We start from the raw sequence: 139125 nt of genomic DNA on the forward strand, positions 1-139125 counted from the left end.
CATTAGTTTACCATTTAAAAAGTAATTAATTTAGATATTATTTAAATTACATTGAGAAGTCAGTTTTAAAGTGTTTATTATAATTTACTGTGTTTATTGTTGTTTTATATGATTTAAAATGGCATGGCTATTATTCAATAAAATAAGACTAAATTAATAAAAACTAAATTCGATGTAAACGAATTCTTATCGACTGTATCTGTGTGACAATGTATTTTTATTTTTTTGTAATTATTGTTTGAGCAAACACACTAAAATGTAGAAGAGGCGCAACGTGACGTGTCTTCTATAAATGTGCAAGTACGATCACAAATACTGATGATGTGTTCATGCAGCTCTCTTTCTCTATCTACCCGTATCTCTGTATCGCCGGCCTGAAGACCAGTGCCTATCCACCAGTCAATCCCTATGAAACGCTTTCAGAATCGACAAATACAACTATCTACTAATATCATAAATATAAATAATGGAAACTACAAAGGTTATATTAATCTTTATTAAAATTATTTTACTAAATTTTATGAATGTAAGTATAAACCTATATTACTTCCTTATGGAAGTACCTGATTTCATACAGAATCTCAAAATTCTCATATTTTTTGATTGCGTTCTCTCCGAGAGAAGCTTGGTGTATTTTTGTTCTTTAAGGGACCATAGACCTGATTATCTCGAGATGAATGATTTTGACAGACGGATTTCGCTTTTACCTTTTGACTAACTCATATACGAATGTTATATATAAAGTTTTTTTATTTAAAATACATCCCCCAACCATCTCCATGCTGCGGGAAGCCGATAGAGTTTTGCAAAAGAATACATTTTGAGGGAAGACACATGGGGGAATGACGTAACCATTTTCGACAAGAGAACATTTAACATTCTTGAGTCAGATGGGCGAAGGGTGATGTGGACGAAGAAAAATACCGGACCAGCGTGAGCCCGCTCGCCCATCTAAGGTTCCGTACAAAAATAGGAGATCTCGAGCTTTTCTGAAATTCAAGCTTATCTTAGCCAGAGCCCTTTCTTCTTGCCTCACTTGACCTAGCGGCTTTAACACCAAATTTTGCCCCCCATGTGAGGCTGATATTTTTTTGGATCTAACCACAAATGTATAGTTTTCAAATGTTTCCTAAACAACCTGTGGATGCTAGCTGCCAAATTTCATAATTCTAGGTTAATCGGAAGTACCCTATTCATTTTGATTCCTTTTATAGGTTCGAAAGACGCGGTTTTTGCTAATTAAGGTTACTATTTTTTAGCATTTACTCACAATTGTAAATTTTCCAGATCTTTTCTTGAACTAGTACTACCTGTAGATGCTAGCTGCCAAATTTCATAATTCTAGGTCACCCGGAAGTACCCAATAAATTTTACCCAAAATTTTTACCCAAAATAATCTGATTTTAAAATGTTGGTTAATACCAATATCGAAACTGCTTTAAGGTACAGTGTAGTAGGAAGGTCCTTAAATATTACTAGCATTAAGCTATTGTGACACGTCGCGTAGTCTGGCTTTAAACGCAATGTTTGTGCATTCGATTATTTTGATATCTAAATTATTTTAATTTCCACTATTAGTCGAATTTATTTAACATTGGTCTTAGCACGGTTCCCTCCGCCTACCCTTGCTGTGTTCGGGAACAAAATACTCATATTACATATGACATAACCATAGCCGCAGCGATGTTTAGCGGTAATCACTTGGGTGTTGTATAATTTTGGTCAAAATAGCGGCGCGGCGCTGCGACGAGCGGGGCGGGGCGGGGTTATTCTCGTCGCAAGCACTCACCATATAAAAATAACCTAATTGTAATCCATACCAAGTGAACGGGGGAGTTAAAATATTATATTTAAATAATATTTAGATAAGAATGAAAGATTCAGTGAAAGTCCTTATTAGACTAATCTGGGCCAACGATACGCCTTCCGAGACCAGACCACTGGAGACCAGACCCAAGAGCATAAAGCACTCGTATCTCCTTCATCTACATTTCGCTCAACTGCTACTTGTAGTGTGACATGATCTATTTCCATTGCTGGCAATTTATCAAAATAAAATCTCAATACAATAGTTGAATGGAAAATAACTAGAGTTTAGCTACCGTGTCATTTGTTACAGATTTATATAATTGTCAATACAATAAAGACATAGGAAGTGACAAAATAAAAATATATATATACTAGAACTAGTACTACCTGTAGATGCTAGCTGCCAAATTTCATAATTGTAGGTCACCCGGAATTTCCCTATGAATTTTGATTGCCTTTACAGTGTGTTATACGCGTTTTTTCCGATAACGGCCATATGTTTTTTCTAAGTTAATATAGAAATATGTTTTTAATCAGGAAATCGATGCGATGTATGTATATGGTTTGAATTGTAACTCTATATCTCCAAGCTTCCTTAGATAAAGGGTCTGAACAAATTCAAATTCAAAATATTCTTTATTCAAATAAACTATAAAAGCACTTTTGAATCGTCGAATGTACATGTCAACAAAAAGCTACCACCGGTTCGGAAGGCAGTTCTGCTGAGAAGAGCCGGCAAGAAACTCAACAGTTGCTCTTTTCAAAGTCAATGGTATATTTTACTATTACATTAGCTGGCAGCTGTCCTGCCTGACATTCAATAGACATTAATTCCATACATGTTTATCCTCTAAATATTCTTGAACAGTGTAATAAGCTTTACTTGTTAGAATATTTTTTACAGATATTTTAAATTTTGGTAGTGGCAAACTAAGAATACACTGCGGAATTTTATTATATACACGTATACTCAGCCCCATAAAAGATTTATTAACTTTTTGGAGGCGAAAACTAGGAGTAACAATCTTATCTTTATTTCTCGTTTCTATCGTATGACTGTCGCTATTTTTTCTATGACAATGTATATTTTGTCGGACAAAGAGAATATTATAGTATATAAATTAGGAAGCAACTGTAATAATACCTGCATCTTTGAAAACATCTCGCAGAGAATCTCGAGCTCTTAGATTATAAATATATCTCACGGCTCTTTTTTGGAGAATAAATATTGAACTGATATCTGAAGCACTGCCCCATAACAGCATTCCATAAGATAAAATACTATGGAAATAGCTAAAGTAGACTAGTCGGGCAGTTTCAACGTCCGTCATTTGTCTTACTTTCTTAATTGCGAACGCGGCAGAGCTGAGTTTATCTGCAAGTGCTTCCAGATGAGCGTTCCACTGGAGTTTGGAATCTATAGTAACACCTAAGAAAATAGCTGATTCCGACACATTAAGAGGTTCTCTTTTAATTATTAGATTAAAATTATGTTTTTTAACATTTGGTAAAGCAAACTCGATGCATTTCGTTTTTTTTGCATTTAACAATAGATTATTAACATCAAACCAACGAAGAATATGCGATAATGCACTATTCACTTCGTCATAGTTTATTTTATTTCTGTCAACTTTAAATATTAAAGAGGTATCATCCGCGAAAAGTACAATATTACATATGTTCTTCACATAAAAAGGCAGATCGTTAATATAAAGAAGAAATAAAAGGGGACCAAGTATAGATCCTTGTGGAACGCCCATCTTTAGGGGAGATCCAGATGATTTTACATTATTTATACTAACCTTCTGGATTCTTCGGTTTAGATATGAGGCAATAAGATCAAGAGCAGTATCCTGTATACCGTAATGATATAGTTTTAATAACAGAGTTTCATGGTCTACACAATCAAAGGCTTTGGATAAATCACAAAACACTCCAATAGCATTCTGTGACTTCTCCCATGCGTCATAAATGTGCTTTAGGAGTGCAGCACCCGCATCCGTAGTGGACCTACCTTTGGTGAAACCATATTGCTCACTATGGAAACAATTGTTAATATTTAAGAAAATTATGAGCTGGTTAAATATTATTTTTTCAAATATTTTACTTAGAGACGGCAAAACAGAGATTGGTCTGTAATTTCCAGGGTCAGTTCTATCTCCACTTTTGTAAAGGGGCACTATTTTACTATATTTCATTAAATCAGGAAAAGTACCGGATTCTACACAATTGTTAAAAATTAAAGCTAGATAAGGAGCAATATTAGGTATAATTGTTTTAAGAACTTTAACAGACATGCCCCATAGGTCACCAGTTTTCTTTAAATTAAGGCTTTTAAAAGTTTTAACTATTTCATCTGGTGACACATTCTTAAACACAAAATTTTGTCTACAACTACTTATTTACATGGGTTTTCAGTATTAATTCTGCTTCCGAAGGAGATGATGGCAGTGAACGTGTTACTTCGATAGGTATATCGGAAAAAAAATTTTGAAAAGTATTTGCCACTTCTAAATCTGAATTTAAGATTATATTATTAACTTTTAATTTAATAGGTTCACTGACAGCTCTAGATCTCCCAGTTACAGTAGTAATAGCATCCCATGTAGCTTTAATTTTATTATTAGAGTTTAAAATTTTTGCTCTTATATACATAGACTTAGCCTGGACACATACCTTTTTAAATATTTTTGAAAAGTTTCTAACTTTTAACAAGAACGCCGGATCTTGATTCCATTGCCTCATATCATATAATTCATATAGTTTGTTTCTGCTTCGGTATATACCAACAGTTGCCCAGTCGCTAAAAGTTAACTTCGAGTTTTTATATATTTGTTTAACTTTAAAAATGTTATCAAACTCTGTAGTGAGTAAATTAAAAACTTTACAATATACCTGATCCGGATTTAATCCGGTTATTTCTAATGTTGCTATTTTTTCACTCACTTTATTATTAAAATAAAAAAGTAAAAAAAAAATTTTAAGTTAAACGGTTTTATATTGCAGATAAATGTACTAAAAAATAATTTCATGGAAATTATGATTACTAAAATAAAATCGTGGGGACACTTTCTACTTACCACTAGGTGGGTGAAGTCTCATGCCATGTCTTTCGATTGTAGATATTGGACGTGCCCCACGATTTTATTTTAGTAATCATAATTTCCATTAAATTATTTTTTATTTTTTAGTACATTTATCTGCAATATAAAACCGTTTAACTTAAATTTTTTTTTTACTTTTTTATTTTTAAGTTTTTAGTTTTTATTTCTCCTACTATTCAATTCGTTGAGTGCCTCATTATTGCAAGGTTAATGGAGAATGTTACAATCGACCCCCCAGAGGTCCAATAGAGGAGCAAGGCTATGTACAACAAGATGTGCCTGAATCTTGAGGGGAAAACGCTAACGACATATCATTTTTATCCACCTAGTGCCATACAGTTCTCGGCGCGCTTTTACCTTTTACCTTGGGTGGTGTACCCCTAGCGACGTCTCATTTTTAGGCACCCTATAGCCACACAGTCCTCGACAGGATACCAGATCTTGACTTAGGTGGGAGATTCATATTGTAATTGTGTATAGTATACTGTATTATACTTACCAAGCCCTTTATTTTGATACCCATATTGATGGGATTGAAAACTACATTATCCGCCATTTTGTAGCAGTGGCCATCTTTGATTTTGATTTTGTATAGTGCCCTGAATTCTACTTGACAAGCCCTTTCATTTGATACCCATATTGATGGGATCGAAAAAAACTAATTTGTCCGCCATCTTGTAGCGGCGGCCATCTTGGATTTTGATTTTGTGTAGTCCACTGAATTCTACTTGACAAGCCCTTTCATTTGATACCCGTATTGATAGGATTGAAAAAAACTAACTTGTCCGCCATCTTGTAGTGTTGGCCATCTTGGATTTTGATTTTGTATAGTCCACTGAATTCTAATTGACAAGCCCTTTCATTTGATACCCATATTGATGGGATTGAAAAAAACTAAGTTGTCCGCCATCTTGTAGCGGCCATCTTGGATTCACAATAATCTATATATATAAAAGGACTTGTCCTCACTGACTGAGGTAAGACGCACGCACAGCCGTAACCGCTCATGGTAGAAACGTGAAATTTGGACAGATGTTTACTTTCGTAATCTGGACATCCACTAAGAAGGGATTTTGGAAAATTTTAACCCTAAAGGGGCGAAATAGGGGTTAAAAGTTAGTATGGAAAAAAATTTAAATCGGCACCGATTCTTATAAAATTTGAAATTCAGACTCTTAAAAGTATTTAATTGAACACGTGTTTCATGGTTTTCTAGAATTCTTTCCATAAGGGTGGTAAATAAGGGGTTGAAAGTTTGTATGGAAAAATTCTTAAATCGCCACCGATTTTTATAAAATTTGAAATTTAGACTCTTAAAAATATTTCATTGAACACATGTTTCGTGGTTTATTAGAATTCACCCCTAAATACGTAAGCGAAGCTGCGCGCGTCCGCTAGTATTGAATATGGATAATTGTATTGTCACCAGAATCAAAGGCGTATACCAAATTTCAGATCAATCGGTTAACGGGAAGAGGGTTAAATTTCAATTACTAAATTTGACCCAAACAAACAAATAAACAAACGGGGTGAGCTAAATAAAACCGTTTAAAGATTAATTTTATTTTCGGTAATTGGTCTAATTGATATTTGTTTACGTTCTGCGACTGTTTTATCTATTACCGAAAACATTTGACCACAATGATCCGAGCTAAGATTAGTAATCATTTGTTTTTCTACAGTCTCACAATGACAAAAAACATTATCTATACAAGTAGCGGACGTATTCGTTATACGAGTTGGTTCAGAGAAAATATTAAACAAATTAAAAGATTTAAATAAGTTTAGAAGACGAAGGCTTAATGATGACACCTGTATTATATCTATATTAAAGTCTCCGCATACGATTAAAGATTTACTATTCGAACTCAAGTTATTCAGAACATCCTCCATTTTTTCTTCAAATACTTCAAAACTACCTGAGGGGGGTCGATACACGCATACTATAATATGTCTATTGAATTCAACGCAGGACAATTCAATGGAGCGTTCGTCGGAGAGAGCTACTATATCTGGTCGCGATTTACAACGTATGTCATTTCTCACTAATATAAGCGAACCGCCGCGGATGGCCTTCTCTCTAACGAACGAACTTGACAATGTATAGTTTTCTATATTTACTGTATTGTTACATCTCGAGATCCAGTGCTCAGTTATACACATTATATGTATATTAATTTTTCTTAGAAATAATTCTAGTTCCAGTTCTTTGCCTCCTAGGCCTTGCATATTCTGATGTACAATGTTAAATTTAACTTTAAATGACCTAGGCGTTGTCTTATTGTCTAGTTTAAATTGGAACTTACATCATTATACTTTATAGAAGTATTATTAGTACATTTAATTTCTTTCGTTATACCATGTACAACGGGGTTTTGTATATTATATGCTACTAAAGTAGCAATTTGTTTCTTAAAATATAAAGGTAGATACATTGTATCTTCTGTCAACTTACAGCTATTAAAAATAAATTTATTTAAATCTAAATAAAATAATGCGTCGCTATGACGTTGTGTCGTATTATATAATGTCAAGTTCAGGTTATATATATATTTATTTTGTTTTTCTGTGAGGGAAGAAGAATATGGAAAAGAGCATATAATAAATTTACATTTAGTTTTACTATGTAAGTCAAGCAAGTTTTCTATACTCTTTATAATATCTTGTTTCCTCACTGACAAACTATGACCATGTAATAGTACAACAGTACTATGCTCATTTAAATTCATGGACATAATTTTCTTAATATTAAACTGGTAACTGGCTCCAGGCGAACATGCATTAAATACATTTGAAAAGTGGTGACTAAGTAGGGACCCAAAGCCTTGACCTAATTTATCAGATATAACAATAATATTATTTGATGAGGAGCGGGAGGAATTGACAATATGTAAATTATTTTTCTTATTTTTATTGAGTATATCATGCATGGCCGAGTCACTCACAGCCTCAGAATTGTTTATATTTTGCGAGGCAATTGATTCAGTGGAACCTACAACTGAACAACCACAACTATGTTTATTTGTTAGTGATTCAAATCTTTCCATGTTGTAATTGCAAAGATCAACCAAATCGCCTGCAGCTAAAATATGTTCTTTAATTTGATTTTCTGAGGATTCATATTTCTCACTTAGTGCTCTGAGGGAGCTATTTAGGTTGTTTATTTCATCTTGCAGCTGGAATGTGTCTCGGTCATACATAAACCTGCTTTGAATCAATCTATTATTATAAGATTTAAGTTTATTTATTAATTTTATTTTACTATTATTTAATATGTTTATTTGCTTAGCCGGAAATTTTAATTTAAGAAGTTTACTAGTTTTTTTAATAAATTTATTTAATTTAATATATTTCTTGAATTTATTTTTTGATGAAAACTTAATATTTTGCTCAACATGTGAATCGTCCTTTGTCAAATCAATCAAAACTGGTTTTAGGCAGGAACTCAATTGTGGGTTACATCCCACCAGCTCATCATATAAACATGAGGTATTTTCAAAATCTTTTTTTGCCTCATGACTATTAAATTTCAGAATTGAGTCATTGGCCTCCCCTAATTGAATTTCCAATTCTGTAATTCTGTCCAGAGCCCTCTCATGTTCACTGCTGCACTGGTCAAATGTACCCAAGATATTATGTAGTTGATCCCGCTGTGCCACTACTTCTAAATTTTTTGCATGCAATTCAGCGAGTTCATTTTTCAATTCTTTATTTTTTTTAATGATAATGGCAATTTCCTCCTCACTGTCCTCACGTTCCTGAAGAAGCTGCTTACAAAGGTCTTGGGAAGATTTAAGTTCTTGTAAGGCTCGCTTCAGTTTGCTTTCTAGGTCCTTCGCAGAGGCTTTGCGGGTCAGGATTTGCTTATCCATTATTAATATGCTGAAAAATGGAAAGCAATAGGCTATAAGGAAATAAAGAAGAGGAAATTTATTTTTATATATATAAAAAGTACAAAGAAAATAAATAAATTGAAATAGATAAAACTTTTAAAAAAAAAAATTGTTAGAAAAAATGAAAATTAAGTAGTAAAATTAGTAAATATTAACAATGGGAGCAATTATTAGCCCACTTTAGAAATTATTAATAAATTATATTACTGGTAGGTAGGCAAATAATAAATTAATACAGTAAAATTTTGATGCCAATTTACATGTTAATTATAATTTAATATTATTTAAAATTGATATGAACTTATAGTAGTGTCTATATATAATTGAGCACTGTATAGATTTTGTATTGGTGTATTTGTCTGAGGCAAATATGTATGTCTGCAGCTAAGCTTCCAACTTGTCAAGCAAAGTGAGACAATAACGGTGCCAAAATGTGAGAAGGGACGTAGCTCACTATAAAAATGAGTTTTGTGTAGTAAGATATTTGTGGGAATATAAAAAATTAAGAAACAAATACTCCCCGGGTTTTAGAAATTTTAAAAGTCATTCCGTTAGCACACTGACAGACGATAGCTCACGTCGGTTACACAGTTTAACGTTCGTATTCTTCTTCGTATGTTTGTTTTTCTTCTTATTTTATATACAAATGACACTTAATTGGTTTATTTCACAGAATATACACTAAATTATATATTTTAATACTAATTAATATAAATTTTATAATTTAAAACAAGGAGCTATTCATTTGACATGTTGCCTAGGCCAGGTTTGCCAGATCAATGAACAGACAGACAAACAACAGAGTGATCTTAAAAGGGTTAACAATACGGAACCCTAAAAGTACTTATTAAGTAAACGTTAAAAATTTTGAATTTTTATTGACCCTTATTAAGAAAATACATAAAAATAGAATAGAAAACACAGTTTATACAGTGGGTAAAAAAAGTATTTGCACACCCTAATTTTTTGATGTTACATCTACAAAAAAACAGAATGCTTTTAGTTAATTATTGTATTTAATAGCTTAATCTATATATATTTCGAATTGGTTAATAAAATTTCTCAGAAAATAGAAATTACAGAATGAGACGGTATAAACACATATTTTAAAGTCAAATAAGTATTTGCACACCAACCGGCTTGTACGTATTTTGTAAAAAAAAACAATAATAAATGAAAGAAAAGACACTTAATATTTTGTGTGCATTCCATTAGCATCAATGATGGCTTGCAATCTCCTTGGCATCGATTCCAATAATTTGGACGTTGTTTTAATCGAGATTTGACCCCATTTCTCCACCAAAGCACCCTTCAAATCATTTTTATTTAAAAATTTCATTTTCCTCAAATTTTAATCCAGCAGATGCCATGAATTTTCAATTGGGTGGATGTCTGGCGTTTATGGTGGAGTTTTCAGCATTCTACGGACATTGTACATCACCCATTCCTTAGGTTTTCATAGCTGTATGCTTAGGATCATTGTCCTACTAAAAGTAGTATGTCTCACTTACGCCTAATTTCGATGCGCTGCAAGACAAAATATCGCGCAACACTTTACCATAATCTACTGCTTTCATAATTCCTTCGATAAAAGCCAAGTTTCCCACACTATTTGCCGTCATGCAGCCTCAAACCATCACAAGACCACCGCCGTGTTTGACTGTACTATGCATATGTTTCACCTGAAGTTCAATATTTGGCTTGCGCCACACAAATGTTTGTCTGTCCGTTCCAAAAAGATAAAATTTGCTTTCGTCAGAAAAAAATAAAATTGTACCAAAATTCTAAAGGGGTATTTAAGTATTCTTTCGCGAAAGTTAGTCTTTTTGCTATATTGGCCTCACTTACTAAAGAATTTTTCCTCGCTGTTCTGCTACGAAGACCACCATTACCCAGTACGTTTCTTACAGTTTGGGCACAGACAACCTTACCTGAACTTGACGCGATATCATTTGCTAAGCTTTGAGCGCTTGTAAATGGTTTATTTTGTACCGATTTTAAAATTTGTCTCCTTTCTCTCGTACTGAGCTTCTTCGGAAGAACGGACCTTTCCTTATTTTCAACACTACCCATTTCTTATCGGTTTTTTATAATTTACTACACAATCGAGTAATTTAACTTTAAATTTCACCCGCTTTGGCGATAACTTCAACCTTCATTACGGAGTAAAATAATTTCTTCACGCGTCGATAACGACAGTTCAAATTCTTTCGGCATGTTGGCTTCAAGATTTTTTCTGAACACTAAACAAATGTCTCGTTATTAGAAGACGTTTCCCGATGTTCACATGTATACATACAATGTTCACATTTTACCTAAAGTGACAAAATGTCACAAGAATGACATTGTATCTAGGGAATGGTTGGTGTGCAAATACTTATTTGACTTTAAAAAAGGTGTTTTTACCATCTAATTTTTTTATTTCTGTTTTCTAAGAATTTTTAATAATCAATTCTAAATATATATAGATTAAGCTATTAAATACAATAATTAACTGAAATCATTCTGTGTTTCTCTAGGTGTAACTTTAAAAAAATTAGGTATGCAAATACTTTTTTTACCCACTGTATTTAAGTGTTCAATTAACATTAAGTTACTAAACTAGAGGCGGATTCGGCAGAAAGTGGGGAACGGAGTGTCTGTGTTTGTAGTCATAAAACAATCAAGTCTAAGTAAGTAACGAAATATGATAAATTCTTTCTTATTTAAATTTGTTATTATTTATTTATTTAGTCTTTTTTATTCTTTATTTTTATTCTAATTTTTAACTTCACAAATATCCCTCAATTTTTGTGATTGTATTAACAAATAATTATAAAATGTTTCACAATTCATATTCATGTTGTAGATTGCAGTAATGGCGCGCGACTTTTAAAAATAAAGTTGTTAATAGGCCTTTTTAAAAAGTCAGGATATGTAAAAACTATCCAGGATAGCCTAGGACACCCAAAAAACCAGGACGTGTCCTGGGAAAACAGGACGGTTGGCAACAACATAGCTGACACAATATAGCCTCGCTCAACTCCACCCGCCGCTGTGCACAGCATTTGGCGGATCCTAGTAGCTACATGTAACTCACTACTGGAAACATAATTGTAAAACGTTGTCCTCCACACTCTGCCCAATTATAACACATTTCCACATTGTATCTCGCATATAGCAGGGTAGGCGGAGGGAACCTAGTGTTAAGACCCCCGTTCTGTACTTTTCTAGAAAACATGTTTTAATATTAGTTGAAATTAATAATTACTTTGACTGCCGCAGCATTTTCAGATTTACACGTTCATACATCTTTCACTTTTTTCAGAAACATATTCCTCATCTCGCTTCAATTTTTTAAATTTTAATCACACATGTCTTAACTTTATGTTTTGCCCGAATCAATCAAGTGTCGTATTTTTGAGGTAAAACTTATATTTTAATATATTTTTTCGCAACTAGGTTCTGTACTTATTCAACGACTCACGTCCACCTTGAATAAGAAATCTTATAACATTATGTTATCCAACAACACTTAGGCTAGGCTTAGCACACGCTTAGGCTTCAATTATGTAAATCCTGGACACACATTGTGGACCTGGAACGACAATCATTTGTCCTACTATAAAGCAAAAAAAGATGTTATGTTAAACCCCTAGCTACTCACAGGAACTACTGGTCAGAACTGAAAAACATTTCTTTCAAACTTAATGATTTTTGAGTTGGATAGTTTATATACTGAGAAAGACCACAGGCTATTGTGGACCTAATATAGGTCCAAAAAGGTCACATAAACATTAGAGCTTCCGAGGGTAAATTCCACTGTTAGTTTTTTCCATTCGGCCAATTGCAGCGGGCGAAGTTGCAGGTAAAGCTAGTACGCAATATTTACAAAACACCTCCTCAGTAGATCAGAAGACGTCACTCAATATACCGAGAGATCCGATATTATTGGTGCGTGTTTCGTACAGTTCCCGCTGTTGTCGTAACTGGTGACACAGCGACTACCTGTCTCACTCGAGTTACTCACAGCCTTCGCCTTTCACTTCCAGTTCCAGTAGTACGGCCGTAAAGCGGACAGTACGCGTGTACATCTATAGTAACAACAATGTGAAATATTAACAATGTGTATAATTTATCGTATACCTAAGTTGTTTTGTCTAGTTGTTTTAGTGTTATTAATAACGGGTATGTTGGAAAGTTATAGTTTTTATATACTCGCAGTTGAAGGTTGTTATTGAAGCGCTAACTTTAGAGTTTCACCATGATTTTGGTGGTATTTTGAGTTTTAAGTTCCGTTTGTCATATTGCATTATATTGTTCAAGAAGTAGGTATTAAGTATTATAAATAGTTCTTTTACATTGTATTTAATATTTAATACATAAAGTTTACCGTTTATGATTATTACTTCTTATTATTACATTACTTCTTATATTGGCACTTATTTGAGCAATGATTTGTAGGTAATTAGTTTCTATTGACGACCTTGCAGTACAATATAACAATTAACAAAAATAAAGGAAATTTAAGTTAATATTCAATAATTTGTATGCACTTACAAAACAATGAAGTAAAAAATTACTTAAGTATAGTATTGAAAGTAAAAGTACCAAACAAGACAAACATCCGGTTACTTTGATTCCAAATAAACAAGGTCCTAAGTATAATTTGTTTTAATTGTATTTTTTAAATTAACTAATATAAATGACCAGCAACTATACACATGTCGTCACTCGCAACTTCGGTTGCTTGCGAGGACTTAAAATTAGTTCTTTCCGTTCCCATAAGAATTTCGAGAAATCCTCTCCTCCCTCCCTCCCCAACTGTACCGCGCTACGGTGCCCCGCATATTGTCCTTGACAATAACATATATTTTTATTTTAGATGTAAATACTCTTGTGCTCCGAGCGTACATATCTCAGCATGGGCTACATGGAGAAATTGAATTCTCACAAAAAAACGAATCCTTCATTAGTTTACGAACCAACTTGAAACCAACGCTACAGTATCCAGATGGAGTATGGCGATGGACTGTACACGAGTACGCAGTGGACTATAGAGATTTGTCCAACGAACGATGCTCTGAAAGAAGTCTTGGGAAGGAGCTTATTGATCTCACAGAAGAATTAGGTTATTTAATAGTACCTGGTAAGGATCGTGCTGAATTTGAGAGCAAAAATAGTTTAACTGGCCTTATGGGACTGTGGGGCAAGAGTATAGTCCTGGAGACTGCTGAACGTGACAGAGTCATATGTGCGTCCATTTTTACCATCGACAAATCCCATGAAAATTTCGCCATGGCCAGATTTACAGCACCTATCGCAGGTTCGTTAAACTTTAGGTGGTTGTACAATGGTGATTTTGAAGATTCTTTTATCGAAGCTGACCTTTATCATGCGAAGGTATTCAAAAACCACGTCGGTTACACAGAGCACAAGTGGAAATTGTTCGTGACAGACATATTCGATTCAGACAAAGCAAGTCACGAAGACAACTGCAATGTACTCCAGCTTGTATTCGACCCTGACAACAGTGGAGATGGTATGAGTGTGGGAGATTTGGACAGTAAATTTGGTTTATTAAAAATTGCAACAGACGCGAATCAAATGAAGACAAGAAGATTATACAAGGACGAAGTGATTAATATTCTTAGAAGTGACATGGAAACAACGAAGCGTAATCTTTACGTGGTAATATTTGACGCAAGACAACCTGACACCTTCTTGGCGTGTGCCAAGTTGAGACCCATACTGACGAAAAGCACTAAGTAAGTATCTTTTGTTGATATTCCGTAATACATGGGCAGTCCCTCTTCGTAGACCAGTTGGACGTTCATGCAAAGCATATTTCCTAAGTAGTTTCTAAGATATAATATCTATTCATTATTCTGAGATCTAATAATATTACAAAAAATATCTAGGGCAATTATAAACATGGATGGCATCAAAGGAACAGTGGAGTTCACTCAGAAGACCCCTTATGATCCAACTTGGGCTAACTTCACACTAAGTGCATCTAACCTCGACTACGAGTCCAACCTCCGCTTTGTGGGCTCCATGCTCCAGTACAGCATCAGGGAGCTGCCTCCGAAGTTATTAGATGCGAGCCTGTATAAGAGCATATGTAACACGACAGGCAATCTTTATAACCCTACTGAAGTAGATTTAAAGAATGTTCCGCCAGCAGGTAAAACATATTGTTTATATTTTTATCTTTTTTCCAAGTAACTACTATATCATGCCAATCATATCAAAGATGAAATAAGAGCTATGTTGATTCATTCACCTTTCAAATTCTATTTATCAAAGTAATCTATAAAAAGGATGAGCTTTTTTGGTCATGTTTTCATAATCTATGTATATTTAGTGTTTTTCAAACTATATCTATAAGAGATTTTGGGATAATGTTATTTTTCAGCATTGTATTTTTGTAATCTCAAATTTCGTCTAATATACCTACCTACTCGTAAAAAAATAAATAAAGCTTATATCGAAATTTATAATATATATTTAATGGTTGTAATTCGAGTTATTAAGTATTGATGTACCTGAATCTGGAGTACATCCAAGTCGCATTGTTTATAGCAGCGCACGCGCACGCGCACGCGCACACGTACTCGGCGCGCGAGTCTGGAATCCGGATGTTAGTTAGCAACTGTCGCCGTGTCGTCGTTATGTAATGCTCCGAGTTGCCTCATTATTATTGAACATGACTATTGTTAAAAGCTGACGTTATAGTGATTTAGCAAATTGTCATTAATTAAATAATCACTTTGTGTTTAGTAAAATACTCGGAAATATAATTATAACGAACATATCATTATTTTAAAAAGACCATTGTGGCGCAGGGTGCAACTGTAAACGTTTGGGAATCAAACCCACAATCGTCGCGTTGAGTTCCGCCACTCAACATGCAATCCCTCGAGCGTTCGGCGAAAAGTGGAAAACGGAAGTGTCTTAATAGATCTTTACAGCGAGGTTCCCAGGTTCCTTCTGTCCTACCCTGTTAAGTAGCTAAAGAAATTAAATATAAATAATGCATAAGCCATGTTACGCTTAAATAACTATAATTAGTAATAGTCTATTGTATATCAAGAAAATCTTTTAATATTTCTTACTTCTTTTGGACAAATTGAAAGAAGAAGAAATGAAATGTCGGTCCATTCCATTGCAAAATAAACAAAATATAATTAAATTAAATATTTGAATACATAATATTTAAATTCAGGTATGGGAACTCAAGACCAGTACCCAGTGGGAGACCTCCTCGGAAAGTACAAGGGACGTACCGAGTACCTAAACCACAAATATTTACTGCCAGGACTCGCTAACGAGCTGAGTGGGGTGTACTGGGACGTGTTCCTACCGTTGGGGGGCCAACAGAGTGTGGTGCATAGAAGCGTTGTGTTGACTCGGTTAGTATGCAGTAGAGGTAACTCGCATATACCAGGGGTTTGTAGAGGAAACCTACAGTTAAGCTTTGCCTTAGCCGTTAACGCCTAATTTTCTGAATAATATTTAATATCGTCTAATAATTATTTTTTTTCAGCTAGTGCACTATTAGTATGTTTTGCAATTATTTTCTATCAGGCGTTTCTTTTTTTTAATTTTTGTTACAAATATGGTTTTTTTATGAGTGATGTGTAAAATGTTAAAATTTTCCCACTCGAGGTGATTTACCGCTCTGGTAACGAGGCAAAGCGTGGCGTTGAATTCCGCCACTCAACACGCAATGCAGAATTCTGTGGATATTGGGGAACCCTGCCTACTCTGCTAGGTGCGGGATTCAGCGCGAAGCTAAAAAAAATGCTTAATATACATTTTTTATTGATTTCTTAAATTTTTCTAACTAAATTATTCGCACTGACAACCCCAAAATTTAATAAACAAAATGACAAAAAATAAATTTGAAATGCGCTATTTGTAGTCACTATTACTAATTACTAGAAATTATTACTATGTTAGAAATCGGAAGCGGTTAGCGTAGCGTCACCACACTCAACACTGGATGTCACTTGTCAATGTCGCTAAGCTTGAAGCTGCTTATTAGTTATTGTTTTACTTCAAATTCTAACAAAACATTTCCCTACATTCGACAGAAGAGAACCAAAACACGAGCTATGCGCCACCATCTTGCAATACGAGTTTGGTACCGAATATCAGACCCAGATGAGCTCAGCGGAGGTGGTGTTCCGGTACCCCCTAGTGGGCAGGGTGGTGTTCAGACAGGCGCAGGAGAGGCCTTGGGAAGACACTACTATTATTATTGAGAGTATGGTTAGTGCTTCTTTATATTTTTGCAGAAGTATTACGAAGCTAGAAAATATCGTATGGGAAAATTAAATAAGCTAGTATGTTTCTATTGGTTGCATGTCCATATGTTCAGGTTCACGCGGACGGCGCTAGCATCAACAACACGCGGGAGCACCGCTGGGCGCTGCACGCGCACGCGCCCGGTGCTGACTACTACAACTGGACGGCGCGCTGCCTCAGCGCCGGCGCCGTACTGACCCAGCACCCCGGGGCTGTGCTGACTCCTGGCGATCATTGTCAGCCCGGCCTGGAGGGCTTATGCGTGTTGGGGGATCTCACTGCCAGGTATAGGCTGAGTGTGTTGGGAAATATCAGATTTAAGACTATAAATACGATGAATGTGAGTTCGAGTCCCATTCGGGGAATGATGTCATTTTCAATCACTCAACACTCACGATGTCTCTGAAGTTTGATTTGTGGCAATGTCTGGAGCATTATTGGATTCTAAATGCCATCTAATCATTCAAATGTTACATGTTTGCGACGTAATTTGTATGTTAAAACATTGTTTACCAGACACGGGTCGCTGGCGGTGGCGGGTCGCAAGACGGACAGCGCGAGCCTCACGCGGCGCCTCTTCACGGACTCGTGGGTGGCGCTGAGCGGCGGCCGCTCCATACTGCGGAGGTCGCTAGTGGTGTATGACGACCACGGGCCGGTGGCGAGGGGGGAGAGGATGGCTTGCTCTATGTAAATAATTTTAAATTACTATTATTGTTTACTTAAAAAATATTTTTTCGCTTCCTATTGATATTTATGTGTTCCTACCCTGCTACGTGTGTAATGTTTCCAGCGTAAACGGCCTGCACCGGCGCAAGGCGGTCGTGCAAGATTGGTTTGGTAACGGGCACTCTGTAGGACTGAGAGGCAAGCTGGAACTAACGCAGCAGTCGGAATACGATATAACCAATGTTCAAGTTACGTTGGAAGGATTTGACAGTGACATACATAATTATAAAGTTCATATGGTAGGTTGTTGCTTTTTAATGTAGGCCGAAAACACAGTGTCAAGACAGTAAATCAGCTTCACGCTGTATCCCGCAGACGGCAGGGTAGGCAGAAGGAACCTAGTGTTAAGACACTCCGTTCCCCACTTTCTGCCGAATTCTGGAGGCACAATAGTCGCGCTTACTGTCTCACGCTTGTGCCATTGCGCCACGATGACCTCAATTTATCATTTACACGAATTTTTTATTAAATAAAAACACTTGTAATTCACAGACTCCTATAGAAAAAGAACTGGAGTTTCCCTGCGAGAAGACCACCATATACGACACCTTCAATCCGTTCCAAGTTGATAAGTCTTTTAGTCCACCCACTGCTACTGGTATGGCTTTATTGAAATACATTTTTTAGACAAAACGACTCTGAATTAAAAAAAAAAATTAAATCCTTCAAACACAATCATGTCTTTCGTTCAATTTTGGCGTTGGTCTACCTCCACTACTACACATGTACATTGTATAATAAACAGGTAAATAAAATATTAATTAGCAATTTTAGCCTAATTGGACTAAAATTTTGTATGGCGCAACCTAGCGCCGCTCTCTCTAGTCTAAGTACATAGCTAGTTATCTATATCTAATCTTCCAGGAACAGCAGATCAATACGAACTAGGCGCTCTAGGAGACAAGTACGGCCTACTGGACGACAAGAAGAGCCTCGAGACCTCCTTCAACGAGACGCAACTGTCTTTGTTTGGACCGTACAGTATTTTGGGGAGATCTGTCGCTATACATAGGAAGGTAATTCAGTATTTTTTCTAAAGGAAATTTATCTTTATGTAATGCCTTTTGTGACGTTCTATTAAAATGAATTATTAATAGAATTACTTAATATGATAAAAAACTGATGTTTTCTAGATTCCTTAGTAGTCCTCCCTTTTTTTTTCCGATGCGTCCTCCGTATAATTTTTAGGTATACCTACTATATATTTTTTATTCAATTTTAAAAATATTGTGTTTTTTAATTTAATTCACTAAAACATCAACATTTTTAAGACAAGTCAATTCAAATCTTAGTGTATTTTTATTGTTAGCTAAATAAAATTCGTTCAAGGCCCGCGACCGTCGCTGGGCGTGCTCCACCGTACAGCGAGGGTACAGCCCCTCAGAGGCGCGAGAGCTCCGCGCCATCGCCTCCTTCCACCACCCGGGCGGGTTCGCTCACGGATACGTCCGGATGACGCAGCTCATACATAACGACGGGAGTTACAGTGACACCATCATTGAAGTTAATTTGCGACATCCTGGAGAAAGAGATCGGAATTTGGTGAGATGTTTTACACAAATATATATAAATAAAGACGCACATGTATATTTATTTACATATACGTAAGCAGAAATAAATATCTATCAAGGACGACACGTGGTGCGACTCGCCGCCATTCATGTAACTTGCAACATTGTGACGAACTTTTTTATTTAGTTTTAACTAAAAAATAACCCACTGATAAAATATTAGATATGATTTTTTCTATTTTATAAATAAAACTTTTTAACCGGATTGGTGTCTATTCCTGACGTCGGCACTTCCTCACAGACACGCGAGCATCGCTGGGAAGTGTTCGTGAACCCGGTGGGCGTGGACGCGGCGGTGCGCGCGGCCGGCGTGCGCTGCGTGGCGGCCGGCTACCGCTGGAACCCGCACTTCACGCAGCTCGCGGACCCGCTCAACGTACGCACACGCTTATACTACTGATGGTCATCGATTGATGATGGTCGTCTTTGTGAAAATATATATTATTTTTAAATATCACTCCGTTCCGTTGCGGCGTTTAATTTGACTAAGCGGTCAAATTACGTAGTGCCTTCACAATTCCGTGGAAAGTGGGGAACGGAAGTGAGATCGTTTCCGATTTTTTTCTTGTAAATAAATAAAATCAGCTTCACGCTGTATCCCGACACAGCAGAGTAGGCAGATGGAACCTAGTGTTAAAACGCACCCTTCCTTTCTTCTGGAGGCATTGCATGCAACACAACGCCGTGCTTTGCCTCGACACCAGAGCGAAGAAATGAAAATATAAATTTAAATAAATATTTAATTTTCTCAAGTGGGGATCGAACCCACAACCATTGGGCGCTTTTCTTGTAATATTTGGTATTTCCGTTTTGAATTTCCAGCATGAGCTGTACAGCCAAGAGTGCGGCGCGGACAACCCGTTGCGCTGCGACGTGGGCGACCTCACCTCCAGACTCGGAACCATAAGTAACTTACGTTTAAATACACGTGTATACTGCAGAGAACATCAAATAATAAAATAAGTGATTTTGTGGTAGATTTACGATGATTTAACACCTTAAAATTCAAATACCAGAACCTTTGTCTTGCTAAAACATATAAATGACTAGCGGACGCGCGCAGCTTCGCTTGCGTATTTAAGGGTGAATTCTAATAACCCATGAAACATCTGTTCGATTAAATATTTTTAAGAGTCTAAATATCAAATTTTATAAAAATCGGTGGCGATTTAACAATTTTTCTATACAAACTTCCAATCCCTTATTTGCACCCTTAGGGGGAGAATTCTAGAAAACGATGAAACACGTGTTCAATTAAATACTTTTAAAAATCTATATTTCAAATTTTATAAAAATCGGTGCCGATTTAGATTTTTTTCCATACAAACTTTGAACCCCTATTTCACCCCTTTAGGGTTAAAATTTTTCAAAATTTCCTTAGTGGATGTCCAGATTACGAAAGTAAACTTTTGTCCAAATTTCACGTTTCTACGCACAGCGGTTACGGCTGTGCGTGCGTCTTACCTCAGTCAGTGAGGACAAGTCCTTTTATATATATAGATAACTTTATTCACAGCTCTCGGCGGCAAACGCCAAGTTTTCGTAGACAGTAACCTACCACTAGAGGGTGCGGGTTCGATATCCGCGTTGGGACGCGCGCTGGTCGTGTTCACGGCGGACGGCGGCAGTGATCGACTGGCCTGCGCTAATATACTGCCTGATAAGGATATCGTCAAGTTTGTTAATATCATGAAGCCACCGAGATTTGTGTTGTGAGTATGCTACTTATTATTATTTTAATGTATTGAAAATGGGAAAAGGAAGTGTCTTAACACTAAGTATAATTATATTATTTAGTTAGCTGTTAGAATTGGCGATTTTATTTTAAGTACTTCATTCTGTATATTCTGTAAGGCAACTCTGTAATTTCTCTTGTCTCTGCCAGCTAAGATTCTTACGCGTCATCGTGATACCGGCAATAAGAAAATAAATATAATCCTATTAGAAGAAGTTTTTATTAATAAAGTAGAGCCGCGCACATTTACATAGCAGTACCCGCCGGGACACGACCACGACCACGACCACGACCAACCCACGACCATCGCGCTAGTATACTATATTATATTGTTGCTTTAATTACCTCATTTTTACCATTTGTAATGTATTTCAACATTTAGAAATGAAAAATAGTTATTTAGAAAACATATGTATATAAATAAGGCGGTTCAAACCTCGCTACGTAAGTTTTTACACATTATTTAAATAACAATATTGTCGGTTAACATTGAAACAGGGGCCAGTTCCTGACGGATGTACGAAGGGTGATGGGCGTGCCCGCGTGGATGGTGGGCGTGGACTCGCGGCGCACGCGCGTGCTGCACCACGGCGCCTGCCTGCAGGTGCTGCTGCACTTCACCGGGCCCGACGCCAACACGCTCGAGCTGGACTTCACTAGGTAGGGTGTAGTGTTAAGATATTCCGCTCCTAACTTTAAACGTGATCGTTATTGACTCGATAACCACTCAAAAAATAATTATGTATATTATGAATGATATATTATTATTTTATCTTTGCCCCGGCGGTTAAACTGGTGCCATATCAACTTTTTGTCTCTGAGGTTTAAAAATAATTATTTATTACAACTGAGGAATATTTTCCTACATTTATTTATTTATTTATTTATTTATAACAAAGTACATTAAAATTAATTACTAAAATATATATATATATTATAATTTTTTTAATTTTTTTTTATTTCATTTCTTAAATATTTATTTTATATTGTTTTACTTTAATAAGAAAAAATCTTTTATTTTGTAATTTATATTATGTATAGTAATTTTATCTTTGAGGGTTTTCGGTATTTCATTGATCAGTCTTGGTATTATATAGTTTGTTGTCCTTTTACCATAAAAATTGTTTGCTCCAGTTGTTTCTATTGTATTATTTGAAATTGATCTCGTTAATATTTTGTGTTCTTTGAAGTTTCTTTTGTGATAAAAGAAATTTTCTTTAAGTAAAATATGTTTAACTTTATCTTGTACTGGTAGTACTTTACACTGCAAATACTGGAAAAGTTTATGTTCATTGTGGTAGAATTTTTGTCTTACTGACGATGGTGCAATCATTTTAAGTGTTTTTAATTGAATATTATAGATTTTGTTGAGATGAGTTCTGAATGTTCGACCGTAGCTACTAAGCCCATATGAAATTATACTATCCATTAAAGCTGAATATAATTGTAATTTATTTTTGAAGTGAAGTTTGTTTTTCGCTAAATATAGTTTTGCTGTGATAAGCCGTAGTTTATGGCATATATATTCAATGTGTTCCCAATCCCAATTAAATCTATTACCTATAATAAGCCCTAGATATAAATGCTCTTCAACTTGATCAAGGGCCTTACAGTTACAGGTCATACTATTACGATGCATACAATCGTGGTCGTGAGATATAATTTCGTACTCGCCCAAAAATCTGTTGTGACTTGAGCATATATGCAACAGTTTTGTTTTTTGTGGGTTTATTAATAGACCTATGTCGTGTGACCATTTACAGAGCAAATTAAAGTCGCATTGAAGGTTTTCCACAGCTGTCGTAATGTCTGTGTCTGCTGCCACGAGGCAAGTGTCATCCGCATATTGGAACAGTTGACTGTTACCTATTACATGCTGCAAGTCATTTACATATGCCAGGTAGTGAAGGCGGCCTAATACCGAACCTTGAGCTGTGCCTTCAGTAACATCCACTTTTTCGCTGTATTCGGTACCTATTTTAACCACGTATGCTCGATTTGTTAAGTAGTTTTCACACCATCTCAGCAAGGGTCCTCTAATGCCTGTATTTTCTAATTTTTCTATCAAAATATTATGTTGCAGGATGTCGAAGGCTTTACTATAGTCTATGAATACCATTAGAATATGTTTTTTCTTATCTAAGCTTGCATTAACGTAGTCGGTTAGGTCAGATAGTAGTCGAGTCGTACTCTTACTGGATTGGAAGCCAAATTGTTGAAAAGCTGACATAATGAGTTTAAAGTGGTTTTGAAGCTATAGTGAAGTGAATTTGTGCTTTAAAAACTAAAACAATAAATTAATAAATGAATATACAGTTGTGTTGTTGTGAGTCGCAAACGTACGTTGCATGTCAATGAATAATTAAACAGAAGCGTCTCACGTCCTAACTAAAGTACCACCCAAGGAGGCTTCTCCTAATTCTAGAGACAAGCTTAATATACCTAAGTATGGTACGAATCAAAGCTTCATTACGGACACTGACAATGAACACCGCAAGCGCCAACATGACGATGAGGTACAAATAGTAGCCCTTACGCTACAAATGGGAAAATCTTTTGAAATCTTGAAGAATCAACAGAATACTGTACAACAAAGTATTAAAGATATTCAGAGCAGTGGCGGACTAACCCCGTCGGAGGCCCGAGGCGGTGTCGTTGAATGAGGCCCCCCAAGCAACGCCCCCCCCCCCCCCCGGTCTAAAAAAATTTTATATATCACAATTTATTTTCATGTACAAATTAGTGTGTATACTTATTTACTTTACATCTTGAAAATAAATAAATAAAATACTAAATAACAAAAGTACATGTAATAGAATTTAGCAAAAAAATCCTCGTGTCCTCGAGATAAAAAGACGAATTGGGATAACAAAAGAAGCTATGATCCGTCTAAATAACGTATGGAAGAATAGAGGTATTTGTATCAAAACCAAAATAATAATGGTACGAGCACTGATATTCTCTACTAGGGGACTCGCGCAGCTTCGCTTGCGTATTTAGGGGTGAATTCTAATAACTCACGGAACATGTCAATGAAATATTTCTAAGAGTCTAAATTTCAAATTTTATAAAAATCGGTGGCGATTTAAAGATTTTTCCATACAAACTTTCAACACCTTATTTGCACCCTTAGGAGGTGAATTCTAGAAAACCATGAAACACATGTTCAATTAAATATTTTTAAGAGTCTAAACATCAAATTTTATAAAAATCGGTGGCGATTTAAGAATTTTTCCATATAAACTTTCAAACCCTTATTTACACCCTTAGGGGGAGAATTCTAGAAAACGATGATACACGTGTCCAATTAAATACTTTTAAAAATCTAAATTTCAAATTTTATAAAAATCGGTGCCGATTAAATTTTTTTCCCATACAAACTTTCAACCGCTATTTCACCCCTTTAGGGTTAAAATTTTTCAAAATCCCTTCTTAGTGGATGCCCAGATTACGAAAGTAAACATCTGTCCAAATTTCACGTTTCTACGCACAGCGGTTACGGCTGTGCGTGCATCTTACCTCAGTCAGTGAGGACAAGTCCTTTTATATATATAGATTACTACCATTTGATAGATAGGTACAGGTGGAGGCAGAGCAGCTCTAGATGTAAAACCTGATCATATTCAATTCATAAGCTTAGTTCCAATATAGATAATAATTTATAATCATGAGCTAGTTCACACGCTATAATAATATTAGTTCCGCGTAGGAAATAAAATAGATTGAGATCCCAGGGCCCCCAGACCTACGTCATTTTAGTAGAGCTGAAATTTTGAAGATTAATAGTCTAATAAGTAGGTAAGAGTGTATGCGTACTTACTAACTTGAAAGTGAGGCCCTTTCAAAGATAGCGCCAATTTAAGGTACACGCTCACCTACATTACAGTAAAAACGCTCGTATTTAAATATGTTTTTGAGAAAAATGTAAAAATATTATTATAACCAAATCCTTTACGTAGGCTTTACTCTTGCCATACGTCCTAAAGATTGTTTAAAATTGGGACAAACTGCCTTCTACTGCCTTCCTACTCAACCTACTTAATTTTGCACAGTCTTAAGTGCCTCGATGGTGAGTCCATCGGCTCTCATGTCCTGCATCACAACATCCAACCAGCGCTTCTTTCGGCGTTCGATAGGTCTAACTCCAGGGGCTGATATAGCATGGCAGTTGCATCCGCGTAACGTGGCCAAACTACCACAGGTAATGCTCTTGGAGTTTATCCGCTACGTCACGGACTCCAAGACTACCTCGAATGAATGTGTTACGATTGCGGTCATACCGTGTTACGTCGTACATCCACCTTAGCATCTTCATTTCCGTGACGTGAAGCTCCTGAATGTGCCGAGATAGTGCTGGCCAGCATTCACTGCCGTATAAAATAAAAGGTATCCTTTATTATATCAGCCGTCACCTCTGCTAGGAAGTCAGTCTACATCGGTCCATTCGGCTACTTTTTTCTCTTCGGGGTGACGTTAAAGTCCAGAAGAAGACGATGTTGGGCCGTCAGGCTATCACCTGGAATTATTTTACAGTTAGTTACTTTGCCCATATGACACCGTCTGGTCAATAAGTAGTCAATTTGAGTTGAGTGGGACCCAATTTGCTATTTTCCAACTGCCATTTGACTTCCAAAACCACTTTGAAAAAGTACGCTATAATTTTATATATATTATTTTTGGACTATTTTAAGACCCCTTTTAAGCACCCAAACCGATCTGATGGCTCAAGCTCCCAGACAGAGATGTATTTTTATTTTGCGCTACTTCTGGAAGGGCCCCACTTTCAGGTTAGTGAGTACGCAAACTTTTATAAAATGACGTCGGTCTGAAGGCCCTAGGAACTTGAAGTAAAAAACTACGAACTGTGGTTCCACCACATGCAAACTAAATGGACATTAGAAAGATAAAAGTAATTTTAATTAATATAATGTAAACTACCGGTACAGGCTGCACTAATCCTTGTACTTATTTGTTTATTGGAGGCCCCCTTCAACCTTAAGCTTCCTCTTAAGTAGATACTATGCGTTTTTTCAAAAGTTTATTTAGGATTTCATCAAGGGAATTTGCACCATTTGGAGGCCACCCAGGACACGAGGCGCGGACCGCCCCCGCCCCCCCCCCCCCCCCCCCCCTTAGTGCGCCACTGATTCAGAGCCCAAATAGCGATATCATAAAATCTATGGATGTTATTTCTAAGCAATATGAAGATATGAAAGACAGATTAATAAAACTGGAATCTGAAAAATTATCACATTTATCTTACATACAATCCTTAGATATAAAAGTCGAAAACTTCGAAAGTAATTATAGTTATAGTAATTATATAATCTAATTGTTTTTTTCTTTTTCTTTTTCAGTAATTTATTTAAACCTTTTGTTATATCGCTTTATTTTTGCTTATTATTTATTATCTAGATATATGTAAAATAGAAAGGTCACTCACTTACTCATCACGAAATATTGCATAATTTTTTTTACGATCTACGTGCTACCCTAGACGGCATTGTTCCATGTATTTTAAAACGAGATTTTTTCAAAATTTGTCTCCAGGGAGCGTGTTTTTGGGGATATAAGTTATAACATCCATTAAGTGTATAATGTATTTCATATTCTATACAAGTAATATACAGGGCTCTTATCATTTTTACGTGAATTTTCGTAATAGGGCTCTATTAGGAATGAATCCCTATCAAAGCCAGTTATTCTGTCATTCAGTTATCTTTCAGCCTGTTTACGCAATTGTAAAGGCTTGAATAATTCAAATTGGTACTTAGGTATATTCTTTTTTAACATATGGTGAAAGTAAAAAACTATAATTTGTTACCATATTGCAAAGCGCTCTAAAAAAAAACGTTCATATGTGTATTTACAAAAAAATACTGAACCGATCTTAAATAGTAATGTTGGTCGCATTTTAAAATTACGCTTATATGGTAAGTACCTAATTGAATAAATAATCGAGTAGTTCAAGCGGGCGAAGCCGCTGGCGGTTGCTAGTGTCAACATAATAATATGTAATTGATGAGTATTTTCACGTTTGTCAGACACTATGTCTTAAGGGGCAAAGATGCTGGCAGCTGTGACACAGTTTACACTAATCACTCACCTCTACTAATTTGTTGTCTTGATTTTCCATATTTCAACTAAATTAGAGTGTATACCTTTGTTCCTGCTTCGTGCTAGTAGTTGAAGGCCAGTCATAGTAATTCCTGAGATTATCGCGTTCAACCAAACTAACTCTTATGCAGCTGTATATTATTAGTATAGATTACCCGTAAGTATGTATTATCATATCTCTCCAGGTTGCTGGCGTCAGGGCGCCTGGACTCGCCCTCCATCTACATCCCGGGATACATCAACACGAAGCGGAAGCGCACGCTGTCGTACAGACAGTGCAGCGTTACAGATCCTAATGAAACTAAGAGTTAGTGCTTATTTGTCTTTTTTATTCATATTAATGTTATCGTAAGTAAAATAAATAATTAGAAAAAATGTTTATAAGTATAAAAAAGTATGCATCGAGGCATTGCTCAAAATTATTCGCAAAATTATTATAATATTCAAATTATTTTCATTTCCTTATTTTTATAAAACTAAACTAAATTAAAATTTGTCTTAAAATAAAATATAGTTATAAATATAAAAATATCGAAATATGCTAATAGTTATTAATTCTATTTTAATTTTGTGTTTACAGAGAAGTCGTTCTTCTTCTCTCCGAGTGCCGCTCCCGCCCTGAGGCACAGCGTCAGCTTGTTGACATTCATCTACATTGTACATTTCATTATTTTATAATTGTATATACAAATATAAGTATAAATAATTTATTTGGTATAATATGTGTTGTTAAATGTTGTTTTATTTTAGACCCTTTAGTTTTTACCATTGACTTTGAAAAGAGCATCTGTTGAGTTTCTTGCCTTCCGAACCGGTGGTAGCTTTTTGTTTATATGTTCATTCGATTATTCAAAAGTGCTTATAATAGTCTATTTGAATAAAGAATATTTTGAATTTGAATTTATATGTGAGACCACACGGTCAGTCACCCATCACATATTTTAGTATGTTAGGCACTTCTTAGCTGAGAATTTAAATTTAAGGAAATTTAATAAATGTTATTTTTTTATAATAATTCCAACCACGTATAGTACCTACATATGTACATATTATATATTACAAAATAATTATTTTTTTTATAAATAAAAAATGGTACAAAAAAACGATTTCAAGATTAATGACAATGAAACAAAGAATTGTAAGCTAACGCCAAGCTGACGCCAAGCTGACGCCAAGCTAACGGTAAGCTAACGCTGCTCGATGTGCACTCGGGAGAGTGAGAGTTTATTTAATTCTATTGCTCTGTTAAGACTTTGCGCGGCGTTGAGTCCTGACTCTTGCCACTCAACAGACTTGCCTTAATGTCGGCTAAAAGTGAAACGTTATCTTTGACATTGGGTTATCTTTGCAATCTTGTCATCAAAAAGTCTTATATGAAATTGAATTCTAAAAACAAGGTGTCAATTTAAAATATGATGATTCAAAACTGCTTTCATATTTTTAGATATCCCAACCAAAATCAACCTTAAAATAATTGTTAATAGCTTAAAAAGCGCATGCGCGGCAACAAATCAATACTCCCTATACGAAATCTCATTCCGCGGCTCGCCCCCGACTAACATGAACTTACATATAAACATGAACTTACTGACACTCCTCTGTCTATCAATATGTCAGTATTGTCAGGCTAATTTAGAAGGTCCGTTTCTTTTTTTCGGACCAAAATATCTCGAGAAGTACCGGCGACCGGCGTTAATGTCGTTAGACCAGGATGACTTGACGAAGATATATGAGACGGCGGCTGCTATAGTCGTCTTTAACAACCAGAATTCGGTGCCTCTCTCGAGTGCTAGTTTTCCTCGTTTAAGGAAACAGCTTGAGGGTCAGACGACGCTGGTCCTTCCTCAGGACTTCCTTGACGTACATCCTGATTATGTCAGCAATGAAACGCAGGTCAGATAATTGTTGCTATATTTTTTTATAAGGCGATTGTTCTTTCTTTATATTATCTCGATATAGTTAGAATATAGTTTTTTTTATAATTTTTTTAAAATTGATGAAATTAGGCAATCGGTAATTCAGAATACTGTTAGATTTGCTGTAAAACTAAACTGTAAAACGTATTTCAATATTTATTACGAAAGAAATAATTTATTTTTATAAATATTTAAGCGTACTTGATGAAATAAGGTGTTTGATAACGTGAGTGGCAGTGATATCTATAGAATGTGATTAAACATAATTAGATTCAATGATTCAAAAGGCGAAGGAGCCAATGCGAAAAACATAAAAAAATTAACAAACTATGTCATATCGAGAGCCCAGTAGGTACGGTGACGGCCTCCATAACTCTTCATAAATAACTTAAATAATAAAATTTCAGGTACTGACTCTCCAAGGGCCGTGGTCGGAGCGCGACGCTCAAATGACCGAGACGTTTGCACGACTACAGGACATATATGGAAATGGACGTGTTTTGGGCATTTTAGGTAATTACTATTCTATAACATAAATATATATTCCCAGCTTTTACATCAGTATTTGTTAAATGTCCAGCCATGAGTTACAACCGAGGATGTATGAGGATGTATGATTATGAGGATGAGGCTAATCGTGGCGTAGGGGCACAAGAGTTCGATCACCCCTCGAGGAAATGAAATATTTAATATTTTCATTTCTTTGCTCTGGTGTCGGCCTTGAGTTCGGCCACTCAATACGCAATACCCCGAAAAATTGGGGAATTGGGAAAGTGGGGTACAAACAAAAATGTGTGTAAACACTGTCCCCTTTACCTATCTTGCTATGCTATGCCGGATACAGCGTTTACGCTGTACAACTTTACACAGCTTATAGCTTTAGTACAGCTTTAGCTGTACTAAGAATACAAAAGTTTGAAGTACTCCGCTCCTCGTTATTTTTGTATGAAATTATTGCTAGTTTGTACAATATTACTGACGACAGGCACCTCAGTATCACAGAACCGCGTGCAAGAGTTCGAAGACGAGTGGGTCCGAGTCCGGCGACAGGCAGACGACGGGACCACCACGCCCGCCACGCCCGCCACGCCCGCCACGCCCGCCACGGAGGAGTCACTGCGGACGACTAACAGATATCCTGTTTACAATGCTACTGGTAACAGTCTACATTACTTCTGTCAGATCATTTTATTTGGAAATCGAGGTTTAATTGTGAGCAGTTGAAATATGTCGATATATCCCGGATATGAGTAGATAGAGAAAATTTAATATACAGATTTGAGAAAAATAATTTAATAAAAATTCGAGACATTGCGCAATGGGAGGAGAATCTTAACCCCAAACTTTATCTTGCTTTATCTTGAAAAGGAAAATAATTCAGTCCCCCGAATGGGGATATAACCCACAAACGATGAGTTTACAGCATTATTACATATTTATAAACCCTCATTTATGATGTCCATTTCAGTTTCCTCCGGCAAAGGAGTCCTCATGTACTCTTCAGGATGGCCAGTGCTCAGATGGGCAAACGGCACGTCAGTGACCCTGGACACGCCGGTCGGCCTCGCCACTGTGAAGGCGACACGACTCTACACCATACTGGTAATACAGTTTGCTGATGGTGACAATACTAGGGATAAGGTGATGGTTCTTTATTACACCATTTTTTTTTACTTTTTATAATTTTTTTTTTAAGTAAAAAGCTAATAATTTCAATCATTTACCACCGTTTGCTTATCTATATATATAAAATCGAAAGGTCACTCACTCATCACGAAATCTCAGAAACTACAAGTGCTAGGAATCTCAAATTTTACATAGGAGTTACTTATAGGACGTAGGTGCTCGCTAAGACGAGAATTTGCAATATCCGACTTCTAAGGGATTGTTTTTGGGGTCGAAAGTTTGTATGAAACTTCGTTACCACAAATGCTAGGAGTCTCAAATTTTGCATAGACGTCACTAGGACGTAGTCATGGAGACGGAAATTAATAATAACATAGTTCACGCGGGTGAAACCACGAGCGGGCCGCTAGTATATTATATAGAAATGTTTCTAAATTAATTATTTTTAGTTACAATGGCAAAATATTTTTTAAATATGTGTATCTATAGCTTCACGCTGTATCCCGCACATAGCAGGTTAGGCATAAAGAATCTGAGGACCTAGTGTTAAGATACTCCGGTCTCATTAAGAAAGGTCCGTTCCACTTTCAGCTGAAGTCTCGAGGAGAATTCTGCCACATCTGCAGGGTAGACAGACGGAACACTTCCGTTCCACATTTCTCGCTAAATTCTGGAGGCATTGTGAGTTGAGTGGCGGAACTCAACGTTGGGCTTTTCCTCGTTACCAGAGAAATATTTAATATTTTCATTTCCTCTTTCTGGTAACGAATTGAAGCGCGGCATTGAGTTTCGCCACTCAACACGCAATGCTTGCAGAATTCGGCGGAAAGTGGCGAACAGAAGTGTTTCCTCTATCTACTTTGCTATGTGGGATACATACATAAAAATATTGACTTAACTTACTTTTTTTCCTTATCATAAATCTGTCTAACCACTAGATAAGTTTAGAATTCTCATTCAAACAATCTGGAGGTTGGTGGACGGCCCTCGGCGTTGAAATTAAACTGGGCTACGACAGCGAAGGCCTGAACCTGCAGGCACCTCCGTCACCAGACGCGCCCTCCGCTGTGCTGGGGAAAGCCTACCACTGTTCCTTACCCCTTGTTTACTCGAGTGATGAAGCAACGCTTACTTGGCCTAATATACGGGTAACATTAAATTATTCTCTTAACAATTCATGAAAATCTAATATCTCACTTCTTGCTAGTTGTAATATATATCCGTACATTTGTCGCTCAATTTTCGAGACATTGCCTGTTTAGTTGCGGAACTCGTCACTGAGCTTCGTTGACAGACATGTTTACTACGGTAACCTCATTACAGATGCAAGCCTTCATGGAAAGCACTGAACAATTTGCAGATGCTTTTGACTGCATCTCCTTCACTTCGATACCGATTTGGTAAGATAAACATCTCTATGATATTTATTATAAGAAAACAGCTTTTTCCGTCGAGATACTTGGTTTCCCATTTTACGCCTCAGATATTCCGTATTGACCTATGTTACTAGAGTAGAGTAGACTAGAGTAGAGTAGACTAGAGTAGAGTAGAGTAGAGTATTTACTAGACCCGCAACCATTGAGTTACAGTTGCATGACGTTGCACTGCGCCACGACCGTTGAGAACAAAATATAAAAACCATATTTTTATTTCATTCAAGTCAATAAATAACTGACGTAATTTGGTAACATTGTCAATCGTTTTAAGAAACCCGTATATTTCATTTATGTTTAATATTCACGCATCAGTCTGCTTGTTATCTGTATACCATAAAAGGGAATATCTATATCTAACGATACTTTCACTTTAGCTAAATTTATGGGTTTGAACTTTTGGAAGGGCCAATACAAAAATTTCTTTGGAAAAATTCTTGTCGAAACGAGAATTGCTTGACATATGCAGGAATGAAATCTGATACATCAAAGCTTATTAGTTCATTATGCAATATATTATATACTCCTCTTGAAGTCTTGCTTGCTTCGCTCGCTGTCATGACAACAAATGCCTCTTTAAGGTATGTTCAACTCTTTACAAAACTACTTACTATTACTATTATTTTTATTTGCTCTTCATATTTGTTTCTTCTATCAACCAGTCTGGTAGACTAAATGTAACACTGAATTGCACCATACACATATATATTAACGTTATATGTTTACGAATTAATTCCCAAAGTTATACGAATTTTACCTGCGCGATATAAGAGTTTAGACTTGTAAAGTTGCTGCGAGTAATACCAATATGTTTCCATTCCAGGTCCGGAATAATGGTAACGTCAGTGATGCTGCTGGTGCTCGCCATTTCCGTAGTGGCCATCATGGACATCAAGACCATGGACCGCTTCGAGACCAACAGGTCGCGGCAGCTCACTATAGCGGTTATGGATTAAAGTCAGCGCGCTTACTTATTTATTTATTTTTATTTCAATAATATAATAATAAGGGAAGTTATCAAAGAGAGGTATGAACTTTACGACTAGCTTAGAAAATCAATAAGCAGTATGCGTTCGAAAAAGATTTGAGACTCTAGTAAGAAGACAAAGCGAGGCCTTTAGTTCCTCCAATTAACACGCAATGTTTCGACAATTGGGGGGGTGTTGGGGGTGTTTGCTGTACAGAGTGAAGCTAAAGGAAAAATAAATAGGCACATACTTAGGTTACATTTTAACTAAACTTGGCCTGAAAGCCAAAATCTTCTTGTTTATTCTTGTATTCAAATTGTTATTAGTTTTTATATTATATACTTCTAAGTATGATAGAAGTGCGAGAGTGAAGAGTTGGTGAGTGGAGAATGTAAAGTATGTACTCATATCCTTTTAAAATACTTGTATTTGTATTAGATTTTCTTGAACTGTAGAAATGTTCTCATGTTGAATAAAGGCATATCAAGTAAAGTATCGCTAAATTTTATTTATATAATTTTGGATTGTACCAACACTTATTAGCAAATTCATAATGAAGAAGCAAGAGAAAGAATTCATTATATAATGCAGACTTGATTGAAATGCAACTATTGTGTACTCTCCGCCAACGAGCTGTCGGACAAACTGTGATAAGTAGCAGATGTGGTGAATATGTGATGAACACACGAGGTCCCTCGAACCGACTCCATTACGGAAAACTTTCACTTATCTATAGATTATTTAAATTTTATTGAAATACCTCGTCACTGAGTTATTTGTTTAGTTCATTACTTTTTGAATATTGGATATCTAAGATAGGTGATAAACAAACACATTATATATGTATGTTCCCCTTACAACCTAGGAAGACAGAGGGAATCCAATGTTCAGACACTACATTCTTCACGCACCATCTAATTTTCGAGATATTATGTGTTGGGTGGAAAAACGTAACGCCGCAGTTTGTCTACCAGAGGCGGGGGGTGCCGTCGCCTACCAGATATCAATAAACAAAACATTCTCATACGTAATTAAATACTTATTAGAATTAGGCTATTAGCTGTACCTACTAAAACATCGGCAAATAAGTCAATATTGTATCAAATGAGCGATATTATACAAAACTGTTGTATGTGTTACTGAGCTACTGACAGACGACGTACAAACGAAGCTGCTAGAACTTAACAAGTAGGATAGGAAGAGAAGGGGGGCACTGAGAGAGGGCTTTGCGGGCGACGGTAAGTTTTTCACGTGAGTTATCGCCGAGGGCTTTTCGAGTAGCCACCGGCGACTCTACTTGAGGAGCTTGTTAATTAATAGTTATAATGCTAGCGCGCCGCGAGCGCGAGGTTAGCTTGTGGGTTTGAGCTCCGCCACTCCCCCAGATGGAAGGTGGAGTGTCTGGTCGACACTAAACCGTGAGTGGAGTGTTACAGTTCAAATTCAAGTAGGGAATACTTGAACTCAAGACGTTTACAAAATTTTTATGTTATTACAAATGGCCAAAAATGCAATATATGTACTCGTATCAATATCTTATATTACGCCAAAATGGAGCGCACATAATTACGCAAGAAACAATCTGATATATACAAATATGTACATAAATCAACCCGCTTCCTTCCCACACGTGTGATTGCTTTCACCGCGTCTCGTCCAGTGGTCGCTCGACCAGTTACAGTTTCTAAAAAAACCAACCAAATTGATTGGCATTCAGAACTTTTAATATTTAATTAGTTATTTTCTTTACAACTTGTAGGACTATTTAGCTATATCCGGTAATATTGCCTTACATATGTATACGTAACTAAGAAACTATCACTTTTGAGAGTAATTTAAGTTTTTATCGCGGTGTCGCTATGTTGGTATAAGTGGTAAATATGGCTTACACTTATTTCATAGGTTTCGCCTCGGTACCAGAGCGACGACATCAAAATATTAAAAAAAAACAACTTTGCAATGTCTCTAAAGCTTGGTGGAAAGTGTGAAACGGAGTGTCCTAACTCTATGTTTTCTGCCTACCACAATAAATATGCGGGATATGTCTGCTCCCTGCAGCGTTACATCACTCATTTATGATTGGAAAGTTTGTCAAACGTTTGTCAAATCAAAGTTATTCAACAACATATTGTTAGAAATCGGAAGCGGTTAGCGTTTTTAAAATAACACGATAATAAAATAGTAAAAAAAAAATTAAGTTAAACGGTTTTATATTGCAGATAAATGTACTAAAAGCTAAAAAATAATTTCATGGATACAGTCATGGGTATCAATATGTATTTACTCACTTTCTGGAAATATCTATGGTTACATAAATTCCTAAAAATGCCATATACATTTATATAAACACCTATGACAAAAGATGTCATTTTTGAAATATACAAATTTTAAACATATGCATTGATTAAACTAAAATAAAATCGTGGGGCACGTCCAATATCTACAATCGAAAGACATGGCATGAGACTTCACCCACCACTCCCACCTAGTGGTAAGTAGCAAGTGTCGTGTCGTGGTGGACAGGGACAGCGTACAGCTAACAACAACTGTTGGTAACACTTAGAGCGGCGTTTAGTTCCGTCACTCAACACGCAATGTTTTGAATTCGAAATGAATGCAGAGGTCGGAGTGTTTTAACTGTTGATTTCTGTATTGGTAATATTTATATTTTTCCATAGTTACAAAGTTTATTGACTATCTGCAAACTACATGTTCACAAGTAATAGGTAGATATTATATTAAGTTGAATCTTTCAAGTACCTATATATTTATTTACATATTTGTAGAAAATACCCGACTTAGTATTACATTTAACGGTAGAAGAACGGAGTTGCGATACTTGGTTATGTTTTAATCGCATAAAGGCTCTCAACAAACTCCAAAACATTCAGAAATGCTTACAGACTACGTGCAATATCATCTTCTGCCCAACAATATTAATGTATAAGCAATATCACTTAATTATATTAGTTACTTTAATTGCTTTAAATTAAAAAGTTTTAATCTTAATTTGTAAATTTTTTTTCTACTAATACTAAAGCTAATTTTAGAAAGACTTTGTGATTTAATCACCTCAGTTTTCATAAAATTCCTATTAAGATCAGTATCTAATCTATACAGATTCCGCCGAATCAATGTCAATATTAACAATTTTTATAATTATAATATATAGTAGGCCATCGTGGCGCTGCGGTACAGCTTCCTATTGTACACGCGGTTGTGGGGTCGTCGCCGCTCTGCTTACCTCGTCACAATGCGGGATACAGCGAGGGTATGCAATTGTAAAACCAAAAGGATCCCATAATTACAAATTCAAAATGTCGTAACGTCATCGTTTAATGAAGAGTTACACCAATAGAAAGCGCGTCCGGGACACACCAGTTCTTGTAAATGTTCTCAACGCTCGTTGCGCAATGTTAGAGTGCTTATAACATAGAAGAGTGGTCATCCTTTTCTGATGCGAAATTCAAATGGGAAAGTTACTTGCTCGAGCTGTAGAGTGTAGAGTGGACTCTCAGCTCGGCACCCACTCTTTTGTCGATAAAATGGAGAACGACACATCACTTTACATTGAACTTGGCTCTTCGTTACAGTTATGTTTTGTTGGGATTTATGTTATGAAAAAGAATGATCTTGCAGATGTGCCAAAAAATAGGGCTTTGCAAGGTTGGCAACGTTTATTATTTGAGGAGATACAAGGAACAGCAACGCATTATACACAGTACATGGAGCTGTGTCTTTTTAAATTTTAAACATTATTTACAGTGTTTGTTTGCTTACATCTCAGAAACTACTAGTTCAGATTGTAAAGTTTCTTTTTGTTGGGTAGCCAATTTCGACGTAACCCCATGTAGGTACCAGCGACCAGAGATCCTTGTATTTGACCAAGCTGGCAACGCCGCAGTCAGAAGATAGTTAAGTATATATGCCTCTTTCATTAGAAACTGTACAACATATCCATTAATAATTTCATTTCGAACGAATATAAAAACGTCAATACGATATCATCTCAATGAGATACACGATCTCTAGATGTTGAGATAACAGAGGTCAACAGCCGGTGGCGCTGGAGCACTGGTAGCACGGGTAGCACGGGTGTGCGACTGTAGGCGCTACAAGTTGTGGCTTCGATTCCCGCTCGAGAAAATTAAATATTTAATATTTTCATTTCTTCGTTCTGGAAACGTGGCAAGAGCACGGTGTTGAGTTTTGCTACTCAACACATAGGTAATGCCTCTAGAACTCGGTGGAAAGTGGGCAACGGAAGTGTGTTAATGGGAACGGATAATACTAGTATACTTCATGTTAAAGCATAACTATTCAGCTAGAACAATTTCAGTTGATATATCGAACACGTTCATACATTTATAATAAATGATGTTTTCGCTTCACGCTCGGCTCATCTCGTTAAAGATGTGTTGAATCATTGATTGGTTGGGAATGCACATTGCTGTGGATCCGGAAATGAAATCGTAGAGACGAGTATGTCGATATTTTGTAATGACGAGTCATTACGTAAACGCGCGTCTGTTTAAGTGACTTCACTTTATAGTTTTGTTTTGGATGTCATTATTTTTTCGGTTTTAATATTTACGCGGCACAGAGCACCTAATGTTAAGATAGTCTTTTCCGTTCCCCTCTCTCTAGACACATTGCGTGTTGAAAGGCGAGAATCAACGCCGCGCATCGAACTCACAGTCTGTTGCGTTTATAGTCCCACGCTTGTCCCCTTCTGCTACGAATAGCCTGGAAATGGGAATCGGAGTTCGCTGTAAACGTGACGGTTTTAGATTCTGTTCTCATGCGGTAAGAGAAGTTATTTGGTGAAGGGGAAATCAAGTTGAGCTATTTTCATTTCTTGTGACATGACAATGCCCGGCGTTGAAACTTGGGGTTTCTTCTCAATAATTGGGTGGCGTGGGGTGAATGGAGTGATTTAACACTAAGTTTTTTTGCCTACCTGCTAAATATGGGGGATATAACGTGAAGTAAAAAGAATATATATAGTTATAATTGAGATTATTAAAAAAGCCATTATAATATATTAAAAAAAAAGATATTTAAACAATTTTTTACTATTTAATAATTACTCTAAAATCCTTTGTTTATCCAACAGTCCAGTCTGCTTCCACAGCGGATGTAGGAAACGATGTAATTTGTAAAATAATTTATATTAATTAAAGTAATCTCTACGATCGTATCGCACCACTGACTCAATGACCTCTAAGTAAGGTCGCTCCTCAGTCGTGGCGCAGTGCCACACGTGTGCTAAACGCCAGCTGTAACGCAGGCTGTGGATTCTATTCCCGCTTGGAGGAATGAATTAATATATGTTTTTCTCGGTCTGGTAACAAGGAAAAGTGTGGTGTTGAGTTCCGCTCCTTCAGACGCAATGTCTCCAGAATTCGACGGATACGAGGTTCCCAGGTTCCCTTAGCTAATGTTTTGTGATATTAAATTGGAGTGAGATGGTAAAGAAAACCGAATCGCTGTGATTATAGATGTGGGTATGGAGACATAAACAATTTTAAAATCCTCAAGTCCTTTAAGAAAGACGCGGCGTCAGGTCATAAAGCTCGATCCACCCACTATTGGCTAGAAACGAACTGTCTGTGTTATTAATTGGTACGGAACACTCACTGGGCGACTCACACTTGACCAGCTCATTAGAATTAGTAAGTCCATTAAAATTATTAAAATGACATTTGAATACTCTAGTTTTGTGGCGTTTCCTAGTAATGTGATGAAGTTTCACCGATTACACTACTTTTATAAATATGTTTCTTAAAAAAATAAATTGATAGGCTTTCTTTATCTAAATGAGCAGTCGGGCGATAATCAATAGAAGTTTTAATTGCGCATTTATTTAAATAAGAAATAGTGTGCTGTCGTGCAGTAGTGGCACTATATATGACTGTAAAGGCGAAGGAGGGTTCGATTTCCTAAAGACTAAGCGTTGTATAGAGTTCTAGTTCCTCTATGACTCAATATGCGAGGTCTCCAATTACCGTCCACAGCACCTGGATAATGTGCGGCAACGCACCACCAGGTAACACGTACGCTCTTTGCCTTGGCAACAGGGTAGACAAAGGGAATCTGGTATTAAGAGAGACCTGTTTGATTCCCTGTTTTCCACCCAGTTATCAAGATATTGCCTGTGAGTGGCGAAACCCCTTAATAAAAAATAAAGAAATAAATCATCTGTGTAATTAATTAATAAGAAATAAATAATTGGAGAATTCCATGTCAAAAACATAAAAAAATAATTTGTAAAAAATATACTAAAATTCTACATACCTCTATTAATACGGTGAAAAATACCTCAAAATTACTAAGAAATTGGATTTCGCCGGCAGCAGTCTTGTGAATATTATTGATATAACATCAATAATTTCATTATAAATGTATATCAAACGAGATAGCAAATTACTTAAACTGGGAATCAAACCGCAACTAGACAGTGTGGCGAGTGGGATGTGGGACACCTGCTTCGAATGCTTTTATGTAATAAGTATAACTATTGAAACAAGACTTATAGACTCTATCTAGTGATGTCTCGTTGAGTTGTCCGTTATCAGGCAGGAAACTTGTATGAAAAAACATTTTAATAAAAAAAATAGGAATGGAGATGTATGTGGGCCGTTTATCAAAATACTAGCGGACCCGGACGCGGCTACGCCTGCTTCAACTATAAGAATATTTATTAAATATATTCATGAAATTATTTTCAATTCTCAATAGAATTAGTAAGAAAATATAAGCTTAATTATATATTACTAGCGGACGCGCGCAGCTTCGCTTGCGTATTTAAGGGTGAATTCTAATAACCCATGAAACATGTGTTCAATGAAATATTTTTAAGAGTCTAAATTTAAAATTTTATAAAAATCGGTGGTGATTTAAAGATTTTTCCATACAAACTTTCAACCCCTTATTTGCACCCTTAGGGAGAGAATTCTAGAAAACGATGAAATACGTGTTCAATTAAATACTTTTAAAAATCTAAATTTCAAATTTCATAAAAATCGGTGCCGATTTAAATTTTTTTCCATACAAACTTTGAACCTCTATTTCACCCCTTTAGGGTTAAAATTATTCAAAATCCGTTCTTAGTGGATGTCCAGATTACGAAAGTAAACTTTTGTCCAAATTTCAGGTTTCTACGCACAGCGGTTACGGCTGTGCGTGCGTCTTACCTCAGTCAGTGAGGACAAGTCCTTTTATATATATAGATTACATTAGAAAAAAAAATCTGAGTTATTGAAATGAACCATCAAAAGGATTAAAAGTAACTAAAGGATAGGTATTCTTAATATTAGAAAAAGTATCTAAAGTTTTCCGTGCGTGCGTACATAGATATCGACTCTATGAAATAACTAAACATTTCTCTCTATTAAATAGGATAATTTTAGCGGGCAATATCAAATAAAATAAGAAGAGAACCAAGATGTAGTCTAAATTAATTATAAACAGCAAATAATTACATAAAAATTAACGTTTATTATTAATTAATTAATTATTAAAAGTTCGAAAATGTACGAAAATTTATAAAACCGTCAACGTCATCTGCCCGTTCGCGACGGTCATACTCATACTATGCCGCCCGAAGGCTAAGTCATTTGGAATCAGTGACATCTCCTTAATTATTTATTAGTATGTTATACGGTAAACTGTAATTTCAATCTAGATAAAAAGCTAAAAGTGACTATTATATTTATTTTCATGAGGATGAATATCAAAATGACACGGTAACGAACGCGGTTGCGTAGCGACGCGACGGTTGTTATTAACATGGCAGAATAAACTGCATGTCAAATTAGAAAGTACTTTGAAATATATTAGTACATATGTGTAATGTAATGTTATATAGCCTATAGCACTTCTGAAGAATGCAGCTTTCATACAAAACAAAAACAAAGTAAATCGATCCAGTAGATCCAGAGATCTTAGCGTTCAAACAAACAAACAAACAAACAAACAAACTCTTCCGCTTTATTATATTAGTATAGAAGTATAGATATAATATAAGAAGCTTATTTTATTTTCACGCAGTATCCAACCAATGCAGGATACACAGTGTTGCCTACACTAGAGAAGCTAGTGTTAAGTGATTTCTTTTCGCCCAATTTTGCGTGATAAGCGGTGGAACTCAATGCCGCGCTTTAACTTGTTACCAGCACTGAACCCATCACCATGAGGCGCTAGGCTTCTGTGCCACGGTGACCTTTATGTAAGTACGAGCACAGATGTTGATAATAAATTTTATCCATAACAATATTTACAAAATAGTCTAAAATAATATGTTAAAGTTACAGTTAATTAAAAGTTACTTTATATAGATATTGTAGCCCTTTCGCATAAAGCCCACCGGAAGCTTTCACGGTGTTTCACGCATAAGCTTGCTCATTCGTTAGCTACGCGACGCGCGTTGTACACGTGCTGGCTTCTATCTCGTTCACGTTAACACGTTATATATAAATAGAACAAATAAATAAATAAAATATAGGAATATATTTATTCCTGAAATAAATAAATTATATAAGACTTATTGTACTTTTGTGTTTTGTGTTAATACCGTTGTGACTGTCTGTGCATAGTGTGTGCTTTTTGTGGATTTACTCGTGGAAGAAAAAAGTAAGTTATATATTAAGTAATAATCCACTTTAAAAATTAGTTATAATTGTTTATTTTTGTTTTGAATCCTGTTTCCACCCAGAGCTTATGCTCATCGTCGCCTGCAACCTTGCGTGGACTCCAACTACTACTCCAGTGGGGAGCTACGAGTTCTGTGTTCTGTGCGTTGTCTCAGTCACATTGTAGAGGTTGTATTAGCAAGAAATATGATTTAGTACCTACGCAATGTAATAAGTGAAAACATGTAATTATTTAGGTTTTTGTTTCACGCTGTATCTCGCACATGGCAGGGCATGCCGCGAGAGCCAGGGAAACTAGTAAAGTTCACTTCTTCAAGTGGGAAGCAACCCACGACCTGTCGCCGAGATGGTCTACGTTTATGAAATAATTTTGGTTAGACACAGCTTTTGATTAGACTGAATAAAAAAAAATACGAAAAGTATTTAATTGGATAGTTTTTTGTTACATATTTTTGATGAAGAAAAATAACTCAAATTCTTTCCATTTGACCAGTTGTAGCACTAAATTTAGTATGTTGGGTGATCAAATTCAATGCCGTTTGGTTGTGTGTTCGTATTGATGTGCCCACTCTGGTAACTCGTCCATACCACGGGACACCAACGGAGTGCATCATATTTTGATCTCAAATATTGTAAAACGTTTCTGTTACTCAACGGTCTAAACTATAAACGATAATAAAACTGGCTATTCTCTTTATAAATATTTTGCAATCTTTTAAAGATGCAATTCTCACACTAAAGATAAATAACTGAAGTAATCGTACACACTGTATACTGCATACAACAGGGTAGTCAGAGGGAACCTAGTGTTAAAATATGAGACATGGTGAGTTGAGGATCTCAACGCCGCGCTTTGTCTGCCGTTGCGTTTACACTTAGGTACAGTCCCACTGCGCTTCGGCGGCCTATCCAAAAAAACAACTACAAAGCGAAACTGAAAATTTAATAAAATGGAATGAAACGTAAGTGGAAACATGTGTTTTTAATAAAAAACGTGACCCCAGCCGACGTAGAAAGTCCCACCGACCGGTTGATGGATACCATAACGCCATAAAGGCACCATGCCTGTTAACATGTTGGTAACTTTTATTTTATGAACAGAGAAAGTGTATTTAACTAGTACTTTTAAGCCTTCAATGTACTTTTAAAGACAAGTGGATTTTAGAAGTAAATTTTTTTTAGGTTCATGTTGTTTCTAGCATATAGCAGAGGGAACCTGGAAACCTATTCTTAAGACCAGAATGTCTCAAGAATAGGTTTGTAGGTTCTCCATTATAACACTTCATTCCTCACTTTCCACTGACTTATTGAGGCACTGCGTGGTGAATTCGTATCATGCCCTTTTTAATGAGGCCCGTTAAACCTACATTTAGTTTCAGTCCCAGACGGTCAACCGACCACTGAGGCCAGACGTGGCGCGGGGCACAAGTGTGTGTCTGTCACAGCGACAGGTGGTGGGTTCGATCCCCCCAAATACCAGCAATGTGTGACTATTAAGAGTATGCTAGTAAATAAATTTTCTAATAATTAAAAAAAAGTACTTTAAAACTTATGTGTGCACGACGGTTGAGTTCCTTCACTCAAGGTCTATAAAAATCGACAGAGAATGAACGAAGTGTCTTATCACTAGGTTCTCTGTGTCTACATATAGAAAATATGCAGTATATATAAATATTAAATAGTATAAGCCGCGTGCATGCATGTACCACGTGCATGCTTCACAGCATTCGAGGACAGCGGCGACCAGTTCAATGACGTTATATACGTATATTATATCGCCACTCCGTCTAATGTTTCCAGCCCGCGCCCGCTCAACACGCCCAATACTATATGTGTCGCGTTTTGTACGCGTATGTACACTTCGTACTCTGAGTTGGGGGACAAATCAGAATCGAACTCGCAACCGTCGCGACTACAGTCTAGTTCACGCGACCGCAGCGACCGCAGCTCGCGGCTCGCGGCTAGAGAGCGGTGAAATTACGAGTGACTCGTAAAACAGGTGCGGCTTTCTTTCATACTTAATGTATGCGGCAGAGATGTTCTTGAGACATACTTGGTGTCCTTATTCGGAAATAGTCTAGAATATCCCCTTGTTACCTCACAACACGCGACCTGAAAAATAAACATTGCTTAGTATTGTGCGTTTTTCAAAATAATTTAAATATATAAAGATAAATATAAATATAAAAATTATGAAATTTAATATGAGCTCTGATGAGACTGAGACCGACACCGACATTGCTCTATAACTTCTTAGAAACTGACATATTATACAGTACAATACGCGTACGTTATATGTAATTGAAGTCGCAAAATTATCGTAATATTTGTCGCAATATTTGGGAGTCGCAATAAGAGGAGTCAATGGAATATACGTTGACTCGGAAGATGCGACAAGTCAAGTGAAGTGAAAATAGTATAATATAACTAGAGGCCAAAACTACAAAACCTAAAGTCTGATTTTATCCTGAAATCATTCCTTAGAAAGAGTAGAGAAGCTCTTGATAAAGGAACGGGAAAAATAGGATATTTCATTTTGCACTGCAGCTCACGTCTACGCAAAAGTAGTGTGCGACGCTTCGTGTCATATAAAAAAGAAAAAATATTCACTTTAACTTGAGGAACCACAAAAAGTAAATTTTTTTAACTGTTTCTTCTATTCTACTAGTATTTAATATTGTAAGAAATCTCTACTGGAAATTGTACGGTTTTTGCTTAAGATAGCTATAATTCTTGGCGTATATAATAATATATCTTCGTAAGTATCTATACTAATAAATTATTTAGAAGTATATGAAAATATTAACTTATGGTGTGTGTTATGTGTGTGTTTTTTGGGCAGGTAGACAAAGCGCGGCGTTGAGTTCCACCACTCAACACGCAATGTTTTAAAAACTGACAGAAAAATTCTCCGCCTATTCAGCTATGTGCGGGAATCAGTGTTTTAGCGGCATTTAGTTAGGTATACAAAAATCATAAAATGATTGTAATTATAATATTAGTAATATACTAAGTAAATAAGTGAGCCATTACCACAACGTTTAGTGTTTTAAAGTGGTTTGTTGAGTTAACGGTGCACGCACTTCTGAAGGTCATTGCTCTTTTATTTGTGCAATATTAAATATTTACAAAACTCGGTATGATTCGTATATTATACATCGCACTGCGGTAGCTAATCTTTAATTATAGAGACATTGGAACTTAAATTGTTAATTAACTTTTATGCTTGGTAGACAAAGAATGGCGTTGAGTGAGCACTCAACACGCAATTTATTGAAAATGCGAAAGGTGGAGAAGGAGTGGTATGGAGATAGACAAAGAGAACGTTGTGTTGAGACACTACGTTTTCCACACCGAACCAAAATTTCGAGATATTGCGTGCTTAGTGGGCGAAACTCGAAAATTGAACGGAAAATATGGAACGGAGTGTCATTAAGTTCCCTCCACCTACTTCGTACCGCCCACTGGATACAGCCTCAAGTTACAAAAAACACATTATTATGAAGATAATGAGGACTACATTTATATACGAAGAGACTATTACTTTTACTATAAAAGAGAATCAAATTCCGGAACACCGTATTTGTCAACACTTTCAAACGCTTTACTAATTTTAGTCGACACCCTATAATTTTACTGTTAAATTTCTTTTTTACTTTTCAAAGCGTTAATAGATCATTACAGATATCTCTGGTGGATCATTATTTGTACAATAACGGTCCGGTGACGTCCGGTGACGTCCGGTGACGTCGGGTGACGTCCGTTACTCGTCAGCCAAACATTTGAGGTCAAATGCTAGTGCTTACATACAACGGCGTTATGATCAAATTGAACATTTAATATTATACGAGTACAGTGTTTAATATAAAACACGCTATTACAAAGTTTTTTTTTTTTTTTTTTTTTTTTTTTTATGGAAGAAGGACAAGGCAAACGAGCGTTCGGGTCACCTGATGATGATCACCGCCGCCCACGACCCCGTGCAGCACCGGAGGAGCTACAGGTGCGTTGCCGGCCTTTAAGGTGGAGATAGACGCGCTTTTTGAAGGTACCCATATCGTACCGACCTGGAAACACTGCCGCGGGTAGGCCATTCCACAGTTCGGTGGCGCGTGGAAGGAAATTTCTACGAAACCGCACAGTAGTGGAGTGCCACGTATCCAGGTGGTGTGGATGGTATTTAAGTTTGTGACGTACTGTGCGGTTGGAAAATTCGGCGGCAGGTAACAGGTCGAACAGTTCTTCAGAACACTCACCATGAAAAATGCGATAGAGAACGCACAGCGAGGAGACGTTTCTACGCAGAGCCAAAGTGTCAAGCCTTTCACAGCTTACTGGGTCCTTAATGATTCGAACAGCTCTACGTTGTATGCGATCAAATGGGTCAAGCTGATACTGGGGTGCACCAGCCCAGAGATGAGAACAGTACTCCATGTGTGGCCGAACCTGGGCCCTATATAGGGCCAATCGGTGTTTTGGCGTGAAGTACCGTCTCGCTCTATTGATGACCCCCAGTTTCTTCGAGGCCAACTTGGCCTTGCTTTCCAGATGATCGCGATACTGGCAGTCACTCGAAACATTAAGGCCCAATATGCTGATACTGGGCGTGGCTAAAAGGGGAGTATTCTGAAAGACTGGCGATACGATAAATGGGGTTTTTTTAGTGGTTAACGCGCAAACCTGTGTCTTCAGGGGGTTAAATTGGACCAGGTTCTTTTCACCCCATGAAGAGACAATCTCGAGGGACGCCTCAACAGAAGACACAAGTTTATTTCGGTACTGTTCAGCGTTTTCCCGAGAAAGACTTGCGCGGCCGGAGTAAACAGCGTCCACCGTGCTGTCATCTGCATAGCAATGAATGCTAGAATCTTCTAGCATGTCATTGATATGCAGAAGAAACAGCGTGGGGGACAGCACGCAGCCTTGGGGAACGCCAGCGTTCACGGGCATATGATTGGAGCAAAAACCGTCGACAACGACCTTGATGCTGCGCCCAGTGAGAAAGCTGGCGATCCACCTGCATAAGTTCTCGGGAAGCCCATAGGATGGAAGTTTGGCAAGGAGCGCTCCATGCCACACTCGATCAAAGGCCTTCGCCATGTCCAAACTAACTGCCAGGCCCTCTCCCTTGCTTTCAATAGCCGCAGCCCAACGGTGGGTAAGGTAAACCAGAAGATCACCGGTTGAGCGACCATGGCGGAAGCCATATTGACGGTCATTAATCAATCGGTGATCCTCTAGATAAACCAAGAGCTGGCTATTGATGATGCTCTCCATGACTTTTGAGAGTAGGGAGGTGATGGCAATAGGCCTGTAGTTAGATGGATCGGATCCATCGCCCTTCTTCGGGATCGGGTGGATAAGAGCGCTCTTCCATGAATCTGGGACTACGCCGACTGAGTACGAGTGCCGAAACAAACGCGTTAGCACCGGTGTCAGCTCAGGAGCACAAGAACGAAGCACTAAGGGGGAGATGCCATCTGGTCCGCTCGACTTATGGATGTCCAAAGAGGACAGAGCTCGCCTTACAGCTTTTTGGTTGAACTTAACCTCAGGCATTGAGCTCTGGCACCGCGGGATGGTCGGTGGCGTTGATCCTTGGTCATCCAAAGTCGAGTTCGAGGCAAAGAGAGCGCCCAGGACATCGGTTTTCTCCTTCGCCGTATGGACCAAGATGTCATTCCCCTTGCGTAAAGGCGGAAGCGAAGGCTGGCTGAAGTTGCCGAGTGCCGCCTTTGAGAGCGCCCAAAACTGGTGAGTTCCGGACGGGTAGCTCTCAAGCTTCTCGCCGATTTTGGCGATATGCTGGGACCTTGCTTTGGCAATTTGCCGCTTAAAGGACCTAGAGGCCCGGTTATACTCTCTTTTTGAGGCTTTCACCTTCGGATCCTTAGTAATACAAAGTAGACTTAAACAAACAATATTTGTGAGAGAATCAATCTGAATAGGTACACAATGGCCCTGTGCCCTGTGCCCTGTGCCCTGTGCCCTGTGCCCTGGGCTCTGGGCCCTGGGCCCTGTGCGCCCGACATCTAGTTATTCCCATAAGTAATAAATTATTTACACAATGATACAACTTTTCCTCTCCGTCCCGCAGGGGACTAGTGTTGACAAGACTACTAATAATAATCGACATTTTCTAAGTCAAGTACGTTTATATAATTACTAGCTCTCCCTCGTGGCTTTGTCCGTGTATTGAAATAGAAAATATTAACTCGTAAACATATAATTTATGGAAGAAAACGGCCTCTCAAGATCGATCTTACACTTGATAGTGATGGCTCGATAATATTAAAATGCCGTTTGCCTTGTGATCTTTATTTTCAATCCACATAATATGATAAGCAAAGAAAAACAGTTGTGAGGCTGTCGTGGTGCAGTGAACGCGATTAGTGGGTTCGATTCCCGCTCGGGCAATGATTATATTTAAATAATTTTACCATCCCACGCTGGTAGACTAAGCGCGGCGCTTAGTTACACCACTCAACACGCAATGCTTCCCTCATGTGTAGCAGGTACGTGCATCTCACCTGTATGACTGTACTTGGATTTGGTGGAAAGTGGGGAATAAAAGTGTCTTAATTGGAACCGAGTCTTAGCATTAGATACCGAGGTTGTCTCTGCTACGCGAGATACAAACGTTAGCAATCAACAACAAACAATCTTAAATTTACAGTTTTGAGAAAACACCCATACATGTTCATTAAAGCAACAACTTAGAATACAAAAGGCTCGAAACGCGGCTTTTCAAGCATTATTTGTATAGAGCGATGAAATGGAAGATAAAAAGATGGTAAAAAATGAATAGTGAACAATCACGACGTCCCGTTAAGTCACCTCTAACGCGAGGCCTGGGAGCGCTAACTGTCACTATGTGAGAAACATTACGAGTCTATCGCGGTCGATCTCATTGCTCTTGTGTTACCTTTTACCATTCAGAGAGCGCGTATATGAGGTAAGCCCTGAAACAAATAAGTCAGAATCAGCTTCACGCTGTATCCCGCACACAGCAGGGTAGGCAGAGAAAGCATAGTGTTATGAAAATTCGGTCCCCCACAGTAGGGAATGGAAATAAATAAGTAAGTCTCTATAATAGTTTAAATATTAAAAATAATGCTAGGCTCAGAAATGAAGCAATGACGCGAAGACACATATTTAATTGTACACGTAAAATGTCATTTTTCCTGTTTCTGTAAGAATTCCGAGAAATCCTCTTTCCCCTATACTCTCCAAGAAAACATACCAAATATTAGCGTTCTGCGCCGCTAAGTTTCGCCGTAAGTGCGTGTCTGTTAGTCTGGCTTCTAGCTTCTGGTACACATTTGTTAAGAGGTAAATACCATTCTTCAGTACAAACATATAAATATTTTGTTAATATATTTAGAAAAATGCAAACAATTTTTGTTGTATACTTATTTGCATGTATACGTAGAATTTAAGTTAAATTATTGATTTATATATATCGTATATATATTCAATAATTTTTAAGTCAGTCAAAAATATTAACATTAAAACTATTCACCATTAATATTATAATAAAATTTATTGTAAATTATATGTTACAACAGCAACTATTGAGTTCTTTGCTAGCTCTTCTCAGCAGAAAAGCGTTCCGTTCCGACCCGTCAGTGTGACGTTACTCACATTTGTACCTAACTTAACCATTTAAAAGTACTCTTTTTGATCTCGAAAAATGATTATTCTATTTCAGATTTATCCAACAATCACCAAAATAATGGGCTAGCCCTACCCAGGGAACTCGAAAATGAACGAGAGTCGCGAGCGAATTCGACGTGAGAGGGAGAGAGAGAAGAACACATACACATCTCCTCGTCTAGCTTTGCGCCGCGTGCTACTTTTGGCTGAGGGTCGCCAGTTCAGGGAAGCTGCGGCCATCCTGTCGCGCCTCGGTCCTGGCGTAATACAGACAGTGGCCTCTGAGTTGCCAGTAGATTTACTGGTGGAAGCCTTACCTCATTCCGCTCATCTTATTGAAACTCTTTTAAATAGGTAAGTTTTAATATGCGATTATGTCTGCCCATGGGATGTATCCTATAGGTTTTAATCACAAGGAGAATTTAATATAAATTGCAGCAAAATAGTTCTTTCGGAAGCTTGCTATCTGTGCTTCAAGGGGCCGTACACCTGAATATTTGATATAAATTTCATCTTGATACATCCACGTGATCTCGGAATATACTGTCTTGTGAGACTGACAGACTAACAACTAAATTATCCTATAAGGATTTAATTGTTTCCTTTTAAAGTACGGAACCCTATAAAAGAAATAAATGAGAATCAAGACCATAAATAACAAAATGTACTCATCACACCAATATAGCGTTTTCTATCGTAATCAGATTAATAAGTAATTTACAAGGAACTGACGATGTAAGACAGTGTTCCTCGCAGGCCACTTTGCTTTCATTAACCTCGTAAGTTCTAACTGGATGTGTACTGTCGTGTCGTGATAAATGAGTGTTTGCTTCGGGAGCCGCCTTCACACGTTCTTACTTGCCTTGTTGCGTTATACGAGATGTTAATGAGAGCATGTAGTTGGGTACAATTAACTTTTTCATTGATATTCTATTGAATTAGCGATATTAATTATTATTGATTCTATTGCAGCGATCTAGTTTTAGATGTTACTTGGAAAGATTTTAATAGTAAGATAAAAATAAGAAAGTAGTCATACAAAGGTCGTCGTGGCGCAGCGGTACAGCATCTGATTGTAAAAGGGGCTGTGGGTTCCATCCCAATTATTTTGTTTAATAGCACCGGTAACAAGATAAAGTGTTGCATTGAATGCCTCTGCCTACCTTGCTAAATGGGAAAAACATCGAAATTCCAAAAAAAAACATTTAAACAATATCGAGAAGAAAATAAACAATTTTTAATTATGCAGTTTTAGTTGACAAAATGTACAAAGCGTCTTGGGTGCCGCCGCGCAAGTACACGACGTTTCTAAAACAACGAAGAGTGTAGAGTGATCTTTGACGAAACACTACACCGACCTCAAAGAGTGACAATGTATATGGTTTATATCTGTTAACTAGGAACTCCACCTAGGAAACCTAAAAAGAATCAAATTACATTCACCTGAGAGCACGACACGGAGCATACGCAATAATGAACCTTATCAAAGTACATAAGTATAAAGATAATTAAGGAAACGAAACTTTAATTCAAATGAAATATAGTTGATTTTAAATGAATTGTCTGTTAATGCTATCATTGACAGTGCCCCGACCGGTCGCCGCCACTTTCTCGGCTTATGAAACATACGGCCATAAATCAATAACCATATGTATGTAATGTGACTTTGCTTCTTTTATATTAATTATATTTAATTTGGAGGTAAAAAGCTTTGTTTTTCACTTTTATTTAAGAATGCAAGAAGTCACATCCCACTTACACCTATATATGTATCTACGGTATGATCTTTCAAAGCACTGAACGAATTTTAATGTGGTTTTAATTAATAAATAAAATGATTAGAAAGCATTGTTGTTATGTAGGTATTATACCTAGCAGCAGTTATTTGCATATACAGATGTAGTTCAAGGGCGTGAACTTCTAAAATGTAATTAATCCTATTAAAAAATCTTATAGAGTAGGTATCTGCTAATTAAAAATAAGTACAATCACACAAACATCATCAAAGATGACGATAATATTATTCTATATGAGATATCAAGATCGAAGGAATTAGTATTCGTTTTAGTATTAGTATAATCATTATCTGTATGCATATTCTTCTACTTCTACTCTTCCATTAGACTGACAGACGACGCGCAGAAGAAACTACACAGCATTAAAAATATAACTTGTCCTCCACATTCACTGTCTTTAGAAGGATTTCCCGAAATTCCTATCAAAATGAAAAAAAAAAACTGGAAATTTGTGTTGGTTAAATAAATAAAATGAATCAGAATTCACCTCCAGACATACAGGCTTTCTTCAGTATACTGTTATATGCATATATTGACATACAATGTTATATTATATATATATATTTTATTTTATATTATATTAAGTACGATAATTGAAGTCGTCGTGGTGCAGTGGCAGATGTAGCATGCAACTGGAAACGCAATGGTTGTGAGTTCGATTTCACTCAGCGGTATGAAATATTTTCATTACCTCGCTCTGATAGAGTGACGCAAAAATCCACTGAATACGAAATGTATGTAAAGTTTGGTGAAAAATGGTTAACGAAGTGTTGAAACACTGTAATCCCTCTTTCTATCCTGCTATATTCAGGATGTGGCGAAAACTAACAAAATAAAAAAAAGAAACATCATTAAGATAGACTAAACATTTAAATAGCAAACTTAATTATAAATATTAACATAAAAAAAATATACGACGTAATAACAGCGTGAAAGGATCACTTTTTCGGATACATAAAAGTGAGGATAATTGCTTTATAACCTGTTATCGAAAGTTAAGTCAAGTGTGTGACTCGTCGCACTGTCTGTCGTTATATTCAAAAAGTCATTCACCTGGTTCTTCGTTCTGTATATAATTCTGCATTATATTTACATAACGTTAAAATATATGTCTCGAATTGATCAAAAAATAATTTGATTCACTTTAAAATATAAAATGGAGTAATGTGTCATTGAGAATAACTTTACCTGAAAGTGAGATCCTAAATAATACAAAATGTAATTTTTGAAGTTGACGCTATATCTCGCCTTAAGAGTAGGCAGAGGCAATCTGGAAACCTAGTGTTTAGACATTCCGTCTCTCTCATCCCATCTCCCTTAAATTATAACACAATGCCACTGTTTCCACGTGTATGCGGTAGCGGATTGCGTTCCCGTCGGCGGAATCAATTATTTTGGTTTCTGGTTAGATTTGTATTTTTAAACTAGCGACCCCCTTGCGGCTTCGCTCGCTTTTACTACTGGATTATTCATATAATGTATGTTTGCACAGCACTTAAGATAATGTGAAAATTAATTAAAGCCTAATGCAACCCGCATTTTCGTAGTTTCAATAAGGATTTTCCAATTGTTTTACACAGCAAGGATTTTTTAGTAGGTACCGTAATTTTAAATCTGTGCTACTAATCTTTTCAAGTACTTATTAAAATATATTTAAATGACTATTTTTAGATAGTTACATCACTGTTTTTAAACGGAAGAAATTATAAACAAAAACCTACCTACTAATAACTACTACAAAAAATATGAAACCAAATATATCGCGCTGAAATAATACATTCAACTGCAATTATCCAATACGTGCAAACGCATCTAAATCATCGTTGCTATAAAGGCAGGCGGGTTTTTTTTTCGAGCTTGTGGTTAATGCTGAAGAGGGTATTCTGTCCCTGATAAAAAGCAAGCACTACGTGGCTGCCTGTGAGGAAAATTAAATAGAATGCATCGGCCGGGAATAGAACCCGGGCCGCCCGCGTGGCAGGCGAGCATTCTACCACTGAACCACCGATGACTGCTCATGACGCGCTTGTATAAGCAAAACGTCGCGGGACGCGTTTCGTAAGGATGCTTTGATATTGTAACAACTTCTAAAGTACTTATTAAAATGAAAAAACAGTAAAAGACAGTTTTGATCTACATTAAATGTTCAACGTAACTAATATACTTATTTATATACTGAGAGTAAGGGATAAGTAAAACTTGAGTCGGCACAGCTGATGAGTCAACGGCGGGATGTGTCAACAATTAAATTAATTAATTATTCGCAATTTCAAAATAGTATAAAAAGCAAATTTTATCTTCTATTAACGTAGAAATTTAATGAAGTATTTTAAAGGAAAAGGATTAATACCATTATGGAAAAATATCCCTCAGAATAAAAAATATATTGAAATTACTATTTTTAGACAGAAATATGATCACTACACGTTATTCTTAAAAAATACGAATATGCTCTCGCGGACTTTTTTGTAGATCCTATTAAGAGGATCAATACTCCAGTACATTATTTTCATGTAGTACTTACCATTAAAGCAGCGCATGCGCGAAAGTGTCTCAGCGGGTAGGACTTTATACACATTTATCGTATTTATGTTAATTTACATAAGAATGTACAAATAATAAACTATATATAAACCTTCCCTGAGAAATAGTCGACCTAATGGTGAAAACCGTATCTAAATCCGTTGGGTGGTTTAGAAGGAGAAGAGTTAGAAAGTTCAGACAGACACGAAAAGCGACTTTGTTTTATAAGATATAGGATAGGATAGGATAGGATACAAAGTGCGACGTTGAGTACTAGAGGGTGGGGAGCGGATTGCTTTGACACTGGGGGCTCAGACTCCCTCTGCTTCCCCGCTTATCGCTTATGTACACACAGTACAGTGTGTAAAAAAATAATATTACTTATCACTATCAAAACAGCGGCGTTGAGTTCTGCCACTCAACACGCAAAGTCCAGAATTCGACAGAAAGTGGGCAACGGAGTGTCATAACACTAGGTTCCCTCTGCCTACCCTGCTGTGTGCGGGATACGGTGTGAAGCTGAAATCAAATAAAGTCATACAGTAAAAAAACAATACTTCATCATGAATAAGAAAAACCGGAATTATAAAACGCTGTCAGGTGCGGCTGATCTTTGATCTCTGCATCTCAGCACGGACACGCCGTGCAATATTGTATAACATAACATTACATAAACTCAGTCATCTACGTTCGTTTAACAATATTGTAGGCATTATTTCATAATGTCTAGTTTACCGCGACCATGATGAGTTCCGCCACTCAACACGCAGTGTTTCGAGTAATCAGCGGAAAAGGGGGAACGGAAGAGTCTTAATGGAGAATGGAGTGTTTTAACACTTGTTTCCCGTATTCCCTATAACGTTTACTCCTATATCTGATCTCACGTCAGTTAAGACAAATATCAACGTGAGTTATGAGTTACGACTTCATCAAAGAGACAGGTGCTGGGCTCTCTGCCACAACGTGTTTCGTTCATGTACGTGATGACCAACTGGAGACATAAATTATAGATATGTTTTAGGTTTGTTTGTATCGTTTTTAATTATGATTGAATCGATACTTAATATCTTTTTGAATTAGCTCACATGGAGAAATATAAATAACTAAATGTTGTGTTTAGCTTATTAGTCTTCCGTACTCTGAAGTACGTTGTGCGCAATCGCGAGTCGACCCCCGTCCACCGCATCCATCCATCAGTGAGATGTCGAAACTACGGCACAGTTATAATTAGCATTAATTCAAGTCGGACTCCCACACCAACTCTCACACTCATTCAATTAAATTATTATGAAACTTCTCTATTGTCCTATCGCAGAAGAATTCAAACATTCTTTTTATACATTGTTTTTGTTAGAGCTAGAGATCGGTAAACATATAATTGTTTATGATGCATGGAATGAAATGGTAACAAAATAGATTTTTATATATTTTTGGCAGTCCTTACCTCGAAACAAGAAACGTGACAAGTATAAAGGAAAAACCTTTGAATTACTAAATTAGTTACATCAAGTTAAAATTTAAATTTATGTTTTGAATTTTCTTAAATTTTCTGTTATACATTATAATAAAGGTAAAATCTGTTCGGAACCCCCGACGGGCGAATTCGTATTCGTATTGACCGCTTTTTTTCTTTAATTAGACATTATCGTAGCACGTAGATGAGTAATAGGTTCGACTCCCACGTAGAGAAATGTTTCTATTAAAAGGCTCAGTCTGGTTAGACAACGTATGGGACTTGCTTATGTGCTATAATAAGCGGCAACTACAATTAATGGCCACCATTAACATATAGCTTACAACAACCAATTACAGAGATAAATTAAGTTAAAACAAATATTGTTTTTTAGAAATGTATTATTATTATATTTATTTATATATATATATTTGTATATTATTAATTCTGATTAAATACTTTAAAAATATTCTATTAAATTTTATATTGTCCTGATACCATATATGTTTCTCAATATATATATATAAACAATAGCATATTTTTCACAGGCTAATATCATTAGAAATAGCGCCCCGCCCTGAGTTACAATGCGAGACAGTAGCGTGGAGACTCGTCGGTCTTCTTGGTGGAGACCAGGGATCAGGCCTGAGGACCAGGACAGCTCGGTTGGCTAATGCTCTGGTCCATTACAATCCTGATGCTAGAGATGCTGTTGATAATAGACGGAGGCAGCTTGATGGTGCTGTTCAAGGTAAGGCTGTTATTTTGAATAGGTTTTAAAATTTTTAAAATAATATTTAATTCTCTTATTATTCTCTTATTTTTGCATTATTTTTATTTTTAAATTAATAATATTTGTGTCATAAACATACAATCATTTTTTTACTTGTGACTTCGCTCGCGCCGTTAAATGGAAGAATCACCTCATGCAGACACTGAGTCTGACTAGACGGTGGTTCTGACCGCAAGCATACTCACATATATTGTGGTATACCACCAACTAACTTGTAACGTGCAATGCCTCCTCGGCGGAAAGTAGTTAACGGAGTGTTTTAACACTAGACAGCGTGAGTAGATAAAGAAAGCTAACGGAATCTATATTCTAATTCGATAAACGAACCATACAACACAACAAGAATTCCTCATTTCAAATCAGTACGTAGTTCCTTTGATTAGCGTGTTTAACCTGACAAACCCCACGGCCTCATAATGTTACTAAAGATACAGACTATAGCTGATAATCCACTAATATGAAAATATATAGACAGATAGGTACTATCGATAAAAATAGCTGTCACAAATATAATTGAACACTCGTAAACAATAACTATATATCTCCAAAAATAACAACATATGTGGGCGATATTTCAACATACTGATGAAACAAGATGGCTCGCGCGGGTTGTTCTTAGGAATTACAATTAGCGTTTTTAAAATATTTCAAGCAATAGGTAAGTCGGTACCGTAGAGTGAAGAGTGTGGACCTTGGAGCTGCAGTGTTCCAGTAATTAGGCCTTTGCATCACATTGTGTACGAAACTGTATCTGTTCATAATATAATATGTCGAAATTGTCATTGAACTTATAAATAAAAATAAAAATGCTATAAGATGGTTATTGTCATAATAAAACGAAGTTAATAATTAAAGACGATCATATTACATATCGCAAAACGATAAATGAAGTTGCTTAAAGTCGTGAGTCGTTGTGGCGTAAGTGCGATGTGTCCAAATATAAGGATTTTATTTTCTTCATTTTCCGATTTCCACACAAACTCGAGATATTGTGTTAAAGCGGAACTCGACGCCGTTCTTTGTCTCGTCAAAATAGAGAAATTAAAATAATTAATTCCCCCAATCGGGGATCGAACTCACGACAATCACGATACCTTCCAATATATAAAAAATAATATTGAATATAATTTTGGGGGATAGAATTATTCCGCGGAAAATAGAGAAAGAGAAAATAGAGGTGTCATCTTAATAAAATTATAGATCTCCTGTAATTTTTTTTGCAATTTTATCTGTGTGTAAAGTAAAACCGTATAAAGAAATGGACATTTTTACGATTAAAAAGAATTATAAAACGGTAAATTTCATCAATACATTTATTAACAACTATAACACTTACTAAAATGTTACATATAAAATAAACATAAAACATTTATGCAAGTTCAAAATTATTTCAACTTATTCCTACGTTCAAAGTTTTACGTTGACCAATGTCGTCTTCAAATTTCATCACAAAATTTAAGAATACTAAGTCTTGCAGTCGCAGTCTTGAATACATTGTATTGCATTTCTGGAATATTTTGTTGTTGATGTCATAAAATTATATTCTCATAGAATTAATATATTTGTTATTATAGCTGCTGATGTTGTATTTGACAAAACACAGCGTGGCGTTGAGATCCGCCGCTCTATTCGCAATGTCTCGAAAATTGGGCAGCGGTTTTGGTTAACTTCCCTCTACCGATACTGCCTACCTATATGTACCCACAACTACCGCGGAAAAACCGGACTTGCCTTATTTTTTTTCTTAAAACTCAAATGTTTATTTCTTGGGAACTACAGGGGACCACTAAGAGAGGACTTCTTTAAATTATTATGAGAACGTGAGCAAACGGGACTTTACGTTTAATAGTTAACGAAAATAAAGTAGAGGGCGACCACTAGTGTAAATATAGAGGAGAAGGTCGAAAAAATACGTCCATGAGGCTTAAATGTAACCGACGCAAATGTGGAAGTACACATAATGTATAATTTCCTGCGGAAAAATAAACAAAAGCTGAGATAAGTTATAATCAACATAACGTAAAATTGTAACGTTTTTGCATAATTGATGAACCTAGACGGACTTTAAATCTTATATTTTTTTAGCTTCACTGTGAATTACGCATAGACAAGGATAAGCAGAGGGAACCTAGTGTTAGGACACTTCGTTCATCATACCTATAAGGCGGTAAATTTTCAAAATAGATATTGTGTGGAAAACTTGTATTTTAATTAGCGGTTTTCGAAACCAGGAATGCAGTGTGCTGTTAAAAATTAGGTTTTTATGCAGCGGTGCGACATTACATAACATCAAACAATGTTTTAAAGCAGGTGCATACCTGTAGCATAGTGATATTAAAAGATTACGTCACGGAAATTGATTAACTAAAATCTATTTCCTCCATCACCAGGTCTAGGAACCCATGGACTAACAGCAGATGCTTCAGGCTCTTTAATATCACTTCATGTGGCACTGAAGAATGAGCTGCAGCGGCACGTTGAGGTGTACAAGCAAGCTTTGCACAAGCTGGAGGAGCTGGTAGGTTTATTTATCTTTATTTTTCTTGCACTTTTGTCTAATAGAAATTGGGTGAAAATAGGGAAGGAAGTGTCTTAATATTATACTCTCTCTACCTGCTACAAAAGAGTCAACGATAAGAAAGGCAGAGGGAGAACTGAGTGCGGGTTAATGATAGTGGACGAAAGAGGTACTCGTATGTAGCGACCGTCGCGTTTGGTACTCTGTTCTAAAATATTTCACATTAATAGTGTTTAATCTTGTCATCTAATCATGTATTAGTATCTTCTGTACAAGCGCACAAGACAAAGCGCGGCGTTAAGTTACGTCGCTACAGACACGAAATATTTTTGCACTATATAAATAAGAAGGATATGTAGGATGTTATATTGTTATCTTTCCCCAGTCATCAGTGACAGTGAACCAAGATCCAGCGTCCTCATCCCACCAGCGTCTGCTGGCTCTCTCTCACGCTGACGTAGAGCGGAGACTTATCGATAACAAGTCCTTACTGACAATCATCGACAAACCAGCTCTAAGGCAACTGCCGACACTAGTGTCGTCGCTGTCAGCTAGAGTGGAGAGTGACAAAGCTGTTCTTGCCTGCGTTGGACAGATAAAGAGGAGTGACCCGACATTGGATTTGAGTGATACGAGGTAAGAAATTTTAAATTCATAATTACAGCTTCAATTTTTAGTCTGTTACACATTTATTTAATGTTTTTTTTTTATTTTTTCTATTAACTATGCGTACAGCTGTGAATGATATGAAGCAGTTTTTTTACTATACTTAAAAGAATGTTTTTTTGATGAAAAGTGCTTCCTTAAATCATGCGTGTACTTACTTTGTATGTCGATGTAGGTAACAGTCAGCAACTATTGAATTACAATGATATTAAAGAAACACAAATTCAAAAGAGGACTAAACACTAAAATGATTATACATATAGTACATTATAACACTGTTGCGTGCACACACTCACAGGATGTAGCGATGTAATCTATTTATTGAGGAAGAGGAATTCATGTTTTCTTATATTTGTTATGACTGTGGTTATTATGTTGTTTCTAAGTTTAAGGCATCATATATTAATTGTACTCAGAATTCATGATGCTTACGTCAGCTTTACGCGTTATGAGCACCCATTGATGTGCCTGCATGAGAGCACTGTGGGCAGACCGCACCGTCGCGCCGCTCCGCTCCCGACGCCGAATGGCGAAACTTAACGCTGCACATTGTCCGTCAGAGGGTAGAAGTGAAAATGATTTGAGAAACTTGAACTACACCTATCACTGCTACAGTTAGACGCTGCGACACCTTGGAATCAATATATGTTTTCTTCTTTAACAAATCTTATAGAAGCTGTCAAGTCAGAGTACAGGCCGATAATTAAACACACACTCAATTATATATTACATGATGCTGTTATAAAACAGCGACCACTTCAATAAACAATATCTACCTTACGTAATTACGAAAGTTCTCACGTTAGTTACTTATGTTATTCTTGTATGAAAAGAAATTACAAATATATTTTGTAGAGTTATTAGTATATTAAATATTTCATTATCTTGAGTGAAAATCGAACCCATAACCGTCGCGTCTATTAGTACCCTGCTTTTGCAACTAAGCAACGACGGCCTCTATTGTTTCTGAATTTCGAATTGAATAATTCTTTTTTCTGAAAACTACAGAAAAGAGAAGGAAGGCCCTACTGCACCTAGTTACGCACACTTAGAGTGTGTCATACGTGTCACGTGTCATACACCTCTAAGGCTCTAACTGTCACTTGACGTTGCAAAGTCATAAAAGTAACTCGCAGAAAGCGCTAAGTCGCGAGCATTGTCAGTCTCACATTGTAGCTTTCCCTCCATTCGCCATTCAACTTGAACATCGCTAAAACTAATCCCATTGTTTACTCCGCATGTAGTATTGTATAGTATTGTATAATGTGTTTAAAACTGTGTTTTATTATATATAGCGTTATATGAAATGTGAAATTATTACGGCCGTAGAGGTGTTTATAGCATCGTTAAATAAATTTAAATCATTTTTGTTAGCTTCACACAGCTGTCTGCCGCGTAACTTCACATTGCTCTATTTTCAAGATATTGCTTTTCCTTATTATTAAGTTAGTGAGTAGAGAGAAGTGGAGAGGGGACTCTCAAGTATTGGTTTTATAGTAAAACGCCATGCTAATATAATACGACTGCCGCCATGATTTATTTTCTTTTCTTCGGCCCCTATATACAAGAACAAACGTTGAGTTCCACCACTCAACACTGGTTCATTGGTTCACTCCGCCCACCCTACTATATGAATATTGCGTAAAGTTTTAAAAATAAAATAATATAGAAATAAATCCTTGTAAACGAAAAACAACTTTTAGAAACTTTAGAAATTAGCAGTTTACTAAGTAAATACCGCTTAGTTAAAAAATAACGAGTCTTGTTAGTTTCACTAGAAAATTATTTTCTTTGAATCTCACATTGCTTTTTATAGAATCTGTATACTGACTGACTGATTTTCAAGGTTTTTTGTTGTAATTCAATGCTATCCATTTTAATATATATTTGATTGGAATCAGAGTTACCTCGTTCTCATAGAATGTCGTACATAATTCTGACTTGCAATTATAAAATTTAACAGTTATGACTCAAGCTGAGGTTCTGACACTAGAAAGTTAAATTGAACCTGTGAACTCCAATTAACTTAACAAGTACAATAGACAAACGTACAACGAACGTTATCAATATAGGTAATTGCTTATTAAGAAAAGTACACATACATTAAATATGACGCCATGTACGAGGAGGTACTTATTTGGGGTTTTGATTACACCTGCGGTGGGTGTGGGTTTGATAAATATATATTTTGTTCGTTTAACATACAGAGAAATAATTAATAATTATATTGCTTTTTATATAAGCGAGGCGAAGATACAAATCGAGTGACTTACGAGCGTTGATATACTATATATTCTTAACCTAGCCTTCAAACTAAGTTAGCAGATAGTAAGGCTGAGGGAGCTTCGGAATACTATTTAACAAATGTCCTAATCTTTATTTATAGGGAAGCGACCTTCTAACAAAATCAGAGCTTTCTACTAGTATAATAGTATGATAAATTACTTAAACGATGTCTCAGTTACGCTAAATTACGTAAAACTTTCCTCCGCTATGAGAAAGATTATATCATTGTATTGTTCCGTTACTTCACTGGCAACTTAGCGCTGTCTATGTGTATTCTACTTTATTACTGCTAGTACGCTGCTTAATCTATTTTAAAGTTAATTACAATTATCTGGAATATTCTAGATCTTCTTCTGTAGATTAGTTTGGTGGTAAAGATTTACAATTAAGATTGATAACGTACGCGCCGGCCTAATGTCGTGCTCCAGCGACACAACAAGCTGGCTGTAAACTTATTCCAGAAAGACACTAAAAATACATATGAATACCTAAAAAATGTTCCTCCAGGCCGGTAGCCGGTGTCCTCATGAGCTACTCCCGCGGCTGCGCGGCGGTGCTCTCACAGATGAACGACACGCAAGCACCCACAGAGCCCGCCCCGCGGTCCCCCACTGACTCGGCGAGCGACGGGTATCACTCGGACAGTGATGATTCACATCAGGATGCTGATACGTGAGATTTATTTAATTTTTATTATTTTTTCCAGATCTTTATTTTAAAGAATTAGAAATGGCATTGTGTTAATAAGTAAATAATATTTTAAATATAGATATTACAATGGACAAAATAATTGTCATTTGAGAAGTGCCACACAATAAAGGCAGAATGTGGGTTCAATCTCCCCTCGGGGGAAAATACTTACTTTATTTCTTCGTACTAGAGGCATTACGTAGTGATTCGCGGAACTGAACGCCGCGCTTTATCTCGTTATCAGAACGAGAAAATTTAGTTCATTCTCTGAATGGGAATCGAACCCACAAGTATCGCGCTAGCCTTAAAGTATTTTATATATAATGTTATTATTATATGTAGAATGTACATATCCCTGAACAACATTTCCAGGAGCAAGCTAGTGTCTCAGTACGCGGCGGTGTGGGAGCGGGCGGCCACGGAGACGCTGCCCGCGCTCGCCGCGCTCGAGCCCCTCAAGCCGACGCCCAATCTCAAATATAAGATTGTATTTTCTGTTGCTGTCGTAAGTAGACGACACTTGTTAGTGTCTAGTTATCAGCATGTAGCGTTGTAAGGATCCAACACAAGGATGGCCAGACTCTTTTATTTTGACAAAATGTTCCTTTTTTCAACCCAGTCTTCAACCAATTAAATAGTACCCATGGGAGATCAATTTAGTAAGTTAAAAGCTATCAATTTACCTCATGTTCAGTTCCTATTTAGTTATTATTATTACAATATTTATAACTATTATCTATTTTGAAATTATTTTCGTTACTATTGCCTTTTATCGAAAGATAAATGACTCTTCCTGTAAAACTAAGCAGTACGATACTTTTATAAATATCTACTGTTTTATAATAATTAAATAATATTTTCAGCTATCCTTCCGAGCAGCGATAAGCCTTCGAGAGAAACGTATAAACGAAGTAAAAGCTCTACTCGGGTGTTCGGAGGGAACCGAATCTGCTTCCACCGCGGCGTTAGTGACAGCTGCTACACGACTGCTGCGTGTCAATGCTCACAGCTTCCCGTTGGGTGACGCTGAGAGGACCGTTATTAATCAGGTATATATTTTTTAGTACATTTACATTAATGCAATCTAGTGTTAACACACATCGTCCTATTTTCCAAGACAGCGTGTTGAGTAGCGGAACTCTTTGTCACGCTTGTTCTTGTAACCAGAGTGCGGAAAATAATTCAATCCCCCAAATGGAAATCGAACCCATCGCCCCGTCGCGCTTACAGTCAGCCGCTGTACCTATTATCTAATAATCTCTACGTATAAAACCCAGGTATCGACAACTCTCCGCGAGTACCCCTGCCTGGCCCGCTGCGGCGCGCTGCACGCGCTGGCGGCGGCGGCGTGCCGCGCTGCCTTCGCGCTGTCCCTGCACGTGCCGCCTTTGAGGATTGATACTGATTTTACACCGGGTGAGTGGGTTTTTGTTGTTATTAAAATATGTTTCAATTTTAGTTTTATAACAGCTACAGATATATACATATATGCCGCGACGGCATATACATATATGCCGTCGCTAGATCTGTAGCTGTTGTGTTAGTATACTTCCCTATAAGTGAGTGCTAATAGATATACGAGTACACTCCCGTGTGCACGTCCGGTACTTTATACTGTACTACCTAGGTAAGCTAAGTATGAAGTAAAACAAATATTTCATACATTATTTTCACGTTTATGGTATTCCATACGTTGCTAAAGATTGTATTTTGTACGTTACAGTGGTAATGGAGCCAACGAAGCACGTGCGTCTGGAAGGTGGTCCTTCCCGCTCGGACCTCATACGCGCGTTCGTATGGCCGGCGCTCATGCACGGGCACCGGTGCGTCTTCAGAGCTGTAGTTCTCACTTAGAGCTTCAGTGTTGAGTTCAACTTTCAGTTCTGAATTTTAAATTTTACATTTGGAATTTTGAACTGTGAGTTACAATTTGTGTTGAACTTTATTTGAATTAGACTTACTTAGAAAAGCCTCTCTCTTTAACAACTGCCAGAAGTCTTTAATTAACGGGCAGAAGAACGCTTCCTTATACAATATATGTTTTCATATCACTTCATCACACAGTAAAATGACCTAACTCAATAATTTATACCTATTTGTAGAAAATTTCTATAGACATATAAAATGCGCCTTTGAAGATTCATGTTTTTAAATGTTTTCACTTCTGATTAAATTCATTCTTATTTTCCTTATAAATATTTTATATTTTCTATCAATAAAAACTTAAATAATAATATATTTAATATTACTTAATATTTACGTGTTTAAAGTATAAACATTATATAGAATGTGTATTTTGTATTTATAATTAAAATATTTATGTAATATATACGTACGTACTCCGATGTCTCCTGGTCCGTCTGTCACCAGGCTCTGTCTCCTAACCGCGATAGTGTTACAGTTAAAATTGAAATTGTTTTCACAAAAGATGTATTTCTGTTGTCGTTATAACAACAAGTACTAAAAAAACAATATTTATGGGAGCCGACACAACAAATGTGATTTTTAAACGTACTTTTATTCAATGTATCTTACTTAAAGTAATAAATGTAGAGAGAAGTTATAATTTTAAAATGTATATTTAAATTAAGTTATACTTTAACTTATGGACTCAGTTATGTATAACATTGATAAAAAATATAGGTAAATATACATTTTGACTTTAGTAAATTAGTCATTATTGTCATTATTTATTTATAAGTTTCTGCTAATTTGTTTTTTTTTAGATTCACGCGATATCCTGCATTTGCCAGTATAGACAGAGGGAACATATTGTTAACACACTTCGTACCCCACATGTTACAAGGCAGTACGTGTTGTAAAAAAATACTAATTAGAGATGACTGGTCAGTATGTTGACAACAATTTATCAGATTTAAATAAGTGTATGATATACTTATAAATAATTTATTTTAATTATTTTAGCATTTAAGATTATTTGACTTTCTATACAAATATATGAATTAGTCCATGCTTATTGCTTTATTATCTTTCTCTATTTACGTGTTTATATATGTATGTACATCTTAGGAACTACCAACTCACTAGAATAGAACTCATTGATGAGTAAGACATATCTTAATTGCTTCACAATCACGTTTATTTTCCGCCACTCAATACGCAATGCGTCTAGACTTCGACCGACTTTGTGTACACTGCTACACGCAGGATACAGCGTGAAGCTGTTGTTTGTTTTCTACACACAAATATTTAACTTAACTTTTTACAAAAAACTAAATACGGTTATCTCGATAAAAACAATGATAAGCACGGCGTCATGTAAGATTGCATATTTTAAAATACATGACTAAAAGTAATTACTAACAATAAAGTGACAAGCGACGTACCTATGCATTGTTCTTACATATTACATGTACATGTTTGTGACTAATCTAGAACAGTAATGATTCATGCCAATATCATTTCTGTCGATGTGCTATCAGCATTGATAAGATTAAACCGACGAATAATATAAGCGATTTATGATACCACGCACACAGTACTTTAGCTAACCTGCTAGTGAAATATATTAGTGATCTTTTAAACTTATACTTATATTGTGAAAATGAGCTTTCCACCACCTGGACCTCCTCCACCTCCGTACTATGGACCTCCAGGATGGGGACCACCTCAGCCCCATACATACCCTCAGAACAATCCCCCACCAATGCCTTACTACGTTCCTGGAACTGTCATGCTACCGGTACCAATGATGCCACATCCGCCGCCACCTCAAGACGCAAGTCAACCAACTTACATAACAAATTATATATATAACGGGGAAACTTCCGGTCAGCCGGTGTCAGAACAAGTACAAATATCTCAATCAGGGGGCGACTACGACTGGGTCCCATCTACAGCCACTACAGCTCTAAATCTGTCAGGGAAAGCTGTGATTGGAGGACATGAAGGATGGGATGGCAGTCCGCTATGGGTTATAAGGGCATGGCATAATGGGGACCTGATACCCGGAAAATTATCTATTAGACACAATGCTGCTTCCGTCATGTATGATGGAAAAGATATCCCGGTTCAGAATATTGAAGTTTTATGCGCAAGACCAGATAACCTGAGATGGGTTCCGGCGACAAATGGTAACATACCACCAGGAGCCATCGATGGAGGGAGGACGATATCTGGAGAGACCCTCTACGTTGGGAGGGCAAGGCATCAACTGTCTGTCACACCTGGAAAGGTCCATCCTAGCCACAATTCATGCTATATTGGTTTCGGAGGAGCGGAAGTGGCACATAAGATGTACGACGTGCTCTGTAGGGTAAGCTGAAGACTGACTGAAAATATATTAAAAGGAAGAATTCGCTATTATCTGTCATATGTAAAAAAAAATGCCTAAATATGTACAATTTACAATAAAAAATATAAAATAAAGAAATGATTGAGCAACACAGTGCAGTACTTGTTTTATCGCGTACCCTCAATAGTTATCAGCCAGCTCTATCAGATACTGCTATCAGCTGCAGTATTTCATTTGATGGATTCCTTTGTTTTCGCATTAAATGTAAACAGTTGATCAATTTTCATGCCTTCATTTATCATGTGTGACGGTAGTATTATATACATGAACTTTTAAAATTATTGAGAAAGCAGAGCAGCTTCATATTTTTGTAGGGTAAGTAGAGGGAACATAGTATTAACATACTTAGTTCTCCAATTTCCAAAACAATGCCTGTTGAGTAGCGGAACTTAACGCCACGCTTCGTTAACAAGAGCGAGGGAATGAAAGTAGTTTAAATATAATTATACCCCCGTGAGGGGATCAAACCGACTATGGTACGACGTCCTCAACAAATAATTTTATTTAAACTCAATCTTTAGTCTTTTCAAATGAATTGAACGACGCTCTTTAATTTTAACATGTATCTAATATTTAATTTAAATTAGCAGCAAGTTAATTGGTGTGTCAGACGTGCGATGATCTCACCACTGACTGCTCCTTGACTCGTATTTTACTATAAAATGTTGCCTCGTCCACCAATTACTGTTAAGTTCATTAAATAGTCGCTTGCAACATTGTTGTCATCTATCACTCAGTATGTGAGGGGGCCAGGACTTTAGCTTTCTTTAGCTGCTTTTGAACAGATTAAACCAAGCGGCGTAGAACGCAAACATTTGGCATGTACGAGTAGCTGTCTGTATCTCAGTCATTGAAGAAAGAAGCAATTGTATATGACATAATAAAGTGTTTATTTATTTCGACTTTCATTTTTTTCACGCATATGGTGAGTGAGGTTAAAAAAGTGCTATACCGGCGCGGCGTCTTGAAACTGGTTCTGCTTGCAGGTACGCAAGAAAAACCCCTTGCCCACCGTTGTTGATCCGAATTCAAGACATTGAGTGATGGAACTCAACGGTATTTTTTATTTACCAGAGCGATGAAATGAAAATAATTTATTCTCCCAAATGGGAATCGAGCCCACAACCGTTGCGTTTACAGTCACAAGCTGTGCCGCTGCGCCATGACGACTCTATCAAATTTATAAATAATAACAATTAATCTTTTATTGTCAAAGACGTATATACGAGTATATGTCTTTTAGATTCCGCATTTGGGGCAGAGTAGTATGAGAGCTAGTATCAAGACAGAAATTCAAAACATTGCTTCTTCCACGGTGGGTTTGAACGCCGTACTTGCTCATATTGTTAATAAATAATTTGAAAAACCAATTAAACCCAGAGTGGAGTTGACTATGTAAATAAGTAATAAAGGAGCCATTTCAATTTCAATAATTAAAATATATTAATTTCCCAATGAACAACCTGAAAAACGGTTTTCGAAACGTCTTCGAATATCTTATGCAAATAGATTGTAACTTTATAAGTAATTTGTGCCGAAGTTACAAATTCAATATTGAATAATAATTGGGGGCTGACGTTCGACGAGTAATTGTATTTACCGTTCTAATAACAATGATTGACAGATTGAAATAACATTTTTTATTATATTTCTTTAAATTATCTTCACGCTTTTTACTGCATAACAGAGTAAACATAGGGTATCTAGTGATTAGACTCATACTTTTTCCCTAATTACACTCAATTTTCTAGTGATTGCGTGAGTAGCGGGATTAAACATTGCTTTTTCTACCAGAGCGGGGAAATTTCAAGCTTTAAAGGAAGGAGCTTTCAATTGTCTTATATGCGTACCTATAGATTTTTTGTTTTTGATTAAATAAAAATATTTATACAACTAGCTAGGAAATGACATTATAAATTTAAAAAAATCAAGGTACTATCAGAAACCTCGTTTCAAAAGTCAAATCTCTTGTTCACGTTATTGCTTTGTTTTATTTGTAAGGCGCTTCAATCAAAAATATACGACGGTTATTATTTATATTACGCACGTATTACGTATTTATATTTACATTACATTTATATTACGTATTTACAAACTCACTTTTCAGCTTTCAAACTTTATTTTTCATATAGTATGGTAGGCAGAGAAAATCTAGTGGCAAAACACTCCGTTATCTACATTCCACTCCAAGGCATGTGACACTAAATTAGCAGTAATTATCAGTAATTGTAATCAGTAACAAAACTTAAAACTTTGTCTATAACTCTATAGTAACAAAATGCAAACTATTGCTATTTTAATAATAGTATTTCCTTATAATTTAAAACTCTCCTTTTTTGCGTTGGGTGGCAGAACTCAACATTGAACTTTGTCAAATAATTCCAACGAGTGGAGCTCGAGTCCACAACACAATGTATGTTCGTGTAAGTACAACTTTCACAAACACATCATCACGACCCAGTGGGGTGTTTGACTGTGAAGATATACAGTATACACAGTGGTTTTCGGTATATATTTTAAATTATTTTGATTTCCTCATTCATCACATCTTATTTTGATTTCAACACAGCGTTAAGCTCTGTTACTTACTTATGAACTCTTCTAAAACTCGCTGAAAGGAAGCACAGAGTGAAGGATAAGGCACACGCAAAGTTTTTGCTACCCATCCTGGCATACGCGACAGATCGTAAAATATGTAGAACATTTTAAAATAGCAACTTGTGTTTCTTGCCGTCCCCTCTCACCAGAACTTCCTTCCGAGTCGGTGATAGCTTCCTGTAGGACTGACAAAACTGACATTTCTATGTAAGTTGAGTTCAATTCAAAATAGCTTGATTGAATAAAGAATATTTTAATTTAGATTTTTTGTTTAATATTCACTAGAAGCTTCAGAGTATAAACCAATTAATTAACCATAACACACACTCTTTGCATATCTATACTAATATAATAAAGCGGAAGAGTTTGTTTGTTTGTTTGTTTGTTTGTTTGTTTGTTTGTTTGTTTGTTTGTTTGTTTGTTTGTTTGAACGCTAAGATCTCCGGATCTACTGGTCCGATTTACATTGTTTTTGTTTTGTATGAAAGCTGCATTCTTCAGAAGTGCTATAGGCTATATAACATTACATTATACATATAAACTAATATATTTTAAAGTACTTTCTAATTTGACAGGCAATTTATTCTGCCATGTTAATAACAACAGTCGCGTCGCTACGCAACCGTTACCGCGACTTTTTGATATTCATCCTTATGAAAATAAATATAATAGTCACTTTTAGCATTTCATCTAGATTGAAATTATAGTTTACTGTATAACATTCTAATAGATAATTAAAAAGATATCACTGATTCGGAATGACCTAGCCTTCGGGCGGCACAGTATGAGTATGACCGACGCGAACGGGCAGATGACGTTGATGGTTTTATAAATTTTCATACATTTTCGAACTTTATTTGCTGTTTATAATTAATTTAAAATACACTTTGGTTCTCTTCTTATTTTATTTGATATTGCTGGCAAAAAATATTTTTAGGTAGTTTTTAGGTACGGGTTCTAGGTTCTAATATTAAGAATATTTTTTAGTTACTTTTACTTCTTATGTTGGTTTTCAATTTCTCAGATATTTTTTCTAATAATATGTCTCTAATTATTATTCTTTTTGATTATTTAAACTTATATTCTTACTAATTCTATTGAAAACTGAAAATATATTTAATAAATATTCTTATAGTTTAAGCAGGCGTAGCCGCGTCCGGGTCCACTAGTATTTACTAAAAGTCTTACTTTGAGCAGGAATCGCCACCGCACTCGTCGTCCACTCTGAGATCGAGGTCGCCAGCCGACAGTCGCCAGTCGGCAGGACAGTATCAATCTCACTAATTAAGCTCTTCATTCTGCACACTACTGTGAAGTCTCTCTCGGTGCTAGTGTGTAAATACCAATATGTTAGTGTAGCTATAATGTATGTAAAAACATTTTAAGTGTAAAGTAATAGTTAAAATAATAAAAGAAAGTTATAAAGTTACGGTGCGGTGGTGTCTTTGTCTATAATATAAGACCCCTTTTACGATGAGACGCCTTCAAAGAAGCAAACTAAATAGTATATCAGATCTAAAATAGCCACAGAGCCTTTAAGAGTTCCGTTTTTTTTCTTTAGTGATGCGCCACACTAAAAAGCTTTTTTAATCAAAATAGCTTAGATATTTGCTTACATGTCAGTAATAAGTATAATTTACAATACAATTATTTATATTCTCATAATATAAACATAATTTTTTTGCACAGTCTTGTTGTGTATAACCATAGTAGTTTACCTTACCACTTAGCAAAGTCTGACTTCATAGAACTCGTAAACTCGTATTTCATTATTCCTTCAGAAATATAGTTTCAGTGCAAACATAAAGCCGTATTTTTAAATTTACTGAAGAACATTTATATAAAAATGTCGTCTTTAGAACTTTTAAGTGTTATGGAAGTGAAGAAACTACTGGAATTCTGGGATATGATCGAGTTTGTGGAGTGCGTAAAAGAAAAACAGATCACCGGAAAAAAGTTATACGTAAGTCAATAATTTGTTACGCTGTTAGTGATCGACGTAAGAGAAAAAAAAAGCTTCTCGCTTTTTCATGCATAGCACAATATGCAAAGGGAACCTAGTGATAAGACACTTTTTTCCCTAGATTGTTAAAAAACAAAATAAAAATCAAGGATGTTATTATTTAACGCTTTAGTTAAAGAGTGTTAAATCCCACAATATATTTCTCTCGTTCAAGTCCCTAAAAGGGGCGCCAATAAATATATATCACGTCTCTATTACCATTATCAATTATTCCATGTTAGATCAACACTGTAAACTTCCCGAAACTTTGAAACTTGCTCACTTATCTGTGTCGTAATTTACAGGAACTTTCTGAGGGGGATGTAAATCAGTGGCCGAACGTTAATGCCGAGAAATTTATTTCTTTCGTTCAAAATGTAAGAAACGATCCTCAGAAATACCTTAAATGTTTTAAAAATGATGATATAATAACTATTAAAGAGACTAATTTGCGTAGCGACAGTCAGTACCAAACGGTCAGTGTTCGTAAAATAAGTCAACAAGAAAGTACGAGCAGTCTACACACTGTTGAGGAGATTTTAAAGAAGATAACAGCACCAAAAAGTTTTTTATATAGAAATCAACAGAAGAAACAAGAAGGAGCTCTTACTTCCTACGTACCAATGAACGGTGGTAGTGGTAGTACAAAGAAGCTCAGAAAACTTTTCCGATTGAGTTCATACGAGTATCCGTTTTTCGATCTAAAGTCTCGATGTCCGAAAGTTGAAAACGGCAATGACAGAGGCTACTATTGCGTGAAAACTGAAAATAAACTTTATGTTGAAAAAAGTAACATCGCCGAATCAAGACCAAAGCATACATCTTATAATGCATCAGAAGAACTGAGTGAAAAGATACAAGACGACCACTTCTATGAAGATTTATGTTACACTGAAGTTAGTCCGAAAGAAATGACTGCGAAACCAAATCAAGGACGTCAAGCGAGGCCTTGTATAGTGAAAATTCAAGAACTTTTTCAGTCTTTGAGGTTGCCTTTTTTTAAGAAAGGTGTAGAAACTGTGGAAAAAGAACAACCAATACATAAAGATATGGCTATCGAAGGAAATGGTAATATTTATGAGATTAGCTCGACGGACATGTATGACTCCGTGCACGCGCCGCGGGATATGGATGATAATGAAAAAGAAAAACAGAAGGTAATTATTTATTATTAATTATAATATTTCATCGTTTTTACCTCCATACTTTATCCCGTATATATCAGGGTAAGGCAGAAAGAATGTTGAGAAATTCCGTTCTCCGCTTTTTCGCCCCAATTTGAGACACAGCTGTTAAATAGTAAAACTCAACGCAGCATTTTATATTTCTAGAGCAGAGAAATAAATGTATATAAATAATTTATTTCTCCGAGTGAGAATCGAATCTATAACTATAGTGTTTTATATACATGGACCGTTCCTTTGCGCCACGATAGTCTATAGGCTTGAGAGTTCGAATTCCAGTTAAAAAATTATCTAATTATTTATGATATTAGGTATTACGATCTATTTTGGTACTACTTAAATTTATACAAACGAGACCAATGGACATAGGCCGTCCGCTGCAGCATTATTACCATAACATTCTATAAAAAATCCTTCACAACTTATTTGGGCATCATGGCCTATAATGCCAGAGTGACATTAGAAGTAATTTAATAAACTAAAGAATTGAATGAGTAGATGAGAGGTCAGAGCTCACTTTAATTACCCGCGCCTGTGACTAGAGAACAACAACTTTACTTACAAATGTTAATTAGCCTATGCAAATTGGATTACGGCTTTGATTGTAATTTCTTTACAAATTTGGTATTCGCTGTGTCCTGCGTATAGCAGGGTAGGTAGAAGGAACCTAGTGCTTATGTAGCATCTGTGCAGTGCAGTATTTTGAATTAAATCACGATATTTGCGTTTACTGCAGCACTCATTGCGGTAATGAATGAAGCTAACTTCAGCCAAAAATATTTTATATAAAAAATTTTAAATATTACCTTAATGTCTTTTACGGTTTTGTATAAACGTTTTTCATGTTAAATTCACACATTTTTCATTTTTAGGGTTCCGTACCATAAATCAAAATGGACACTGATTATTAAAATGGAACACTTATAGAATCACTTCTTTGACAATCTATGCGTCTGTCCGTCAAGATACATTTCCTCATGAACTTGAGTTAGTATTTTCGATTATCTTTCAGCTATCCAGCTGAACTGCTACTAAGTTAAACTAATCAAAAGATACGAACCCTTCTGCTTCGCTTTTGAATCATATTATTTGAAATTCACCACATAATCGAAATTTATAAAGATTTCGCTTTCTAGAATATAAAATGTCGACAAGTTATAGTTCTTTCCTTCATGTCCCCAAGAAGGAAATAACTATTATCTGTACCTATCACTAAACAAATTATTGCGATATTTTTGTTGTAGTTAATTTCATACAAAATTTCTGTATATGCCCACTAACTTATATTTGTCAACTTTTGTAAGTTGTCCTTCCTGTGACTTACTATTTTGAAAATGGTACGGAACCCTCAGTGGGTGATTGAAACTGACACTTGACCAGTCTCTCTTTCATAGTGCAACTTTTTAAAAGGTTTTATTGGATAAAGTTTGAAACTCGTTTTTAATGACTTCCTACGTGAGATTCCACAATTTATACTCATATAGTATTGCAGTTTTTTGTTTTAATTGAGAATATAATTTTTTTACCTAGTATCCTGTAACTTGTATTGAATGTATTTATTTTTTATACTATTCCTAACTTTCCATTTGATAAAGAGATAGTAATTATTTTGGAGACCGTCGTAGTGCAACTGTAGAGCGTCTGTCTGTAAACGCGACGATTGTGGGTTCCATTTCCATTTGGGGGTGTGAATTATTTCATTTTAGATCAACTGCGAGGTTGAGTTTCGCCTCTCAACATGCACGTCTCGAAAATTAGATGGATTGTCTCAATACTAGATTCTCTCCGCTTAATTTTTTTTTTTTATTAACATAATGTTAAGGAATGATTCTTCACTCACATTCAAATAGTATTTTTGCATTCATCATAATCACAGTGGATATCTAAGTTTTGTACTGGCCGATAGATCCTTTATTTTTTTTCACACGAGTTTAGAGGAGTTTAATTACGTTAGTCAAGATAAACGGATTGTCTTAACACTAAGGTCTTCTCTGTTTAAACGTCTGAATTAAAACACCTATTATATAAGACACTTTCATAGCCAGAGCTACCCGTAGAAGATTACCTAGAGCCGGTACAAGTGAACAAGGACTACTGCGACGTGTGCCTCAAGCACAAGGACGACTCCTTGCTGGGATACATCATGAACTACTTGGAAGCGCGACTCGGAATGAAACGAGGTAGGTTTTTCTATTTACACTATATTTATTAGTTTTATATTATTTTTTGTGTATATTTGTAATTTTTTTTGACTTTTGGGTCATTATAAATTATTGTAGCGGGATTTTAACTAGTAGTGTAACCTCTTTGAAACCGTCCAAGCGACTACGCGTAACTTGACAAGAACGTAACGTCGAAGTTCTTTTATGCTTTTGCTTGTTTAGGTACACGCTGAATCCTAAGGGAACCTGGAAACCTAGTATTAAGATACTCTGTTCCCCATTCGGATAGCATTCGTTCTCAATTTTCCGCAGAATTCTTGAGGCATAGCGTGTAGAGATCGAAAATTAACGTTTAATGTCACTCAAAAAGGAATCAAACTCCCGACCTTCCTACCTTTAAGTGTAAAATTTCATTAATCACTCATGGAAAAGGTCCCAAAGAAGTCTTAAGCACCTTAACCTTTAACCATGGACGTGAATTTTTTATAACACACATATGGACGTCGGGTCTGTCAGACCAGTGTATTTATTGGTCATATTCCGTCTGGTTTTTAAAGGAAGAAGACAATTTTATGTTTTAGTTTACATGAATAGCCTCTAATCAAACAAAATCAATATAAATCAAATCGCTTTTTATTAAACTTTACGCATCACAACGATTTAAGTAACTTAAAGTCACAATTTCAGTCTTTGGACACATGGGATGACTCTTAAGAAAATAATATTATAAAAAAAAGACAGATAATAAAATAAATATTTTTTTAACAAAATATAAAGTCTAACAAATAAAAAAAATAAAGAAATTACATCTTATGTTATAAAATAAAAATTTTGACAACACCTCAAGATAAGGTACTATTGAACATCGATACACAATGGCTTTCAACATTGTAGGCTAACAGGACGATTGTAGTCAACATAAGTATGTGTTGTCTTTCTATATATCTTTTGGGGGCAAAGTATACATGTTTTTCAAGAACCCAAAACAATTTTTTTAGCTTCATGTTCAATAAATGATAGATCAGATCGCGAAACGCGAGTCAAAGTCATTCTCAATTCTTAGAGTAGTTTAGTATACGAAACGCGTCTTTTTATTTGATAAAGTGCTATTTTCTTTATAAAATGTCGTCGTCCAATTCTTTTGTTTGATGTTGATTATAAAGTACCGATATTTTTGTCCCTGACGTGCTTGGTCGATCATTTTTTTCCATTTTATCATAAAAACTTAAAAAAAATAATCTTTTTTAGGTAAATAATATTTATATTCCTAAAATATATAACAAACAATGCAAAATAATACATAATATATAACAATAAAAACATTTGAATACAAATAATACAATTAAAATATTAAAGTATATTTTGTAATATTATAAAAATATATGGTGTTTTGAAATCATTCATGTATGGGAAACATGGACGTCGGGTCTGACAGACCCAGGCCCCGTTTAGAAAGTTAAATACTCACGTGTTTTGAACCCAGAGACACAACCACTGCTATCTACATTCATTTTGTCATTAATACGAAAGGTACTGAGCGACTCAGTGGCGGAGGTCACCGAGAAGTGGCTGATTTGTAGAATTCGTAGACCTAGATGGGTCTGTCAGACCCGACGTCCATACTTAAAGGTTAATACGTGGGGCCCAAACGTGTGTTGAAAACGGAAGCCGTTCACCGGATACAATGACAGAACTAATATTCTACTTAAATTAAGTGTAATTTCCGGTGTTTATCTCTTTAGGTTATGTAAGAATATTATCTTGTTACTTTTCCTTGGATTTTCAATGATAAATTAAAATATCGGGTTAGAGAGACGTGTTAGCTCCGCAACTCAACGCGAAGTCTTAAAATTTTGCCAACGCGGCGTTAGGTTTTGTCATATAAAATTGACTGAATTTATAACATTGATTGAAAATTGAGAAATGTATATTAAGGAAAGAGTACTTCTCTCGAAAGCGTATAAAAATAGCTAAGAGGACTATTTTCGAGAGGCGCGGGTTCAATTTTTAATACGCTTTTTAAAAACATGTTTCTTTCTTTAAATGTGGGATAGCACTTTAACAATGTAAAACAAACACAAATAGTAAGTAAGTAAGGCGTGTCGACTCCGCGCCGAGATGAGATGAGATGAGATTAGCAAATCTAATGAGGCTGTGTTGCCCTGCATTCATTATGCATGGGGCACTTCGCGGTCGTCTTATTACATTCATCAGTTGTAAGGAACGCTGTATAAATATTATAATTTCAATTGCCTTAGTTTATTTTAAGAAATATTGTTTGTTAATTGTTTAGAAAAAGAAATGAAATTTTACTATTTTAGTTATAATTGTGTAAATATGTCATTGTTCAGACTATAAACGCAACGGTTCGATTCTAACTCGAAAATCAGTTATTTCTATTATCTTGATCTTTAGAAAATAAGACGCGGTGTTGAGTTCCGCCAATCAACACATATTATCTTGAATACCTACCGTGTGGAGAGAGTGGGGCACGGAATGTGCAGCATTTTACACACCAAATTCGTCGTTTTAAACCTCAAATTCTCTATGTATTTGTAATCAAATTGCTAAGATATTTTATTATCACAATGCTTCAGAACATAATTATATTTTACGTACCTACCTTCGGTACCTTGGGTGTTATATATTTTTTTATTTTTTTCAAAATGTGACAAATCAATAGCGATAAAATTATTATAGGGTCACAATAAAAGTATTATAATATTATACCAAGCAGTACAAGGAACATCAAAATCAATTCGTTATTTTCATTATACTTAATAATGTATCTAAAGTCTAGAGAGCAAAATTTAAAATGTTCTTAAGTGTAGTGTGCTTACACTAGATCCTTTTTATTCTGCTATAGGTATTCTAGATCCGTGAAGCTAAAAAATGTAACCTTTCCTAGATCATAAATTGAACTCCCACTCATCATGTACAATAATAACCCTCATATTACCAACAAATATTTCCTGTTACTCAACACACGACGACTATCATCATTAATCATTAGAAAGCTCTTTAGAAATGAACTGAAAGCTTTACTAATATTTATTACTTTTTATTTACAGGGTTGCCTTCCCTTTTGTTACATCGGAATATGATATAGATGGAATGAATGAATGAATGAAGGAGAACAATAGATGTACGCTATTTGATTTGAGTGCTAAAAACCATTACATCATGTTTTCTTGAGTTGTTGAGAGGCGGCACTCAACGCCGTGCTTCGAATGCAATATCCATATATTACTTACATTTATACAATAAAGTAAAGTCCTGGCTTTGAGTTCTGCTATTAACAGCAATAAATAGAGAACGTAGTGTCTTAACACTAGGTGCCCTCTGCCTATCCTACTATATGCGGGATGTAGCTTGAAGCTAAAACAAAACAAAATATATATTTTTAACGCTATGAATAGATTCTTCGCTTTCTCATAAGTTTTTACTTTTATTTCCGAACTAAATGTCATATGGGTAACATGTGGCTAGTGATGTCATCATGTTGTTAATATATCGATGATATTAATATTTTTTTAGTTTCAGGTTGTATCCCGCAAATAGTAGGGTAGGGTAGAGAGAGTCTAGAGTTAAGACACTCCGCTCACCCATGTCTGTCCAGTTTTCGAGACTGCGCATTGAAGTGCTTTGTCTTTTTATCAGAGCGAGGAAGTAATTTGAATCCTCAGAGTGGCCCACGACGGTACGAACAGTAATCTATCTATACATTAGTGTCATAAATACTTGTTTACATGAGACAAGTGAACTGACATCACTAGTAAACACTTTTTGTAAAAAAAGAAAAGTACAATATGAGCTTTAGTTTTAGTTCAGTGTCAGTGATAGTGCCATACATACCTATAGCGAGTTACTTAAACAAAATTAAACATTAAAAAATACGTACAGAAATTTTAAAAAAGCGCTTAACTTTAAAAGTACGTCAATAGTAGAAACCAGTTTAATCGGTAATCGAACCTACTTCCTTCATATACAGGTACAATGGGGCAGTGTTTGGCTGTAGACTGTTTTGTGTTCTAGACCCACTGGGGGCAATGGTTGTGAAATGTACCTTGAATGTACCTTGATAGGTGCTGGATAAAGTTTTGTCTTGGTAGCAGGCAAATGAAATTAATTCATTAATCCAAGTGGTAATCGAACACACAACCATCGCGTGTACAGACGCTGTCACTGCGCTACGAAGGCCTTTTAAAGTTAGTATAAAGTGTTTAATTGTTACAATGGCAATCAAAACAAATAATAAAATATTATTCTCAAGAATAGATATCTTTTAAACTTTAGTTTCAGTGTTAAATTATTTCAATCAACGTTCATTTGCACTTTGACGCCCGGAGTGAGTCACGCAGTACTGACTCACTCTGTACTAACATTGTAGAGCTAAAAAGTGTGTTTGGTTGGTCACCTTAATCTCAGGAGATATTGGTTCGAATTAAATAAAACAAATTAGGATAAGCCATTTATAGAGGAAGGCTACATCTATACAATATATATTTTAATAAAACTATTTTTTTTTGTGTTAAAACACTCCATTCCCTTCATTAAGACATTTCCGTTCCCCACTTTTCTCCGAATTCTTAAGGTACTGTGTGTTGAGTGACGGAATTTAAATATTAAATATCTCATTCCTCTAAGTGCCGCCTTTACAATTGCACGCTTGTGCTCCTGCGCCACAACGACGACGATATCTTTCTTTTAAATTTTTTTTCAGTAGTATTATACAGGGTGGAATTGTCAGCGCCACTTTAAATGAAACCACAGTTTTAACTACTCTATAAAAGCCTAATATAATTCGGAAAAAAAAATATTCTCAAAAATGAAAAAGTTTTTTTTTCAAACAAAATAAATAATAAAATTATCGTTTTAAAATAAAACGCCATTTGTAAAGTATAACATAGGCACGCACACACTTACCTGTCAAAGCGGCAACGTCGCATACGCATGTGTGCGTGACACGAAATACAGGTATGGATAAAAATCGTGAAATGAAAAAAAAATCCTACGTCCAAACCGTTGAGGTACCTTGATTATTTTTTTTAATTCTGGGTTTGAAATATTTACCCTACATGCAGTTTCAGTAAAAGAAGCGCTGCCTCTTCCATCCTGTATATGTGTATTTTTTTCATTTATTATGATTCAAGAGCACATCTTAATTTAAATTGAAATTTTTTTAAACTTATTAAAATTTAATTTTAACAAATGTAATCAAAAACAAGAACTTATTATGAAATATTATAAAATTTATAAATTTCAAGTGAAGATATTTAAACTTACAGAAGTTATTTAAAACTTTTTAACGCGATGTCGAGCCAAAACACAGCTTTTCGGATTTTCGGAGCTTTTAAACTTTATAGCCAAACATGATAAGTAAAATAAAATTTTAGGATTACAAGTACTGAAAACATTGAGAAGTTAAAATAAAAAAAAACTGTCAGAATGTAAAATGTGAATTTATTTATGTTGTTAGTATCTTTATATGGAGATTTTTACAAACTTTTGTAACGTTTGTAAAAAAAGGATTCTCGTGTAAGAAATCGATTTTTGTTTACTAAGTGTGGACAAGAACACAGCTATTTTAAAAGATAAAGCTATTTGTATGAGATTTGCACTCACAGTAAATTGTAAGTTAATTAAATATTTTCTACCAATTATATTCAAAAAAGTTTTTAACTAGCACTCCAATAAAGTAAAACATCAATTTAAAAAATATATTTATGAAAGTTTAAGTTGTATTGAAGATGGTCTCGAGACTCCTGAGCGTTCGTTATTTCTTATAGTTTGCGAGATATTCCTTTTCAGGTTCAAATAACATTATAAAATGAGTTCGTAATTATTGAGGTCATCGTGGCGTAGTGACAGCGTCTGGTTGTAAACGCAGTGGTTGTGGGTTCGATGCCGAGGCCGATCACAGTTCTGCTACACACAAACACACAATGTCAGCATCACGCTCCTGGCGCGACCAAGCCACGACCAGACCATAGAGAGACTGCAATAAAAGTCATCATGCAAATTCTTTATAATAATTTTAAAGTTTGTTACAGCTTTGATTTGTCAATTGATTAAATTAATTATTGAAGAATTATAGGAATTTCAATTTGAATCCTTATCATATCAGTGCGCGCGCACGTAGGTGCGTGCCGCCTGTTTATATACATGCAAAAAAATAAATATTTTTCTATTAAATATGACAAATGAAATAAAAAATCTAAATGAAATAAATCCCGGAAGACTTAAATTACGATTTACGTAGAGCACGCACAGTAAAAATACACCATACAAAAATAATTAAAATATTGTTTTAAGTAGGTATGCTTCAATAAATATTCGTATAGTTCAAGCTAGTTATACAATATAATATATATTCTCAAAAAAGAAACGGTATAAAAATAAAAATAATGAAGAAAAAATGTGTTGGTATTTAAAAGTGAGTGTGCCATTACTGTACAATCTTACTACGCGAGTGACCACTGGCGCAGTGGACGTGTTTTACCGCGTGTTTCACTGTCTCACTGACGTTATAGCAGGTACGTATTAGTATGTAACATGTAATGTAAAAATAAAGTACTACGACAAATATACGAATTAATTACCAATAATTAAAAGCTCGTTTCATTAAAACGAATTAGTAAGTTAAGTCCAAAGTCTGTTACAAATAGAAGGAAATGAGATCAATTGAAATCGTTCAATTATTGGCTATTGTGAACTGGAGGTAGTTGTCTTGTAGCGACTAAATGTACAGACAAAAGGTTTAAGCTCGATATTGTCGAAAATAAAAGCATTAAGAAAGTGTTCAGCAATAAAGCGAACTCGGCATAAGCGTGCAACTGTAAACACTACGATATTGGGTTCGATTCCTACTCGGGAGATTGAAATATTTAGTATTTTTATTGCGCGGCGTTGTGTTCCGTCACTCAACACAGAATGCATCAAAAATTTGGCCTATTCTGCTATGTCGCAGATATATTAGCTAACACATGTTAATAAAAAAATATTATCCTAGGTGAACAACAGTTTCACGTCTTTTCAAGTACAGTAGGGTAAGCAGAGTGAACCTAGTGTTAAAACGCTCCGTTGCCCATCTGCCACCGAAATTTTGAACCACTCAACCTTATCCTTACATTTACTTTAAAGTATTTTTATCTACTGCTTATAAAAATTCAACCAATATTTTTTAACATGACATTGACTGAAGAAAAACAAAATGGCAATAAACTGTCACGTTGTAATAATATGTAACAAAAATTGTTTAAATTATTTTAACTTTATCTTTTATTTAATAATATATTTAATTACATAAAAATACTCTAAAATATAAACTTAACACATTGTATTTTTAGTTATAAAAACTTGAAAAACTTGCTTGCGAACAATCCTTGTCTCAGCGATGTAAATTATTTATACGTACTTTCCTTGGTGTGGAATAAAACTTTACAAATGTCAAAAACAAATATATCCCGTACACTTCACAGAAACCAATGAAGTCACACAATCAGAGCAATCGGAAACGGAGCCATCTTGCGACAGAGTATGGGAGAACAACATGGCGGCGCGGCCACTTCCGGTGCCGGTGGAGAACGAGCCTTTTTACATGAACATAGATAGGAACGAGGCAGAGAGTATGCTGATAGGTCAACCTGATGGCACGTTTATACTGAGGCCTTCGAGTCAGGTGATTTTATGGTTTTTACTTTTATAAAGTTACCGATAATTTTATGGTGTACGTGTTGTAGTATATAGTTCGAATTCTTTGAAGTTTTTAATTTCTAGCATCAGAAGTGATCCGGTCCCCAAATCTCGCAAATTTTTACATAATTGTTTATTGGGTAAAAATTATTTTATTAAAATAAATTTTACTTAATTCGATTAAATGATCGAATGATTATATTCTGTTCCAAACACGCGGAAATCTTGAGAAATCGAACTCGCAACCATCGCATTTACAGTTACTCGCTGTTCTACTTCACTTCGACTAAGCGTATAGGAGTATATGTAAATATAACGTGAAATAACAAAATGAGAGGACACACAATGATTCATGAAAATTCCTTTTATTTGGAAGTCGGATAAAAAGAATCAATTCTCATTTAAAATGGTTTATCTAGAACACATTTAGCGTATACGTGATAATGAAAAAGATGAAATTATCTCATAATATTGGCACAGGTAATACTCCACAATACACACCACAGATAGCGAGGGCGACGATGTAAACTTTTTATTTTACGTAAAATATATGTATGTTATGTGGTATGTGGTGGTGGTGCGCCATTGTAAGCGCGACAGGTTGTGGGTTCGATTCTCATTCGACGTAATTAAATATTTAGTATTTTAATTGTCTAAGTCCGGGATAAATGGGATATATATGTTTATTTTAAGAGAATATATTTTTAAATGCAATAAGTTGTGAAAACGTTTAAAAGTTCTTCCTAACGAACGAAACGATGTTCCCAATTTCATTTGACTAAATTACAAACTTTTATTTTGGTAAAGTTGTACCCAAATTATAATAGGAAAGGTTCCAAATAGAAACGGAAACTAACATTGTTAGTTTTGTTATAAAATATATAGTACGTGAAAGTGAAATTGGCCGTTCAAGTTTAATTTCGAGAAAGAGTAGAAGTATCGAATTATTTACGTATGTAAAGTGTAAAGCTTATACAAGCTTTACACCTTTTCCGTAGAGAGGGCGGAGGGTAGCTAGTGTCAAGACTTTGCGTTTTCAACGTACCGCCAGAATTTGAGATGTGCGGAACTTAACGCTGCCCTTTGTGTATGCCCAGAGCGGGGGAATGAAAATAATTTCTTTTTTCACTATAGCACGCACAAGACTCTAATGTATCCAATTCATAAATATATTTCACATTACCATTCAAAAATGGTGACGGTTGTCGTGAAGGCTCGAACTCACAACCAAGGCGATTACAGTCAGACGCTGTCCCACTGCGCCAAGACAGCAAGAGCTCTATAAAAATATATAATAGAATAAAAGTATTAAAACAAGACCGCCTCGACATGCTGCCGCGCCTCGGCGGGCCAAACGAGGACGTACTCAAATTAAAATTTTGGCAATACTTCCAACTTCTGGATAGTTGTACTTTTTTATATTTTAATTCAACTAATATTATAAAAAAGGAAAATTTTTTACTTACTTTACTTGTTAGACAATATTTTAAAGTGGTATAAGCTGGTACGCAGAAAAAGAACTAGTGTTAAGACACTCCATTCGCCACTTTCCTTCCAATTTCCGAGACAGTATATTAACTGACGGAATGCAACGCCGCCAACAGAGCGGAGAAATCAAAGCAAATTAAATAATTACATTATAAACTAGCGACCCTCTTGCGGCTTCGCCCGCTTTTACTACTGGATTATTCATATAATGTATGTTTGCAAAGCACTTAAGATAATGTGAAAATTAATTAAACCCTAATGCAACCCGCATTTTCGTAGTTTCAATAAGGATTTTCCAATTGTTTTACACAGCAAGGATTTTTTAGTAGGTACCGTAATTTTAAATCTGTGCTACTAATCTTTTCAAGTACTTATTAAAATATATTTAAACTAGCGGACGCGCGCAGCTTCGCTTGCTTATTTAGGGGTGAATTCTAATAAACCATGGAACACGTATTCAATGAAATATTTTTAAGAGTCTCAATTTCAAATTTTATTAAAATCAGTGGCGATTTAAAGATTTTTTTCCATACAAACTTTCAACCCCTTATTTACATTCCTAGGGGATGAATTAAAATAAACCACGAAACATGTCTTCAATGATTTATTTTTAAGAATCTAAGTTTCAAATTTTATAAAAATCGGTGGCGATTTAAAGATTTTTCCATACTAACTTTCAACCCCTTATTTGTACTCTTAGGGGGTAAATTCTAAAAAAACCGTGAAACACGTGTTCAATTGAATATTTTTAAGAGTCTGAATTTACAATTTTATAAAAATTGGTGCCGATTTAATTTTTTTTCCATACAAACTTTCAACCCCTATTTCGCCCCTTTAGGGTTAAAATTTTTCAAAATCCCTTCTTAGTGGATGTCCAGATTACGAAAGTAAACATCTGTCCAAATTTCACGTTTCTACGCATAGCGGTTACGGCTGTGCGTGCGTCTTACCTCAGTCAGTGAGGACAAGTCCTTTTATATATATAGATGACTATTTTTAAACGGAAGAAATTATAAACAAAAACCTACCTACTAATAGCTACTACAAAAAATTAGAAACCAAATATATCGCGCTGAAATAATACATTCAACTCAAATTATCAAATACGTGCAAACGCATCTAAGCAAGGCAGGCGGGTTTTTTTTCGCGCATGCGCGAAAGTGTCTCAACGGGTAGGACTTTATACACATTTATCGTATTTATGTTAATTTACATAAGAATGTACAAATGATAAACTATATATAAACTCGACCTAATGGTAAAAACCGCATCAAAATCCGTTGGGTGGTTTAGAAGAAGAAGAGTTAGAAACAACAGACAGACACGAAAAGCGACTTTGTTTTATAAGATATAGGATGTGACAGTTTATGAGGATGGATGTATCGATCTTTATATTACCTACTAGGTATAGCTTATACAGGATGGCAGCGCTTCTTTTATTGAAACTGCATATAGGGTAATATATTTCAAACCCACACCTAAGAAATTAATCAAGGTACCTCAACGGTTTGGACGTAGGAATTTTTTTTCATTTCACGATTTTTATCCATACCTGTATTTCGTGTCACACACACATACGTGTGCGACGTTTCCGATTTGACAGGTAAGTGTGTGCGTGCCTATGTTATACTTTACAAATGGCGTTTTATTTTAAAACGATAATTTTATTATTTATTTTGTTTGAAAAAATAACTTTTTCATTTTTGATAATTATTTTTTTTCCGAATTATATTAGGCTTTTATAGAGTAGTTAAAACTGTGTTTCATTTAAAGTGGTGCTGACAATTCCAACCTGTATATCAGAATAACACATAGGCTTCATTTTATGTAAAGATTTTGTATAATTAAGATACAATATAACAATTATTTTAGACGACTGTATCCGCATTTCTGTCGCTACTGTAGTCCACATTAAAATTCCGTTTCTACTATTTCCAGCCAAACCACGCTTACACGTTAAGCGTGTCTTGTGCCAAATCGGTCCACAACGTGGGCGTGCGCCGTCGTCCTGACGGCCGTCTCGCCCTGGGCTTCCCTCGACGCGGAGAGAGGAGCTTTCAGAGTGTCTCCTCACTTCTCCGCTATCATAAGAAACGAAGACTTCTGCTAGTAGCTGGAGGGGACGTCATCGGAGCTACTACCTTAAACGAAAGCGGGCAGTATTACCAGACTCCCAGTAATATACCTGTTATGCGTTGATTATGTAAATAGAAAGATGTATGTGTATGTATAATATTTTTTAGCTTCGCACTGTGTCCCGCCTATAGTATGACGTGACACATTCAACATCCCCGGAGTGACTCTGGCCGCCGGTGGACTCATTAACTAGACTGGTGTAATGTAGCCTTTCCCGATAAATAGACTATCCACGACAAACATATTTTTTCAATTCCAACCAATAGTTCCTGATTTTACGGATTGCAATAAACATACTCACTTTATAGTATTAAGTATAGATATGTATGTTTTTTAATTTGCACATAAAAATTAAATAGACTTAAGGTTTATGTATTTTTTTAACTTCACTCTGTATCCCACATGCACGTGGATAGATGGAGAGGTTGTGCTTAAACACTCCGTTTCCCATGCACCATTGAAATCCGAATCATTGCGTGTTGAAACTTGTGAGTTGGAACTTAACGCTGCGTTTTGTCTTGTTCCAAGAGCGAGATTATAAGAATAATTTATTTTCACGAGTTGTTAGAATCCGCAACCGTTGCGTTAACGGCATCATTTGTGTAAATAAATCTAAAATAGGAAACGAAATAAATAATAATATTTTTTTTCCTTTTTTCTTTTTAAAAGAGATCTAAGACAATTATATCGTTGCATACGAGTTACTTCATACGAATATTTGTAGTTGTAATATATTTGTATTTAGAGTTATTAAAATATATTAAAAAATACTTCCTTTTTTTGCTTTATTATTAGTCAACTTAAATATTATAAATGTTGTGCAGCGGTCGAAGCCTCGCGTGGGCAGTTTACTACTGTACTTGTACACTGTACTTTACTAATCAACTTCCATTCAGACTTAGCTTCAGAGATATTTGTTTTATCTAAAACAATAGAATAATGAACGTAACCCCGTTGGAGCCCACTCCCCTCCCAACCCGTAAGCGCGGCTGAGCATCGACAAAAATGACTAATTAGCGATATGAAAGGACTCCTCCAATATGAAAAGAGTGACGCTAACGATGACGATGGCCCACAATGCCTTTATTTCCGCCAATTCACTCGGAAACCGTTTATACATTAAATCTCTTTGAGTTCTGCGGAGCGACGGGTGGATGGAGTGAGGCCAGTTGTGGTGGTCGTCAACGTAACTCCGGTAACGGCGCCAAGGGCGGCGCTCGGAATTAAGCTAAGTAAACGGATGTGTCTCAATGGGGATGGAAATTTTTAACACTAGGTTTCCAGGTTCCCTCTGTCCACCCGCGTGATGCTCTATCACTGAAGCTAAGAAAGTCGTTTAATTAGATCGTTTTTTGTATTTTATTTGTATTTTATAAAATGGGTTCACGACGTGCATGCCGCGTATAGCACAGTAGGTACATGAAGTACCTTCTCCCACTTCCCCCCAATTGGCGAGATATTGCGTGTTGACGGAACACAACACCGTGCCTTGTGTTATTTGTAGCTAGCTAGTAGGGAACCTAAAAAACATATATTCATTATCTATATATATAAAAGGACTTGTCCTCACTGACTGAGGTAAGACGCACGCACAGCCGTAACCGCTGATGGTAGAAACGTTAAATTTGGACAAAAGTTTACTTTTGTAATCTGGACATCCACTAAGAAGGGATTTTGAAAAATTTTAACCCTAAAGGGGTGAAATAGGGGTTCAAAGTTTGTATGGAAAAAAAATTAAATCGGCACTGATGTTTATAAAATTTTAAATTTAGATTTTTAAAAGTATTTAATTGAACACGTGTTTCATCGTTTTCTAGAATTCTCCCCCTAAGGGTGCAAATAAGGGGTTGAAAGTTTGTATAGGTGTTTTTTAAATCGTCACCAAATTTTACAAAATTTGAAATTCAGACTCTTAAACGTATATAATTAAACACCTGTTTCATGGTTTTCTAGAATTCACCCCCTAAAGGTGCAAATAAGGGGTTGAAAGTTTGTATGGAAAAATTCTTAAATCGCCACCGATTTTTATAAAATTTGAAATTTAGACTCTTGAAAAAATTTAATTGAACATGTGTTTCATGGTTTTCTAAAATTCACCCCCTAAGGGTGCAAATAAGGGGTTGAAAGTTTGTTTGGAAAAATCTTTAAAATGCCACCGATTTTTATAAAATTTGAAATTTAGAATCTTAAAAATATTTGATTGAACACATGTTTCATGGTTTATTAGAATTCACCCCTAAATACGTAAGCGAAGCTGCGCGCGTCCGCTAGTATTATATACACAATACATTGAATTCAAGCAGAAACTCTTACAACATTAACGCGACGAATATATGAAAAAGTATCAACTTTGTTGGAAAAAATTTGGAAACACGCTTTTTGATTTTATTCTCGTAATTCCGAGACCTCGCTCTTCGCAAGTTACGACGTTAATTGTATACAAGTACAAAAGGCAATTACACTTCTGTGTTGTTTTTAATGAATATTTGTCATTATAACAATATTGTTTATTTTTCTTTGCAAAAAAACGTGAAGATATTATGTTTATATTTTTAGAAGTCTTTATATCTTAGATACTTTTAGAAGTTTAGTTGAAATCAATGTTTTTTCGTTATAAGATATACCGAATAAGCGCATACTTGCAGAGGGAACCTGGGAACCTAGTGTTTAGAGCACGAGAGAAAATTGCACGACTTTATTTTTAGCTTCTCGCGATCCCGTAGCACTTAGCAGAATAAGCAGAGTAATTCTGGGAACCTAACACTCCGTTCCCATTGAGCCACTTTCGTTTCCTACTTTCCGCTGAGGTCTGGACTATTCAATCACATGACAATAAGCTAAATCTCAAGTCCGTCTTCAGATGAACATTAATATGGGTTTTTAAACCAATTTCTAAGGAACGGATAAGATTTCCGTATAATCGGATTACGTCTATGAAAGAACAACTTTTTCCTCCGTCTTTGATGGACTCTATTGTTTGGTTGGGATCGTATTATCATATTAATGCGGTGGTTAGACTTAGTGGTTAGTATTTATACTTCTTTACAGCCTCACGCTGTATCACGTATATACCTGCCAGAGAGAACCTAGTTGTATATTTTCCGCCCGATTCTACAAATCACACAATACATAGAGGTTGTTTGTCTAATGCTAATATAGGTTCTCTTGCACCATAGATTTCCCTTGAGTCAATATCGAAATATAGCAAGATTCTATGCTATATTTCGATATTTCAATATATTTAGTATGATAAATCCTTAAGATTTAAATTTATTAAAAAAAAATACTTCAACCTACCCGCAGCAGAATTCGGTGGAAAGTGCAAACCGAGTATCTACACTACAGGCAAAGGGAACCTTGTAGGTTCCCTTTGCCTATCCCGCTATGTGCAGGATGAAGCGAAAAAATAGAAAATACAAAAGATAAAAATATAGTTGAAATGATAAGCTCTTCTTTTCACAGAAATGGGATAAAATATGATTATGGCAATACCAAGCACTTTCCAAATTCCCTATGTCTGTGGGGTCTCGTGTTAAGTAATTTCGTTATTTACTTTCAGAAGTTTGAGACATTCAAGTTTGAGTGTTGAGTCTCAACGGCGCGCACACAGTCTATCTCACCAGCGCAGCGCAGCGGGGAGAACCATAACCATCCCTTACAGCCACAAGAATACATTATTTTATACAGCCAGAGACAAATTGACGAGTGTTAAAAAACTAAATTCAGAAATTGTAACAACTTCAAAAAAAAAAATATTTTGTATATTTTTCATGACAGTTGTATTTTGTTTCAAGGTACCTTGTTCTTTATATCTCAACGAGGTGTTGCTGAGCCTAACGACTTAGATAAGCGATGCTCGCCGATTTCCTGGAACTTGGGTGTTTCCGCAAATAGATCGTCATTTGGGAAGAGATTTCTTTTATTTCTTGTATTTTTGTTATAATTTCTATCATGGTTCATTTAAGGTTAGGCAAAGAAATACATGATTTTTTTGATCACTTGTCTTGTCAGGTGACCCGTACGCTCCTTTGCCTTGCCTTTTTCCATAAAAAAAACTTTCATTAATAAGTAAATAGCATATTTTATATAATAAAATTAATAAGAAAGCAAAATCGGGTATCGGAACTAACACATTGTTTACTTCCTTCCCATACAAGGAGATAAGATACACCGTAGCAGAGATGAACTCGTGACCATTAGGCAATGTTTAGTCTAACAACTCTGACCCGATGCGATACAGCGTTTCCGTTGCAACTACGTACTTGTATATTGAATGTATCTGTATGTCTATAAATATCTCTAGTCTAGTTGATAAAAAAAAATAATTCACGTAGTGTAGGTAAATTAAAAAAAATTATAGTGGGAACTTAATCTTAAGACACTTCATTCTCCCAATTTTCGAGACACTGTGTATTGAATGGTGGGTCTCGGTGCCATGTTTTGTATTGTTACCAGAGCGGAAATTCGGGAACGAATTATTTTCAATACATACTCCCAAATGGGCACAACAGCGCCACTATGGCCTCTTCTCTTTTACTATAAAGAAGAAAATGCAGGATTTTTCCTTCCTATAACTTCGTAGCAGGGCAGAAAAATAGAGTTTAATGTCAAGGCACTTCATTCTTCACTTTTCGTACAATTTGAGTATATTGGGTACATAAGTACATGAGTAATGACGAATTTGTGGTTGTGATCACACAAGAGTGGGGAAATGTTTTTTTCTCTATTATCTCAAACAAGGCTACCCAGAGTGGTCGCTAGTGGCTCTGGCAGTCTCTGGCAGTCTCTGCATACCTCTGTCGCTTCATCTTCTGCAATAAACCTTTTCATAGATATCCTCCGAGGGATTCTCGTGCTTTTTATGTGCTCTTTTTTTAGCATCGTCGATATTGTGTTTTCGAAGTGAAACGACACCGATCTTATAACCATTTCCCCGAGTAGAGAACTGTCGCGTTCACAGTCAACAACCCTACTAACTAACCCTCATTGTCATGTCTTAGGGAGACTTTATAATGTAATCTTAAGATGGTATCGCAATCTTAAATGTGAGAATAATTGTATATAACGCTATCAAACTGTTCCTTGAAAGCTTCATAATAGCTATTAAAATAATCCAATATTTGCTTTCAATTATCTTTGTTATGATTTAACTATCGGTTAAATACTTTCAATATCAGCTAAAAGATAATAAAAGTGAATTGTTTTTGTTACTAAAAATAAAGATAAATTGCATTTGTACGTATTTAAGATTTCTGAAAGTTTTATCTAGGAATGTTGTAACTTATAATTTGTTTTGCAATATACGCTGTACGATACGAGTAAGACGTACCTGTAATATATTTTTTCCTTTTCTTCTTTTAACTCTTCTTAGGCCGCACATTTGTTGAGACATTACATGTTAAACGGCGGAATTCAACACTGTGTATTGTTTTCTTATCAGAGCGATGAAATGAAGATAGTTAACTATCCCAAATGTGGGAATTCGTAGCTGTTGTATATACAGTCAGAAGCTGTAATACTCTGTTCTGTGATAGAGCATGGTATTGAGCTCCAGCACTCAAGATGCAATATCTCAAAACCGAGAGGAAAGCGGAAATCGGAGTTTCCTGACACTATATTAACTCTGCCTTTCCCATTGCGCTAAATAACGCCATTAAGACGTCTTGTAACCACATAGAAAGCCAATTTTGATTTGGGGATCCCTCAAAATACAACCCATGTCAGATGTGTATCTATCGCTTCCACCCTCAAAAACTAACAACAAGTATTTTTTTATCAAACGGAAGGAAGTCCCAGATAGGGGGTACACAACCGAAATGGCAGTCGTCGTTTTGATTTACTCGAGTGAACAGATATTTATACCACAAAAATATGGATTGAATCTGTAAATTTTTTATTATAATTAACCGTTGAGCCATGAGGGTGCTTTTAGTGAATTTTCTGCCAGAGGTGCTGAGGAGGCAAAATGAGAAATGTAAGTATTAAATTATCATCATACAGAGATAACTGACCCCTCCTTGCAACGGTGTGGGTTCGACATCCATGTGAGGGTAAACACTGAATTAGACTATATTTTTAATCCGCTTAAAAAGCCAGAATACAACGAATGTTAAAAGAAACAGCGTCACACAGTTTTGACCCAACGCCGCGCTTTGTTTTGTTAATATGTATTTTATTCCCCTGAGTGTGAATCGAACCCACAATCGTCGCATTTCCAGACTATATCATCTATCTATCTGTATGTCGATATCATAAAACATACATAAATGTAAGAATTGCTCTATAATAAAACTCTTAGAACAAAAGCTCAATCTTTACCAATCTCCACAGTTAGTTTCCTCCTAAGTCCATTTCGTCAATAGACCATAAATTCTTATTATATTTGTAACACGTTCATTCTAAAACGAATCTTATTTTCACATGGTTAAAGCTTAATTTACTTTTATCCTCGTCTGTCCTTGCACAGGACCACAGTTATCCCGTTATCAAATACTGGCACGTCATAAAACGCGGCCGTCACTTTTATCTACACTCATAGAGTAACCGCGCTTACGATTTGTGATAAGGAAACGAAAAAATGTGGAAGTAAAATAGAAAGAGGGACAATTGTTTTTTTAGATATCATTAGCTTTGTATTTTGAACTTAAGTGTTATATTATTTATATTATAGATTTCTTGAGGCCAGTCGTGGCGCATTAGTGTGCGGCTGTGAACACGAAGGTTGTGGGTTCAATTCTCGCTCGACGAAACAATATATTTAATATTTTCTTTTTCTCACTCTGGCAATGAGCACAATGTAAAAATAACTAAAACCTAACAAAATAACCTTTTACTAATTAATCTCTTATAAGTAATTTGATACATATCGGGACCCCGTCGTCCAGTCTACCCGTCACCGACTAATAATACTAAGATTAATCCGCTTAAAGCGTTTCATTAAGAAGGGGTATCCTATATCTTATAAAACAAAGTCGCTTTTTGTGTCTGTCTGAACTTTCTAACTCTTCTTCTTCTAAACCACCCAACGGATTTTTATGCGGTCTTCACCATTAAGTCGAGTGTTTTTCGTAGAAGGTTTATATATAGTTTATTATTTGTACATTCTTATGTAAATTAACATAAATACGATAAATGTGTCTAAAGTCCTACCCGTTGAGACACTTTCGCGCATGCGCTGCTTTAATGATAAGTACTACATGTAAATAATGTACTGGAGTATTGCTCCTCTTAATAAGATCTACAAAAAAGTCCGCGATAGCATATTTTTATCTTTTAAGAATAACGTGTAGTGATCATATTTCTGTCTAAAAATAGTAATTTCAATATATTTATTATTGTGAGGGATATTTTTCCATAATGGTATTAATCCTTATCCTTTAAAATACTTTATTAATTTTCTACGTTAAACGAAGATAAAATTTGCTTTTTACACTATTTCGAAATTGCGAATAGTATTAGAGAAAAACGCATTTAATTGTGGACACATCCCGCCCTTGACACATCAGCTGTGCTGACTCAAGTTTTACTTATCCCTTACTCTCAGCATATAAATAAGTATATTAGTTACGTTGGCCATTTAATGTAGATCAAAACTGTCTTTTACTGTTTTTTCATTTTAATAAGTACTTTAGAAGTTGTTACAATATCAAAACATCCTTGCCGCCCCGCGACGTTTTGCTTATACAAGCGCATCATGAGCAGTCATCGGTGGTTCAGTGGTAGAATGCTCGCCTGCCAGGCGGGACCGGGTTCGATTCCCGGCCCATGCATTCTATTTAATTTTCCTCACAGGCAGCCACGTCGTGCTTGCTTTTCATCAGGGACAGAATACCCCCTTCAGCATTAACCACAAGCTCGAAAAAAAAACCCGCCTGCCTCTATAGCAACGAAGATTTAGATGCGTTTGCACGTATTGGATAATTGGAGTTGAATGTATTATTTCAGCGCGATATATTTGGTTTTATATTTTTTGTAGTAGTTATTAGTAGGTAGGCTTTTGTTTATAATTTCTTCCGTTTAAAAATAGTCATTTAACTATCTAAAATAGTCATTTAAAAATATTTTAATAAGTACTTGAAAAGATTAGTAGCACAGATTTAAAATTACGGTACCTACTAAAAAATCCTTGCTGTGTAAAACAATTGGAAAATCCTTATTGAAACTACGAATGCGGGTTGCATTAGAGTTTAATTAATTTTCACATTATCTTAAGTGCTTTGCAAACATACATTATATGAATAATCCAGTAGTAAAAGCGGGCGAAGCCGCAAGGGGGTCGCTAGTAAATAATAAAATATCTTACAAACTGAAACTGTTTAATTAATAACGATGTGCTTTTAGGTGTGATTGTAAAGATGACGGTTGTGGGTTCGATTCTCATTAAAGGGGATTAATTATTTTAAATTCTTGGCTACTGGAAAGTGAGTCAAATTCAGCTTTCGAGACATGTACCTATGTATATAATAGATACAAACAAGGCAAATGAAGTAAAAACGTGTTAAAATAACAATACCATATTTTCTAGTTCTCGTTTGAAAAAAGAAACAAATAAAGCAAGTAGTACCAAAAACATAGCTTGTATAAATGCATATATTATAATTATAATTCTTATCGAACTTATGGACAGAAAAATATTATTTTATCATATACAGTATACAATTTAAAACAAAAATGTTAAATAAATATATTCTTTATTATCATTGTTATAAATGTTAATTTTCCACGTTAAATTTTTATATTTTAATGCATATTATGATATGAATTGTACAGCTTATGCTAGGTTTGCGCCAGAGTCGAGAGGTTATCAAATCAGGGTTGCTCAAATGTGATAATAGTTTTAATATACAAAAAACTTTCATCTTGAACGACGATTTTTTATAGCTTCACGCTGTACCCCGCAAGAAGTTAAAAAGTGTTAAGTCACTCCGTTCCCCTCTTTCTGCCCAAATTTGCGTCAACGAGACAATGCGTGTTGAGCAGTTCTTACTACAAAACACAACTTTGTCTTCCAGAGCGGGGAAATTAAAATTAAATAATTACAATCAAATCTTCCAAATGAGAATCGAACCGACAAGCACTGTGTTCACAGTCTCCTCTAACGGAAGCTCTTATAAATAACGAAAGTTACAGTACGCATCGAAAGCTTTAAGATTTAATGAACATTACCTATGCAGTAGTTACTAGGGGAGCCCAGGGAGGACACTTATATTCTACTACGTTGTTTATATTTGACATCGTTAATGTCTACCCTTTAACAGAGAAACTTAATCTTGAGCTTTCCTAGAATCCCTTTGGCTGTGCTTAAATTTAAATTTAAACTGTAAGTATCAAAGACATGGCAATTATTAAATTAAATTCTAATATAACGGAGTTGAAAGATAGGTTCTTACTGTCACAACGTTGTGACTGAATGCGATGTTTGTGGGTTCGATTCCCTCTCGGAAAATGAAATATTTTTAATTTTTATTTTCTTGCTCTAGTGATGAGCCAAAGTGCAATGTTTGTCCACCACTCAATATGCCAAGAATGCGTTGGAAAGTGAGGAACGCAAGTATCTTAATGGGAACGGAGTAAGTAAAATAGGTTGATGAAGGAACCTGGGATAGGTTCCTTAAACCTGCCTCCTCCTCTGCTCTCTAAGCCTCTAATAAAAAAACGAAATTTAATATTATCTTATAGCCTCCTGTAATAAATAAGTACAAAATACAAGTATATTTTATCTCGAGCTAGCAGTTCCTTACATTAACGGGATTATTATAAATAATTTCTTCATCTTTATAGTATTAGTATCTATAGATTATAGGAAAATATGTAACCCATATCCAAAATGAAATTCACATCTGTTATACTATTCATATACACTTGGTTCTTTCTTTATTCATTTAAAAATTGTAATAATAATAAAAAATATAGATAAAGAAATTATTTTGTAAGGATCAAAAGACCTACTCGTACATTGTAAATGATACAGGTATTTATGGAACTATTTTAGTCATATTTAAACCAACTTGCTGTATCTCGCATATATCGGGATAGGCAGCACATACATACGAAGGTTCTCGCCGCGTCGCGTTACTTTAGAGTAACCTACTTAGGTAGGTCTAGCAAACAAACTTGTCTTTAGAGCGTTTAGGAGTTAGCGTAGTACATAATTAAATATGTATATACATACAATCTTAAGATTTATCGTGTTCGTCTTTTATTAATAAGACCAAGTGCGGCGTTCAGTTTCGCCTCAACACGTAATGTCTTAATAGGTTCCCTCTGCATGCCCTTTCCCTGCTGTTTGCACCCTGCACCCTGCTGTATGCAAGATATAGTTGTTTTTCATCTCAAATTAATATGTTTAAATCAAATCAATTAATAATAGTGTGAAATCATTTAAATATAGTATGAGCAAACACAGTCGTAGGAGAGGCACTACACTGCCACGACGACGGTTTCCTTGAGCAGCCCTGCACTATTCAGAAGAAGCCGCGTTACGAGATTACGAGCCGCCGCGCAGTCGCTCGCGCCGCGCTCAGATTTACGCTTTATTCTAATAAAAAAATATAGTTTTTTTATTATCTATAAAAAATTGTTTAGATAATTTGTTGGGCGTACCGCCGTTGGATTGTTAATAGTAGGTATGTTTTTCTATTTTTTCTTCTACGTATAGATCGCGCCATAGGAAGTAGGAATGGACACTGTGTGTGTGTGTGTTCAACCGGAAATATTTTTTTAATATTATTACCGTTAGGTGTGTGTGTAGAACTTATAATAATTATATACAGTGTTCTTGCTAGTGTACAAAATTATAGTTTTTTCAGTTTAACTAAAACTTTCGGAGAAAAGTTTTTCTAGGACATATTTAATTTCAACGTCTAACTGTAGCGCGACGGGTTAATTATAAGTTTTCTTAAGCTCATTTTCCCATTAAAACCGTTATTGGGCGGTTAGCAAAACCCACGAACCCAGACCATATATTTCCATTCAAAGTCGATTCAGTAATAAATATTGAATGTTTAACCCTCGAAGCAGATATCGACGCTAATAGGGTCAAGTTTCATTTCGAGATATGAATAACAGTTAATTGGTCTAGACTGAAACCATCTGTGATAATACCGCATTCTGATCAAAAGTCCATTCTTATTTGTAATTTTTTGAGATTTTTCGAGGACGTCCTTCAAAGTCTTTTCTTTTAAAGACTGAGTACGTAATTAAAGAGAAGAAAATTTTGTATCTTCACGATTTGACACGCATATGAATAGAGTGGTAGACGGCACCTACACTTCCAGCTCAAGCTTCGAGACACTGTGTGTTGAGTGGCGAAACTCAACACGGTGCTGTGTTATACTCCCAGACCGAGAAAATGAAAAATGTAATTAATGACAATGACATGAATCGAATCCCCAACCGGTACGTTTAGAGATAATCGCTGTGCCGCTGCGCCGCGACGTCCATCCGACATTTATAATGAATATCATTGAATTTAAGTGTAAATAGATAAAGTAAACAAATCAGTTTTATTATACTTATATTTTGGGAAATTGTAGAATTTAATTGTAAGTATTTTTTATCATAATTATACTTATTGGGCGAAAAAACCAGAGTGGCTTATCACAATAAATGACGTCACTTTGACGTACAACGTAGAATTACGCGTTTTATAGTAATTTTGGGAAATCCTCTCTTACTACTCCCCTCCCTTCAGTATGACACATTGCACCGTTACTGTTACGAAATAACATTCTGTAACGATATCCATACCTATATTATAAATTCGAAAGTAACTCTGTCTGTCTGTCTGTCTTTTACGCAATCAGGCCCAAACCGCTAATTTAATTATGATAAAATACTCATATAGAGACACATGAGGGTACCGGGATGAACATAGGATTCTTTTTTTCTTATATTTGAAATATTGTCGATATATATTAACATATTAAAATACTTATTAATTTGACATGCAATTTATTCCGCCATGTTTATAACAACCGCCGTTGCTAAGCAACGATTTGCAAAGTTTGTTGTTAGAAAACGTCACCCAAAATGAGTTTGCTTAACGCGTACATGGCGCGCTCCGACTCAACCTTATGAGACAAAAACAATATTCTACAAAAATATTGTCCCTTAAATATTGTTTAAAAAAGTCCGCGTTGATATATACTATAGATATAGATTTGTATACATTAACAAAAATTAGATGATTTCTATAATGTGATATTCATCCTTATGAAAATAAATATAATAGTCACTTTTAGCATTTTATCTAGATGGAAATTATAGCTTACTGTATAACATTCTAATAAATAAGGAGATGTCACTGGTTCCCAATGACCTAGCCTACGAGTGGCATAGTATGACCGACGCGAACGGGCAGATGACGCTGACGGTTTTGTAAATTTTTATATATTTTCGAATTACTGTTAATTTTTATTTAATTATTTGCTGCTTATAATTAATTTATCTCAGTTCGGTTCTATCTATACCGATGATATACACTTAAAATATCGTAATTTTAATCATTTGGGATTTTATTTAATATTGTTCGCAAAAAATATTACTTATTTAATACAGAAAAATGTGTAGTACTCGCGCATGGTAAACTTTACGTACTTTTTCTAATATTAAGAATTTCCTTTAGTTACTTTTACTTTTTTTGTTTGTTCATTTCGGTTACTCCGATATTTTTTCTAATAATAGATCTCCACTTCTTTTTTAATTTATTTTAATTATTTAGGCTTATATTTTCTTACAAATTCTATTAAAAACCGAAAATAATTTCATAAATATATTTAATAAATAATTGTATAGTTCGAGCAGGCGTAGCCGCGTCCGGGCCCACTAAGTTGTTTATATAAATATAGTGAGTATAGATTCATATATAAGTGTAATATCTGTACCTACTTGACAGATATTACGACCGTTGCGTAACTGAGACGCCGGCGCCGGGTCAGCGGGAAACATGTAAACATATTTTATTTGTCAATAACTTCATAGAAATCGGTATATATATATACATACAGTCCAATGCTTATATTTATTTGTTCAGAATCACCATTGGTAATTACATCAAATAAATTTAAAAGATATTTAAAGCTGCATCCCTCACAGATATGTAGACGTGGTAAGCAAAGGAAACCTAGTGTAATGGCACTTGGTTCTCTATTTTTGAAGTACTTCCTTACTTGCGCCTCGTCCACTATCGCCAATCTCTTCATACATCTACGGGGGTCCCTCATGCTGTTCAAGTTACCTTCCTACTATAGATCATTTTGATATAATACACAAAACTTACTTGATAATATTAGAATGCAGAATTTTGTTAAAAAAATCTATTTATTGTTTACTTGTTGTCTTTTTTCAATATTGCCTACGTTTTGTTTTTAATTTAAAAGTATCTTAATGGGAGCGAAGCGTCTTAGCGCCGGCCCTGCTATATCTGTATATACCTGTGTAGAGCGTAAAACTAAATAATAAACAATTAAAAGTTACAATTTTGATCTTTTTCTCAGTGGACGAGCAACCAATGGATACAGAAGCAAGTGTCTCGTACACCGACAGACAGACGGCAGACAACAAAAATGGCAACTCCAAAACACTGCAGCGACTTGAGACAGTGCCAGACATCAAGAGAGACACGTCGGGGATCACTACACAGTACATCGCTACTGGTATAGGCAAGTTAAATTTATTCATGTTTTCATTTATAATGCCAAACGCGACGGTTGCGGATTCGATTACAATCAGTGTGAAAAAAGGTATAAATAAATCATTGTCATTTAAGATATCATTGAGAAGCTCCTTTTTCTTCATTTATATATTGCTAAGCAAGTCTGCGCCACGACCGACTTATGCTTTTAAAATGGTTTTTAATATAAGGCTTCTCCATGTTTGTTGTCATGTAGGTACCTTAAAAAGAAAAAATTATGCCCTTATACTCGTAAGTTGTACCTTCCATTGATCTCAATCCTGAAAATGGTACAGAATCCTTGGTTGGCGAGTCCGACGCGCACTTGGCCAATTTATTTAATTAGTAATAAAGGTGAGTTTAACCAAAAAATATTTATACGTATAAAGGAAATCCTTTCTTACAGTAAATTTAGGAGCCTCCGCAGCGGGAATGTGCATCGCGTGGTCGTCATCTGCTATACCTTTTTTCACATCTCAAGATGAGGTAAGAAAACTATATTTTATACTAAGATTAACAATTTATTTGAAACTCTTAAGCGGGATATTAATTTTTAGTATATTACATGTTTACGTGTACATATTACGATACTCCATTCTCCACGTTTGCTCAGTTTTTAAGACATTGCGTGTTACAATCAGACGCTACGCTATGACGGCATCATGGTTCTGTTATGGCCTTAAATCCATAAATAAGCTAAAAGTGAAAAAAACACTAATATGGGGTGATATATCACTAAGACGGGGTGATATATCACTAAGATGGGGTGATATATCACTAAAATCTTTCCACTATATTCAAAAGATAATTAAAGATAAGCTAGTTAGTTATCTTAGTAAAAATGGTTGATGTAGGTCCACGAACCAACAACTCCAGTATCCCCAAGACAAAGATTACTTAAGGAGTTGACGGATCTTAAGTAAGGCCCGTGTACTTAAGCTTTCGAACTTTGTTAAATTAGATTAGTCTCACACTATGTGACAAAAAGTTTTGCCGTGTTGTCTTTTTGGAGTAAAAATTGTGATAATTGATTTCCGTATTAGTTGCCTAGACGTTGTAGCCTGCCACGCATTCTGCATATACCAGGGTAGGCCGAGTCCGAGTAGGCCGTTCGCTCTTTACTTTTCACAGAAACACTTTTCACAAAAAGTTAAAGCTCCAACTTCAGCAACAACTTCACGAACTTTCATTGAAGTTAAGAAGAAGTACTTCAGCATTCAAAGCTCATTATTATAATGAAATTTGTAAAGTGAAATATTTTGTTTATTTCTACATTACATTATAACTTTACTGGCGGTTGCAAAGTTAGGTTAGGTTTGTAAATGCTCCTTTGAAGCAAGTTACTTCAACGTTCTTATTATTGTTCTAGCCTTTGCTCACGGCTTCGTCCCGTGATGAAATGACATGACACATTGACCTATGATAGGGCTCTCCGTTCCCATTGAGACACTTCCGTTCCCTACTTTTTGCCGAATTACTAGAAGCATTGCATGTTGGGTGGTGGAACTCGGCGCCGCGCTTTGCGTCCTTACCAGGGCGGAGAAATAAATATATTAAATATTTCATTTTCTCCAGTGGGAATCAAACCCATAACCTTTCATGTTAAAAACTTAAGGAAGGCGTTCTGCATGAGCCAGGCCAAATCTAATAGGCGAAGGTGTTCTTTACATGTATAAAGTAATTATATAAAATTTAGTTATATATGTTAATAACATTAAAAAAAAAAAAAAAATGTCGGTAGGGGTCTCATCCAACCCCTCTAGTATAAGCTCTAGATATAAGTACAGTTTAAATTGTCCTAAAATTAAGTGCGCCACATTAAAATAACTTTCATAAAATAAAAAAAGGCACGGGCAACTGTGCGCCCGTGGATGTAGCTGTTAAAATAAAAAAAAAAAAAAATAAAAAAAAAACCTTTCATGTTTACAGTCGTCAATCATTACCTCGGCGTTAGTTCAACATCGCCCGGCGCAGAGTTCTGCTACTGTACGGTATTCAAATATTTAATAAACATTTTGTAAAAAAGTATTTTTCTTTCCTAAGTGTAAAATAATACTTAAAAATGTTAAACATGTCTATAATACAGGTACGTAAAACAGAGCAGAGAGTTCATTGCGATACAAGAGAGTAAAATGTGATACTGTCTTAGAGCCGATATTTTGTAATCAGCAATAACAAGCGGCGAGCTGGTTTCAGAAGTTAAATTAAATGTATAATAACTGCGTAATCCGTGACGTAATATAAGTTGCGTGATCGCAGGTGACGGGCGTCCTTTGTAAATAAGCCCTTTGTGCGGTCGCCCTTCGTTAGGCGTGCTAGGGATGATACTCTAGTAGATTATTTTAATAACTATTTAAATATAATATATATATGAAACTCTTCCGTGATTGACTGACAGACAATGTAAGAGCGAAACAAAATTTCAAATCCAACCATGCTTCCTAAATCTATTTTGGAAGCCGAAATGTAATGTAATGTATTATAAATTAATTTTTAACAAAAAGAAAAACCGACTTCTAACAACGAACTAAAAAGTGAAAAATAATTTTACAAAGATATTATAATTTTGAAGTCGGTGCCAAGTAAAACAAACAGGCTTAGTAATTAGATATTGTAGTAAGGGTGTTGTAGCATTAGCTTGGCACCGACTTCAAAATTATAAAATCTTTGTAAAATTATTTATCACTTTTTAGTTCGTTGTTAGAAGTCGGTTTTTCTTTTTGTTAAAAATTAATTTAGTTTACGATTTTAAGTGATGGGCAGATTTTAAAATGATGCTTATTAAACGAGTGGTGATGGTGGTGGTAGTGGTTGTCAACGAGAGGTTGTGGTTGTCCCATGTAAAACTTCATTTAATTAGGTATTATTTTTGTGCAAAGTAACATTTTGGTATATTCACAAGAACATTCATAAAAAGTATTCGTGCGAATTAGGAATCTCCCTTTTTTGAAGTTGGTTGAAAATGAGAACATCCTCTTTTTTGAGGTTGGTTGAAAAGAAATGTAACGATCAGCAATCTCACATCTGACATCAATTTAAAAAGTTTTTGCTTGTAACTATTACAGTATAATCAATTTTTTACCAAAAAAAACAAACTTTCTCAATTTTCACCGGATTCCATAATCGGAACCTAACCAAACTTTCACCAAATTATCCTTGAAGTGTATCCTTTCAAATAAAAAAAGAATTATCAAAATTGGTTCGCGCAACATTGAGTTATTCGTCTATTTGTCGCGCACATACCTAATGCAAATTTAAGATTTATGTGATTTCCTAAAATATACCATTGTCAGACATGGACCAAAAAAAAATGGGACCATTCGGAAAGCACTACCTTTCAATTAAAAAAAAATATATCCAAATCGGTTCACCCAGTTAAAAGTTATGAGGTAACAAACATAAAAAATAATAATAAAAAAAAAAACATACAGTCGAATTGATAACCTCCTTTTCTTACAGAAGTCGGTTAAAAAGAGAATTTCTCGAAATTCCTACGGGAATAGAAAAAACTAGATGTTCACGCGATTTTTTAGCCCTTCATATCTCGTTAACCGACTAGTTTACATGATTGACATTTAACACATTTGTTAAACATAAAATAAAAACTAGCTACTAGCTTCTAAAATAAAATAACAACTAACTAGTATATAAAATTTTAACAATTTTACTCAAACGGTTACTAATACATATCAACATTTCAAAATCGACATTTTTTGACTGATTTACTCATCAATCAAAAAGCTTACCCACTTCTAGGCAACCTTGAAGCTCGATATTTAGTACTAAGGTAAACTATTATATATATATATATGTACATGTACAACATCTCTCATCGATAATTACTATTAAGAAACTAAAAAAAGTTAAGGTTAAAAAAAAAGACGTACAAAACTAAAGCAATTTTAGAAATAACTAAGTATTAATGATTTATAGTAATATTTATTTTAAGTGATGACATCTCAACCTAACCATACATGTGAAATGAGAAGTGGAGATCTACAGGGTGCCGAGTTCCTCGGTGCAGTACCTAGTGTATTGCAGCCAAAATGTAGATAGATCATAGTTGAGAACAGGAGGCAGCCCTTAACACGTAACTATAGAACGGTATTCGCACGAAAACTTAACCAAAGTTTTCCCATTTTCCAGCGAGAATCCTTTAACAATGCCTGCATTGTATACTTTGATTTTTATCCGACTGTGTCGATAACTAAGTTGTGTATGCGATCCATTCGTTTGCATGTAATGCAAAATTCAGTTTTTTCCCCTTCTCTTAATTAAATGATTAAGGAGTTCTTTCTTAGTGAAATTTCAGCTCTTTGAAAATCGAACTGAATAAAAAGGTGTTATATAATATAGATTTACTTTAGAGGAGTGCCGACTCTGTATCTCTCAATATTGCACATACATACGAGTATGTGGGGAATTACACTAACTAAAAATCTTCTTTGGTTTTTATTTAATAAAAAACCGATAAAATAGCCAGATCAGTCAATAAAATTGGGTAGTGGTATCAGGTTCATTGTTTGATGTAGTAAATGTACACGTAACACAAAAAGTAAATAAAGTAAGTAATAAAAAATACAAAAATCAAGAATTTTGAGTTATATCTGTCTGTTCTAGATACAATCCAGATCATCTGAGGTTCTCTCAGGAGTCAACGGCACGCATCCTAGGATAATTGTAAGTGATATACATAATATAAACAGTCCACACATATACACTTTTTTCACCTTCATATTAACTCGTATATATAACTAATTAGATATTGTAAGTCACTTGACACCAGGTTCTGTCAGCTAATAATGCTATGCAGAAGAAACTGGCTTGTCTTGCGTGAAAATCCATAAATTTTCCTTCAAAAATATAATTAAATATTAGTTATAAGTTGTTAATTAAGCTAATAATCCAAAGTTGAACTAACTGTTTGCTTCGAGAGTAAACTCGTAGGTCACATCTAAGTACTGCAAGTTCATAGGTCGAGCCCCGCCCCCCGCCCGCCGCCCGCCGCCTGTCCCGGGTAATCCTGGCAAAGTAATTTGATGTTAGAAAATTGACTTATTAAATGAAGATGTACGATATTTTTCTTTAAAATATTCTAAATTGTTTGTTTAGTGAAGTTTTAGTATTTGAGAACGTAATGGCTTATTTGGGAACAGGCGTGCTAGGCATGTAGTGAATTCATTTCAAACTTAATATGGTTGAGGCTGGCGACGAGGCGACGCCCTCGATAGGCAGAGGGAACCTAGTGTTAAGATACTCCATTTCTCACTTTCTGCTGAATTCTGGAAGCATTGCGCGTTTACAGTCACATTTTGTGCCCCTGCGCCACGTCTGGCCTCAAACCAGACATGATAAAATCCAATATTAGTCTAAGATTATTCTCAACAAGTTAAACAAAGTCAACATTTTCAATGCACTTTGTAACTTGTTTAAAATAATAGTGTTTGGTCTACAAAATGTTTTTTAAATAAAATAAGATATACAAACTGAAGTTGGCCCTTTAGCTAGTGGAAGGTTACATTTAAAAAGTGTTATTGATCTCTTATAAAAGTGTTCTTAGATTATTTTGTAAATAAATTTTGAAAGATGACTAGTATTTTAATTAAAGAGTCGCTAACAAATCAACAATTATTAAATAGAAGCGGTCGTGGCGCAAAGCTACAACGTTGACTGTAAGTGCGGTGGTTGTGAGTTCGATTCCCGCCTGGGGAAATAAATTATATTTAATACCTTGCTCTGGTAAAAAGACTTAACGTGCAAAAGGAATGGAGTGTATTAACTAGTTCCCTGTGCTGTAGTATACTGTAGTACGCCTAATGATCGAATAGAATACCTAGTCGGGTTTAAAGACAGATAGACAGGCTGTAAAACTGCATCAAGACTGATTATAAAAGTAATACTTAATACTATTTAAATTTCATAGCACGGTTTAAAATAGATAACTTACAATATAAAATTCCTAATATAAAAAGAAATTTCTTGTTATTTTAAGCTTAGTGATTCAGAAGCATCGTGGGTAGCGTCTCTTCTATGTCTGGGTGCGTTGTGGGGCGCGGTTCCGGCCGGTCTTATATCAGAACACTTTGGCAGAAAGAAGACATTGCTTTACCTCGCCTTACCACTCCTTGTATCATGGATTTTAGTTGCGTCCAGGTATATTTTTGTTTATTTTTTAGCTTCACGCTGTATACTGTATAGAGCAGGTTAGGCAAAGGGAAAGGAGGAAATGTTAAGACATGTCTCTCGCGCTCTGTCCAATTTCTCGATACCGGTATATTGCGTCTCAAAGTGACGCATCTCAACGACATGCTTTGTGTCGTTATCACAGAAAAGAAAATAATGCTAGAAAATGAAAATAATGCATTTTTCTGTTTTTTAATGTTTTCTATTACACGTTTATTTTTGTACAAAAATTATGCCTAGTAATAATATTAACTTAAGTAGGTCTCCCTACTACATCCCCTATGGCACAGTTGTAACCCAGACTTTGATTTTGATTGTAAACGCTATGCTTGTGGGTGCAATGCGGACTCCAGAAAAATATATGTAATATATAAAGTATTTTAATTTCCTTACTTCTGGTAGACAAAACGCGGCGGTGAGTTCTGCCATCCGACAAGAATACCTCGAAAGTTGGGCGAAATGAAGGGAACAGAGAGTCGCAACAATAGGTTTATCTTTAAAAAGAGAAACCTTTTTTAAATGTTTTTTTTTAAAAATAGGCCTAATATTTTTTATAAATAAATTTATAAATAATATTAGGAAATTATGTTTCAAATACTACTAAAATTAAAATGAAACAACAAACAGTCGAACCAGTTAATCATAAAGTATTATTTTACAGTCCAAACGTGTACGGCTTGTACGTGGGACGCTTCGTGGGCGGCGTGGCAGTGGGAGCGTTCAGCGTGGGCATACCGCCCTACGTAGAGGATATCGCTGAACAGCATCTTCTACCATCCCTTGTCACTTTCTATCACGTACATTTTGCTTGTGGTGTTTTGTTTTGCTATATCATTGGTAAGTATTTGTATTTTATGTCACGTATGTCGTGGTCATCACGCAGCGTTTGATTGTCACCCGTGGGAAGCAATTATTATGACTTCCTTGCTCTGGTGACAAGTAAAGCGCAACGTTGAGTCCCACCGCGCACAATACCTAACGGAGTGCCACAACACTAGTGGCGGCACCCAACTCCGTGCTTTGCCTGGTTGATAAAATACTAAATAATCCATTCTGTTAAGTGGAAATTCATACCACAGCTGTCATGCTTATAGTAACACGTTTTTTTTAATGATATTTAGGCATTAAAAGGCATTCTGCTAGGCATATAGCATAACATATTCCATATCTTATCTTATTTCAAGTATTCGATGTTGAACCAATCCTCATTTCATATTTATTACTTTGTAATAAAATCTGAACTATTTGGCCAAGTAGTATTAAAGGAACTTCATAAATAAAATAATTTGGTATTACTTTACGTCTCTTAAAACAAGTCACTGCATTAAGTTTGGCCAACTTCTGTCTGACCTAGACAAAGCTATTCGTGCGAATATTAGGAGTTGATGTGTGCCTCTTGGTACTCGTGGAGCCCTGCAGCGTCCTCGTAATCATTTATATTTATTTCATAGCCACTTCCACCCTCATAACAATTTTTTGCACGTTCCTTTATCTCTTGCTGGCGCTGAATTACATGCGATACAAAATTTGACGTGGAAAGTAGTTTTCTTTTACAAAACAGATAGCTTTTACTTAAAATTGGTACAATGAAAAATTGATCTTTCTTGAACTTTTAGTACATCTCGTTTTCATCTTCAAATAATCTACTAGAATTTTCTTATAGATCTTCTTCTATGACTATTACTCGAATTAGGTATTGAATGTATTTTCTATGCACACATCGGAAAAAATCGAGACGTTACATGTTGTATGGCGGTATTCAACGCCGCACTTTGTCTTGATATCAGAACGAAGAATTGAAAATAACTTACTTTTGAGTGAAAATCGAACCCACAACCGTCGCGTTCGTAGTCATACGCTGGGGTGATGCTTCACGACGGCCCCAAACGTACTTTATTAATTTGATTTTTCAAAATGTTTTATTAATTGTAGGTATGGTCCAAAGTACATCGTGGCTGTCAGTACTTTGCGCAATTGTACCAGTCGTTTTCTTCATCGCCTTCATATTTCTACCAGAATCACCAGCTTATCTGATGTCACAAGGAAAACAGAGTGAAGCCAAAGCAGCTTTGCGATACTTTCGTGGTATTGATAACGACATAGACGGAGAAATCAAAACGTTGAAAGAATATATACGAAGCTCCACAAAGAACCGAGTTACTTTTATAGAATTACTCCGTAACACGGCAAACGTGAAGGCATTAATAGTATCTTTTGGATTGATGATATTCCAACAAATGAGTGGCATATATCCTGTTTTATTTTATGCTCAGGATATTTTCAATAATTTCTCAGTTTCCCTCAAGCCACCTGGCCCTGCCATCATTCTTGGGTTTTGTCTTGTATCCTCCACATATTTTTCCACAATGTTCTTGAAGAAAGTCAGACGACGCATTTTATTATTGGTTTCATTCGCTGCAATGGCATTAAGCTTAGGAAGTTTGGCGATTTACTATCATCTGAAGGCTTCCAACTTATCCTCAAATAACGGTTGGGTACCGTTGTTTAGTTTATGCGTATTTGTGTCTGTGTACGCTGCTGGAGTGGGCCCGATACCTTGGTTGATGTTGCGCGAAATATTTGCCCCAAATATGAGAAGGCGCGCGACAGCCATTACTGCTGGCTTCCACTGGTTCCTGGCCTTTGGTGTAACGAAGCTATATCAAAATTTGGTAGACATGGTGCGACCAGGCTGGGCGCTATGGCACTTCGCTGTTACATGCGTTATTGGAATTATTTTCGTCTACTTCTTCGTTCCGGAGACCAAAGGAAAATCTTTAGAAGATATTCAAAACGAATTCAACGGTATTCATAAAAGAAAAAAGCACACACATGTAATTGAAGTTCAAACTGTGTAAGTGCCATCACATTTTAATGTAGCTTTGGAATAGTATCAGTATTTATTGAGAGTTACGATTATCAAAGTCAGGTTTAGTGGATTTTCCAAATTTTCTTCCCTTAGGTTAATTTTTACTTTATTTATAATGTAATGTAGTGCGGAGAGATCTCCGTATTTAATGAGTGCACGTATTTATTTATATTTACAACTATAATAATTACAAATAAATTAATTTAATTTGAGGTGTCTTTATTGTCCTAAGCCCGCCAAGTTGTAACAAGTGACAACTGTCAAGATAAACTAAGTTTGTTTTAAGTTAGTAACAATAATTGAGGCGCGGTACTCCGTCTACGTAATGGCAGCGGTACCTGTGACATTTGTGTACGTTCCAACATTAAATATTAAGCTTATTCCAAAAGTAATTGAATTAAATTTTCATTTGAAATCTGTTCTCATTGTTCAGAGTAATGAATAAATATAATTACGGTCCAGATATGATTTTATCTTGTTTTAGCTTCGTAGTGTATTTATGTTCACGTTTTTAGAGTTCCGTATTTTAAAAGGAAAATACAGCGCAAACACAAACGCATTTAGGATAACTTTGTTATCCATTTATCCGTCTGTCACCACCATTTGTCTCAAAATCGCTCAGAGCTATTTAGCTGACATTAATATCACATATTTAGGTCTAAGGTCCTTTCGAGCACAAAAAAACGAGCTTCTAAATCAACGCTATCAAAAGATACCAGCAATTACGCATGGGTTTCCCTGCATTTTGTATGAAATTCGCCGCAAAATAAAAAAAAAGTAAAGCGTGAGTACGATATGAGAACTTACATTAAAGATAATGAAAAAATTTTAAAGCGAAAATTTAGAATTATTTTAAAAAAAACATTACAAATCTATATTCATAAATAATTTCATACAAAAATGAGTCCTCAAGTTTGCGGGTGGCAAGCTTAAGCCGATCCACTTTTAAAAATTGTACCTTCCATTGACTTACAATCTCGGTTGGCGTATTCCACGCCTCCAAGCATCCAAGAGGAACGCCTAGCTTTGTCTCTCTAGAGCGCGGAAATGAAAATTAATTGTTACGAGTGGATATAATACCCACAACACCTGTGTTTATAGCCATTTTATAAAGTTATCTAAAATGTTATTAAATATTGTGAGAGTACATAAAAAACTAAAGCCAATATTAGCTTTCATAAAAACGTGAGTAACATAACAGCGACATTTGGCAAAAAATATGATTCCATAAGAAATCCCGCACAATCTTTTTAGGGAAATAGTCGTTAGAGAGGTGAAAATCGCATTACATGGTCCTTACTATATTGCTTGTACTACAAGCTCGATACTCGCTAGAGAATAAACACGCTTTCAAAACTTTGTAGCATATAACATTTTAACAAATAATAGTCAAATAATAATTTCCTACGAAGGCCATTTTTCACCAGTCATGCCACGGGCACAAACCTGTGATTGCAAACACGACCGGTTGTGGTTTCGATTTCCACTCGACGAAATGAAATATGATATATTTTCATTTTTCTCGCTGTAATAATGAGGCAAAAAGCGCGGCGTTGATTTTCGCCACCCAACACGCAATGCCTCCAGAATTCGGCGGAGAGTCGGTAGCCAGGTTAGTAAACCCAGGTCCCCTCTGCCTGTCTGCCTACTCTGCTATGTGCAGGATACAATGTGTAGCTATAAGATTATATTAAACTAAGTCAGTTAAGTTTAGCTAGGGTTGTTTAATGTAAGTGTTCGAACGTTTTCAATCCAAGTATAATATATTCTGAATTTTACCTACGTTTAGTAAAAAAAATAAAACAAAACCGTAGCAACTATCGAGTAACTCTCACAAGGATAGTAGCGTCAAAGGGCCTCGTGTAATCAGGGCGATAACATCCAGCCCGGTGTTTGTGACGTGAGACGAATTTCTCTAAACTAATTTTGTATTCCACGGACGTGACGCTTCGTTACCTGATCGGTTACTTTTACTGTACGAATATAAAGAAAATAAAATCCTTATGGTTATTTATGGATTGACCTAAGAAGAGCTATTTGGGAAATAGAATCATCTACAAACAGCTTCACGCCGTATCCCGCATGTAGGAGGGTAGGAACGTAACCCGCTCAGCACCCAGGCATTTTTTCCGTGTTGAATGGCGGAACTCAACGCCTTGCTTTGTCTATGTGAGCAGGGAAATGAAAAGTATTTAAATATTAATATCAGTCTCTCGAATGGGGAGGTGTGGCCAACACTATGTATTTAAATATAAGTTTATTTATGATATATAACTGCCTTATCAATATGGTCACCTATTGTCACCTTACTGGAGGTGCGGCTTGCGCATACGCAGCGGTCAAATCAGTCGCTAGCAATATCCGACGAGAGGCGCATGTCTCTCGCTTACTTGTCGCTATCGCCACATGTTTCTCTAATTTAGATATTTGCTTAAATTTCTCTTTCTTTCCTTACTTATTACTGCCTATGAACTATTTTTACCTTTCACTTGCTTGTACCCTGTACCTGTGATACTTACATAAATATATTGAAAATTTACCAAATGCACCCGCAGTGAGATTGTATTTGTTGACCTCGTATTAAGTATATTAGTAATAGTCATTTGCAAATTTCGAGTTATATTTCAAAACACATGAATGAATATTTAACTATACATAATTATTGTGTGTGTTCTTTCATTTATATAAATGAAATCAGTAAAAAAATGTCGGCGTTAAGATCTGAGGCCCCAAGTATATGATAACGTTACGGATTGAATGGTAGACAACTTATGGATGAAACTATTGGAGTTCTGGGAACGGGACAAAATTGCATTTTTTATTTAACATCTTAAATTCCACACAAGCAAAGTTGCGGGCGATGAATTATATATTTTACTTAAATATTTGCAATTTTCCTACAACTGCGGCACACGGCAGGTAGATACCTAATAACAAAATAGATATCCAGGTCTAAGAAAATCAGTAGAAATCTGAAAATTTCGTTCGTCCCACGCATACAAATTGTGTAAAGTTTGCGTCGTCGTGATTGTGGAGGCTTGGGCGGCATGCAAATGAGGTGCTCCAACTGTTCAGTACCTCTTGGAGACATAAGACAATTGGTACGCTGTTATTTAATTGCTTTTCTATCAATGAAACTTAAGATTTTTTTCAGAGAGTTATTGGAGAGATGTTAAGATTCTTGATGCAGAGAAAAAATACTGATACAGCACTAGGTAGTAGTGTTATGTATTATCTTTACAATATATCCCATATATAGCTGTGTAGACAGAGTCCAATATTAAGATGCTCCGTTCCCCACTTTCCGCTTATTTTTGAATATTTTATTATGGATTGAGTTGCGGAACTAAACGCCGCATTTTGTTTTGTTACCAGAGTGAAGTACCACTAATAGTTCCTACAATAGTGAGTAATGCACGGAGTAGACTCAAGATGTTTCCCAGGAATACCTTAAGATGGCTGTAACTTCATAGAGAGGAAAGTCCCTCAAGTGGATTGCACAATCTAGCATTGAATTAATATTTTTTTTATTTTAGATTTCAGGATATATGCCGCTTGCGTCCGCACAACCGCCACGATTACAGTGAAGCGCGTCATTGAATTCATTTACTATATAAATAGAGAGTAGTACCTACCGCATACACTCCTATATTTACAGCAATCAACAAAATAAACTACGTCTAAACTGTACAAGCCAACTTTAAACAAATAAAGCTATAAGTGAACAGACACAATGAAATGGGAAATGTTTACAGTACACGCTGGGTTAATCCGAGAAAATGAATTGAGTCGAGATGACTGTAGACGTGGCGGTTTTGGGTTTGATTCCAAGTCGGGGGAATAAATCTTTTTCCTTTTCTCGCTCTGTTAACAAGACGTAAAAACGCGCTTCTGCGATTCATCATTTAGTACGCAATTTAGTCTTAATATTTTCTTCCAATAGTTTCCCTCCGGCTGGCGAGATACAGCGTGAAGCTAATAAAATATTTTTGTACAGTAACTACAATGTTTTTGGAATTATTTAAATTCTTATGTAAACAGAAAGAACGTCTTCGAAACACCGTTGAGTGGCGGAACTCAACTTCGCACTATGTCTCATGCCAGAATGAAGAAATAAAAAGAACTAAGTGAGGATTGACCCCACAACCGTCGCGCTTTCAGCCTGACGCTGTACCGCTACGCCACACACGATGGCCACAATTTTCATAGTATAAATTTTCATAGTATAAATAATTTCGTAACACACATGCCAGGTAAAAATATAACATTATTATAAAATAAGAAATAAACACAACAACGGGATTCAACGGATTCAATATCCGTTACGCGGCGCCCGCGCCGTCACCCGTCTCGTCACCTGTCAAATTGTTTTATACTCAAATGTATAAATACGCATACGGTAGGTGTAACCCAAAAAATGCGAAATTCTGACCTAAAAATTGGCCAAGAACAGTAAAGTGCTTCGTAAATAAAATATAAGCTTTACCAAAATAAAATCGGTAACGCAATGTTTAATTTTATTAGGGAGTTCGGTGGAGTTTGAGTTTTGTGTGTAATGGATTTGAGATGATAACTGAGTTTTTGTTAAGAAAAAGTAATATCGTTAAACAATTTTTATAGTGCTTGAGGATATAAGCATAAGGATCCCCCCGCATGTATGAAGAGGTTGATGACAGTGGACGAGGCGAAAGAGGTATGTAGTGACCTTAGCGTTTGGCGCTCCGTTCTCTCCGACTACCCCGCTAGGCATAAAGCGTGAAGCTATATAGCTATGTATGTAGTTTTTATAGTGCCTATATATAAACTCAGCTTTACGTTTTTCCTGGTTAGCATTGTAGGCAAAGGGAACCTTGCTGACTTACTTTCCACCGATATTTCAAGTCATTGCGATTCCTGTTGTGAGGCGGAATTCGACACTGGGCTTTTTCTTGTTACCAGAGCGAGGAATTGAAATTGAACTATTCTCTCAAGTGGGAACCGAAGCTACCATCTTTGTGGTTACAGTCTGGTAGTGCTGCTTGAGAAATTGAAACAATTCAGTATTTGATAGAAACTCTTGCTAATTTTGGAAAGGACAATAGATAAAAATTGAATTTGTTTTGCTTCAATCATTCTTTCTGACGTCAGAATATTTGAGAAGGAGATATCTAATGAGCTAGAGAGCTCTACTGTTACGATATCAACATGCTCTTCGTTGTTTTTCTTAAACGTTCATAAGTCACGTAGTATTAAGATACCAAGACTTCTACTTTCCGAGCAAGTTTCAGATAAATTGCGATTTCAGTGGTGGAACTCTATAATATAAGTCGGTAGGCCAGTTATGGCGCAGGGGCACGAAGTGTGTGAGTTGTGAGTTCGATCCCCACTCGAGGAAATGCTATTATTTATTATTGCTATTTCTTCGCTCTGGTGTCAAGGCAAAAGCGCGGCGTTGAGTTCCGCCACTCAACACGCAATGCTTCCACCTATCCTGTTCTGTGCGGGATTAAGATGTGACTTTAAGTTGGAATTATCACGCGTACTGTAAATATAATCTATCTACATATATATTTTTATTGTAATGAAGTGGTTGATTGTCGCGAGTAAGAACAAAGTCGTTTACAATCGAACAGTGCTGCACTTCAGTTTTTTCCAGATTAAGATAAGTACGGATCAATTTGGTGCATCTTTGTAGTGTTATGGTTTTAATTAAAAATAAGAACCATTATATATTATACAAATATAAATAAAATGTAAAAAATTATAAAAAATATAACGAGTACCGTAAATCTATGATGTGAAAAGTGTTCAAGCGATTCAGAGAAAAAAAGGTCAAGAATGTAGAACAAAAGGATTTAGGGCGGTGAGCGTGAAGCGAGTGATTTGTGTTCCTTCAGTCCTTTGTATGAATTACATGTCCAGGTAAGTTGGGGAAGTTTACGCTTTAACCGACTTGATAACAGGGCCGTCCGCCGACGACAACGCCAGTTGTGGCAGTGTCTGATTGTAAACGCGACGTGCTTTTTTGTAAATTTCGTCCGCGCGGCGTTAAGTTTCGCTACCAAACACTTTGCATGTCGTTCGTTTGAAAATTGACGAACTGAGTGCCTTGATACTATGTTCTCACTGTCTACTCTATAATTATACCATATATTAAATATATATAATTCTACCGAGCGAACTGAGCGAATGGGAATCAAACCCGCAACCGTCGCGTTTACAGTCAGTCGCACGCTTGTGCCGCTTCATTATTGAGTAAACAAATAAATAAAATAAAGCTGCAACTTAACAAAATACTTGTTTTGTACGTTGTATGTGATTTTAAGAGTTGTTTTCTTCATAAATAAATAACAATGGGTGGAATAGACTAAACTTTCGTACACTGTTACGTATAACGGGACTGATTTTATAGAAAATAACGCAGTCTCTGACACTCGACGGTACGTATCAAGCTATACAAAGAAATTACAATATTCATACTAACATTAATATTATAAAGTTAACGAGTGTGTTTCACTCAGCGCAGTAACCTCAGGAACTACAGGCATCCGCATCTGATATGTAGGTACTATATCTCTTTTTTATTTTATTTTATTTAATAGGAAGCCAACGTTGTATACAATAATAATTCAAACACTAAAAACAAAAACAATCTTACGCGAGTACGACATTAATTGTATACCCCACTTACAGGCTAACTTGACATGCATGAAATAAAAAAGAAAAACAACTCTTTTCAACATGTTATTGAATAGTGGTATTTCAGGTTCCTAGGTTCCCTCTTTCTTCCGCGCTATGTGCTAGAAACAGCGTGAAGCTAAAATAAATTACAAAAATAAAATAAATTTAGGTTAACAAAAAAGTACACAAAAAAGTTACCTCTCATATAAATAGTCTGTGGAGTTGAAGCGCTACGCTACTTCACTGGATCCCCGCCGGTGCCCCGCCCGCGCTTGTGACAGGCGGCGTTAAGCTACAACCAAGTAAATACAATGTAATACCTGTGGAGTTTATAAAGTAAAGTAAAGTAAAGACGCCCCTGTGGCTGTTAATGTAACGGTTGTAGGTTTGGTAACAAGACAAAGCGCGGAGTTCCGTACCGCATCTCAGCAATGTCTTAACATTAGGTTCCATCTGCCTGCCTTGCTATATGCGGGAAACGTGAAGCGTGAAGCCAAATAAAAAAATATATTGTATAGATAAAAGTAGGTAGGTACATATTAAAATATATTGTCTCGGTAAAACATATATACAAAATAATTCAACAATAAAATTTGCATTAACAGCGCTAAGAAAATATGAAATAGAATACACATGTGCATCATCTACATAATAAACTTATTTGTATCATCTTAAATCTTCTATACTCGTACATATTATTCTTTACTGAAACTTATTCACATTCGTTATGTGACAAACTAAAAAAAATCTAATAAATTGAAAATTTTCCCAAGGCTGCATTGTTTACTTTCTTTAATTTTAATAGTGGGTGGTGGCGGAACTTGAAGCCGTACCTTGTCTTTTTATAAATAAATGATTCCCTCGAGTAGGAATCGAATCCACAGTCGTCGTTTTTACGGTCAAACAGCCTCTTCCATTTTTATAAAAATATATTTCATGGTTAGTTTATTTGCTTTATACACATGTCCCATGTTATTAGATAAATAGTGTTGGGACGAAGCGAATGTATTTTGTTTCTATCACATTTGTCCTAACGAAGTTACTGTATGACGTAAAAAAGTTAGTTTTATCCCGTTACTTATTAAATAAAAATATTTCATTTTTACAGATATCATATGATTTGATTTTTTAACGAAAATAATATAAGTTGTCTAAAATGTGACGTAGTCTACCTGCCTGTCTGGCAACAAGACGATTGTGTAGCATCACGCTGTATCCCGCAAATGGCAAGCTAGGCAAAGATTGAGAGTGTTAAGACACTCTGTTATCCATTAAGACACTTCCATTTGTCACTCTTCGTCGAGTTTTTGTATCTCGTTGTGAAAACTTATGTACCTGTGCCATGAGCCTGTGCCTGGCTTCATTTAGTGTTTGCTTTATTTAAACTATATTATAATTTAAAAAAAATGTCTATGTACATATAGTATTTTGATCAACAAAATTGTTACAAAGTAATTATAAAGAATTGGTTGGAACTTAAGTTACCAAAGATGTATTTAAAATGATAATGTTATTAGAATACTAAAGTAATTCAAGTTAGTAAATAAATAATTGCGTAGTGCAAGCGAGTGAAGTCGCGAGCGGGCCGCTAGTAATAGATAAAAATCTTTTACTTACTGACTATCAGACAACGCACAGGCGAAACAACTGTATTGTGAAAGTTGAAAGAATTTCCCGAAGTCTTTACGGGAATGGGAAAAACGAAAATGTTCACTTTACAAAACAGCGGGCGACAACCAGTAAATATATACCTCAGTACGAATTGATTTCAAATCATACAACGTACTACCACAGTACAGGATTGTGGAATACGAGTGTTCCTTGTATACGAGCGTGTTTATATCCTGCGGCGCCAGTGTTTACCGCCCGCGAGCTGCTTTATTGTGAAATGTTCTTTTTAACTTACTCTGAACGCTACGACGTAGACTGGATGTTTGGTCAAGTGCGAGTCGCACTCGCCCACCTACGCGACGGTACCAACTTAAGGATCGTAGGGAAACTGACTTGACTGACATATGCACTCATTTTGTATGAAATGAACTACAAATATATGTTTGTAATTATTGTTTTCTATGAAATATCTATAAATGTCCAATTTCTAATTGTTTACTTTATTTGAATTGTAAGTTCTCACTACTATAGGTCCACGGGAAATATTCTGTAGGTTTTGATTATGCGACGAATTTCATATGAAATGTAGCAAAATCGATGCATAAATTATGACGTTTGATTGCGATGACTAAGAAGCTTGATATTATTGGGCTATAGATCCAGCTCCCGTGATCCCGAGATAAATGGTCTTGACAGATGGACTGACGGACAACAAACGGACGACCTATATTACAAGCGTGTTAAAAAAATTCTTATGTCTAATCTAACATTTTTCTTTTCTTACTTAATTTTCCAATAGTGGATTTTTTTCTCCACAGTCGGGGATATGATCATAATCAAATTTTTTTTATGCATTAGGCGAAGGGTAGTGTTCCGCCACTCAAAACACAATATCTCGAGAATTGCGCCTAGTATTAAGAATACTAGGTTCCCATTACCCTGCTATTGCGAAAAACACGTGTTAAAACATGTTTTTTTTAAAACATTATTTCCAAACATATTCAGCTAATCTACACAAGCTAGTTAAGTAAACAGCCGACGGCGAGAGCTTCTAAAGGAATTCATCCCGCCATACAAAACAAGGGTTGCGTGTCGAATTATAAGTGAATGCCTCGACGTGCCCCCGTGTACGATATCGACGGAATCCGGGGCATTTCGAAAAGCCAGTAGGGTTATTGAGGTCGAAAGTAAGTTAAAAGAAGGGTAACTTTAATGTCTATACATATTATAGCTACGTGATGTTGGTTGATTAGTTGAATATTTTTTAATAGTGTCAAGACACTCCGTTATACGTTCTATGTAATTAATACTTAATTTTAATAAAATAAAGTAAGTCAGCTAATATTAACTAATAATCTATATTACTTACAATACAGGGTGAGTCATATTGAACTTTCCGATTTCAATAAGGTGTGTATTAAAAACAAAGCGACATGCAGTAAAAATTATTTTATTGTTTGAAAGCACATAACATGCAGTTTTAATTTAGTTGGTTTTAAAAATGATATCCTGTAAATGTCTACCTCCATTGACCACACACTGCTGAAGCCAAACTCTGCAATAGCGCACCACACTGTCACTCGAGGGCTGTGAAGTGGTCGTTCGTGTAGGTTTCGTGGGTTATTCTCAGCCCAGTATCGAAAATTCTGTTTGTTGACAGTTCCGGCGAGGTGAAAATGTGCCTCATCACTGAAGATCAAAACAGCAGTGCGGGGGATCTGCTGAATGTCGCGGCATAAATTTGTTCGTGTGTCTAAGTCTCTAACTGTTAATTCTTGCACTACCTGAATCTTGTATGGGTGAAATTTAAGGTCTCTATGCAGTATTCTGCGGACACTACTGAAAGATAATCCTAGTGAAGCGGCATGTTTCCGAACAGAACGCCGAGGGGATTGTTGAATTGAAGCCCGCACTCTATCCACGTTTTCCGCTGACGTTGACGTCCTAATTCGGCCTTGTGGTCTTGTTTTTAATGCTGATGATGTTGCTCTAAAATTTGATACCCAATTTCTGATTGTTGGTCCAGTGGGAATGGGATCACGTCGACCAATAGCAAAATGTAAACGGAACGCACGCTGTGTTGTGATCACGGAGCCGCCATTTTTAATAAACTCTTCAACTACGAACGCACGATGTTGTCCCGACCAAGCCATTGCTCACACTAAAACTGCATGTCATGGCGCGTCTAATGACACCATCCCCACCCTTCTACTCTTTCCCTTCTTCGTGCAACGTCCTTCCAAAACCGGAAAGTTCAATATGACTCACCCTGTATTATAAATCTCAGCAACACAGATTGTTTCAAACTTCAACAGGTTCGAGTTAAAAAAATATATTTTTTGTGTTTTTTAGCCTTTTTGTCAAGGTAGGCTATGTACCCGCTGTGTCATGTGTCATACACAAGTCCTAGGTATTTTCATTAGAAATGCGAGCGCAGCCGTGTGTAAAATAGTTCACAATACCAGTAAAAGTATAATCATTGTCCCACAAATATCGTCTCACCGTGCTATATAGATAGTTATTTTTTAAAGCAATTTAATTCTATTCTATTCAAGAGGCGTCAATAATTCATGCCGCTTCAGCTTCAAAAGGGCCGAGCCATTTATCTTACGTTCAGATAGAAGGTACGTATACTACTTATAATGATTTTATTTAATCCCTTTTATCTTTTACGGAAACTGTTAAGTAGGGAGCGTGTAAGCGAGGGTGTTGCACACAGACACATGGTCACTATAACGAAAAAAAGCGAAGAACTAAGTGACTTATCACTAAATATGACATTCTCTGGCTTTTATCATGAAGCGATAGACGCTGCAATATATAATAAATATAAAAAAATATATTATTTTTTTATAGCTTCACGCTGTATTCCGTATATAGTAAAGAAGGCCACTCTCTACTTTGCTGACCTTATATATTGAGTGATTTGTCTTCTCACCAGACGGAGCCCGCAACAACTGTCGTTTACTTTACTTACATTTACTTACTTGTGATATCTTACGACAACGCGGCAGGTTACCTAAACCTACATATTACCAATAAAAACGTAAGTCGTTCCAACCCTTTTGATTCACCGGAGTAAAGTGCCTCTCAATAATTCATTGCTGACTGCAGTCAAGTGGAAGGGGGGCTTAGATAAGGTTTTCGTATGGAGAGCGTATCTGATGAGACTTATACGTATTTTATTCCCATTCAAGTAGTATTACTAGCAGTAAAAAAATGGTAAATTATTTAATGTTCAAAAAATGAAGCGTGTAAATTCAAAATAAGTTGAATAAAATTATTTGATTTTGACTTTGACATGGATTACTTGCGACTACGCTTACGTTGCTTATATGTACGAGTACATATGTATAACGCATGAACGCGTTTGGAGTTGTACCGCTAGGGCTCGCTGGGCTCGCTGGGCTCGCTGGGCTCGCTGGGTTCGCTGGGCTCGCTGGGTTCGAGACATCGTCATTATTTGTTCCGGTAAAAACCACAACGTAGTCCACAAGAACCTTAACTTAACTTTTATACTTGACGTAAAATTCAACGAGTAATGAATGTTTTAATATGACATTAAACTAAGTTTGCTTGATTTAATTAAACAATTCATGAGCTCGCAACCAAGTTTCTTTTGTAAAAATTCTACATTTAGCATGTGTGTAAGTAATTCGTGATCTTATTTTGTACTAAAATGGCATCGACGTAAATACTCGCGCATATTGTCGGCTTAGACTGTAAACCTGCTAAAGGCGTTTCATATTTTTTCGTTATGTATATTTTTAAACATTCGAAAGTGTAAAAAATATATAAAATTGACCTTTATTTTACTTCCTATACCCCGTAGAGAACACAAATGAATTTTTAAAATTGTACAAATCTTCTGATAATACATACTCACACTCTCATATTTTACTTTATGTGTATTTGCAAGTAGTATCTCTAAATTCCATTTGTTATATATACATTTGAATATATATTTGAATTTGAATTTGCGCTACAAAACGTAAAACTCCGTTTTTCTGTTCACGTTAGTCAGTTAACCTAAACCTTGCGGGAAAATGAAAGCCATTTAAATATCGGCAACTAGGAATCTAAAACATATAACAGCATCCGACTGTACCTCGACGGCCTCAAGCCTACTTTATCACATACTATGCAAAAGAAGCGTAATATCAAACTAATCTTAAATTCAATTATACACGCAAATGTAGGTTTAAAATTAATCTAATATTTTAAGTAATTTCAAATGAAACTAAACAGCTTACGTAAAATGGCCCGTTCTGTGCGCAGTACGGCGCAGTACGGCGCAGTAGTGTGTGTGACAAGTTGACGCTCAAAGGAGTTAAAGAAAGCCGCGCTGTTAAGACGAAGTGCTCATTTATATTGTCTTTTTAGAATGATTGCCGCCGTGACGCAGATACTGTGAGCGTGACAGGCGTGGGCCCAGCTGGATGCACGATGCAGCTTACTTGGTACGTCACGCCGTTCCGCATATAGCAGGATATACTCGTATAGAGACAACCTAGTGTTAAGACTTTCAAAGTGGCGGAACTGAACGCCGTCTTTTCTTCTGTATGTAAAATATAATTCAATTTCCTTTATTTTTCTCTTAAATATCCTTTTAAAACCCGTCTATCCCTTAAGAACGAGTACCAAACGTAATTACTTAGAAGAAATGTTTCGCTAACATACACACAAGGGGCGTTTGTTATTTTATCTACAAAGCTTCTTGGCTTGCTTAGTTAATTGAATTAATTTAATAATTTTTAATTCTCTATACGGGATGTATCCCAATCGACGGATCTTCGGAGGCGAATAGATTGGGAAGGTTAGTGGCGTTTGTACGTAGTGTGGTGGTGGTCAGAATGTTTGGACGATATCAAAAAGGCACTGGCTCAAGTCACTCTAAGATATATTTTTATCCTGACTGTTGGATTTGCAATCTCAGAAATGGCTTATCCAAATTAAATGCAGTTTTCACTATTGTATTTTGACAAACTTACCGCAACATAAAGCGTTAGTTTTATTTAAATCGGTTTATAAATAAATAGCTATGTCCTGCGACAATACTGCTAAAACTGTTGCTTCCAATGTATACATATTGTCTTTAAAATGGTAATGTTATTAGATGACGAAATTTATCTTTTTATCTAAGTTTCTGTCCGTAATGTAGAAACATAACTCGCATATAGTCATTACTACAATGCAAACATACGATCTCTCCATATCTCTGTTTGTCCGGGCTAATCTCCAGAACCTGTGCACCTGTTTTTATAGGTAAGTCAATACAAATAGGTTACTTTTTACCCGAAATTCTTCCGGAATTTTGATATACGCGGGCAACATCTTTCTACTTTTTTAAAAAAGGATATAAAACTCCAAAAACCTATTTAGTGTATCAGTTACAGTAAAAGCTTAGATAACCGTACTAAAATAATTAACTAGTTTGTCGTAGATACACATAAATAATATTATTAATAATTGATCATAGCGTTGAGGCATGCAAAGCCGCGGGCGGGCTGCTAGTTATACAACAATTATACATATTATATTTACTGTTTCAACAAGGCATGCTTATGAAATTCTTTACAAACGTACAATTTTAATAACTTTAGGCAAGAGCAATTAATTCTGAATTTTACTTTGTTTTAATTGTAAAATACAGCTTTAGTATCAAAATTATATTATATTTTCGTAGTTAACCATACGTAAAATTTTGTGTAAACACGACGGCTGTGGGTTCGATTTCCACGCGGGGGAATGAATTAATTTCTTTTTCTCACTCTAGTAATTTCACGTAACACGGAAGGTCTCAAGAGCTATGCGGAAAATGGAGAACGGATTGTAATGCCGAAAAAAGCGTAAAGCTGCTTCAAAACGGTGACAATTTTTGTTATTTAATCATACAAAAATTTCTGGACAGATACCTACATAAATATTTCTATATTTCAAAACCACACTGAAAGATTATTTATATATATCATAGACTCATATCTGACTGAATCACATTGCAGAAATAAATGTATAATATTTTTTTACGTTTTACGTCTGGCTGCCGCCTCAAAGTCGCGGAATCGAACAAACAACTAATTGATTTATCATTTAAGAATATACGATCTTTAAAAGACAGAGTTGAAATAAGAAAGCTTTAAAGAGTTCCAAAGCAAAATGTTCCAATTACAACCACCTACGTCACGTACAAACTATAGAACTAGACTGGAGCTCTCTGAGTGTCTATTTCAGGCATCTTTTTTGTTTCAGCCTTTGTTTTTAGACATTTTACGGAGATAATGCTTTTTACTTGACAAATAGGCTTTTATTTCTCAAAATATAAGTGTTACGAAGTTATCGTGGCGTAGCGGCTCGACATTTGTGGGTTCGGTTCCCACTCAGGGAAATGAATTATTTTTATTTACTCGTCTCACACCAAGACAAAGTGTTGAGTTTTGTGCGTAGGTTTCATACTCAGTTCCTCGTTCAGGTAAGAAGGCAAAGCGCAGCCGGGAGGCGGAACTGTCTTAATATTAGGTCCCAGGTCGCACATTTCTTCTACCTACTCTGCTTTGTGAGGTATTATACAGTGTGAAGATAAAAAATAATTGTAGGAATTTATTTTTTTGAACTTTTATTAGAATATGTTTATTTAAATCTAATTTAATCTTCCTGTAGGACTTTTTAAAATTGCTTACCTCATCAAATAAAGAATATTTTGATATCGATTTTGAAACGAGCGGAAAGAAAATAAAAAAAGTAGAGCACATTCTATCACAAAATTTCAACGTTCATGATTGTTAAAGCCGTGTTTTGCAAAGATTTTGCTTATTATGTCACGTCATTCACTTTACACATTTTGTGTTGAATTTAGAGAAAAAAAATGTTACGCAGCGGTACAGCGTCTGACGGCGGTATGCGGCGTCGATGCCCGCTCTATCCACATGTAGCAGGGTGAGCACATTGTATTGTATATATAAGTGTATATGCACGTTTTATTCAAATTTAATCACTTTATCTATTAGTGATTTAAGTGTATATCGGTAAAGCCATTATGTTTGCGATATTATTTGCGTTGCGCTTTAAAATGCAATGTTAGCTGCAATGTATTTAAACGATAATTAATATTTTCCAAATAGATTCGTTAACTAATTGTAGACCGCAAAATATGCTATTTTCGTCTGTGACCTACATGCTTAGCTGTATACGTAACTAGTCGCCGTCCGCAACTGAGTTTGCGTGGATTTTACAACGGAAAATGGAAAAAAATAGTTTTTCCCGTTCGTATATAAATTTCGAAAAAACTTTTCTTAGTGCCTCTCTACACTTCGTAACCTACCTAAAAGCCACGATAAGTTTCATCTTTGCAAATCTAATAATTTTATATTGCTACAAGTTTCATATACTTCTTTAATAGAACTTAGTATTCAAATTCTCTTTTCTTCATTTTTCTTTTCTCTGCTGTGTCGCCTGGCGGTACCTGGCAGTAACATGGCATTTTGTAAATAATCAAATTGGAAAATCAAAATAATTTATCTCAATTACATGTCTATAATAAGATTCCGCAATATTACACTGCTTAGAAATAGTTTAAATATAAAAATGTGTGGAATTAATATAAACGAAATCTTACAGAATAGCTTTAATTGTATTTAATAATAAAACTATAACTTAATTATTGAAAAGTACAACTGTTGAAAGTGTCGGCTGTTTACAAGGGAACTGCTGTAGAGGAGCCGTAGCGTAGCTGGTGCGGTCGACCAATAAAGAATATGTTCTACAGCCAGCCGTGGCGCACAGCTACGAGCGTCTGAATGTAAATGCGACAGATTGTGGGTTCGATAGAATACGGCGGTACGGAATTTAGCACTACACGCTACAAAAAATATGTTTTGAACAGTCTTCCCCCTAAACAGAGATCGAACTCACAGTCACACATAATCAAAGTTGAACGCTTACTAGTTTAAATACAACAAGTCTAGAATATTCCTTCTATTTCAGACATTGGATGCTAAGTGGCAGTTCCAAATGCCAAGCATTGCAGGCAGAACATTTTACACATTGATCCCTAGATTCTATTTGCGTACTCCGACCATGTGACTAAGTTAGAAAAACGTCAATATAATATCATTTATGTATCACAGCTTTTTCGAAAGCGACTGATTGCAATTGCGATGATATTATAAATTGTTTCAATTTCCCCCTCTGATAGACAAATGGCGGCGTCGAATTCAACTTTGAGCAGTTAGTTGACTGACACGCAATGTCTCGAAAACTAGGATAATGGGCAACGAAGTGTCTCAATTATTTATATCATATTTTCAGCTTTACGTATTCTACCGCGTAGCAGGGCAGAGGGGACCTAGTGTTTAGACACTCCGTTCCCCACATTCCACATTATTTTTACCTGAGTGCTGTGCCGCTGAAACACGATGGTCCTGTTTATTTCTTAATATTACTAGGTTATTTTAAAATGTCTCTGTCAAACGGAATACGAAACCCTATTTTAACGATATATTTGTCTAGACTCCAAGCAAATTGCAGGCGCCGTAACTCCGTCGCGTTTATTCAGTAGACTGCATGAGCTTACTCTAATATATTTATAATTTTTCAGCTACAAATTTATAAAACAGCTTTTAAAAATTAGTATAACTGAAAATCAGAGAAAATAAAATGTAAACAGTCCCGACGAAACTGAACTTAATTAACGAGAAGGATAAGATTTAACTCGCTATAATAAATTACACTTAAAAGGTGGTCCTTTTCGCGTTTATTTTTATATTTTACGTTTTTATATAATTCTGAGTTTTTCTCATATAATAAATAAAAAACAAATTTCCTTTCAACACATGTTTAAGTAGCTTCATTTTTTAGCGTATTGTAGGCGGGACGGGCACAGGGAACTTAGTGTTACGACACCGTTTCCATTTTTCAGTCCAATTTTTGGGGCATTGGGTTTTGCGTAGCAGAATTCGAAGCCCCACTTTGACTTCCAAAGCGGGAAAATTGATATTAAATATTCATATATCCTCGGAGTATGAATCGAATCCAAACCCGTCGCCTTCGCAGTAAGACCCTGAAATATCCCTGACTGGTGACTGATATCAATACAAAAAACTTCACAAAACCCATCTACTTATGGGAAAATTTATAAATCCATTAAAGTCGTCTGAACTTTTTACAAGTTGTCTGTCGGTTTCGGTGCGGCGACTCGAATAATTTGTTTTTCTTGCTCCTGCCTCCGGCCTCCTGCCTCCTGCCTCGCGATACCGTTTTCGATCTTAACTACTTTTGGAACTTTGAAATGTTGTTCCATATTGATTTAACGCGAGTCGATTCCGAAAGCTTATCATTTATTTAAGTTGGTTATTTAAGTTGGACTCACCAAATAATATAATTAGGTTTAAATTCAGAAGTTCATAATTTATACGAACATCTGAGTAAACAGGCGACGCGCGACGTCGTGATTGATTGAGTGAACGGTATTTTAGGACGTATGGTTAAAAATATCGAAGAGCAGGTTAATTTAAATTTAATATATTATTTATACCATTATTATTTTATATTTTTCGCTCGCGATCGATCGCTCTGGTGTCGAGTTCCGCCACTCAAAATACCTCCAGATTGCCTCAAAATGTCTTAATTAGGGACCGCTGCGCCTGTATATAGCTGGGTCGATAGAGGGAACCTGGGATCCTGATGTTAAGACAATACGTTTCTATTAAGACACTTGTGTTCCCCACATTCTGGAGGAATTGCTTGTTTAATGATTACCAGAGCGAGGAAAAGAAAATATTAAATATTTCATTTCCTTGAACGGAAATCGAACCTAGAACCTGTCACATTTGCAGTCACACGTTTGTGCCCTCGCCTCAATTTTTACAAAGATGATGCATAAAAATCATTTCCCGAAACCACCACATATATAATTTATCCCATTACATTTTACTGGAGCAGGGTCAAGACTTCCATTAGCAGCTCATTTCAATTCAACGTTTCAAGTATAGAAGCGGACCGCGCACGTGACTGGACTGAGGCACCACCCCTAACACTTACAAAGGAATACTTTATTAATTCGAGAAAGTTGAAAATTGTTGAAGTTTCGCACCGAGCCTTGCTGTTCTGTATTCTGTTGTCGTTCCGATGTTTTAAGTTTCTTTGCCAACTTTTTATGGGTTTTTGCCATATTTTTTATTTCAGGTAAGAACATCACCCGTGATGTGGGAGGAGTTAAGTTATTTACGATCAAGAGGCGCCGTTAAAAATACTACTTTGGTAGAGTTTTTACATGGAAATATAGAGTTACACACTGTATCCAGCGTAGAGCACACTCACACTTTCAAGACTGTTCTAGAGGTGTACCTCAATATCCCGCTTTGTCATCCTCCTCCTAAATCCTCGCACACCAGACGCTGTACTGCTGCACCGCGACATTCTCACGATACCATATAAACATTTTGTTGGAGAAGGTTGGAAATTGTTTTTCTCCTGAACATCCTAAAACCAAAGATAACAATTTAAAATTGAAAAACTTCTTACATAATGCTCTTAATTTTTAGTAATTTGTTCCTATGACTACCTGTTCTCTATGTCTGGGTCATACCAGAAATAGAATGTATAAGCGAGAAAGAACTCACGACCTATGCGTTATTCTCCGTCACAGTGCGTCAATATAATATCCGCTAGCACTCTGATCTCGTGAGTTACGTTAAAACACGTCGTTCGCTGTATTTTAGTATCTAATTAACGCCTAATTTGGTGAAGGAAACTGTTATTGTTTTGCTGAACTGCTGTTTTAAGATATACAAAGCGAAATTATTATAACAATCTAGATCGTAAATTCTGGTAATAAGGTCTTAAATTCATTGACAGCGTTGAACGTTTCAGTTTTCTACTGTACCCATTAATGGTCCTCGTGCAAGCTGTAAATATGAGTGAGGTTCCTACAAACATGTAAACTAAAATTACTTAGTTACTAAAATAATCAGTAAGAATGCTAATAACATTATTATTATAAATACCTACCTTGAGGCCGTCGTGGTGCAGGGGCACAAGAGGTTTTATTCCCACTTGGAGAACATTTTTAATGTTTCTTTAATATTTGTATTTCTTTGCTCTGGTAACAAGGTAAAGCACAGCGTTGAGTTCCGGCAAATAACATGCAATGCCTCGAGAACACGGCGGAAAGTCTGAAACGGAAGTGTCTTAATGGGAACGGATGGTCTTAACCCTAGGTACCCACGTTCCCACTGCCTACGGTGCTATGTGCGGGGTACACCGTGACATTAAAAGAAAAACAAAAATTGTTAAATACGTTTCATAAAGGCTTGGGTTCAAAAATAATTGGGTTCGATTCCCACATGAAGAAAAAAAGTATTAAATGTGTCTGTTCTTTGAAATTGAGTTTCAAACAAACATTTCATTCCTATGACGTGTTATCATTTATACAATCATTAATTAGATAATAACCTCTAATACACGACCGCCTTTGTCAATATACGTACGTACACACAAACATTATACTATTGATGTAACCACACACACAACACACTCAACACACACAACACTGAGAGCACATTCACGTTTAATCTTCGAAATGTAACAGAGTTAAACACTTAGGGTGTCCTATACACTTCACTTTTAATTTCAGCAGCTTTTTACCGCTTAGCGAGGGAATTTCATTTTAGAAATAATGCGTGTAGGCTTGTAGAACTAATACTCGTCTAATTTGCACCGTTAATGTAATAAGGATATATGTATCAGCTAGTGGGTGAAAGTTGAAGAAGAAGAGGGTGAAGTTACCTACAACAAAACGAATGGTAGTGAAGCAACGGCTATTATTATAAAACAACTAAAGAAAATAAATAGAATCAAATACTATATACTGTTCCTACGACTAAAACAAATGTTCATACATACATAATTTACCGCTACTTTCCTCCCGCGTGCGTGGGCGGCGCTCTGCGTAGGACGCCTCGTGGAATGGATCGTTTCACCTACATTTCAGTTTGGTGCATCATTTCTGATGCATTTTTAATTCTCTACTTTGTTTTCTAAATGGGTCATTGTTTTATAGGTTTTATAATAGACAATACAACTCTTGGTGTTTTTAAAAATAATAAATTTCTTAATAATAGCGCCTTAGATTATTTTAAATTCAATATAATTAAAATAAAGTCTCCTTTGGAGTGGTCCTCTTCACATATTTATACTATATATTTTTATATTAGACAGTTCATTTATTGATAGGTTAGATATAATATTGTATCATTTATTTTATTTCGATGTAACAACTACACCGAAGGTGTATCAGAGTTGACTTGAGGGTAAAGCTACTGGTAAAAGCTAATAGGACTTATATTTTTAGTCTGCGAGAAGCCTTTTTGTAATTATAATTTAAATTCTCATCCAGAATTAGGTTTATGTAAATAGGTTGTTAGAGATGTCGCCGCGGGATAACGAACGATACCGAATTTACTTTATAAAATGTTTAATTCGTAATATTCACCTTGGATTTTGATGATTTCAATTTTAATCACGTCTCAGCTTAAAATTTTCGTAATTGTGACAAATATAATAATTATTTATTTGGAATGAAAATAACTCGAGCTGGCGATTTAGTTTTGGCAAATGATTTGAGCACACAAATATGATACGGACGAGGTATGGTAGGTCCACTACCACTACCTAGCGTCTCTAAAGATGCATGGTAAAAGAAAAATGAGATAACTTATTACAAATTTATCAAAATCCTCCATACGACCGTCGCCTGAACTTGGAAAATTTTCTGAACAGAACACAGCGCAAATAAACGAAAATATTAAAAACCATACAAAATGTGAAACAGTAAATTAATCGTAAAATAGTTGTCTCATCTAATCTAATCTAGAATCTATTAAATAAAATCTCTAAGTCCCTTTCTGAATATACAAATAACGGAATTTTCCCAAAAAATTAGAATGACAACGGATCAGTAATTTTATTTCGGTGGCAGGGCAACTCTGCCAATATCAATTCATTTTTATTCGAATCTGCTACTATAAGTGCTCGGTAACGAAGATATCGTTTTCTACAAAATATGTAAATGTAATTTGAATAGTCTAAGCCAGTGATTCTCAAACATGAGATGTGAGAGCCGCTATTAATACATATTGATTTTATTTCAACTTATGTACGAGTATAGCACTCATTTCATACAAAATGAGTGCACACACCTGCACACTACAGTTTGTCAACTTTTATAAATCACTTAAAACTACAACCATAGAATTACTCTGAAGAATTAGTTATCTCTAGTCTAGTCAAAAAAAACGATGAAGAGTGGTGTTCACTACCCGGCCTTCGGAATTCGGTGAAAAGTGAGGAACGATGTGTCTCACAACGGGATTTACTTACTTACTTGCAAGATACAATGTAAGGCTAAAAAAAAAACTGTAAAGACATTTCCAAACATTTGTAAACCGTCGATAAGGCTACCGCCGACTTAACAGTTGCTCTTTTTAATATCAGTGTTACAATGTAATTCTTCTTCTTCTTCCTGGCATTAATCCCGGCTATTACCAGGGTCTGCCTTCCTACTTACCCTACTCCACTTTGCACGATCTTTTGCGTCCTCGGTGGTTAGACCATTGGCTCTCATGTCCTGCATCACGACATCCAACCAGCGCTTCCTTGGGCGTCCGGGAGGTCGCGCCCCAGGAACTAGTATAGCAAGGCACTTGCGTCCGACATAGTTCTTAGGCCGGCGCGTAACGTGGCCAAACCATCTCAAGCGACGCTCTTGGAGCTTATCCGCTACGTCACGGACCCCAAGACTACCTCGAATGAATGTGTTGCGTATGCGGTCAGACCGCGTTACGCCGCACATCCACCTCAGCATCTTCATTTCCGTGACGTGAAGCTCCAGAGTGTGCCGAGATAGTGCTGGCCAACATTCGCTGCCGTATAAAAGAACCGGTCGGACGATGCTCTTGTATATCAGCCCCTTGAGCTTGGGCGGTATTCTGCGGTCGCAGACCACACCAGTGACCTCCCGCCATTTGGCCCAGGCAGCGCTTATCCGGCCATGGACATCGTGGTCGATGCCTCCAGACTCGTGCATAACGGATCCAAGGTACCTGAACTTCTCCGACTTAACGGCTGGCTCAGGACCTATAAGGATGGTGCTCGAGTCCCGGCTCCCGCAGGCCATGTACACTGTCTTCGACACATTTAGTTTAAGACCGCCGTTCTCAAGCGTACCCTTCCAGAGGTTTACTTTACGCTCCAGCGTCAGTCGGTTCTCGGCAATGAGTGCTATGTCGTCGGCATACATCATCAGCCATGGAGGCTGGTCCTGGATGTGAGCCGAGACAGTATCAAGCACTACATTGAACAAGAACGGACTAAGAGCCGAGCCCTGGTGAACCCCCACTGTAATCGGGAAGGGTCTAGTGTCGCCAACAGCAGTCCTAACCATAGAAGCGGAATCGTGGTACATGCCTCTGATAATCTCAATATAGGCCTCAGGGATCCCTTTGGATCGCAATGCCCACCAGATACACTGACGAGGCACACAGTCAAAGGCCTTCTGCAGATCTAAAAAGGCCACGTGCAGAGCTCTCCTTTTTTCCCTGTATGCCTCCATCAAAGTTCTGAGGGCGAAAATGGCGTCCATGGTGCCCGATCCTGGCTGAAATCCATATTGAGACTCAGAGACAGTACACTCTCGGCGGAGCCTGAGGTCGATCATGCGCTCGAAGAGCTGCATGGTATGACTCATAAGCTTAATGCCCCTATAACTACCACAATCTTGAACACTGCCCCTTCCCTTGTAAATAGGGGTAATAAAGCTAAGCCGCCACTGATGCGGCATCTTACCAGTGTTCAAGATATGGTTAAAAAGGTCAGTAAGCATGAGCACACCAAGAGGGCCCAACGATTTCCACGCTTCGATCGGGACGTCGTCAGGTCCCACCGCTTTTCCGTTCTTCATGCGTCGAAGGCAATTACGTGTTTCGTCAAGGGTTATTGGGGCAATAAGTCCGAGGTTAGGCGGTGGGTCGTGATGAAGACTGCATGGGTGCTGAGTATTCAGCAACTCCTGGAAGTAGCTTCTCCACCTCTCCTTCACAGAGTCATGATTACAGAGCAGCGTGCCCTGGGAATCTTTGACGCAAAGACATTTTGCGATATCTTGCGTCACTTTATCCCGGGAACGTGCCAGTTTGTAAATGAGCTTCTGCCCCTCCACAGTTTCAAGTTTATCATACAATGGTGACAAACTCTCACTGCGGGCTCTGGCTACAGCTCTTTTACTGGCACGTTTAGCTACTGTGTACTCCAGTCTGTCTTCAGGAGAGTTGGATTCCTGCCACTTCTTAAAGGCAGCCTTCTTTTCACGAGTAACCTCCTGCACCTCGTCATTCCACCACCATGTCTCCCTGTCGATGACACGTCCTCTCCTAGAAAGGCCAAGAACTCGCCTGCCCGCCGCAATGATTGCCGACTGAGCCCGATCCCAAGCATCCTGAGCAGTCTCGGTGTTAGTCGAAATATCGTGACTTTTCACCTCTGCCAGGAAGTCAGTCTGCATCGGTCCATTCAGCAACCACCACTTGATCCGAGGCCTACGTTTCTCGGTTACTTTCTTCTTCGGAGTGACGTTAAAGTCCATGACAAGAAGACGATGTTGGGCCGTTAGGCTTTCGCCTGGAATGACCTTACAGTTAGTTACCCTGCCCATATGACACCGTCTGGTCAATAAGTAGTCTATTTGAGTTGAGTGGGACCCGCTCTTATACGTGATAAGGTGCTGAGAATTCTTTTGGAAGAACGTATTCACGACGGCCAGATCAGACGCAATACAGGTTCTCAGAATGTTTTCTCCCTCTGCATTGCGAAGACCGTGCCCAAAACCCCCGTGAACACGTTCATACGGCTCAGCAGCCTTACCGACGTGCCCCAAATCCCCCCCAACTAAGACCACTTCGGTACACGGCACAGCAAGTAGCACCCCTTCATACTGCTCCCAGAATGTCTCCTTTTCGGCCGCGCTACATCCCGCCTGGGGAGCATAGGCACTGATTAAGTTTGTGATGACGCCCTCAATCAGTACCCTCACTCGCATCAAGCGGTCGGAGCGACGGTCAACTTCAAGGAGCCCATTCTGAAGCTCTTCAGATAGCACTACCGCTACACCGTTTCTACCCGAAGGTGACCCAGTGTATATAAGCCGGTAACCCTGTCCGATGTTACGGGACTTATTGCCCTTCCAGCGTGTTTCCTGGAGGAAGGCACACTGGACCCGACGTCTCATGAGTACATCTGCGAGTTCCCTGCATCGTCCGGTCAGAGAGCCAATATTCCACGTTGCAAAGCGGAGTTTCCTTCTGGGTACTAGCGTCTTTAGCCGTGCCCGTACATGACACGGTAGCCCTTGCCCACTTGTCGCAGGTGTAGGGCGATGTGCCTGCGCGTCGTTTTGCGGCGACGCCCTAGCCGTACCCAGTCTGTTGTTTTGTCGGTCCATATAAGTGGCGGTTGGCGGTTTTTAAATGGAGCGACTGCCGTCTGACCTCCAAAACCCCTTTGTGGGGAAAAACCGAGGAAGGGAGAGGAAAATAGAAGGGGTAGGATAGGTAGAAGGAGGGAGCTAAGGGAAGGAGGGGGAGAGTTAGGACACCATTCTTACGGACTGGATGAGGATGTAAGAGTGGCGGCTCGAGGATCCGGGGTCGCGTACCCGTATGCCCACAAACAAATATCGGACAGATATTAGTCAGGACATCCTCTGGACAAATTGACATTCTGGACAGTGTTACAATGTAATTATTACATAAAATACCTAATATTCAATTGGTTTAATTCGATACATTTTTGTCTTTTAAATATTCCTGGACAGTGAAGGCAAGGCTTTACTTGAAATATAAAGCTCATCAAAGGAACCAATCAAGTAACTGTAAATATAAAAAAAAAATCATAATAAATAACTTGAGAAGCCCTGATTTAAAATATTCGAAGAATTATTTGTCTTGGACTTTTATTGGAGATTTAGATTCGACATTGATATAATTTTTTTTTGAGAAATTGAACTCATCAGAATCTACTTTCTCTTGTAATTGAAAAAAAATGTATGGAATTGTGAATATGTATTAGGACTCATTTTGTCTTTTTTATTACATCATTGTAATGATTGAAATATTAGATCAGTCATGGAGCGGGGGCACAATCAAGCGAGTGGACTATCTTAACATTATGTTCCCTTTGCTTATCCTATATGCAGGGTAGAGCGTGATGCAGCCAGGCAGCACGATAGATCTATTGCTTCGAGTGTAATGTGTTTATTTAGACTCATTTCCAAATATGGAAGAAATTGTCTATGCTAAATTTTTCAATGGAAATTTCTAGGACATTTTCTTATAAACAATGCAATGCAAAGAATAGATACTTTTTCTATTTCTAAAAGATTTTCCAAGCGGAAATCGAATCCACACTCACGGCGTTAGGTTACCAATGACATTACTACTTAAATTTGAAGTCACTTCTTAATTACTTAACTTTCACGAGAAAATCCTAAGTTGAAACATAATTTAGGAGATCAACATCTTCAGTATTTATCTTTAGAAACAACTGAGTAGTGAGTCGGGGTTATTTGAACTTGCGTTGGCATCTTAACTTACAAATCTGATTTCAGTAACTTATTCTGTCCATTTCATTTCTACGTTCATTACTTAACTCGTGACTTGTCGTCACCCGCTACTTTGTTTGTTTTTAGAAATTCTAACCTACCTTCATAGCAAAAGTCATCAGAAGCCTATGAACAGTTGAGGAAGATAGTCTGATGATAAAGATGATGACAACGGCACAGGTGATGGAAACTTCGATGATAATGATATGATAGTGATGATAAAACCATTTTTTTATAATAGAGGTAAAATTTGATACACAGGCCAGATAGTGACAGCGTCTCGTAATAATATAGTACGTAACGTTATAACGTTCGTTACGTAATGAGTACAGTATGTGTTGCTAATTACAGCTAATTCGATATAACGACGAGTTAGTGGAGATAAACCCGCAACCGAGTTAAAGTTTGTTAATCATATTCAAGGTAATGGAAATTTGGTGCTTTTAGCTTATTACTTCAATGACATAGTAGCGGCATTTTTAGATTCAATAATCGATAGCTTAAATGGAAAGAAGTCGCGGCGTTAACTGCCGCCACTCAACACACAATGCATCGAAGGATATTTTTGTTATAAAGATATATAGTAATAGTTCAATACGCCAATGATTAATTATCGCTCGGTAAGCTAGGGCGTGCCGTTGAGTGCCCGCCACTTAACATACAATGTCAGGCAGAAAGTGGAGAATGTAATGTCTTTACACTGATGTTCTCTTAGCTAAAGAGAAGAGAAGCTAAAATAGAAGAAAGGAACTTCCTTCCACGTGCCACGCAACTGTGGAATGGCTTACTTGCGGCAGTGTTTCCACGGCAATACGACTTGGGTACCTTCAAAAAGGGCGCCTATCCACCTTAAAGGCCGGCAACGCATCTGTAGCTTGCCTGGTGTGTGATTACTTACCATAAGGTGACCCGTAAGTTAGATTGCCTTATCTTATTGCTTAAACAAGGCAGCAGGGCAACAGCAACAAAAAGGAATCAAAACCACAACTATCACGTCTCAAATCAGACTATGTGCCACTGTGCCACGTCGACATCTTAAAAGAATTTATACTCGTATATAATATAATAGTATTTACATGCATTTCAATATATAATGAGATCGAGTTCTTTTGAAGTATTAGGCACTAAGATTATACATACTCGTAGGTCACGAGCACAATGGTCTATCCATGTATTGTGCTCCCCATTACGTAGGCTATCCGCTTATCGGTTTAGTTCACTTGTATTCTGAGGCATAAATAAATATTATACGACAAACGTAGTTATACATTACTCCCTATATAAAGTAAAGGAAAATATGATGTATGCTTAGAGGCAGCGCGGGGTTCAGTTCCACCACTCGACACGCAATGCCTAAGCAATTAGGCGGTAAGTCGGAAACCGAAGAGTTAACACCAGATTTCCAGGTTCTCCTATATGTAGAATAAAACGCTTTAAAAACGCTTTACGCTATAAAAAAGTTGTATTAAAAACTTTTCAAACAACTATCTATCATCTCACATCTCTATAATTCAATAAGGTATATTGTAATGTTACTAGCATTTACCTATGGCCTTGCCCACGTGGTCATTACATTCTATTTTTTGTAGCTTCCTTGTAGCTTACTTGTCGAATGCCCTTTGAGGAACATAGAGTCAACGTATATTACAGAGAGCACATAATATTGTATTTCTTGCAATCACGGCGACACATTTTGTCACATCTACAGTTGTTCAAAGCGAATATAAATGAAATGCAATTGTGTAATTAAATTTTATTTAATTGTTTTATTTAACATAAGCGCGACGATTGAAGGTTCGATAAATGATTATATATTATATATTAACCCTAACCCAATGGTCACACAGTGTCGTAACACTAACTTCATTTTGTACTTTGTTATGAAGAGAAAGCGTGAGACAGTTTCTTGTATGCAGTGGGTGTCATGCCCGATGTCCCGATGTCCCGTAATACTTGTAGTACGGAGGCGCGGGCGGATGTCACCATAATCTGATTTTGATGAATGACACGTCACACCGCCGCGCCGCCGTGTCATGCTGTTTTATCCACATATAAAATTGATGACCATGATATTTGAAATTTTCATATACTATTAATGTTTTGTTATAGCTAATCTAATTGCAGTTCTGTAAATTTAAAATAAAATATATTTAGTTTTTTCAGTTCAATTTTCGTGTCACAGCGTGTTGAATGGCAAAACTAAACCCAATATTTTGTCTTGTCACCAGAGCAACTGATTTCCTTTGACTGACTGGGGATCGAATCCACAACCGTCGTGCATACAGTCACCCTGTGCCGCCGCGCCCCGACGGCCTCTGTTCTCTACAAAAGTCCACTTCATAAATAACGTAATATCTGTTTTAATCAATCAACGTGTGTCAAATGTTGCTGAGTTAATAACGAAAATTCTCTTAAAATTTGATTACTTTGATCGAGCGACGAACTCCCAATTAAATTGGAATTGTAAATTTGCATTAAGCAATCAATACGTCCCCATGTATGTACCCTGGCTTATAACCAATGTTATAGGAAAAATATATTCGAAGTTAATTAATTTCATATAAAATATTCTTCCACCTTATTTAGAGTTTCACAATTAAAAACTAATTAAAATTAGAGTCTTCCGTCGCATCTTTGTTTGGGTGAGTAGTAAGTAAAATGAAAATCTCATTCCTGTTCTTATAAAAATTTTAAGAAAATCCCTTTTAGTTCTCATCTACACTCCTCCACGTCCCTAGAGTGGTCTGTGCTTCGCATGTTCTCAGACTCAAAACGAAAGATTATTTATACAGATATGGGATCATACAATACCCGATTTGACCGAAAGTGGAGAAAAGAGTATGTTGAAACCAGGTTCTCTTTGCCTACCCTATTGTATGCAAAATATCGCTGGCGTTCCAATCGTGCCAGTTGAGCACAACAAATTCATTTTACAAGCGTCTATTTGACTGCCATGTAAGTGTATGTGCATTGTTGCTAGCACTATTGAACCACTGAACCACCAGTGTCCGATTGAGCTAAAACTGACAACTCCCCTAATATGGATATCAAATGAAAGGGATTGATTCGTTCAATAAAATACATCATAAAAAAAAATTGTTTTTAAAAAAAGTTTTCTAATGAATATTTCATCATATTGTTGTTTTTTTGCATAAAGGTAAATAAAATATATGTTCTTTACAATTCTATAAATAAATGTTAGAGAGATGAGATGTTGTAAGGAAAACTTCATTCCATTTACAATGAAAATGATCTCTTGGACTGAAATTAATGAAAAATGAATGAATTCTAACTTTTGAGACCATTTTATTGTATAATACCCGGATGTAATTGTCAACAGTGTCTTGTATCGTATTATAAAATTGACGTCACTATCCGTTCCTCCTTCAAACAATGTTTATATTTAAAATATTCAGCCAACTTTCTACAAGATGTATAAACGTAAAATCCCTAGAACTCTTTAGAATAATGCCGGGCTCTTAACGGGCGACATCCACTGACAGATGTTACTTGTTGGCTATTATTTTTTTATTTACTATTTATTTTAGCTTTACGGGAACCTAGTGTTAAGTCAGCTCTCCATTCCCCACTTTTTCTCCCAATTTTGAAGATATTGTGCTTAAGTGGAGGAATTACTGCTAACATTGCCGACTAGTTCACTATAGCTATTTTCATAGTATTCTATTTTATGGAATGCTGCTATGGAGCAGTACTGCAGATATAAATGCAACATTCATTCTCCAAAAAAGAGCCGTGAGATATATTTATAACCTAAGAGCTCGAGATTCTGAGATGATTTTAAACATGCAGGTTGGATTATTCACAATTTGTATATTATAATATTCTGTTTGTGCGACAACATATTCAATGTTTAAAAAATAGTGACAGACTTACGATAGGAACGAAAAATAAATATGAGTTTTCGTCTTCAAAAAGATAATATATCTTTTATGGGTCTGCGTAGGTATACGTGTACACCTGATTTGTCGAATGATATTTGGAACTCAACGAGATACAGCTTATATTAATCTTACCAGATGATACAATGATAGCGGCCAAACAGGCGGTGCCTAGAAGTGATAATTACAATAAAAAGCATTATCTCGACATGACAATTAACTTCTTAGAAATATATTGATAATAAGTAATGATTAAAAAAAACGAAAAAAAAAGCTTTAACATGAAAGTATAATTTTCTATCATATGGATAAGAACCTTAAACCTTTGCCTCCACTGCCTTTGTGTCTTATAATGACATTTACTCGTATTGTCCTCTGCAGCAGAGCGACTATTCGCTTTTATGTACTGGCCGGTCAAAAGAAACGCAAATATATCATACACTATGAACATGGATATACTCACCTACCTCGCAATACTAGATAAGCTTTTAATTTTTTAGCTTCACGCTGTACCCCGCATGTGGCACTAAATTTTGAGGCATTGCGTGTTTCTTACTAAAGTTTGACGTACAGAGAAAAAAAATTGGTACACCATTAAGAAAATAAAGTAAATTATAACATAAAAACGGTAATGTTTGAGTGGCGGAACTCAACGCTGCACTTTGTAAAAGAAATATTCATAAAACTTTCCCAGAATGGGTTTCGAACTTAGATAATTAGTGTACAGGCTTGTCGCAACTAAGCTAAGGAGTAGGAACTACGTCGACGACTCAACC

General features: G+C 36.1%; 6 protein-coding genes and 1 long non-coding RNA gene across 12 annotated transcripts; 6 read left to right on the forward strand and 1 right to left on the reverse strand.

Moving 5' to 3' along the window:
• The first annotated feature begins 12815 nt into the window (after window positions 1-12815).
• On the forward strand, window positions 12816-27984 carry Rsod (superoxide dismutase family protein Rsod). The gene is made up of 17 exons (XM_085203007.1): window positions 12816-12973; window positions 13671-14553; window positions 14707-14972; window positions 16014-16200; window positions 16885-17062; window positions 17172-17383; window positions 17615-17788; window positions 17892-18066; window positions 18320-18425; window positions 18692-18843; window positions 19157-19369; window positions 19640-19774; window positions 20221-20305; window positions 20915-21110; window positions 21632-21793; window positions 27436-27557; window positions 27831-27984. The coding sequence occupies exons 1-17, from the start codon at window positions 12910-12912 to the stop codon at window positions 27926-27928; spliced, it is 3408 nt and encodes a 1135-aa protein (XP_085059133.1). The 5' UTR covers window positions 12816-12909; the 3' UTR covers window positions 27929-27984.
• A 786-nt stretch (window positions 27985-28770) lies between these two features.
• On the forward strand, window positions 28771-33688 carry VhaAC45RP (VhaAC45-related protein). Of its 2 annotated transcripts, none has more exons than XM_085202736.1 (7): window positions 28771-29143; window positions 29574-29679; window positions 30152-30322; window positions 30635-30807; window positions 31731-31940; window positions 32116-32192; window positions 33049-33688. In XM_085202736.1, the coding sequence occupies exons 1-7, from the start codon at window positions 28811-28813 to the stop codon at window positions 33179-33181; spliced, it is 1203 nt and encodes a 400-aa protein (XP_085058862.1). In that variant the 5' UTR covers window positions 28771-28810; the 3' UTR covers window positions 33182-33688. The 2 variants fall into 2 exon arrangements, with proteins under 2 accessions (XP_085058862.1, XP_085058863.1); XM_085202737.1 differs by having other exon boundaries at window positions 30161-30322.
• A 7907-nt stretch (window positions 33689-41595) lies between these two features.
• LOC146528207 (uncharacterized) lies at window positions 41596-65201 on the forward strand. The gene is made up of 10 exons (XM_085203008.1): window positions 41596-41827; window positions 49559-49857; window positions 55824-56026; window positions 58459-58586; window positions 58972-59222; window positions 62046-62210; window positions 62601-62733; window positions 63092-63277; window positions 63506-63644; window positions 63952-65201. The coding sequence occupies exons 2-10, from the start codon at window positions 49613-49615 to the stop codon at window positions 64080-64082; spliced, it is 1581 nt and encodes a 526-aa protein (XP_085059134.1). The 5' UTR covers window positions 41596-41827; window positions 49559-49612; the 3' UTR covers window positions 64083-65201.
• A 506-nt stretch (window positions 65202-65707) lies between these two features.
• Window positions 65708-66636, forward strand: LOC146528208 (pfs47 receptor-like). The gene has a single exon (XM_085203009.1). The coding sequence runs from the start codon at window positions 65794-65796 to the stop codon at window positions 66511-66513; it is 720 nt and encodes a 239-aa protein (XP_085059135.1). The 5' UTR covers window positions 65708-65793; the 3' UTR covers window positions 66514-66636.
• Window positions 66637-70316: 3680 nt separating this feature from the next.
• LOC146528209 (uncharacterized) lies at window positions 70317-86578 on the forward strand. Of its 4 annotated transcripts, none has more exons than XM_085203011.1 (6): window positions 70317-70507; window positions 70923-71104; window positions 71449-72300; window positions 74369-74507; window positions 81971-82170; window positions 85611-86578. In XM_085203011.1, exons 2-6 carry the CDS (start codon window positions 70988-70990, stop codon window positions 85869-85871), a joined length of 1569 nt encoding a protein of 522 aa, XP_085059137.1. In that variant the 5' UTR covers window positions 70317-70507; window positions 70923-70987; the 3' UTR covers window positions 85872-86578. The 4 variants fall into 4 exon arrangements, with proteins under 4 accessions (XP_085059137.1, XP_085059139.1, XP_085059140.1 ...); XM_085203013.1 differs by having other exon boundaries at window positions 70931-71104; XM_085203014.1 differs by having other exon boundaries at window positions 70317-70472.
• On the reverse strand, window positions 75107-76131 carry LOC146528210 (uncharacterized). Its single transcript, XR_014879081.1, has 2 exons — window positions 75958-76131; window positions 75107-75713 (listed from the first exon to the last, which is right to left on the reverse strand). It is a non-coding gene; the product is annotated as an uncharacterized LOC146528210 (long non-coding RNA).
• Window positions 86579-96264: 9686 nt separating the features above from the next.
• Window positions 96265-108744, forward strand: LOC146528211 (facilitated trehalose transporter Tret1-like). Of its 2 annotated transcripts, none has more exons than XM_085203016.1 (7): window positions 96265-96433; window positions 99305-99469; window positions 99887-99966; window positions 104101-104160; window positions 105473-105633; window positions 106325-106500; window positions 107596-108744. In XM_085203016.1, exons 2-7 carry the CDS (start codon window positions 99319-99321, stop codon window positions 108519-108521), a joined length of 1554 nt encoding a protein of 517 aa, XP_085059142.1. In that variant the 5' UTR covers window positions 96265-96433; window positions 99305-99318; the 3' UTR covers window positions 108522-108744. The 2 variants fall into 2 exon arrangements, with proteins under 2 accessions (XP_085059142.1, XP_085059141.1); XM_085203015.1 differs by having other exon boundaries at window positions 96267-96429.
• Window positions 108745-139125: the final 30381 nt, after the last annotated feature.

Source organism: Heliconius melpomene, chromosome 19, assembly GCF_056956725.1.
Source record: "Heliconius melpomene rosina isolate 202511_hmr_F chromosome 19, ASM5695672v1, whole genome shotgun sequence".
Taxonomy (NCBI): domain Eukaryota; kingdom Metazoa; phylum Arthropoda; class Insecta; order Lepidoptera; family Nymphalidae; genus Heliconius; species Heliconius melpomene.

Coding starts and splice junctions, on each gene's coding strand:
- Rsod (XM_085203007.1), top strand. CDS start 12,910: ATGTGTATAATTTATCGTATACCTAAGTTGTTTTGTCTAGTTGTTTTA. Junction 12,974..13,670: donor TTTAGTGTTATTAATAACGG/GTATGTTGGAAA, acceptor TTTTTATTTTAG/ATGTAAATACTCTTGTGCTC. Junction 21,794..27,435: donor CTCGAGCTGGACTTCACTAG/GTAGGGTGTAGT, acceptor ATATCTCTCCAG/GTTGCTGGCGTCAGGGCGCC.
- VhaAC45RP (XM_085202736.1), top strand. CDS start 28,811: ATGAACTTACATATAAACATGAACTTACTGACACTCCTCTGTCTATCA. Junction 30,808..31,730: donor GTGACAATACTAGGGATAAG/GTGATGGTTCTT, acceptor TCTAACCACTAG/ATAAGTTTAGAATTCTCATT. Junction 31,941..32,115: donor TTACTTGGCCTAATATACGG/GTAACATTAAAT, acceptor ACCTCATTACAG/ATGCAAGCCTTCATGGAAAG.
- LOC146528207 (XM_085203008.1), top strand. CDS start 49,613: ATGAACGAGAGTCGCGAGCGAATTCGACGTGAGAGGGAGAGAGAGAAG. Junction 63,278..63,505: donor AGAGGACCGTTATTAATCAG/GTATATATTTTT, acceptor TATAAAACCCAG/GTATCGACAACTCTCCGCGA. Junction 63,645..63,951: donor TGATACTGATTTTACACCGG/GTGAGTGGGTTT, acceptor TGTACGTTACAG/TGGTAATGGAGCCAACGAAG.
- LOC146528208 (XM_085203009.1), top strand. CDS start 65,794: ATGAGCTTTCCACCACCTGGACCTCCTCCACCTCCGTACTATGGACCT.
- LOC146528209 (XM_085203010.1), top strand. CDS start 70,988: ATGTCGTCTTTAGAACTTTTAAGTGTTATGGAAGTGAAGAAACTACTG. Junction 74,508..81,970: donor GCGACTCGGAATGAAACGAG/GTAGGTTTTTCT, acceptor TACACTTCACAG/AAACCAATGAAGTCACACAA. Junction 82,171..85,610: donor TACTGAGGCCTTCGAGTCAG/GTGATTTTATGG, acceptor TACTATTTCCAG/CCAAACCACGCTTACACGTT.
- LOC146528211 (XM_085203015.1), top strand. Junction 99,470..99,886: donor GTACATCGCTACTGGTATAG/GCAAGTTAAATT, acceptor CCTTTCTTACAG/TAAATTTAGGAGCCTCCGCA. Junction 106,501..107,595: donor TTTGTTTTGCTATATCATTG/GTAAGTATTTGT, acceptor TATTAATTGTAG/GTATGGTCCAAAGTACATCG.